Here is a 144,179-nt window from a genome sequence, read left to right as displayed (position 1 = left end):
AGAGATGACCACCAAAGAAAACTTAGTAGAATGGAGTTCACATAAAAAAGGGTATGAACATAATAATAATAATAATAATAATAATAATAAGTCCAATGGTAATAATACCAATATGTTCAAACTCAAACTCAAAAATTTTGAGAAAAAAAAAAAACTTTTTTGTGTGTGGCAAACCTGACTACCATGCACCTCAATACCGAAATATAAAGAAAAACAAAATCCTCCTAAAACTAAGGTAACATGATTGAAGGAGAAGACATCATTATTGCAGTTGTTTCTCAAGTCAATATGGTGACCGATTAGAAAAATTGGGTGGTAGATTCTGGTTCACCTAGGCATATATGTGTAAATAGAGAGTTATTCTCCACCTATAAACCTTTTAAGGATAGAGAAGAAGTAGTCTACCTTAAAAACTCAAGAACTGCAAATGTTCTTAGAAAAGACAAAGTCTTTTTGAAATTGACTTTGGGCAAAATATTGGCTTTGAATGAGGTGTTATTTGTCTATAATATAATATCAAATTTGGTTTATGTGGGTTTGTTGAGAAAATTTAGGATCAAAGTGTGATTTGAATATGACAAGATTGTAATGACTAAAAACAATATATTTGTAGGGAAAGAATGTTGTAACCATGAACTTTTTTTACTTCAATGTTGCTTAAGAAATGAATGAAAATGCATCTTCTTCTACTTACTTGCTTGACTTTATTAATCTACGGCATGCTAAATTAGGACATGTTAGTAAATCTTATCTTAAGAAAATAAATTCTCTTGGTTTAATTTCTAACTTAAATTTTTCATCTATGAATAAATGTGAAATATGTGTTGAAGTTAAAATTAATAAGAAAACATGTGCATCTGTTAAAAATGAAACTGAATTATTTAACTTAATTCACACAGACTTAGGAGATTATAAACAAACTATGACTAGAGGAGGTAAGAAATATTATGTGACCTTCATAGATGATTTTTGAAGATATACAAAACTTTATCTGCTTAGAAGTAAAGATGAAGCCTATAACATGTTCTTATTATATAAAACAGAAGTAGAAAATCAACTAAATAAAAAAAAAAAAATCAAACGAGTCAGATATTATAAAGGAGGTGAGTATGTTTTAATGAATGATTATTGTAAAAAGTAAGGTATAATACATGAAGTTACTCCACCTTATCCACCAGAGTCTAATAAGGTATTTGAGAAGAAAAATAAAGAAATGATGAATGCTATGCTAGTTAATTTTTTAGCATCTGATAATTTATGAGGTGAAGCTATTTTATCTACATGTCATTTACAAAACAGAATTTCATATAAGAAAATTGGTTTAACACCTTATAAAACATGTAAAGGTTATTCTCCTAATTTAAAATATTTAAAAGTGTGAGGGTGTTTAACTAAGATTATGTTACCTGAACCAACAAAGAGAAAGATAAGTTCAAAAACTTCTTATTGTATGTTTATTGGTTATGCTGAAAATAGTGTTTTATATAGGTTTATAGTTTTAAAGAGTGGTGTGCTAGATTACAATACTATTATTGAAACAAAAAATACAAAATTCTTTGAACATGTTTATCTATTAAATGAAAAGATTTCTCATGCACCTATTAATGATAATAAAGTTGATGAAACTCATATTATAAAAGTGAAAAGCAGTAAGAGATAAAGGAAATAAACTTCTTTTGAAAATAACTTCTTCACTTATTTGGTAGATAAGAATCTAGTGATTTACTTTGAAGCTATCTCTTGTTCTGATTCTTTGTTTTGGAAAGAAGCAATTAAAATTGAAATTGATTCGCTTTTACAAAATCAAACTTGAGAGATTGTTGATTTGCCTCCAGGTGCAAAACCTATTGGTTGTAAATGGATTTTTAAGGAAAAAAATATATTTTCTTAATGGTTTTATAGATAAATATAAAGCAAGATTAGTTGCAAATGATTTTACTCAAAAACAAAATGTGGATTATTTTGATACCTTTTCACCTATAACTAGAATTTCTTTACTTTGATTTTTAATTGTTTTAGCTTCTATTTATAACCTTTTTATACATCAAATGGATGTTAAAACTTCTTTTTTAAATGGTGATATAGAAGAAAAGATATATATGTTACAACTTGAAGGTTGTATAGTTCCTAGTCAAAATAATAAAGTTTGTAAATTAAAAAAGTTTTTATATGGCTTAAAGTAAGCTCCTAAATAGTGGCATGAGAAATTTGATCAAGTTGTTTCAAGTTATGGTTTTTCTTTAGTTAGTGTAGATAAATGTGTGTATACTAAGTCTATTAATAATAAATATGTGATCATTAGTTTATATGTAGATGATATGTTTGTTTTTGGTACTAACACTAAGATAAAATGAAAACTAGTGTAATATTGGGTATTAAAATTATATGGAGAGGCAATGGTATAATATTAACATAAGAACATTATGTAGAAAAACTTCTCAAAAAGTTTGGTCACTTTAATATGACACATGTGAGTACTTCTTATGATGCTAACTCTCAAATAAAAAAAAATATTAAAGGTGAAGTTGTTACTTAGCTTGAGTATGCTTAAATTATCGAAAGTCTGATGCTTTTGATGAACTTCACTTGACCTGATATAGCATACACTGTGTGTAGATTAAGTAGATATACACAAAATATCAATTATGAGCATTGGGCGGCAATAGTCTAAATAATGAAAATTTTGAGAGGTACCATGAACTATGGTATTCTATATTGTGGATTTCTTACTGTATTAGAAAGATACAATGATGCTAACTGGATTTTACATTCAGATGAGATTAAATCCACTAATGACTATATCTTTATTCTTAGTGGTGGTGCAGTGTCTTGGAAATCATCCAAGCAAAGTTTGATCACTCAATCCGCTATAAAGTCATAATTTATAGCTTTGGAATCAACATGAAATGAAGCTAATTGGTTAAGGAATCTTTTCACTGAAATTCCATTAGGAATAAAACTAACACCTTATATATCCATGCATTGTGATTGTCAAACAGCAATAACCATTGCTATGAATAAATCTTTCAATGGTAAAGGTCAACAGATTTGATTAAGACATGATATTGTGGAGCAGTTACTAAAACGTGGAATTATTTCAATTAATTATTTGAAGTCTAAAATGAATTTAGCCGATCTTCTAACTAAATCACTTGGTAGAAAGATGATAGTAAAAACATCAAGGGAATGAGATTAGTGATTAAGTGAAAAACCAAAATGATGGTAACCCAACCTATATGATTAGAGATCCAATGAATTAGGTTCACATAGGTAATAACAAAGTTATTTGTGATTCTGTAACACTATAAAACAAGTCTTTTTGTATAATGTAAGAATAATGCTAGTCTACAATTAAAGAAAGGATGAACTGCAAAGTTCTTAATGAGTTGCATATTCCTTATGGATAGTATTCAAATTGCAGTGAACACTTGATGGAATCACTCATAGAAGTGTGGAGTGGGGCCGCTCTTATGAGATACTCGTAAAATCTGTAGAGCACTCATGAACAACCAGGTGCGTTTATGTCTTATAATGTGATTGGTGAGATACCTAACTTATAATAAGAATTTTTGTTTTATAAAAATTAGAAATTTCATCAATAATTCTAGAACTTAAATCTCATTCTTTATGTGATTGCACCCTTACACGCAAGGCAACGCTTGTTCTTTTTTTACATTTTGTCTCCATCAATAATTTGTTTTTGGCTCTTAAACTGAAACCATAATTTTTTAAATACTTGAAATTAAATTTTTAACAGTCACAAAATCCTAACAACTCTTATTTTAAAAAAATTTTAATAGCTACAAATATTTGATTCCCTAACTTTTTTATTTTTTAAATTGTTGTAACAACTCTTTAACTTTCTAATTTATTCACTGCCTAACTGTTAAATGTTAGCAGCCTACGTGCGCGTGCTCGCTCACACACACAAACCATACACTCTTACAATCAAGGTGTGATGAAAAAATCATGGTATTTCCCATGTTTGTAGAGCTTGCTGGTATTTCCTTTCGATCTTGGTCTAGATGTTTTTGTAATCCTTGTTTTAGAGGAGGAACTTGTTAAATCCTGAAGGATAACCTTGTGTTGAGGAAATATCCTTAATGACAGTATATGTGCACGCCTCTTGTTTTTGTTTTTTCATTATATTTTTATACAATAGAATTAAAGTTTGAAATGATGGGATTAGTGCTGGTTCATCATTGTTGTAGTGGTGACAACAGCTAGTATCCATTGTCAAAATATCTGATGATGTAGCAGTTACAAGAAGTAATCAACTAGTTCATCAATGTGTAGGAGTTACAAGAGCTGGAACTAGTTGGAGCTAGAAATAGCTGTAGATTCAAACTCTGTAACTGCAATTTTCTTATTGAATGTCATTGTTTGTTATCTCTATTTGCTTACAATAAAGCAATTATAGAAATTAATTTGGATGTCCTTAGTTTGATGTATTAAATAAAGATCCAAATAAAATAATAATAACCATCAAATTTAGTTTTGGATGTCCTTTGCAATAACCCTTTCTTTCTTATAATCATATCCAAATCATCAAATTTTGCATATCCATTTAGATATTCATTACCCATCCTTTTTTATAAAAAATTACTTAATTGAGTAATGGTTTTTTTTTTTTAGAGTCGATAATTTTATTAAGTTTAGTTAAAAATATGCATGTAAAACCATTATTAACATATAAATAGATCATTAACAATAATCAAATAAGCTAAAAACAATAAATTTATTTTCAAAACATATCCGTTTATAATATAACCGAAGAAATACCATTATCATCCCTAGTACTGAATCTGTCAGGTCAATTCAAGAGGTGAGAATAAAGGCTTGAATTTTTCATGTTATGAAAGCTTGCACGTTAGCTCGGATGTTGTATTTTGTAGAGAAGAAAGAGACAAATAGGATGCTAACCGATGTGCAATATTCCATATTCATGGTCAGCACCACTGTGTCGTCATATGCAATATTCCAAGTAATTCTCAAAGAAGTTTCATCGCATGGGTTTGAAACAACGTGCATATGCAGACACCATTGCTTCAATCATGGAATGGCAGACACACAACATAGTAGAACTTACCTAAAAAAGGATTTTCTCATGAATTATTGAAATATTCCACAAATGTAAAGGCCAAGTGTAAAATTTGGCATTATACTGAAAAAAAATGAGTTATTTTCTTATGAAAGATTGTTAAAAATCTATTTCAATTCAAAATCTTAATAAGTGAGATGAGACTTTGGGAATAGTTTGTATTAACTTTAAACTTGCACAAATTAATCATTATTTTATTTTCTATCTTATTAATTTCATTAGAGACTAGACCTATTGGTATTTTATGCTTTATTTTATTAATTTAATTAGAAAATATATGAGTAGTGATCTTGCTATATAAATTATTAAATTTCTAATATTATATTCAATAATCATAGCTATCACAAAATTTAAATATTAAATAAAAATTTAGATATGATTTTGTATAGTAACTCTTTAAGAGAGATGGAAAAACTAAAGTGGAAAATTGATGGAGTTTTATGATTATTTTTGTTAACTTCCCTTTCACAAATAAGATAGCATTATACATCTCATTTTGTTTATTAAGTTATATGCCTTAAATTTTTTTTTTTCAATTTCTTATCTGAAGTCTTGGACTACTTTGCCCGCATAATCCTTGACTACATGTAAATGTATCACATAGGTTTTTAGTTTTTTTTTTTGTATAACGAGATGATTATAGGTGAAATTCAAGAAATGAAAAAACAAATTAGACAGGTAACAAATGAAAATACTAACATAAAAAATATCATTGGTAAATTATGATGACATTTACCAACAAAATATAATGTTGTTGTTTCGATTAATATTCACTAACAAAAACTTTTTTATCGGTATATTCCAAGATGATTATAGATGGAATTCAAGGAATGAAAAACAAATTGGACAAGTATTCTCTCATTATTTCAGTTAAAAACTATGACATGTCTATATTACTAACAAAATCAATAATAAAAAATAATCATCACTAATTTTCATTGATAACTTTGTCAATAATATTCAAGTTATAACCTGCTAGAAAACCCCCTCCCCCATTTCTTTTTCTTATTTCTTTTTATTCCTATAGAAAATAACACTTATCCCCCATTATTTTGTCACAAAAGAAGCTAACATCATTACAAATTCAGCCACTCCAACACTCAATTATTTATTAGTATTCTTGTTTTGGCTTAATTTGTTTTGAAGATTCGCCACATCAAGTTAGCAAATATATATATTTTTTGTTGCAACCCATTTTTTATGTTAGTTTTTGGTATTTTTTATATAGTACATGTGGTTTGTTTGTGTGTTTACTTGTTTTATAGCTTTTCTCTATAGAAATTTATTGTATGAATGTATGATTTGTACATGTTAAGGTTTGTTTGAGATTTTGAAAAATTATATTTGTTTATCATTTGATGAAATTAAGTTTATTTTTGTAACTTATGTGTTTTATAATGAAATAAATAATGAGTTATTTAATGGGTATGTTTCACATTTTATCAATTTTATTGTGATGTTGAGAATTTAGGTAAATTTGGAGGAATTTGATTTTTTTAGAGAAAATTGATCTTTATTAAAAGGTATTATAAAAAGAGATTGAATAATTTTGAATTTAACCAATAATTTTAAATTGAGATGGTTTTTTATTGGAGCGCACATGAAAAATTAGCACGTCTAAATTGTATGAAAAATAACGAGGTCTTCACTTTAACAAATGGTGATAAAATGTTAAAATGTTTGTTTTTAACATTAAATGTTCTGGCCAACCAATCACAAGTACAAAAATAATAGAAAGAACTTATTTGTAGGTAGAGTCGAGAAAGATGTTGCCCTACTGATATCATCAACTAAAGAATTGTATGACATGGTCCCACAGTACGAGGGCATTGTGTTTAATTTTTTATTAGTACTTAAATGTGCATTTTTATCAAGGTTTTATATCATCATTTTGCACTTGAAGTATCAATAACTCTTTAACCAAAGCATGTTTTATAATAACATATCTAATAATATAAGATACCTTTAATTTATGGTAAATGTTCATCTTAAATGCAGGTCTATCACATAAATGAAAGGATTGATTGATGAGTTTAAATACTGAAATTGAAAGGATAGAGACAGGGCTAAACTTAGAAAAGAGATGTTGGTACAATCCAAACTGGAATACTGTTCGGTAATTGGGTCATATATGAAGCTGTAAATCTCGGATTTAGGTCTTCTTTATATGGATGGAAAGGTAAGATAAAAGCCTATAACTTTCATATTAAAAAGGCCGTTTTCAAGTCCAAATTATAGAAACAATGAAAAAGTTTGAATCTGTCATGTAGCCTAGACACTGTTCAGTGTTCAATCCATATTTCGAGTTCTAGAAGTCCAAATGACCTTAATTTTTTTTATCCTGAAAAGATAAGATACTTTCCTAGAATTTTCATGGTATAATTGGTTCCAATTCTGATGTGAGCAATGATGTTTTGTTCAGACAAGAAGATAAGGATTTTCACCAAGTTAAGAGTTGGCCACCCACTCAACAATTAGTCATCAAATCAATAGTTCTAAATTTTGGTCTATAAACGAAGGAATTTTCCATGCATTTAAGATGTTGATTGTTTAGATTAAGATCATGCTCTTTATTTCTTTCTTTATATTTTTGTAATGTTTAAGTTTTATTTCATATTATATTTTCCTTAATCTCTTATTTATGCTTTTCATTTCCTTTACTATACTTATGTTCTTATGTTGCTTATCTATGTTTATCTTCTTCATTATGTTTAGCTAAGTTTATTATGTCAATGTGAAAAGGTTTCACTAATGGTGTTAGAATATGTATAATATAAACTCAATATAGATTTCAATGTTTATATCCAAGAAAGTTTGTTATTAACATGTCTTATCTTTTTATCTTACTAATTCTTAATACCTTGCTTGTTAAATGATTGATCTAGATTTGTATTGTATAACACTCAATACAACAAATCATTGGCACTTTCATAGCCAACTGTATGGTATAACCTATACCTGTGCTATGAAAGAAACTTGATTTGTTGTTAGCATCATGAATTCCTGACAATATTTAAAAGTATGGTGTTACTTAAATAAGATAATTAATATGATGATGTTAACAATTTATAATGAACTATTAAGGATAAATTATCCGATTGGAACCTCCTTTGTGTCTGGTTTCCAGTTGATTAATAAAAAGAGTTTATACTATACTTATTTCTAATACTATTAGTGGATCCTCTAACTTTAACATTTGTTTTTATCATTTTTGAATACCCACATTAATCTTCCATCTCAAAGTTCTCTTTAACTTATTATTATTATTACTATTATTATTTATAATTTCTATAGTTAACCTCCCCGTGGTTCGACTCCAATCTTGTTGGGTTATTTATTACTTCGACACTCTTGCACTTAGGAGAAGACATCAATCTTTTGGTCATGTCAGTTTTCAATCTAGTATGCAGAAGTTCTCTAATTTTATTTTGACCACAATTAGGTAAAACAAAGTATTTTGCGGGAACTTCTTTATTGGAAGACTAATCTTTTCTGCCATAATATGGATGTCATACATATAAAAAAAAAACATGTTTGAAAACAATTTTAATACGATGATGGATGTGAAAGGGAAGATAAAAGATAACATGAAGGCTAAAAAAATTATGCCTTCGTTTTGTCACTATAAAATATGGAGTTGGTTTATGATAGGCAACATGTAGTAAAGCCCAAGGCTAGCTTCGTTTTAGACAAGAATGCATAATTACTAGTCTATCAATAGCTTAAGATTCTATATTTTCCTGATGGATATGCTTAGAATATATCTAGATTGGTGAATTTCGAGGATGAAATTTTATATGGAATGAAGAATCATGACTGCCATATATTTATGAAAACTCTCATTCCACTTGCTTGTCGGGATTTATTGATAAAAAGGATATAAGATGCACTCACAGAGATCAGACACTTTTTTAGAGATATATGTTCTAACAAGTTACATACCAAACACATAAAGAAGTTTGAAATGAATAATGTCTAGACAATCTGCAAAATTAAGATGACATTCCTTTCATTTTTGTTAAACTCAATAGAGAATATATTCATACATTTACAATTTAAGGCAAAAGTTGGAAGTCATGTCTAGTATAGATGGATGTATCTATTTGAGAGGTTATGAATTATATATATGCATCCTAATTAAGTTGCAATTGTCTTTTTTTAACAAAACTTAAAACATTCATTTAATTCCAAGGCTTTTATACAGATACTTATTCAACCTTAACAAAAAAGTTAAAAACAAGGCTCATGTTAAGGCTTTCATATGCAAGGTTTATAATGTTGAAGAGTTCTCAATATTTAAAGCCTCATTTAAGAACAGGAATTAACAGTGTTCTAAGACATGATGATGGTAGGGAAATGCTTTCAAGTAAAAATTTGTCAATATATTCTCATCTTGGATAACCTTTATAAAAAGAAATATAGTGAAAGGAAGATGCTTGAGAAAAATTAAACTCAGACATGCACATAATTCTATGTTATTTAAATGTGATGAATTAAAACCTTTTATTTAGTAAGTACAATATTAATATGTTGCTATTTTTAAACAATCTTCTCTTATACTATTGTCGTGGCATGCACAATATCGAATGATGAATTTTCCTCCTCGATTAAGGGGGTTTTAAATGTGTCAGGATTAATCATGAAACTATGATTTGAAGAGTTGAGAAGTCATCACCTAGTATTATGGTCAATAGAAAATCTACTAATCTACAAGAGACTAGGTAAGGAGACTAGTGTGCATGGAAAAGACACATCACCCCCAGTGCACCTTACCTATGGTAAGTTGTATTATTGATTGATTATTTTTTTCTAGGTCATGTTTTTATTTGTTGGTCTATCTAAAGTTCAAGAAATGTTTCCTCAATAAAAAGATTCCTATCTTATGGATTTGAATTAGATCCTCCTTAGTAAGGAGGTCTATCCCTTATCAAGCTAAAACTTATTCATTCTAATATCTAAATTTTAATGTACTTATTTCTATTTTGTATCTTTAACACCTTGGGATATACTTTATAGTTTAATTTTATGCCTTAAATATTAAAATCTACAATTAGTTACTAACGTTTTATTTTTGTTAGTCCATTTAATTTAATACCGGAAATATGCATTATATTGTAAAATTCATACCTCAAATATTAATTGAACAACTGATTTTTTATGGAGTTTTTTAAATTTTGATCAAATCCTAATGGATAATCACAAACTTATTATGATATTCATTAATTTATTTTTGTATTTTTTAAAGTATGATAAAACTACAATTTATTTTAATTTTTTAATACAAAATATGCATGAAAAATTTAGAATTTTGTCGTATGCACACAAATAAAAACATGTTTTCTTTTTATTTTTTTAAATAAAGAATTTTGAATTTATTTTTGTATTTGTATTTGTATTTGCATTTGTATTTTTCTAAAATTTCAAAGAAAAGCTCATATATTTAATATCGGGTCACTATCATATAGTGTAAATTTACAGCCTAAATATTAAATGAAATGGTTAAAAAAACATGCAATGGGCCCACCAAAAATAATTTTAAAATGGTTACTATTTTTTTTTTTCAGAAGCTTTGAAAATTATTTGGGGTTTTTTTGACGAAACAAAAACAAAACTGCCAAACACTCATTATGGTGTGTTTGTCAAACACATTCTAAGGATCAAAAAATGCATTTTTTTTTTCTTTATAAGATTTTACACAACCAAACATTGCCATATGCTTGTAAGGGACTCAACTCAGCCACGTTGAATGGGATTCCTAGTCCAAGCCCAAAAGCCCACGAACACGGCTCACACTTAGAAACAAAGGAAAGAAGATCAAAATAGATTTTTGTTTGAATACAAACCAAGAACTCGACAACAAAACTCAAAAATCAAAGTGAAAATACAAGCCTGATGGTGTCGAAACAAAAGCACTTAAGGATGCAAAATGAAGAACTAATGCACAATCATGTATTTTCAATAAAATCAAACTTTATAGCTATAAACACAAACCTATATATTCAAACTTTAAAGGATTGATTTATCTAAATAAGCATTTAATGGACAAGAAAATGGCAGAGTAACATCATATAAAGGTCTAAGCTTTGGTGGAGATACATGAATCAAGCTAAAAAAATTAGTTCGTGAGAAATCAAATTTTAAAGCTAAGAACACTCAAATTCATCCATAAAAAAAAATTAACTTCAAAAACACCAATCAAAACCTATTATCTACAATAACTAAAAACTGTATTCTCTTAGACATAAATAATGTTTTGTTGATCATTTTATTGTCCCTAAGCTCAAACATTATGCTTACAGTTTCAACAAACCTGGTAAACTACCTTCAAACAACATAATCCACAGTAATATCATACTTAACATATTTTACCATAACTTTAATATTGATTAACTAAATATTAAAGCATGCAAAACAACATTATACACTATCATTTACCATTCTATTATCATCTTCTAACACATCAATCAAGGCATTAAACAAAACTTGAGCATACATAATTTATTTTCAAAGCATGCTTAAAACAATCATTTATTGCCTTTAAACTAACAAATAACTGTAATGAATGCATAATAATCATTTTTAAAAGGAATTAAAAAAATAAAATAGAAGGGGAGGGCTATGCTTTTTGAGCGATCTCCTCATCAAAGTTAGAGGTATACCTTGTCTAATTAATGTTGTCTCCTTTGCTTGGATTTCATGCTTCTTCTTCAAGCCCTGGATATGGTATCTCTATTTCTAATTTTTGACTTGCAAGTCATGCCTTCTTCCTCTCTTTTTCCACTTTCCATTTACCCAAAGACTTTCAATAGCTAAATTTTCTCTGCGTTTCACAATTTTTCACTTTTTTTCTCCGTGATTTCTTATTATGTTCTCTCTATTTGTTTCTTTCATCTTGTCCATAAAAGCATATAACCTTTTTATAGGCAAAATAAAACTGAAAATGAAAAAGACAATTATGGTTTTTACCGAGATTTAGGTAGGGAGAATTCTTTTTCTCTCTTCCAAAACCTTACTCTTCATAAAAAAAAAAAAAGGGTTCTTAGTCCCCTCTATCCTCTTGTAAATAGAAATCACACATAAGAAAACAATCTTAAAGTCTTTTTGTCATGGTGAAATTTTCTTCAGTTGTGGTTAAATGGCTTAGGTAATTTATCAAGGTCATTGTGGAGGTTAGGACACAAATGATTCATTTAAATATTTAAATCTTGTAGAGGGTGTGTAGATCCACCCTTCAATCTTTAAGTTTCTTTCATTTGAACCCCTTGGAAACCCTTTTTAGAGCAGCTAGTCTCCTTAGACTTATTGGTAATGTCTTGTCATTCACTGATCATCCCTTGGTTGTTTTTTCCTAGTTCCAGTTCTTGCATTAACATAACTATTTCATACTTTTCTTTTAATTGTTGGTTCATAAAGGCCTTCATCTTGCCTCATCAACAAGTTGGTTTTCTAAGAACTTATGTTAACTCTTAATATGACATAGCTCAATTATAAACTTATCAAGTTCATCTTGCAACTCCTCTTCATTGTTAACTCTCTCTCTCTCTCTCTCTCTCTCTCTCTCTCTCTCTCTCTCTCTCTCTCTCTCTCTCTCTCTCTTTTTACAAGTTCTTTGGTGATAGATGGTCTAGCTTTGTCATCTATTATTAGGCATGTACTTCAAAGCTATCAAATACTTTATATAACCCATTGTTTCTCCAAACTGAATAATTAGAACTTACTAGGAATTCAACCTCTTATTCACCTTTGTGAACCAATACAAACTACCTTAAATCTTGTTTGATAACTTTTAATTCAACTAGAGAACTAGAATCTTTGAACAACCCAATGTATTTATCTAAACCCTAGGTTCTCGGTAAATGTTGAATTCCCTCAAATTATATAGCAACCAATGAAGGTGAATAACTAATATAACAAGATAGTTTAGTCAATGAGACATATGCTTTATCTCAACAATTCATCACATAAGATGAGCTTCTTACCTAAGGGGCTTTCTGTATGAAATTAGCATTAGTGGCTTCAATACTTATAATCTCAACATCTTATAATGGAAATAACATTAACTCAAAGATGAAAAAGACAATTGTTTGGTATCTTTCATCTCCTAACTTCCCCCTATTTTTATTTATCTTCAGCCTAGCTTCAATAAGCTTCCACTTAAAACTTCCATAAGTTGTTTTATATCGATAAATTTTATCTAAGTGTAGTAATTTAGGGACTTTAACAGTTATGTCTTTATTTTTTTGTTTGAAATAGACCTTATACGGGCTGTTTGGGAAATTTAAAATCTGAGTGTAATCCTCAATAATAAGGGTTGTATCAATGTCTTCGTAGGTGAAACATTTGTAATTTGGGTCCTAGAAATACAACAAGGCTTTGACTGCTGAAATTCATACTGGAATCTTCTTTAGATGAGTGTTCTCATACATCCTTTCAAAAAGAGTCTCATCTAAATAACTCATAATTGAACAATGCATTTTAGTTATCTATGGTAATTCCTTAGCCTTGTTCCTTAGGCAATTCCCCTCAACTAATTGAATCATTTCAGATTTTTTTCCCATATTCATAAAAAATAGAAAAATAGGGAGAAAAATACTAGTTGAAAGAAAGATTCATTAAGTATATGGAGGAGGCAGCATGGGTTAATGGGAGTATGTCAACACCTGCATTCTTAGGAGGCAATCAAGTTTTGGGGGTTGTCTCCAAAGCTTTAGCAAAATGGGACAGTATTGGAAAAACAATTGGAGAAGAACTATAGGTCTCTACAATGTCTAATCAAATGAATATAGTGTTTAAACACGCTGATGCCTTTATTACCTTACCAGGTGGTCTGAGCACATTGGAAGAGATCTTTTATATTTCCTCTTGGGCCCAATTGAACATTCATCATAAACCTATAGGTTTGCTAAATGTTAATGATTTTTATGATAATTTGTTGTCTTTTCTTAATCAAGCTATGAAACAGGAATTTCTAACATATTCGACACGACAAATCATAACCTCTGCTGCTACTACTAAACACTTGATTAAACAACTACAATCTTTCATCCCTGTAATTGATCCCTCCATGAGTCGCATAAATTGGCAAACTAAGAAAAGTCGTAAAAAGCTTAGATTGGATTTGAGCCTTCATTTGTGAAACCTTATGTCTTTTGGTTTTATTAATAGCTTATTATTTTTTTTTGTTATTTCTTATATTTTTTAAATGTGTTTTAGGTTTGTTAGTGTTTGCTGTTTCAGGCGATGTCTTCTATACTCTATCTTTCTAACTTAGGACATTGAGGATAATATCTTGTTTTGGTTAGGGGGAAAGGGTAGTAGTTGACATTAAAAAAAAATAAAAAAAAATTACTAATTGTTTTTACTATTATTAAAACCATTTGAGAAAACTGTTATTACTAGGATGGAAAAGTAAGGGAGAATTTTTATTGACTCTTGAGATGCATCTTAGTAAATATTTTCCAATGGTTGTTTGCAATATTCATAACAAGGTCTATCACATACTTCTCTTGAAATATTCAGGTTTACAAACTCTCACATTGTTATCACTTGATTATACTCATATACTCATTTAACAAGTATTCTTAAACCTTCATTTTCAAACACACACTTTAACATATGATTGTGTGTTGCACATTGGATTATTATATTATTTTTGTTCTTTTGTTAAAGGTAACAACTAAGGGAAATAGATAGTATATAATTTGTAAAAAAAAAACAAATTCATAATATTAATGATAATAAAACATAGATAAGTTTGTTTTGTAGCCTTCCTAACCTAAGCAATTAAGCCCGAAGGGGTGTTTTAACACCTAATACCCTAAAGTCAACTGACTTGGGAGCTATTGGCCTATTGCTTATTACATGGGTTAAGGAGAAAAGCTTAAGGGAATCAAACATTGCGCTATCTACATATCAATATCTGTAACCCGAGTTACTAAACTCGTAGGGGTGTTCCAACACCTAATGCCCTAAGACTAACTGGTCTAAGAGTCATTAGCCAAAAGTTCATTACATGGATTAAATATGCATTGTGTTTTAAGTTATATGTATATATATTAAAAAAAAAAAAAAGAGAGAGAAAAGAAGATAATAATCCCAACCTAAGGAAGTTAACCTTAAACATTAGAACAAAATATTATTTTCTTACAATAAAAGCTTCATCATCTATGTTTTCATACATTGAGCACATAAGAAGAAGGTTTATTAATATCTTGTTTCAACAGTATGAAGCAGATATATAAATTTAATGAGAGTTTGTTTATTTGGATAGATTAATGGAAGTTGAATGATAAATGCCTTGCTTTGTGGAACTTGCAAATTGTTTTTTTTATTTTAATGCTTTGATTACTAGGGACTGGTAATAAACTGGTTGGGGGGTGTGATTAGTACGTAAAAGTGCATTTTTATCAAGGTTTTATATCATCATTTTGCACTTGATGTATCAATAACTCCTTAGCTAGAGCATGTTTTATAATAACATATCTAATAATATAAGATACCTTTAATTTATGGTAAATGTTTATCTTAAATATAGGCCTATCATATAAATCAAGGGATTGATTGATGAGTTTAACTACTAAAATTGAGAAGACAAAGAGAGGGCTAATCTTAGAAAAGAGATGTTGGTTCAATCCAAACTGGAACACCACTCGGTTATTGGATCATAATTGGAGCTGTAGAACTTGGATTTAGGTCTGCTACATATGGATGGAAAGCTAAGACATAGAACTAAAACTTTCATAGGAGTCCAAGATTCAAAATGTCTGTTTTCAAGTTCAATTGTAGCAACAATGGAGAAGTCCGAATCTATCCTACAGCCTATACACTATTCAGTGTTCAGCCTATATCTTAATTTCTAGAAGTCCAAATGCACCGATTCTTTCTAAGTTGGAAAGCTGAGACAATTTCTTAGAACTTTCATGACATAAATATATTCAAATTCTGACGTTATCAATGACGTTTTGTTCAGACAATAAGATAAGGATTGTCACCAAGTCAAGATGTGGCCACCCACTCAACAATTAGTCATCAAATCAATAGTTCTAAATTTTGGCCTATAGAGGCATTTTCCATGCATTTAGGTATCTTGGTTTTCAGATGAAGATCATGCTCTTTATTTCTTTCTTTATATTTTTGTAATGTTTAAGTTTTATTTTATATTATATTTTTCTTAATCTCTTGTTTATGCTTTTCATTTCCCTTACTATACTTATGTTGTTTATTTATGTTTATCTTCTTCATTATATTTAACTAAGTTTATTATGTCAATGTGAAAAGGTTTCACTAATGATATTAGAATCTGTATAATATGAACTCAACATGGACTTTCATGTTTATATCCAAGAAAGTTTGTTATTAACATGTCTTATCTTTTTATCTTACTAATTCTTAATACCTTGCTTGTTAAATGATTGATCTAGATTTGTATTGTATAACACTCAATACAACAAATCCTTGGCACTTTCATAGCCAACTGTATGGTATAACCTACACGTGTGCTATGAAAAGAACTTGATTTGTTGTTAACATAAGTTAGCATCATGAATTGCTGAAAATATTTAAAAGTATGGTGTTACATAAATAAGATAATTAATATGATCATGTTAAAAATTTATAATGAACTATTAAGTATAAATCATCCGATTGGAACCTCCTTTGTGTGTGGCTTCCACTTGATTAATAAAAAGAGTTTATATTATACTTATTTCTAATACTATTAGTGGATCCTCTAACCTTGACAATTATTTTATCATTGTTTAATCCAATTCCTTACATCAATATCCCATAAAATTCTCATAAACTCTTTATTATTATTATTATTATATTATTTTTAATTTATATAGTTCACCTCGCTATGGTTCGACCTTGGTCTTTCCAGGTTATTTATTACTTTGACACTCCTACACTTGGGATAAAACATCAATTTTTTGGGTCGTGTCACTAGTATAAGAAGTTTTCATCTTGGGTCAATTAACAATTAAATAGAAACAACCAATATAAGGACAATTTAATTATTATTATATTTTTTTTTTGTATTAATCAACATTTAGAAGACAAGTTCTAAAGTTAAACCATACCATTTTGGGTTGATTAATCAATTATTATTTTTAATAATGTTTTGTTTTTTCATATAAAAATAATTGTCCATCTAATGTTCATTGCGAAAAGTTTCACAATGATAAAAAAAATAATTCTCAAATACAAATTTTATGGCTATATTCAACCATTTTATCTTGTCCACCTAATCAACAAACAAATTCAAAATTAACCAATATTTATTCAATCACATAAAAAACAAAACCAAATCAATATTTGATAAATTTAACAAGCCTCTAACAAAACAATTGCAATCATTCAAAATAAATTCTCATAACATTCATGTCTACTTTGATATTTATGAAAATCATATCAAATCACAAACACACATCAATATAAATCAATAATGTCCAAACAATAATAATAAAAAAAAAATGCACAACAATGAGCATTTTGTCCTAATTTTCACAACATTTAAGCAATTTATAAAATATTAATAATAATTTGAGTTTACAGGTCAAATTTCCAAGGTGTTTGGCGTGTTTGGGATAAGCTAAAATCAAGGCTAGAGGATTGTTGAAATAGTGGTGGCACGTGTACCCACACACCACCACCATTGTTAGTACGTGGTCTCGTGCGCCACTATTTTTGGAGCAGCATGAGTTGATGGATCTAAAGATTCTCTGTCTCCTCTTTGCTCCTACATTTACAGTGATGCCCACCATTGCTCGAGGAAAGAGATATGGTCTTCCAAGTCTTTGGTCCTCTCTCTCTCTCCCTCTCTCTCTCTATTATAACCTTTCTTCCTCTTTAATTCTTCTCTCAACGGGTTTTGTTTATAATTGTTGGTGCTAGTGTTGACTATGTAATGAGTTCATGATGGCAATAAAGGAATTAATGATTATCATTGATAAGGAGAATGAACTATGCAGAGAGAGGATGGTGCTACAACTGGTGTTAAGAGGTGACAATGGTTGTTGTCAAGTGTTGTGTTAGGGATGAAGAGTGTTGGTTATGGAAGAAGTTTCTTATGAAGGTGGAGGCTCTCTTGTTGTCGTTCACGGTGGAATTAAAAGTTGTTGCACAATGTTTTTGCTGGTGTTAGGAGGTCACAATGGTAAGGGCTGTGTTGGTGTTGTTGTCATTCATAGCTGGTGGTAATGCTACTCATAATGGGGGATGGTGGCTAGTTTTTATATGGATTCTATACTTTGGTAGTTTCTATTATTCTAAGAGCTCACGAGTTATGGCCTTTTTTTTTTTAGGTTTCTTTTTGTTGGGATGTTATTGTCTGTGAGGTGTGTAGGTGTGTATGTCTATTTATACTATAATAAACCTTTTTAACCCTTTTATCTTTCTAGATTTTCTAGAATTTTCCCTTTCTTCTTGATTTTTCTAGAGAGTTCCCCTGCATCCCATATTCTTCTAGAGAGTTCCAATCTTATAAGATAACTTTGTTTTTCCCTTTCTCTATCTCTTTTTTGTATTTTTTACTTTGCACTTATTATTTTTAAACTAAACTAGTTCTTATTATTATTTTAATTATATTTTACTCACTAAAGAAATCTTTTTGTTAGATTGAATTTGTCTTCTCTTCTTTTCTACTGAATTTTTTTATTTTTAATTTTTTTTTCAATATAGAAATAATACGCAAAATGGTCCAAAATTATAAAATGACTAGAAATTGATCAAATCACACCAACATCATATTTTCTGTGAATTTTGGTATTTTTGTATTTTTTTAATTTTTAAAAAATATATTTAAAACAGGGTTAAAAATGAGTAATGACAACATTAAATGTATACATCATTCCTTAGTTAACAAATTAAATGATACCAAAAATACACGTCCACATTGTCAATGCATTCTTTATTGTGTTAGAAATTAAATTGAATTCATTTTTAAAAAAAAAATATTTTTATTTTTATTTTCATTTTGATCTTCATAATGTTATCTTTTAGTCCTTATATGCAAGGAAAAACTGAGGAGAGAGGAGAAAAGCTTTTAAAAATCCTCATCCCAACATCTATTCTAATTAAAAGGACTATCCTTGGAGGCATCGGGATGCAATGAGTTGATTTGTAAGAATGAAACCCCTTCTTAATTGGAAAACGTGGATCAGGTGCTCCTAATTAAAAAAACGAATTTTGAGTTTTATGAGCTTTTTTTTGTTGTTTTATAATGAATTAAAAGGATTATTTTGATGTGTTTTTTTTTAAATATAAATCTTAGAATTAATTGCGATGAAAAAGGTAGCAAAGGTTAATAATGAATTAATAATTTGTTACAAGTTAAAACCATTAAAGATTAGAAATATAATAATTTATGGAGAAACTCTTAAAATATTTAATTTTATATATTTATATTTATAACTTACAAAAAGTTATTACAACTTTTTTATATAAAAAAAAAATCTTAATAATTCTAAATAGAAAAGGTAAACTTGGACAAATCTTCATTTCAAATAAGAAAAAACAAGAAAAAAAAATAATAATATTAAATAAAAAAATAAAAAAAAAATTATTTAAAACATTAGTTATTTTTTCATAAAAACTTTGTAACACTCTCTTGATTTTAAAAAGAACTCATTTTTTAGTTCAGACCTTAATCTAAAATTATCTTCTACTATAAACATCATTTTGTGTTCAAGTCACTTTATTATGGATCCCTAATATTTTTGTATAAGCCTACTCATTATAGATCTTTAACACAATATTTATATGCAAGTCATTTTATTATAAGTCTCACTATCAGAATTTTCAATAACAACAACTAACATAAATGGAAATAACACACTAATTTCTATACATTCTTTTCATAACCTCTCAATTTTATCATATACAAGCACCTCATGTTGTGTAATCTTTTTCAGTCATGATTATTCAACAATATACAACAACTAATTATCATGAATTATTGAGCTCCAATACATATCATCTACGACTTCTAACATAAACCTTCCGGAATTATTAGATTTTGATACTAAATATTGACATAGATGAGAGTAAAACATGATGAAGGTTGTTACAAGTCAAATTCTCAAAAGACTAAGAATATTATAACAAGGAGAAAACTCTTAAAAATAGTTAATGATATTTATTCATATTTTTATTTGTTAAAATATTATTACAATTCTTTATACACACTAGAATACTTAATAATATTGAATTGAAAAATTAAACTAGGAAAAATATCCTCTTCGAGTAAAAAAAAAAAAAATTTAAATATATATACCAATACATAATAAAAAAAAATAAAATTAACTAAAATATCAATTTTTTTATTAAAAAAAAAAATGCATCATCCGAGGTTAATTTTTCGATAACACTACAATCACTTGAAGAATACAAGTGTGAGCAATGCTTCGTTCATCTTCATTCTTCAAAAAAAAAAAAAAAAACCAAATATGTTGAGAAGGATGGTCACTCACTTTATAGGTGTGCACGAGTTTGGCTTCGCGGGGCTAGTTTCTCGTGAAGTAGTGTGCGAGCCTTTATTTCTTAAATTTAAATTTCTTAATTTTTCCAAAGCATAAAGTTTTTAAAATTTCAAATAATTAAGATTATATATAAACTCTTCCTCACACTTACTTATATTTTTTGTGTAATGTACTTCCTCATGAATTTATAGAGTTAAAGAATTTGTTTGTTTCTGTACTACAGTCTGTATTTTACTTCAATTATAAATTTAAAAAATATTTAGATAATGTATTAAAAGAAATCTTAATTTGAAAAGAGCTATGATTTAAAAAATTAATTTACACCTACTTTTTCAAACACTAACTATAAAAATTACTATAATATCAAGCACCACTCCCCAGTAAAAATTGCAAAGACCAATTAGCAACCTCTTTGTGGTCATAAAGCCAGACATGTTAATGTCACATCTATGAAGGGATGGTAAACCAAAGGCATCAGTGCGAGTGAAGTGATAGGTTAAATTCCATTATTTAAAACTAGGATTAAAAGGACAAAAAGGATCATGTGCCCATCGTGGACATCTGATATTGGTAGCTCCATAATTTAATTAATTACAGGAGAGAAAAAGATTCTTAATTCAACCCCTTTCAATCAACTTCGTTAATCCGCTTATTAGTAGTAATTAATAATTAAACGGATTCCTTCTCTTTTATGTATGTTCTTGATAAGATATATCTTCCACGTAATAATGATGTATAATTTAAAGTTCAATGCCCACTTTTCTCAAAAAGGAAAAAAGCTAAGAACTCGTCAAATTCCTAATTAAATGCCATCTCTCGTTTCAGTTTTGAGGAACCCATAATGATGTGATAATGCAAGATGATTACACACGCTAATCATCTTAGTTTGGTGCTTAATGTACATGCTCTTATCTTTCTTCTTACTTGCATTAATTAAAAAATATGTTCCCGCATTGTGACGGGTTATTTTTTATAGTCTGTTTAGAATTTCTAATAATATATGATAAAATGATTTGAATAAGATATAATTTTTTTAAAAAAATATAAATTTCAATCCTAAACAAATACTTATATTAATCGATGTAAAATAGTAAAATGATGATTTTATAAAGATAAATGCATTATATTGAATAAATTACCAAGTATTACATGCATTGATAAGAAATCTCATATTCCCCTTTCTGCGACTTGTATATATAAAAAAATTATTAAATCTAATGGAGTTTTTTATTTAAATTCAGATACAATATATTTTTTATTTATTTCAAGGCTAGCTCTGATTACTTTTTCATACAATAATAGTAGCATTATCATCAAATTATTTTATTTTAAATAGTTAATACAATAATAGAGGTGGAATTACATATTAGTAATAAAGTATATTACAATATTGTACTAAGAAATAACAGTCAATCAAAAGTTTTTTAGCAGTTGGTAGTTTTTAATAGCTATGGATATTCATTTGCCTCAAATGCAATGACGGATCTAAATTCTATGAAGGGGATTAAATGCATACTTATAGTTCTAGAGAGGCCAGTTCATATAAAATCTATGAAAAAAATAACACAATTGGGGATGATTATGAAGATTTTTTAAACACTGGGGACTATGGCCCTCTCTAAATCCATAATTGACAGCATGAGGCTTTGATTAAACAACTTTAAGGGTATGTATAAAGACTTACAAGATTATGACGGAACAAAAAGGGAAAACTAAAAAATATAAGCACTTCAGGAAAACCACAACCTTTTACTTTTTGGCCATGCCGTGGTCGGAGCGGAGGTTGACAAGGATACATGGCCTCGGCGCATTTAAATTAATCTCTAAATCAATCATGACAGCGATATCAAGCCAATTAAAAAAATTAACTTAAAAAAATAATAAAAAAATATTCCTAAAAATACTCTTAAAACACAAAATCTACACACTTTTAATTTATAATTTTAATATGTAGCTATCATACATTAAAAAAAGAAATTAAGCCATAGAATAGAGGTATTGGTGACTCATGCTGGGCTCCGAGTGAACTGGCCGGATGACCTGTTGGTGATGTAATCACAAGATTTTACCTAATGCTTTCTCCTTTACACTGTTGATTTGCCGGTAGTCTTTTCTTTATGGCGAAAGGGCATTGTAATCCCTAGTAAAGTCATGCTAAAAAATGACAGTGACAAGATGGAGATTACAGAGTAGCAGTGATGCAATTACCTTTAACATGAAGCGATAAGGGAGAAAGTTTGTAATGATTGGTATTTTTTATAATAAAAATTAGCATATTAAATTAAATTACTTGCATGATAGCATATATTTTTTTTAAAATAACTTATCATGTCTAGATTAGTCACAAAATTAAACTTCTCTTTCCTTTTTAATATTATGTTTTGAAAGAAATAGTATTTTAATACATAATATTTATTTAACATCCTATTTTTTTATCATGTTTTTTTTACATATGTTGCCTTTTAGAACCATAAAAAATAAAATTATGTTATTTAATCAAAAAAATTTACAATTGTGGTTTTTTATTTAAAATTTAAATTTTTTATGTTAATAATAGCCCAAATTAACCATAATGATTACAAGTCAAACACAAGATTCCATTGCCGGAACTCTTTATTAGGTACAAATGACAACCTCTGGAAGTGTCAATCGTCACAAATGTGATTATAATTATTTTTTAAATAATTTTTATATTAAAATATATTAAAAATAATATTTTTTTTATTTTTTAAAATATTATTTTATATCAGCACATTAAAATAATTAAAATATATAAAAATTTAATTTTTAACAAAAAAAATTTAAATTTTTATAAAACATGCATCAAAACCTAGTTAAGATGAAGCACTTATAGTTTGTACCACGGTAATAAAAGTAGAAGAAGCAATTTCACATTTTTCCAATGTTGGTAAATGTTTATTAGTTTTCTACATAGCATTTTTTTTTTAAGAAAAAAGAGAGAAAACAATTAAGGTAGTGTTTAGGAATGCGATTGAGACGGCGTTTTTCAAAAAAATTTAAATTTTTTTTTTTGCTAAAATTTAATACGGTTTGTACTTTTTGGATCTTTTTGATGTGCTGATGTCAAAAAATAATTTTTAAAAAAATAAAAAAAATCATTTGCATGCATTTTAGTATAAAAAATTATTTAAAAAGCAATCGTTAGCACACTGCCAAACACATTCTAAATCCCAGGGCTGTACAAAGTTCCTTAAGCTTGAACATGAAAATTCAACAGAACTCTTTTTTTTATTTGATTGGATGTCAACTCGGACGGAACTCTTAACTAATTAATTGGCAAGATTTTAATTACTTTTTCATAATGGTAGTTCAAGCCTTTTATTTATAAATAAAAAAATCATTTATCAAGTTTCATCTAATAAATTAAAATTTTAAATTAAAAGATAATTAATTTTTTTATATTATAAAATGATTATGAATTAGAATCTTAACATCCACAATCTTCTCTAATTAATTAAAAAAAAAAAAGCAACATATATAATATAGTGGACCTTCTTTTGAAGTCTAAAATATCTCATTTGACAAGACATGTAAGGAGAAAAAAAATATAGAAGTATTTATTTTACTATAACTAACTGTTTAAATTTTTGGAATTAAATGTCTCCAACCTTATCCATATACACAATTTTTTTAAAAAAAAAAGAAGAAGAAGAGAGAGAAAACAATTAAAACCCAAGGCTATAAATACAAAATTCCTTGAGCTTGAAATGGATAAAGTAAACTAGGGATGGTTAATAATAGGTGGAATTAACGGAGACATGTGCCTCCACTAGCTAGATTAAACGGTGGAGATGGAGTGTCACTTGAAGAACTTTGTTTGATAATGGCAGTTGCTTTCAAAGAGTGGGGATTATTTCACGAACACTTTATCTCCGTCCCTTGCATCCAGCCAAAGAAAAAACAAAAGCAAGCAAGCAAATTACGAACACACACATACTAAACAGTGTATGAATAATGGAGGACAAGGAGATATTTTCATAAGGTCTAACGATAGGCCAATAAGATTACTTCCTTAACCCTTTTCCTCTCTAGCTTGCTCCATAATGAATCCAAAACCCTTTGTGGAACCAGACAGTGTCCTCGTTATTCAGCTGCCTGTTCTCTGGGCCCACTTTCTTTTGCTTTTTCGGATATTTCTTGTTTTAAAAATAATTATTTTTATTATTTTTTATATTTATATTTTTTTATTTTCAATCATTTTAATAATATGCTAATATCATTTATATCTTTTGTAAATAAAAAAATATTATGTTAATATATTTCTATATAAAAGATACCTTGAAAAACAATTATTACCATATTTCTAAAACACCCTTTAAATTTGACTCCTCTCCATTTTCTTTTATGCCTGGTTTTAGGTGAATAAAGAACTATAAATAATTTTTATTTTTTTTTACTATTTTTAATGTATATCTAACAAGTATGATTTTTTAACCATCTTTATTTTATATTTAGATTTTTTTATTAAATATTAATAATTTTTATTTTTATAAAATATAATTAATAAATTTATCTTGAAATCTTTTATTAAGCGGTAATTTGAACTATTGCTGAAGTGTTGCTTTCCTTAAGCCGCGGTAATGCTCTCTATAGCTAAATAGATCTGTCGTATTTATTTTATAGTTTCTTATCGAACGTGCCTGCATTGAATGATTTGAAAAGGAAGGTCAAATCAGTGGAATTTTTCTTCTTTTTTTTAATCCACACACAAGGTAGAAGCACCTAAACCCGAAATAGTGAAGAAGTAAGAATTTCTTTTTTTTGAAAAATAGAACACTCTCGTAGATAAATATGGGAAAGTAGCATAGGTAGAATACTTTTTTTTTTTAAAAAAAATAACACATTTTATTAGGTTACATGGATAAAACAACATAATTTTTATAATTTTTTTATGATAACAACACAACTTAAAAAAAAATTGTGAAAATTGCCTTGTAATAACCAGCACAAGTTAATAAAAGAATGTCTAAAAATTTGAATATTTTTTTGTTCATATTTGAACCCCTTTTTTTTTAATCAAAATCTTAGATATTTCATTTTTTATTAAAATAATCAAATAATTTTAAAATTTTACATGGTGAATTCAGATATAATTGGAATTAGATTTGAATTAAAACCAACTAATTGATTCAATTAGACTTAGTCAAACATTAATTGACCTAATCAATCTAGTTTAACTCAATTCAAATATCATAGGTAAACTAATATACATACATACGTACATACATATACGTATATATGTATGTATGTATGTATGCATGCATATATGTATATGTATACGTGGAATGTTCAAAAATTTAGACATTAATTATTTTTACTCAATGAATGTTGTATTGTTGTTCATAATTTTTTTTTTGGTTTGCATGGTTGGTAATAGAGTAATTTTTGAAAATTTATATAGATTATGTTTTTCTCAACATGCAACTTGATATATTTTTAAAAAATTAGATTGTGCTAATGGAAACAATCGTAATCTACCAACCAAGTTACACTATTTTTTTTAACAACACAATCTATTACACTGTTAGAAAATCGATAAATATAAATGAAATATTAAGAAAATATTTTCATTGATAAATTACCAACAGATTTTACCTATAGAAATATTCCTCAATATTTACTGAGGGAATTATATTAAGAAAAAAAAAATTAAAACAAAGCTAAAAAAAATAATGATGTGCTATTTTTACCAATAACAGGTTATCTCATGTTTATGTGTCATTTTTACAAATGAAAAAAAATGATAGTTTAATTAAACTATACATTTTCTAAAAAAAAAAATCGAACTTTAATAGTTTTCATAAAATTTTTAGAAGTGTTATTTTTAAAAGAATCTGTAAAAAAATATTTAAATATATTTTTGAATACAAATTATTTTTCAAAACTATCATTTGTATTATATACTAAACCACACCTGGTAAAGATAATAGCTTAAAAATACTAATATAAGAAACAAAAGAAAAAAGAAAAAAACGGTACACAGTATGTAAAAAGAACAAACAACAAGACATTATTAGTATTATTACTATAATTACAGTATATAAATAATGGAAAATGAAAAGAAAAACCATAAATGTGCGGACATTTTGGTGGAAAAATAAAGTAGGGTATCTTTCTTGTGAGGCTTTTTAAAGCCTCTATCTTTCTTTTGTATTTATCATTGTCATTTTTACTTGGAGAAGGGCAGCAAAAAATTCAGTCTCTCTGACAAGATCAGACCCCTACCCAAGTCTAAAGAACTTGCTGTTCTGGTAGACACTTGTTGGATTCGATACATATATATTAAACTCATGTCCTTTTAGGGATATATAGCTAGCTACCACTGCTTCCTTCCATCCCTCGTGTGCAATTGCTTGCTTTAATCATAATTGAATGGTACTGATTACTGAACTTGTCTCTGCAACTTCTTTGATGGGTTCCTTTCCATTTTTCACATTTTTTTATACATTAATTTACTGTCTCTGAATGAAGATCTTTGATGGGGTTTGTGTCCTGTTCTTAACTAATTTCTCCCCCCACCCTTTCTCTCTCCGCTTCCTGTCCACTCCCTCTCTAGCTAGCTAATAGCAATATATAAACAACTTCAGCACATATTCTTCACTTCCTCCCTTTCTTCTTCTTTCTTCTTCTTCTTCTACAGATCAGATCTTAAGTTTCTAGCTAGTAGGTGGTTGATTTGTGTGGTAAACTAATGTATACATGTTTTGTTTTATCATGTACTTGTGGAGATTTAGATTCATAATCACTCTCTTTCGTGTCTTGCTCCAGATTTTCTTCAGGTTTAACTCAGGATCCAATTCCTCTGAATCAATCATCAAAATGGGCTGATTCTTCGTTCAGTGCTTCGAGCTTGGATACACAATTGAAGGTGCTTGCACAATAGGATTGAGTCTCAAAGGTTATTGACTTTGCCTTTTGTAGATCATATTTAATGGCAACGTACTTTCATGGAAGCTCAGAAATCCAAGCAGCAGCTGCACCATCTGATGGGATCCAGACACTTTATCTCATGAACCCTAACTACCTCTCATCTTACTCTGACGCTACTCAACAGCAGCACCAACAACAGTCTCCAAATATGTTCTTCTTTAACCACAGTAACACTGTTGCTTCCAACAATAGCCTTTCCCATGGACCGCCGCAGAATCACCACTTTGTTGGCATCCCCCTTCCTGTACCCTCTTCCAACATCACTTCCTCAGCTCCGGACAATCACAGCCGTCCATCGTCCCTACACGGGGCTGTCCCTAGTGTTCACTATAACATCTGGGGTTCAATAGATCAGAATTCGGTCGCATCAGCTGCTACAGCTAGTGAGTCTAGTGGGGCCCATGATGTCATGTCGTCCCAGGTGGGTTTTCGGAGGCCGGTGGTGGTGTCTCCAGGAAGGCAAGGATTATCTCTAAGCCTCTCGTCTCAGCAAGCACCGGCACCACCGACACCCTATAGTAGAGCTATAAGCAATGAGCATGAGATCCAAGCATTGCATCCTCATGTTTCGGTTGTGTCTTCAGGTGATGAGATCAGGCTTTCTGGGAACTCTCCGCCATCTGTTTCGGCAGTGTCGAATGGGGTTTCCGGTATGCAAAACATGGTTCTGGGATCCAAGTACCTGAGAGCTACACAGGAGTTGCTTGATGAAGTTGCTAATGTGGGGAAAGACCTGATAAAGAGTGGCATTATAGCAAGGACTAAAGAGAAAATGAAGATGACTAAAGAATCTTTAACTGGAGATGGTTCTGATGGCAGTGGTGAAGCTGTTGGTGAAACTAGCGCTAAGCGTGGAGCTGACCTTACTACAGCCCATAGGCAGGAGCTGCAAATGAAGAAGGCAAAGCTTGTAACCATGCTTGATGAGGTACGTACATGTATATGTGTGTGTGTGTGTGTGTGTGTGTGTGTGTGTATAAAAACTAGTTGCATACTTCTGTGGCTGCTTTAGATTTTTTCCTGTCAAAATTAATAGAAAACATTACCCGCTTTCCTTTCAAATGCCACATGTAAATTCACGTGTGCTGTTTCCACAGTAAATGATGTTGAAATTAAGTACTTGGATTATAAGTAGAGTTAGGTCTTCGTCAATTGATTTTGGGATCCTCGAAAACTGAAATCATCACTAAAAATTCTTGTTACCACTAAATCTATACAGTCCGTACATTTTCCTTTCGGTAGTGACCTATGTGTATAATTCTCCTACTAATATCTTGAAGATGAAAATGAAGAAGAGATCATGGTAGCCTAGCATGGTGGAAATTATTGTAGAGCATGAGAGACTTTATTTCCAATAATACAAACTATGTATGTTCGTCTTTTTATGGCATTTAAGTTCGGTCCCAGTCAAACAGGTCCATTAACAAGGTCAATTTCATGGTAGCCGTAATTATATCAATTACCCTGTTTTTCTTGTTTCTTCCCTTTTTCTTTTTCTCTTTTTCTTCTTCTCTTGTGGTCGTGATGAATTATTTGGTGAAATGCAAGTTGATGATCTGATAACCTGAAACATGCAATAAAGTCACAGTCCTGCTTTCTTTTCTTTTCCATCCCTAGACTAAGTGCTCAAGTCTAATGTGGTCCTATTGTACTTGATCTGTCTCTTGCTTTGGAAACTTTCAAGGTGGACCAAAGATACAGGCAATACCACCACCAAATGCAAGTAGTAGTTTCCTCATTCGAACAAGCAGCAGGATACGGTGCAGCGAAATCATACACTGCCCTAGCATTACAGACTATCTCAAGGCAATTCAGGAGTCTTAAAGACACAATCGCTTCACAAATAAGGGCCACGAGCAAGAGCTTGGGTGAAGAGGATTGCATTGGAGCAAAGGTTGAAGGTTCAAGACTAAGGTATGTGGATCATCAGCTTCGACAACAGCGAGCACTACAACAACTTGGAATGGTCCAACACAATGCTTGGAGACCCCAGAGAGGATTGCCTGAACGTGCTGTTTCAGTTCTTCGCGCTTGGCTCTTCGAGCACTTCCTTCACCCGTATGTTCCTGGAAGTCTGATAAGTAGTGCAAGAGAAAATATGAATATAGTAATAACCATTATGGGAGCTTCACCTAACAGATTGAACTAATCTTTTAGACGAGGATCCATTAATGGTTTTCATTATATGATCTTACAAGTATGGGAATATATATATATGGCATCATTATTAAATATGCGTTCATTGGCTATTTCTTATTTTGATTTTGTGACAAATGTTTTGCTTCTGGCTGAGCACAGTTATCCCAAGGATTCTGATAAGCACATGCTTGCAAAACAAACAGGGCTTACTAGGAGCCAGGTATGAACTCTAATCCTCTTCATCAGCCGCAATTATATATATATATACTCGGCAATAAATTATAGGGTACGTAGGTGATTGATTTCCTTCTTCTGCTATGAATCATTATCCAATATGAACTACATATATGAACTGATCATGTATATGCAGGTGTCTAATTGGTTTATAAATGCTCGAGTTCGGCTGTGGAAGCCTATGGTTGAGGAAATGTACTTGGAGGAGATCAAGGAGCGAGAGAAAGATGGTTCTGAGGAGAGTGGAGGTAAAAATGAGAACAAAGAGTCTGGGTCCCATTCTAGTGCACCAGGAGAGAGCAGTACACATCACATGGATCAACTTAAGGGAGTAGTACTTCAATCAAAACAACATGAAAAACCCACCAACCAGAATGCTTCTCCTACTAGATTTTCAAACCCAACAATCTCAATGTCTCCCATGGGAGCATCCTTTCAACAGCAAGCTGGTTTTACACTTATTGGGCCAGCTGAAATGGAAGGAATTGCTCAAAGTTCAAAGAAACCAAGGAGCGGTGACATGCAGCATTCTCCAAGTAGCATCCTCTCCATGGACATGGACGTGAAACATGGTGCGACAAGTAGGGAAATCGGTGTGAATTTTGGTGGTGAAAGGTTGACCAAGGATGGTTATCCTCTAATCACTGGCAGCAATGGATCTTTTGGAGCATATCCAATGGGAGATCTTGGAAGGTTTAACATTGAGCAGTTGACCCCAAGATTTAGTGGAAATAGTGTCTCCCTCACTCTTGGCTTGCCACACTGTGAGAACCTTTCTCTTTCAGGAACTCAGCAAAACTACCTCTCCAGCCAGAACATTCAGCTGGGCGGAAGAAGAATAGAAATCGGAACCAGTGAACCTGACTTTTCTGGGATTAACACCTCACAAAATTCTCACTCCAGCTCTGGTTTTGAGAGTGTTGACATGCAAAACAGAAAGAGGTTTCCTGCTCAACTATTACCAGATTTTGTGGCCTGATCAATTCGATATGTACTTAACAATTCATACTTCAAGATCTCAGGTAACATGCATGTGCAAGTAACAGCTCTCTCCTTTCTAATGTACCCTGGCCTGTAGAAAGAGAAGCTAAAAGAAAAGCTTACAAGCATGATGATTGCTGCAAAGCAAGAAGAAAAGTCAGTGTAGCTAGGTTTTAGTTATAGAGAACAACTAGCTAGTGTTCTTACATATTGCTTAGGGGAGGATTGAGTTCATAATTAAGGTTAATTAATTAAATGATTGTATATTATATTCATACATTGGGGCACAGTTATATGGAAATTAAGATTTCATGGATATGCAAAATGGGTTATAATTTCATATTTGGGTACGCAAATCTCTCAATCCCTCTATTTGTAGGTGTATTGGTGTAGTGGATTACCATTCAGGTGACTTGCGTTATGTTGGGGTCTACTTTTTCTTTGTTATTGTAGAAAAATTATCAAAAAGATGCAAATATTTTTTAAAAGAAAATCTAAGATTTTGGGTGTTAGGTTAGATAAGGTTAATAAATTCAGTTAATTTAATAATATAATTAAAAAATAAAATATTGATAAAAAAAATAAAAAAGAAAAAAAATAACAATTTAATGTAAACGATGAACATTTTTTTAATATTATAAAAATATATATATACAATATTTATAAAACTTTTCAAAAATTATAATGAATTTTGAGTACTAATACTTTTTTTTCTTTGTTTTTGTTTTTTGAAGACATGACTTGTACATACAAACACATAGCTTTCTAAGCAAAAGATTTAATCAACTTTGTATTTATTTATTCTTTTTAATTATCTCCAATCAATGATTCTTAGAAAATATACTATTATAACAATAGTTAAAACAACTCAGAGTTTTATTGTGCAAGTTTATAATGAAATGCTGAGCAATTTTTTTTTTTTACTTTGTTTTTTTAGGTTGTTTTTTTTAAAGCTATTTTTTTTAATGAATATTTTTTTTATTTTTTTATTGTTAATGTTAAATTTTTTTTCTATTTAATAATCAAATTTTCATGATATAGATTTTGGGTTTGATGGGTTAACCTGGATTCTTTTTTTCTGATTTTTTTTAATTAATTTTTTTTAGTGTAGTCCACAGTAAAAACGCTTAGCTGTCTTTTTTTTTTTTTTGCTTTGTTTTTTTAAAATTTTTTTTTTTTTCTTTTTTTTTTTTAAACTGTTTTTTTCTTTGTTTTTTTTTAATGAAATATTTTTTTGTTTAATTTTTTTTGTTAATGTTAAATTTTTTTTTCTATTTAGTTATCAAACTTTCATGATATAGATTTTGGGTTTGATGGGTTAACCGGATTCTTTTTTCTATTTTTCTTTTTAATTAATTTTTTCGAGTGTAGTCCACAGTAAAACGCTTAGCTATCTTTTTTTTTTTTTTTGCTTTGTTTTTTTAAAAATTTTTTTCTTTTTTATTTATTTTTAAGCTGTTTTTTTCTTTGTTTTTTTTAATGAATATTTTTTTTGTTAATGTTAAATTTTTTTTTTATTTAGTTATCAAACTTTCATTACATGGGTTCCGGGTTTGACACATTAACTTGGATTTTTTTTTGTTTTTTTTAATTAATTTTTTCATTTAATTTAGTTTATTAATGTTAATTTTTTTCTATTTAGTTATCAAACTTTCATGACACGGATTACGGGTCTGATGGGTTAACCCAGCTAATTCTGGGTTAAACCCGTAAATTTTTTTTTCCTATTTAGTTATCAAACTTTCATGACACGAATCCTAGATTTGACGGGTTAACTTGATTTGAAAGGTTAATCCAGTTAATTCAGATTTTTTTTCCATTTTCTTCATTAGTTTTTTTCTTCATGTAGGCTTTTCTTTCTTTGTTTTTTTTTTTTAATTAATATTTTTTTGTTTAGTATTTTTGTTTTTTTGCTTTTTAATTATTTTTTTAAAGTTAGTTTGTTAATATTAAGTTTTTTTTTTAAATTAATATTTTTTTGTTTAGTATTTTTGTTTTTTTGCTTTTTAATTATTTTTTTAAAGTTAGTTTGTTAATATTAAGTTTTTTTTTTAAAATTAATATTTTTTTGTTTAGTATTTTTGTTTTTTGCTTTTTAATTATTTGTTTTAAAGTTAGTTTGTTAATATTAAGTTTTTTTTTTCTATTTAGTTATCAAAATTTTATGACATTAATCCCAGGTTTGATGGATTAACCTGGTTTGACGGGTTAAACCAATTAATTCAAATTTTTTTTTTGTCATTAGTTTTTTTTCTTTCTATAGGTTTTTTTTCCTTTGTTTTTGTTCTTTTTAATTAATTTTTTTTGTTCATTTTAGTTTATTAATGTTATTTTTTTTTTTCTATTTAGTTATCACACTCTCATGACATGAATTTCAGGTTTGATGGGTTAACTTGATTTGGTGGGCTAACCTAGTTGATTCATATATTTTTTCTTTTTCTTTATTAGTTTTTTCTTCCAATTTCATCTTTAAATATTGTAATTAACTATAATTAAAAGACATCAATCTTTTTTCTTTCAATTTTATGACACGAATTCCAAGTTTGACGGGTTAAATCAGTTGATTAAGATTTTTTTTCTTTTTCTTAAGTAGTTTTTTTCTTTCAATTTCATCTTTTAATAACGATTTGATTAAGAATTAAACTTTATGATTTGTTTTGTTTGCTAGTCATTAAATTATTGTGATCTCATGAGGAGATTTTAGTGTACCCCTCCTTGCAAAACACTATTTATCGGAATAATGCTTTGTTTATTGTTTTTTTATTTCCAATTAATCTTTTTTTTTAATTTCATTCTATAATATTAATTTTTTTTTCTTTTTAATTATCACACTTTTATAACAAAACCTTGCAATCAGTCTCATATCAAAGGCTCCGGGTTTGATGTTGCAACCAAACTCACTTAAACTTGGTTGATGCAAGTTTAATATTATTATTAATATTATAAATATAACTTTTGGATCAGGAGTAACATATAGACCTAACACTCTTAGGTATAACTTTTGTAGAAAAAACATAATACTTTTAAATTTTAACTTTTTTAAATATTTTTTTTATATAAAAAAATTGACAAGCGGGGGCTTCTAATACACAACTAAAACTAGTAGCAAATGTTTTTTTTTTCCTGACCATTTTGTGGCTGCACGCAAATATTCTAGGTCACAATTATTATTATTATTATTTGTGGTACGGTCTCAACTCTCAAGCCATGTAGTCACAAAATCGGTTGCAAAGTTTTTTCTTTCCTTTTCCTTCTTCCTTAATGTTTGTTGACAGATTACTACCTGAATTTTGTGGTCATAATTAATCTATCATAAAGACCTTGGCCACAAATACCTAAAATTTCGCAGAGAAACTTTGGGACAATAATTTCGCAACATTTTTTGTTTTCCCTTTTGTTTACAAACTTTTGATTTATAAGGTTTTGTGATTATGATGAAGTCACAAATCAAGAGCTTTTTTTCTTGGTAGTGAAAGAAATGTTTGTTTAGCCATACTAACGAAAATATTAAAAGTTTAAATTTAATATAAATGTAGTAGGGGTTTGTTTGGATGTGTATCTCACATGTATAATATATTCAATATTTACATGTCTGCAATATGCTATGAGTTAGATTAAGAATTTTTTGAACATAACAAAAAAATATCAAGGTCATAAAAAAATTATTTTTTATTTTTATTATATCAGGCCCAACGAGTCAACCTTAAAATCTTATAATTCGACTACTCGCCTAGTCTGAGTTTAAAATTAAATGGTGTGATGTATTGCACTATACCATTAAACAGTTTTATCGACGGATTCATTTGGTCGGTGTGAGGCACACAAACCGTCGATAACATTTTTACCGACGGCCTCACCGACAGAATCCGTCCGTCGAAATAATGAATGTCGGTAATTTCATATTATGTTAGCAATTCTATCGGGGAAAAAAAAAACTAAACACTGATGGTATTACAGACGACGAAGCATGCCAAAAAAAATATTTTTTGTGAGAATTTTGTTGATGGAATAATTCCATCTGTATTTTCAATGGTAATTACCAACAAAATATCCATCGGTGATTGTGGCATGTACGGTAAATATTTCAGAACTCTTTGTCAAATACCGATAGATATATTCCATCGGTAATAGTAATGGTAAATACCGACGAAATATATCTGTTGGTGATTGTGGCATGGGTAGTAATGTTTTTACAACTCTCGATAAAATACTAACAGCCTGGTTCCATTTGGAAAGCCATTGGTATTTATTTAAAATATGTTTTTAAAAAGTTATTTATTAACAGTAAAAAAAACTTAATAACCAAATAAATTTGTATTAAACATTAAAAATGTAAAAATAATGTTAAATAATATTCATCCAAATATTAATTGCAAATTTAATGTTTTCTTAAAAAAATTAAACTAAAATAGTGGCAAAGCTGGAGGAGGAGGAGAAGGAGGCTGGTTATTCCTGAGACCGTATTGCCAAAAAGGGGCTGCATATGTATCATCACCCATCCTTGATCTAATCTCCATGATCATTTGATGGAGCTGATCATAATCCGTCGAGAGGCATTCATATTGTTGTTTTAAGGCCATCAACTCCTATGACTGGGAGCTTGATACTGATGAAGAACTTCCAATGATTAAGACACTACGGGTCGACCACAAGTTTTCAGACATAGTGTTGGAGAGCCCGTAGACCCGATTTTTATTAAGTCCACCAGACGATCCTACCTCCATCCATAAATTCGGATTGAAATCCTACCTCCATCTGGATTGAAATCCGGATGGAAATCCGGATGGGTCGAAGGATCGTCCCCATATCTCTCCCTCAACTAGCTATTATAAGTCTTATATATATTTTTTTAAAAATCATCATATTCAAATCAAGAAAATAATAACTTACGAAATAAAATGATTGAACGAACATATCACGAAGTGCTGAGCACGGTTGTCCACGAACTGTTGCACCCCCTTTTGGCGGTTTTGACTCTGCACGTGCGTTTCTACAAACAACTCCATTGGACTCGGCTCACGGCTAAAAGACGTAGCGTGGAAGGAAAAAAAAGTTGCAAGTTACATACATTTATCAGAAACAACAAATTAATTAATGATATATTTCATTTAAATTAATCTTATCATCCGCTTCGCATGTGAGCTGAACGGGATGGAGTCGCCGATGTAGATGGTCACCAAATTATGAATTTGCCGATTTTGATTGTTGGCGCTGGACTGTGAGCACCATGAGAACCGCTCAGATGTCATGTACTCAATATATTCCGCCCATATATCTCCCGAGATGAATGACGGTTTGAATTCCTGCCAAACTGTCACCTCATTCCATCCTTCAAGACCGTTATCCCTCATATATCTTTTTGTTTTTTTTTTTGGTGTCATACCAAAAATAATGCAACCTATTTCCATAGTAACGAATTAGAATTTAGAACATAAAATTATAAATAAAAAATAAATATTATTTTTGATGTTATCTAGTTGCGACGTGATTCTCTTATACCCTCTTAACAACATTGTTGTTCGCGCTATCCCACTAAAATTTATTCTATGTATATAAATAATTCATTTTAAATAAAAAATAGTACAAGATATAAAATTAAAAAAAATTATTTATTAAAAATAAACTGGAAATTAAAAGTTAGCACCTACCTGAAATCACTGAAACCAGGCATCAATATTAGGTCTCCACTCAAGATGTATGAAAACCTGACTCAGTTTAAACAATGAAATCTCTATCGATGATTTAAACGTCGATGTTATTGTCCTGTCAGCCTCAATGTTTGTGAACTTGAAATTAAATAAAATTAATAAAATATTAATTAGTTGTTCATAAATTATGTTATATATATATATATATATATATATAACTAAAACCTAAACAAACTTACATTGAGAGTTCATCCTTCCATTGTGCTCGGTACTTGCAAATGAATTGACCCTGCTGTGAAGGCACACCGCCTCTGTGCTGTGAAACCACGCTAGAAGCGGCAACATCACAAGTTAGCACAGATGTCTCACTGTGATCAAGACCTAAGAATATGTCCTTCTCGCTGCTAGAAGAATTAGCTACAACCATCTATTGACGACGTGCTGTAGATTTCATTCTATGTATCTACACAAATGTATACGAATAATTACATAATTAACATTGATTATTTAAAAAAATTTCGGCCGCACCTCTCCTATACTAGAAACTGCCCACAATTTTCAAACTTGCAATCTTTACAATAACCACAACCCAATTAACTCCATTTAAATATCTTATATACAACCTAACATCTATAGAAATTCAACATCTATATATTTTAAACTAACATCTATAGAAATGCATAAATGACAATTAAAATTAATTGAAATAATAAAAAACATAATTATCAATCAATAATAGAATAAATTTGAGATAAAACAATGAAATTTAATTCTTCATTTTCAATTACCATTTCAATGGAAAATTCAACAATAACAATTAAAAATAGACTAAATTATCAAATAATTATTACAATACAAACAATAAAATAATTAAATTTTCATTCAACACATATACACAAATTTATATGAATAATAAAATAATTAAATTCAATCATTTAAAAAAATTTGACAACACCTCCTCTGTATTAAAGACTACTCACAGTTTTCATACCTATAAATATTAATAATTACACAAATATTGCAAAATCAACTCTATACAACCTAACATTTATAGAAATTCAACATCTATATATTTTCAACTAACATCAATACAAATTCATAAATAACAATTAAAATTAACCAAATAAAATAAAAAAAAAACATAACAAAAAATAATATCATAAAATTAAGATAAAGTAATTAAATTTAATTATATATTTCAATTAACATTTTAAATGTAAATTCAACAATAACAATTCAAATTTAACAAAGTTTTCAAGGTATTATGGCAATACAAACAATAAAATAAATTTAATAAATAAAAAGAAAAAACTAAAGAACATTAGACAAAACAAACAATACACAAAACTAAAGAACACTACATAAGTTCAAAATAAATTTAGGAATAAAAAATGTTTACCTTAATAGTGTGTTGATTTTAAGATTTTATCTACAAACAATACACAAAACAAAGAACACCAAAAAAAATAATCATAATTAAAATTAAAAAATTAAAAAAATACAATAATAAAGAAAGAAGAATACATACCTTTTAATATGTTGAAAACTACCAACAAAACAATAAAACCTCTTGCAAATCACGAAATGCAAACGGAGTGGGGAGTGGAGAAGAGACATAGAAATGAAGAGTGGAGAAAAAAATGAACCAGAGAGGGGGGGGAGGGTTTTATATTACAATGTTTCTGACGGAATTACTGACGGAACATTGAATAATATTTTTTTGGGTGGTGGCATTAAATTCCGTTGGTATTTAATTGATATTTGCACCAAAAATTTCAAAAATCCCTCTAGATTTTTCGCATCTGTCGGGAATCTTGTGTCAGAGTACAGGTGCATCAAAAAAATCCATCAGTAACTATGCCGACCGACCAGACAGTATGACAGGCGTGCGCCTTGGAATATGCGCCATCTGTCAATGAATCCATCGGTGAGTGTGGCAAGGGCTGTAATGTTTTTGCAACTCTCAGTAAAATACTAACGGGTACCGATCCGTCGGTATAGCCGTTGGTGAGAGTGGCAAAATTTTGTAATTGTTTTGCAACTCTATGTAAAATATTGATGAGTACCATTCTGTCGGTATAGCCGTTGGTAAGTGTGGCAAAATGTTGTAATTTTTTTTCAACTCGGTATAATACCAACGAGTTCCATGTTGTCGGTATAATTGTCGGTAAAACTGTCAATATTTTTGCAACTTCTTTTTGTATGCCTGTCTATCCTCTTGTATAAAATCTTGAATTGCAAACTTACAGTACGCACAACGCAATAAGAAGAGCTAACAATTAAAGAAGAATAACTATTTCACCAAAATATCATCATTAATATTATATTATAAAAATAAGGCTTTACAACATATTTAGCAAGAATTTTCATCTTTGTCCTCAATTGAATTGTTATCAGCTTCATCACACTCTTCAATGTGGTTATCAACTTCTTCATCAACATTCTCTAGTCTACTAGAGCTCAAAACAACATTCAACTCCTTTGCGTCTACATCAACAAGACTATCGTTAAAAACATGAAAATTTGAATTTTCTTCTAAGTCAATCGAAGGAGCAACTCGGTATGGTTCAACCAACTCACTAACTTGAAAGACTTCATCTATCACACTTGTGTCTTCATTCTCATCCTAAACAACCTCGACACGACTCCTGGGTTTGGTTTTTAAAACGAATAACCAATCAACTCTTGATCGGTCCTTTCTAAAGGAAGGGTTGTATGTGTAATAAACTTGTTGGCATTGTTTTGCGAAAACAAAGACATCGTTTACGTTGCGATGTCTAGCTTTTGAGTTGATTTTGACGAGACCATAGTGATGATCTACTCTGATTCCTCTGTCAGTTGTGTAATACCAATAGCATTTGAATAAAAACACTCTATTTTGCTCGCTATGATATTGCAGTTCAATACCCTCTTCCAATCTACCATAGTAGTCAACTTTAAACTGACTAGAAGTCGATCCCTTAATACAAACACCGATGTTATATGTCTTTCTTCCATACTTGTATTCTTCAGTATGAAAGACATATTCATTGACAAAATACTTGTTATAACACTTGACTTTTCTTTTGAGGCCCAAGCTTAGTAAAGATGGTGAAATAACATCACTGCCTCCCATTTAATGAACCTTGTATATCGAATACAACAATAATCAATAAACAGATATTATGTAATATTGACATACAATTAATTACATTGCAAGAGATAATGAGTTTGTGATAGGAATTACATGTTTTCTAAACCACGTGGCAAAATGTTCATCTTGTAATTGAAAGATTTAGGATTCGGTCAGCTGTGAGTTATTGGACAGTAAGTATCATCGATGTTGCCTGCAAGGTTGTTCCAAATTATATGAGTTTATGGTATCATAATATATAAATAGTACACTCTTGATAAAGTTTAAGTCGAAGATCTACTTACTTAATTAAAGGTCTTAACTCATTACAGTTAAATAGGACATAATTGTGTGCTTGTCTGAACTCTATTTTAGACAAATATCTTCCCCTCATGGCATTTTTTGGTGTGGGTTGTCTAGGATTAAAGAATATTGACAAGTTCCCACTTGAAAGCACTTCACCACCATCATCATGTCGTGGATCACTGTTGATCCTCGTTCTCAAATGAGGTTCGAAATAGTATGAGATAAATGTTGAGATCTCCTCTACAATATAGGCCTCACATATTGACGCCTCAACATGCACCTTATTCTTAACCTTTTTTTTTTTTTAAGATTGAACAATTACATGTATATACATACATACATACATATATATATAATTAATAAAAAATTATCAATTAAAAAAATGAAAAAACATTTAATTATGAATTACATAGCAACTATAATATCTAACATTTCGAATGGATACATCCATCTGTACTTCAACGATAAATGTACGGGTAAATGCTCCATTCAGTAAAAAAAATAATGGAGGGAATATCATTTTCAAGTTTGCATATTGTCTCGATGATATTTGTTTCAAGCCTTTCGATGTGATCAACATTCAACTTGCTGGAGCATATATCTCTGAAGAAATGACTAATCTCCGTGAGTGCATCCCATATCCCATTTGGCAACAAATCACGAAAGCTAATGGGATAAGTTTTTGCATAAACACATGGCAATATACATACATACATACATATATATATATATATATATATATATATATATATATATATAATTAATAAAAAAAATATTAATTAAAAAAATGAAAAAACGTTTAATTATGAATTACATAGCAACTATAATATCTAACCTTTCGAATGGATACATGCATTTGTACTTCAATGGTAAATGTACGGGTAGATGCTCCATTCAGTAAAAAAATGATGGAGGGAATATCATTTCAAGTTTGCATATTGTCTCGATGATATTCATTTCAAGCCTTTCGATGTGATCAACATTCAACTTGCTGGAGCATATATCTTTGAAGAAATGACTAATCTCCGTAAGTGCATCCCATATCCCCTTTGCAACAAATCACGAAAGCTAATGGGATGAGTGTTTGCATAAACACATGGCAATCATGACTGTTCATTCCATATAATTTGCATTCCTCTGTATTAACCAACCTTGATATGTTCGAGGCATGTCCATTGAGGAAACGCAGACTCTTAAGCCATTTGTAGACTAGTAGTTGTGCATTTTTCTCTAACACGAAGCTTACTCTTGGTTTTATGACCCGTGACACATCACAAACCAACTTCATATTTTTACTATTACAGAACAACGCTACATCCAATCTAGCCTTGATGTTGTCCTTTGTCTTCCCCTTCACACTTATGATGGTGTTAAAAATGTTCTCAAACACGTTTTTTTAATGTGCATGTCATCTAGGTTATGGTGGAGAAGATTGGTCTTCTAATAATGAAGCTTCCAAAAAATACTTTGCTTCACCCAATTGTGGGTCAAACCAAAACCAAGAAACTTCTGCTTAGCTGATTGGAGACCAAACACATTGTCACCATACTCTAACATAACATCATGCAATTCTTCATCAGAAAGACGCGGGGGTGCAACATCCTTTTTGATACGGTTCAGCCTTATGATACGACCCAAGTAAGGTCAGATTAATCTGACCTTACTTGGGTCGTATCATTGGGCTGAACCGTATCACTTTTCAACTCTACCAACAAATAAATCATTTTAGTTCTTTCTATACTTGTGATTTGGTGGCAAGAAATGATAGTGATAGTAAAAAAATGAAGCTTTACCCTCGTTTGTTAGCGTGAATGCCTTGTTGTTCTCCATACAATATGTACATGCTAGTTTTCCATGCATGCTCCAACCAAAAACCATTCCATAAGCTGGGAAATCATTGATAATCCACATCAAGGCCGCTCTTATAACAAAATTTTGTTTCCTCGAGATATCATAAGTCAAAGCTCCAGAGGACCACAACTGCATCAACTCATCAATCAACGGTCAAAGACAAACATTTATATTCCGCCCCTGACTACTCGGACCTGGTATGACCATAGATAAAAACATGAACTTCAGCCTCATACACATCCCTGATGACAAGTTATTAACCATCAGTATGGCCAGCCAACAAGAATAAGGAGCAGCAAATGACCTGAATGAGTTGAATCCGTCTGTACACAACCTAAATGCATCGATTCTTGTTTTGTTGGAAAGCTAAAAAAATTTCCCATAACTTTCATGAAGACTATTTATTCAAATTCTGACATTAGCGATGATGTTTTATTGAGACAAGAAGATAAAGATTATCACCAAGTCAAAATGTGACCACCCACTTAACAATTAGTCAACAAATCAATAGTTCTAAATTTGGGCTTATAAAAAAAGGCATTTGCCATGCATTTAGATATTTTGGTGTTCAAATCAATATCACTCTTTTTATTTGTATTTTGTAATCTTTATTTTTATTTTATGTTATATAAATCTCTTGTTTATGCTTTTCATTTCCTTTACTATATACTTAGTTAACTTATATCATGTTTATGTTCTTATATCGTTTTATTTTCATTTCCTCGAGTTTGATGTTTTAGGGGTGAAAATATCTTCTTTTTAATATAATCAGTCCTTTATCACATATCTCTAAAGACCAATTAGGTTTTTTAGTGACTATAATACTAGGGAGCAACTCTTGTTTTTAAAAGTTTAGACCTTTTTTTAAAACAACATAAAAACTCGATTCTTTTTTTCAGGACATTGCGATGTTGAGTGTGACACTAACCATCCCCATTATATATGGACGGATCCTTTAATATCGAGAGGAATAACGTTGGGATAGTGATCATAAGTTTAAAGGGCAAGTTTTTGAATATGGAGTTTGTTTTGAGTTCCTAGACACCAATAATATATCAAGATCTAAAGCCCTTCAGTGGGTTTAGTCTCGTGGAAACCTTGGATACATACCCCCTTCGTATTTACAGTGACTCTAGTTGGTGGTCGGCCAATGCCAAAAGCTATATAAGGCTAGGGAACTTACCATACTTAAGTATTTTATAAAGTTCAAGTTCACTTCTTAAAAAGCGATAAAGGTAAAGAGATCTGCTTTGTCCATTTACTAATGGAAGACAACAATTGAGTAGGTCTTCTATCAAAATTTGCAATCTTCAACTTTATGAAGCTCTCTCTGGATGTGTGGATTGAAATATTAGAGAGAACAAATGTTGGAGACTGTAAGATAGTGACTGCCCTAATCATTATTCATGAGGATTAGAAAGCATTTATCAAACATTACATACTCACTTTTGGGTAAAAATGAGGTCATTTTCCTAGCTAGGTAAAGAGCATGATTTTACTCGGTCAATGATGTCCTATACCAAAGTTTCATCTTAGTTTCTCTACTTAAACATTTATCTCCTGGAAAAAAAAAAAAAAAAAAAAAACTCTTATAATGTAAAGGAGATCCATGAGGGATGTGATGCCTTTATGTGAGCCCTAAAGCTTTTGCTGTCAATGCTATCCGAGTAGGTTTCTATTGGATAATCATACTTTATGATGCTATAAATTTGGCTAGAATATTTGAAAAGTGCCAAAGACTTACCTCAGTCTCCCGCCAACATTCTATAAGATAATCGTTACAGCTTTTCCTTGATTTTTCTTATATGGGGAATGAAAATCTTGGGCCCCTTTTCTAAGGCCCCACAGGTAACAAATAGTTTATCTTGGTGACAATGAACTACTTCATCAAATAGGTGGAGGCTAAAGCCTTGACAAATATAATTGTTAATAAAGTGATCTTATTCTTGTCAAAGAATATCATGTATTAATTTAGGCTTCCTAAAATCCTCATAATCTATAATAAGATGCAGTTTGGCAATCATAGGATGAGAAAACAATGCCAAAGACTCCATACTAATAATAGGTTTTATTTATTGTCGTGCCCTCAAATCAATGGTCAGGTCGAGCTCACCAATAAAGTTATACTTAATAAGCTTTAAAAAAAGATCAAAGAAGCCAAGTTAGAATTAGTAAAACTATATAATAAGATTTTATGGGCTTACAAAATGACATAAGAAATTACTAGGGAAACCCTATTCCTTTTTTACTTATGGTATTGAGACCATGATACTAGCTAAAATTTAGTGCCCAAATTTTATATTCACCCATTACTCTCCAAAAGAAAAAATGAGTAGGGATTGAAGACCAACCTATTGAGAAATCACCACTTTCCATACTGATTGGTTGTAAGAATAAAGGTTAGTAATAGTTGTGAATACTTTATTTGAAATGAACACATCCAAGGTTGCAAATCCCCTAAACACAGTGAGGAACTCATTAAATGAGTCCCTCAATGACTTTGACTAAGCACTTTCATCACATGAGGCCCTCACTTCTGCTTTGTTAGTCACCATTTGTTACTTATTTATTTCTTGACAAGCTTCCTGGGTCTTTTTGGACTAAGAGCTGGATGTGTCCATAATTTTAACATTGTCTCTTTCAGCCTCGACCTCTTCTCCCTTATATTCCTTCTCCAAAAGCCGAATCTGTAACCAAAATAAAATAAAAATAAATGATAAATGTTGTAACCCAACTTTTGGCCCATTAGCTTTTAATTTAATTTTACGGGGTTTAAAATGTAAATTAAAATTTCAGAGATTATTTCGATGAAAAGTGTGATTTGTCAGCTTGCACAAAAACTAAGGACTACAATGTGCTTTTGTCATTCTATCATTATCTTCAAGATAATGACAATTATCCACTTTCGAATTTGATTCTTAATCAAATTCAAACTTTAAAGAAAAGAATGAGTTTGATTGAAACTTTATTTCTCACATGCGATGGAGCTCTTGCACTATAAATATAGATTCTTGTGCATGCAAAAATAGGATTTAGAAGAAACCCTAGAGGAAGGCCATTATCAGAAACCATCAAACGAAAAAACATAAATCAGAAAAGAGGAGGGGGTGGCGGAACCTACACTAACCGCTGCCCCCTTCTCAACCTTTCCCTTTTCTTCTTTCCTGGCCTTTAGAATCGACTTTCAACTCATCCCTTTTCCCCCTCAACTCATGCTTGTAACCCAAACTCATCAAAATATAAAAAGAAAATAACATCTTTCGTCTCCCTCATCTCACAGACCCAACAGAAAAGGACCCCCTTCAACCTCCAAAGGCTACCATATAAGCTTTCATCTGGTGTTGTAGGAGAGGCCTTTGTATCCTCTTTCCCCCAATCTAGCATGAACTTCTTCTCTATGACACAACAACAACATCATCCCTCTCCCTCACGGTTGACTCCCTTTTATGAGAAATATGGTAGCAAAGCTAGTTCATGTTGACAACATCAGGACTCTATCCTCAGCCATCATTAGTATTGCCTCTAATTATGAGCTCCATCCCCAACATTGGTTGCAGTCAATATTACTAGCAATGTCATCAACAACTCTCATAACCAGGAGAAAATGCAAGCTAGCAGCAATTGAAAGGACCCTTCTTTCCTTTCCTCCTCACCTAAAGTAGCAGCCATCGGCATCAACTGCCCACCTTGCATGTCCAGCAACAACTTTCTCTTCGATCAAGCACTTGTAGTAGCACTAGTGTTATAGTGCAACAACAACAAATGGTATCGAAAAGCTTCACCATGCTCCTCTCATTTTCTCATTAAAGCAACGTCTAGAAGCCCTTCTTCACTCCACCAACACTGTCTCCATCGTGAACAACAAGCTAGACCATCAATCGTGAGCAGTGCAACCATCTCCCTAGCCTCGCTTCTAGCAGTAGTTGGTCCAAGGTAAGTTCTTCTTTCCTTGTTTTGATAAATTTAATTACATTTTTACTGTTGCATGCATGTGTGAATTACTCACGATGCAATAGTGGCAGAACTGGTTACTGGTTTGGGTCACTAACTTGATGCGAACCTCGTGATCACGTGGTCACGCAACCATAATCAAGATTGAGATTTGATCTTAAAAAGCCGAAATAGGTCTGATAGGAATGTGACACAATGGAAACCCGTTCCAAGGCACCTACACTATTGGAATGAGTAGAATGACGCCACGAAGCCAGTTAATCTTCGATAAGTCAGATTCAGTTCGTTCAAGAACTGAAAAATGCAAGAATCACTCTCACACATTAAAACTGAAAAATTCAGAATAATGATCATCAAAGCTCTGAAATTTTGGCTTATATAGTTCTTGAAAAATTAATCCTAATGGACCCCTTATGTGGACTTATATGAGGTCCACTCAAAACTAGCCCAAAACCCTAAACTGAAAAGCCAATAACTTAATCCAAACAAGCCTTGGATCCTAGCTGAAAACAAAGTATTAATTAAGCCCAAACAAGCCTTGGGCTGTAGCTATCAAAATAAAAATAAAGCGCCTAATATTAAATCCTTGTTCTGCCATGAGAAGAAGAGAATGAAGTAAAATATTACATAATTGATTCAAGGCTTATTTATAGCCTTCCATGCAGACTCTTAATCCTAGAAACAAAAGGAAAAGGTAGCCACCCATATTGTATCCAAGTTGTAGTAGGATTCTTTTGTTTCCTTTGTTGTCCTCACCTCATGGCCCAAATAAGGTTGTATTGGACCCCTCTTACACATGGATAAGATGTACTAGGGTCTCCTCTTGATACTTCAATGGACCTTTCAATTCTGACTTGGTGGAAACCTTCAAAACCAATGCATTCAATGCGTCTTTCAATGTCTTTGTCTTAGACCGAGTCATTGGACCATTTGGAACATGTAATGGGTTCTTGCTGGTGTTTCTAGGCTGGTCCACATCATCCTCTCTATCCTCGAAAGGATTCAACCTCGAATCAAAATCCGTGTCAAACAACGTAAGATCAGCAACATTACAAGTAGCACTAACACTATACTCACTTGGAAGGTCAATTTTCTATGTGTTGTCATTGATTATCTCTAAAACCTGAAATGGACCATCACCACGAGGCTGTAATTTTGATTTCCTTTCATTAGGAAATTGTTCCTTACACATGTGCACCCAAACCCAATCACCGGGTTGGAAAACAACCAGTTTACATCCCTTATTTTATTTAGAAGTGTAAATTCTATTCTTTTTCTCTATTTGCAGTCAAACTCCTTCATGGAGTTCTCTCACCATCTTTTCCTTCTTTTCACCATCTAAACTTACCCTTTCTTCAAAAGGTAAAGGAATTAAGTTCATAGGAGTTAGTGGATTAAAACCATAAACAATTTCAAAGGAGAAAAACCAGTGGTCGAATGCATAATTCTATTATAAGCAAACTCAACATTATAAGCAAACTCAACAAAAGGCAAACATTCTTCCCAGCTTTTCAAATTCTTTTTAAATTACAACACGTAAAAGTTGGGATAATGTTCTATTCATTACCTCAGTTTGTCCATTTGTTTGCGAATGACATGTTGTCGAAAATAAGAGTTTAGCTCCCAACTTTCCCCATAAGGTCTTCCAAAAGTACCTAAGGAACTTAACATCATGATCTGACACTATACTTTTAGGAATGCCATGCAAACATACAATCTCCCTAAAGAACAAGTCTGCGATATAAGTTGCATCATTTGTTTTATGGCATGCAATGAAATGCACCATTTTAGAAAACTTATCAACCACAACAAAAATAGAGTCTCTACCTTTCTTTGACCTAGGTAAACCTAAAACAAAGCCTATAGAGATATCTACCCAAGCTTCAGTAGGCACAGGTAATAGTGTCTATAGTCCATGCGATTGTACTCTAGATTTTACCTTTCTACAAGCAATGCATTGTTCACAAACTCGTTGCACATCTCTTTTCATTTTTGGCCAATAGAAATGCTCATGCAATACATCCAAGGTTTTTGCAACCCCAAAGTGACCCATTAAACCACCCCCATATGCTTCACGAACAAGCAATTCACACAAAGAACTAGCAGGAACACACAATTTATTCTCTTTGAACAAATAACCATCCATCAAATAAAACTTACCAAAAGCCGAATGTACACATGTATTAGAACATACATGCACGAAAGTGCATCAGCTACGATGTTCTCCTTGGCTTGCTTATGCTTGATTACGTAAGGAAAAGTTTCAATGAATTCAACCCATTTTGCATGCCTCCTATTCAACTTACCTTTTCCTTTCAAATGTTTCAAGGACTCATGATCCGAATGGATTACGAACTCTTTTAGCCACAAGTAATGTTGCCATGTCTCAAGTGCTCTTACTAGTGCATAGAGTTCTTTGTCGTAAGTGGGATAGTTCAAGGTCGCTCTACTTAACTTCTTACTGAAATACGAAATAGGTCTCCGATCCTGCATCAAAACAACACCTATTCCTATTCTAGACGCATCACATTCTATTTCAAATGCTTTCGTAAAGTCAGGTACAAAACATAATTTCTCTTTCAAAAAAACAAATGCCAATTCTTATTCCTCCCCCCATTTAAACCCAATTGACTTTTTAACAACTTCATTTAAGGGCACAACTATTGTAATGAAATCTTTCACAAAATGCTTGTAAAAACTAGCTAACCCATGAAAACTCCTTACCTCACTTACCGATTTGGGTGTAGGCCAATCCCGGATGGCCTTAACTTTCTCCTTATCTATCTCGATACCCTGTGCAGTTACAACATAGCCAAGAAACACAATTTTCTCCATACAAAAGGCATACTTTTTAAGATTAACATACAATTTCTCCCTACGCAACACACTAAATACATTACATAAATGATCAATATGCTCAGTTAAGTTCTTGCTATATATCACAATGTCATCAAAATACACAACCACAAACTTACCTATAAATGTAGGCAACACATGATTCATTAAACGCATAAACATACTAGGTGCATTTGTAAGTCCAAACGACATTACTAACCATTCATACAAAACATGCTTAGTCTTAAATGTTGTTTTCCACTCATCACCTTCTTTCATCCTAATTTGATGGTACCCACTTTTTAAGTTAATTTTAGAGAAAATACAGGATCCATGTAACTCATCTAACATGTCATCAAGCCTAGGAATGGGATGTCTATACTTTATCGTTATGTTGTTGATGGCTCGACAATCAACACACATCCTCCATGTTTCATCCTTCTTTGGCACAAGTAGCACGGGTACAGCACACGAGCATATACTCTCACGAATGTAGCCCTTTTCTATCAGCTTATTAACTTGCCTTTGAAGCTTTTTTATCTCCTCTAGATTGCTTCTATAGGCTGGTCGGTTAGGAATTGAAGCTCCGGGTACAAAATCAATCTGATGCTCTATCCCCCTCAATGGTGGTAATCCGCTAGGAGTATCGTCGGGGAACACATCATCAAACTCCTGTAACAAAGAAATTGTAACACTAGACACAATATGATCAAGATCATTAGTATTAAAGTAAGCCTCTTTGTACACAAGTAAAATTATTGGCTTGTTAGTGAAATATGTAGATCTGACCTCACCCTCTCTAGCATAAAAATTAGGTTGTTTCTTTAATTTTTCCACACAATTCTCATCACCCTCGTTGACTTTTTTCACTCCTCTTGTCTTACCTCTACTCTCGGCCAAATCTGGGTGTTTTTAAGTTGTGGTCGAATGGTTTGATTTGTTTGGAGTGTTGGCCGAATATTTGCTTGTGTTTGGATGGGTGGCCGAATGGGTTGTAGTGGTTTGGGTTCTAGCCAAATCTGATGGTCTTTTCTCCCCTTGTTCCTCACCTTGATTTTCTCTCCCCATCACCTTATGCTCACTTTTTAGCTTTATTTGATCATCATACACCTGTTTGGGTGTAAGAGGTATAAGAGTGATGGTTTTACCATCTTTTACAATGGTATACTTATTTTTAACCCCATCATGAATTGTTTTCCTATCATATTGCCATGGTCTCCCCAACAAGATGTGACTTGCTTGCATTGGTATCACGTCGCACAGAACTTCATCAACATATTTCCCAATCGAAAATGGAACCACAACCTGTTTAGTCACTTTCACTTCACCACTATCATTCAGCCATTGCAATCTATATGGTTTAGCATGCTTAGCAGTACACAAATTTAGTTTACTAACAAGGGTGGCACTATAAACATTAACACAACTTCCACTATCTATAATTAAACCACACACCTTGCTTTGTACATAAAAACGCATGTAGAAGATGTTCTCCCTTTGTTCATTAGTTTCATCTTCCTTGACCTAAACCTAAAGTGTTCACCTTATAACCAAGGACTCCTCAACCAGTAATGCTAACTCATCCCCATTACTATCCTCCAATGGTGGCATGCCTTCACAATTAGATATTTCACTTTCATATTCCACATCACCATTATCTTTAATCATCATGATTCTCTTGTTTAGACACTCTGAAGCATAATGTCCATGTCCCTAACACCTGAAACATTAAACATCAAAAGTATGTTTAGGTTGAGTTTCAAATTTACCTTTGGCATTAGTAGGGACATCAACTTTAGCCTTTGGTGGTTCAGTTCTAGAAGGAACAAAGGATCTCGGTCGGACAGTACCCTCTCTCTTTAGATTTGGCTTCTAAGATGATGACGAACCCGAATTAAACGCTGGCCGAACATACCCCTTCCTAAATTGTCTCTCCACCTTCGTCGCCATGTGAACCATGTCCTCTAACTCCACATAGTGTTGTAGCTCAACTATATTAGCAATGTCTCGATTCAACCCATTAAGAAATCTAGCCATGGTGGGTTCTCTATCATTAATAACATTAGCCCGAATCATTGCTATCTCCATCTCCTTGTAATATTCATCTACTGTCATATAACCTTGATTCAAACTTTGGAGCTTCAGATATAAGTCTTTGTAATAGTGGTTTGGAACAAATCATCTCCTAATTATGACTTTCATCTCCCCCTAAGTCTGAATGGGTCGCTCCTCATACTGATCACAATTTGATGCCACCAAATCAATGTATACTCTGTAAACTCAATTATCACCAATATCACCTTTTTTTTGTTCATAATAGCTATGGTAATCAAAAATCCAATCTACCTTTTTCTCCCATTCTAAATAAGCCTCGGGATTGTTTTTACCTTAAAAGCTAGGAATTTTTAGTTTAATGGTGTCCAAGTCCCTATCCATATCTTCATAAGTGCTTAAGCCATGAAAATTCACATTCCTCCTAGCCTTGTTTAGTCTAGACCTGATTCCTTGGCCAGTTGATGCAAAATCATAATCATCTTCACCGACATCTATATTTTCATCAACAAACTCTTCAAAATCAGATTTGACATTTTGTGGGGCCATACGGACCGTATTTTCCCAGCGATGAGCTCCACTATTCTGTTGCTTTATCAAATTCACCTCATCTTTTAGATCCTTGTACGTCCTAGTCAACAGCTCAAGGTGCTGGCCTATGGCTCGTAATTGGAAAGCTATGTTAGCGTTTTGTGTCGTCGATTCGTTGTTTTCAAACATTATTTGAATATGTAAAAATTTGGTTAGTAGCACAAAATATATCCTCCACACTCTCGTGTATCACAAAAAAAAATAAAATTCAAGGCTTTTTCACTCTAATAAACTCACTACGCCTTTTACCTCACAATTTGCTTTGTTTTGGTTTAGGAACTGAAATCAACAAATCAAAGTCAGTAGCCTTCGCAGCGCACTCTAAATATAATTTTTAGACTCAAGAATCACCAAATATACTGAAAACAAAGCAAAACAAAACTACGAGTACAATTTTACGAGTAGCAATGCAAATTCATACGAATTATAGACGAAACGAAGACACTAAATAAAATAGAAGCGAATGTTAAGGAAAATAATTACTTGACTCCTAGATAACCCAAATATAGCAGAAACAAAAATATTTGGACAAAACTAAACAACAAAGATCATGTTTTGAAACTTGAGGCAAATCTAACCTATTACATATTTTTTATGTAACAGAATTGAAACCCTGACCAAACAATCTTGAAATGACCTCAAATTCAATAGTTAGTATTACAATACTATGAAAACACCAAAAATCAATTTATAGGTTGTTCTATAATGTCTAGGTACCCAAACCCCTTCTATGATCAGTTTGCGACAGAATTGAAACTTCAATTAAAACCTCTAGAAGTTGATATCAAAATAAGCCCAAATTTAATATATGGTGCGATATCATACCCTATACATAGAATATGAAGTTTTAATTGATTCTAAGTTGATTTGCTTATGGTTCACTAATAGTAGTGTTTTTGCGGCAAAATTGAACCTCGAATTAAAACCTCAAGCAAACAATATCAGAACAAGTCCAAAGTTGACATATGATGCGATATCACCCCCAATATACTAAATATGAAGTTTAAATAGATTCTGAGGTGGTTTGGTTATGGTTCACCAAGAGTTGTGTTTCTGCAGCAAAATTGAATGATCCTTCAAATTTTCAACTAATGCCCTCTTTAACTCTTTTTTTTTTGTTTTTTGTTTTATATACTGATATGATCAAAGATAGTAATAAGATGAAATATAATTATTATTTTTTTGCTTAGATGACACAGACACGAAGAACAAAAAGATGGACGCAAACACTGAAAAACTTAAGGGAACACAAAAAAACAAAAAACAAAATAACTGAATGATATGACCTTGTTTTTAGAGAGCCTAGCCTCTGATACTAACTGATGTGAACCTAGTGATCACGTGGTCATGCATCCCACAATCAAGATTGAGATTTGATCCTAGAAAGCCGAAATAAGTCTGATAGGAGTGTGACACAACGAAAACCCGTTCCAAGGCACTTGCACTATTGGAATGAGTAGAATGACGCCATGAAGCCAGTTAATCTTCAATAAGTCAGATTCAGTTCGTTTAAAAATTGAAGAATACAAGAATCACTGTTAACCGGATTGGGCCTGGTTGGATCCAGTCTAGCCTGTACAGCTGGGCTAGATCCAGTCCAAAAAAAAATTAAAAAAAAGAGTTTTTGTTTCATTTAATACAAAATTTTATGGATTTATTCACTAGCATCAGAGTTAGGAATACCACACTTTCTAGGTTATGCAATATTTACCAATTTTAGATTAAACCATTAATGCAGCCCGCCTTACGTACAACGCTTAAAAGGTGATAACATCTTCCTTTTCACTTAACCAATCTTATACCATAGAATATTTGTTGACCAGTCAGGGTTCCTAGTGACCATAATACTAGGTGGCGACTCCTTGAACTAGACATTTTCCCTTAAAAAAACAAGATGCTAGAGATCTGTTCTTTTTTCTAGAGATTATTTTTTTAATCGATCGCCACGATGTTCAAATGTGACAGAATGGTGACTCCACCGGGGATCTCTAAGACTAAGCTTTGTTATTTGTCTTTTTATTGCTAAAGAATATTTGTCGTACAGGTTTTTTTCTTTATCATTGCTATTTTATGTTTATCAAATTTTTGTTCTTTTTACTATTTTAGCATGTATAGTTATTCATGTTTATCATGCATATATATTGGATATGGATCTAAGGCCTTTACCCATCACTAATCTCATTTTTAATACGTGTGGCATCAACTTTAAAATAAGTCGAGGAGTAACGACACCCCAACGGCTTTAGCCTAGGTAAGGCTCGCGAAACTATCTGACTCTCATATGATTGTTTGCTCAATAATGGTCGATATGCCAAACTGATATTACTCAAGGCCTTTATCTTCACACTACTTGTAAACCTTATATCAACCTTTCGAGGATGATCACTAAGCATGTGAAAGACCTTTGAGACTATATATCAAAACTACCTTGATACATTTAGTGATTATAACCTATCCTTTAGGTAGATCCCTATGTAATTTCACTAAGATAAGCTTAACATGTAAGCATACTTATTACGGGGCAACGACGCCAAAATTTGTTATGATGTCGCGGTCACACAAATTAATTACCCTAGCTTCAAACACAACACACAAGATAGTATAGAGCAAGCAAAGGGTCGATCCCACGAGGAAGATTTAGTTCAGATTTTTATGCTATACGTTATGCAATTTGGGGGGGTTGGATGTTATATAGGCTAAAGAAAAATAAAACAGAAAACTATCAAACAAAATTTAATAAAATCAGAAAATTATCAAAAGAACAAACCTTGGTCACAATCACACATCCACCTATAGAAATCAGAACTGATCCTTGAAACGAAATTCCAGTTTATATTCTGAATTTTTATCTTTTCTTAACGTTGGTTAATTAACGTATCCATCGTATAACTAACCCTAACCAATAAATAATCACAGTGTCCGCACTAATGATTTAATCCAATGGCAGCCTTAAGATCTAGATAAATTCATTATCTTAACAACTAAGTTGTCTGCTTATGTTGCTTTGATCGAATGTTCTCCCTAAGATTAATAACGTAGATCCGCTACAATTATTAAACTCAGTTGCTTCACAAGTTCATATACCACAACTCCGGTCTTGATATCAAACTTAGCAATAAATTGTGAAAGTATTAAATCAACAAAGACATTACCATGGGGAACAGTTTGCAAAGATTGCAAAGCCAATGTTGATTCGTGCACGTTTTGGGGAACACATATGTGCCTCTCCATCTTTTCTATCTCGGTAAAATCATAGCTATAGCTCAAGGCTACACTTAATCCATCCTCACACTCAAAATCAAAAACTTGCTGCACATACTTATCAATTTGGTTATAGCATGTGATAGAATAAACATTGCTATAAGGATATTTCATTGCATCATGAAAATTAAATTCAATCTTTTCATCTCCTACTTCTATAGACAAAGTATCCTTACCACAATCAATCTTTGTATTGGCAGTTTTCAAGAATGGTCTCCCAAACAATATAGGAGTGCTGTTTGATGAATCACAAGAGTCATGTTCCATATCAAGAATATAAAAATCACATGGAATGATCAAACTATCAATCTTGACTAGGACATCTTCTATCACACCAAGTGGGTAAACAAAACTACGATCCGTAAGTTGTATTACAATGCTAGTTTTATTCAAAGGCTCAAGACTAAGAGAATCATAAACATGTTTGGGCATAACACTAATGGATGCACCTAAATCACACAAGGCCCTTTTAAAACTAGCATTACCAATAACACATGGGATAATAAACGCACCTGGGTCCTTTTGCTTCAAAGGCATATTCTTTTGAACAACAGCAGATACAACTTCACCCATACTTACCATTTCATGACCTTTCAGTTTGAAAGCTCTCTTGGTAGTACACAACTCTTTCAAAAATTTGGCATACTTAGGAATTTGTTTGATAGCATCAAGTAAAGGAATGTTGAGTTCTACTTTCTTGAAGACCTCTAAAATCTCTTTTTCTTTGTCCTCTTTCTTTGACCTAGAAGAACTCATAGGAAAGGGTGGAATTGTTTTAAAACTGGAATTCATTAAGTGAGGAGTTACCTTTGGAGTGTTGGTCTTCGTTTCAGTTTGTGGAGAAGGAGGATGTTCCTTCTTTGTACTCAATTCAGTTTCTATCTCTTCTTCTTCCTCCATCTCAATTTGTTTTAACCTTTTCTCTTCAAGTTCTTTCCCACTTCACAGCATGATCGCACTAATATTCTCTTTTGGATTCAATGCTTGGGAGGGCAAGTTTCCATTCATTTGTGCTTCCAATTTCCCCACATTTGAAGCTACTTGCCCCATTTGCTTCTCCAAGTTGTGAATACTTGACCTTGTTTCCTGTTGAAAAGACATGACATTTTGTTGCAAAGTCACAGTGTTAGAAGCCAAAGTTTTCATCATCTCATGAAGATCATCATTGGATGAAGACCCTATAACATTGGAGTTTGTGAATGGAGGGGGTTGTCTTACTTGATAATTCTGTTGGGATTGAAATCCATTGGGATGGAATTGTCGACCTTGATTGCCTTGTTGAGGTTGGTTCCCATACCGTAGGTTAGGATGATCTCTCCATCCAGGATTGTACGTGTGGGAAAAAGGATCATACTTACGCTGAGGTTGTCCATTAAATGCTCCATCAACTGCATTAGCTTGTTCAATGTAATCTTTTTGCATTGTTAGGCACATATCTGAAGTATGTCCTTGTAAGGAGCATATGCTACAAGCTTTCACCTGTTGTACATTGCCACAAGCCAAAGAACGCACAAGAGAAGGAAGATCATTAACTTTATTCTCAAGGTTAGAAATACTTACCTTATTTACTCGTTTCTTTGCGAAGTCTCCACGAGTGCCAAACTGTTTCGAGTTGGCTGCCATGTTTGAGATTAATTGGCGTGCAGCCTCGGGTGTCTTATCTACCAATGCCCCTCCACTTGCAGCATCAATGATACTACGGTCAGTAGGTATCAATCCTTCATAGAAATATTGAATGAGCAGCTGATCAGGTATTTAATGATGAGGGCATTGAATACATAGTTGCTCAAATCTTTCCCAATACTCGAAAAGTGTCTCTCCATGAGATTGTCGAATCCCACATATTTCTTTTCTTATGTTGGCAACTCGAGATGCTGGCAAATACTTCTCAAGGAAGATCTTTTTCATGCCATTCCAAGTTCCAATTGAACCTGGAAGAATGAAGAAAAGCCATGCTTTTGCTGCCCCTTTTAAAGAGAAAGGGAAAGCTTTCAACTTAACCTGTTCTTCGTTAACTCCATTCGGTTTCATGCCAACACAAACCATATGGAACTCCTTGAGATGAGTATGAGGATCTTCTCCTGCAAGACCATTAAATGTTGGTAGCAAATGTATAAAACCAGATTTGAGCTCAAAGTTTACACTATTGTCGATGTTTATGCACAATGGCTGATTTTCCACGTTAGGAGCAGTAAGCTCCTTGAGTGTTTGTTGTCCTGCATTAGCCATGGTGTTGAGGCGAGCTTCCTTTCGTAACCTGCGTAAAGTATTTTCTATTTCGAGATCTAACTGCACTTGACTTTGATTAGGAGAACGGGTTACTGGCATAAAGCATCAAGAAAACTCAAAAGAAACCAACCACGCAAGAGATCGAAAACAATGCAAATTGTACGAAAATCTTACGTTAGAAAACTAAAACTGCCTCAAAACCCTAGAAAACAGCGGAATTTGGCCTTGATAGAGTGGGGTTAGTGGTATACCACTAGTCCTGTTTAGAATGTCGTTTACCTTTAAGAAACAAAAGGCCGAAACCTAATTCCACCAAAAAATCTGTTTTGAACAGTACCGTTGCTCCAAGTGAACAGTAACGCCGCAAGCAAAATTATGTTTCTTTTTTTTTTTTTCAGAAATATAAATAACAATCACAGCAACTAAAAATAACAGTAAAAGCACAAGAATAAACTAAAATTACTTCCCCGGCAACGACACCAAAATTTGTTGCGATGTCGCGGTCGCACAAATTAATTACCCTAACTTAAAACACAACACACAAGATAGTATAGAGCAAGCAAGGGGTCGATCCCACGAGGAAGATTTAGTTCAGATTTTTATGCTATTCGTTATGCAATTTGGGGGGGGGGGTTGGATGTTATATAGGCTAAAGAAAAATAAAACAGAAAACTATCAAACAAAATTTAATAAAATCAGAAAATTATCAAGAGAACAAACCTTGGTCGCAATCACACATCCAACTATAGAAATCAGAACTGATCCTTGAAACGAAATTCCAGTTTATATTCTGAATTTTTATCTTTTCTTAACGTTTGTTAATTAACGGATCCATCGTATAACTAACCCTAACCAACAAATAATCACAGTGTACGCACTAATGATTTAATCCAATGACAGCCTTAAAATCTAGATAAATTCATTATCTTAACAACTAAGTTGTCTGCTTATGTTGCTTTGATCGAATGTTCTCCCTAAGATTAATAACGTAGATCCGCTACAATTATTAAACTCAGTTGCTTCACAAGTTCATATACCACAACTCCGGTCTTGATATCAAACTTAGCAATAAATTGTCTATAATAATAACTTAGAGTCCACTCTAGCAATTAAAATAAACAATCATAGGAAAAATAAGCATAGGAGAACAAACATATTCATCATATAAACTGAAAAGAAAAGGTAAAATAGATCTCACAGTTCTTGAAATCCGAAGGTTTTCGTGTCCTTGCAACCAAGAAAATGAGTTTAGTCTTGCATGTTTGTTGAACAACTAATCAAAAAGATGGAAGAATGCATGATTTAGGGTTTCTTAGAGTAGGGGGGAGTTTTTCTCCTCTTGGGTGGCTGCCCCCCTTCTCTTCTCTTATTCTTTTTATATGCTAGGAAACCCTAATCTCTATTTTACAAAATAGTCCTCCCTTAAGTAGACAATTTACATTTAAGTAGTTCAATAACTATTTTCCTAAAAAAGGAGAAATAGCTTTGCATGAAATCTTCAAGCTTTCACTTAGAGGAGCTACATTGCTGAAATAAAAACTTGGATGTCAGTTTAGATGCTTCGGAACGTAATCTGGACTCGTTTCTTCACGAAACCTGTTTGCTGGCAGAATTCAGTTGTCATCTTTGAAAAATAATATCACCCTCATATGACATCTTTTTTGGCTGAAATTTGGAGCGTTTATAGGACTTTGAGTCAGGAATCCAAAACAATTGAGTTTGCATCAATTGGACTTTTGTAACTTTAGATATTCAAGTCGGAATGACCGAAGGTCAACATTGGCAGATTGCGAGATTTGACTTTGAAAGCTGCCATTTCCATGCTCTTCCTTATTTTATTGTCTTGCCTTAGATGTCCAGAAAGGTATGGATGTTAGCTTTTTAATGCCACTAGAATCACTTCATTTCGACCTTTAGAGCTCACGTTCTGCACAAAACATCGACTGAATGTCAAATCTGCCAATTACCTTCAATTTACTCCTTTTTGCATCTTTCATCCAAAAGTGCCTTCAAAACATAAAACAAAGAATATCAAGGCATTTTATATTTAAAACATAGGCAAAACACTAGTTAAATGTGGGTGAAAGTATCGAATAATATGGTTGCATCACATCCTTATTACGGGGCTTTCGGGTGACATAATGGTTGTTATTCGTAAGGTAACAATTGTTAAGTATTGATTTGAGTTTGAATCCTTGTAAATGACCAAAGGAGGTTGCCCTAGACTGAATGTCGGTGAGATACTACTACTTAAAGACATTAGATGCAAAATAAAAGACACCAAGAATGTGGCTGAAAGCTCAAATGACAAAAGGCTAAACAGACCTCCTTTCAACATTGCAATGAATATCATATTCAGATCTAACCACACATCCAAAGAATAGCGATCGTTATGTCACCCCCTGAAGAGTGAATCCATACCTAATACTTTGCATTCATACTCATGCATGTTGAACATATACTTATGAAATTGTCATAAGACTACACGAAAAGGTGAAATATACCCCCATTAAAACATATTTATAACACGCGGTTGTGAAAAAAATAGGAAACAAAGAAAGAGCTCAACTAAACGCCCAACATAAAAAAAGAGTTGGGCAATTTGAAAGAAGATGTCGCTAGACTTGCTAGCCTACTTGAGCAAGCTCTAAGATCTAAGTCGGGAGAAGGGATATCCTCCCAACCAACATTTACAACCCATATTTCATTGATGCTTGCAGCTCTCTTCAATCCACTAAACTTGGGGCAATTAGAACCACGCCTAACCCCTAATACGCTCTGCATTTCCCAGCTCAACCTATATACCCAATGAGGATTCCTCATGTTGTTAAGGAAATTAAAAGCATAAACATAAAATAAAAATAAAGATTACAAAATACAAAGAAAGAGAGTGATCTTGATTTGAACAACCAAGATGCCTAAATGTATAGCAAATGCCTCCTTTTATAAGCCAAAATTTGGAACTATTGATTTAATGATTAATTGTTGAGTGGGTGGCCACATCTTGACTTGGTGACATTCCTTATCTTCTTGTCTGAACGAAACGTCATTGATAACATCAGAATTTAAACAGGCTTAACTCATGAAAGTTTTAGGAAATTGTCTTAGCTTTCTAAGGAAAAAAATTAAGGTCATTTAAACTTCTAGAACTCGAGATATGGGTTGAACACTTAACAGTGTCTGGGATGCAAGACAGATTCGGACTTCTTCGTTGTTGCTACAATTTGGACTTGAAAACGGTCTTTTTAAATCTTGGACTTCGCATGAAAGTTTTAGGTATGTGTCTTAGCTTTCCATCCATATAGAGCAGACCTAAATCCAAGATCTACAGCTCCAGATATGACCCAATGACTGAACTGTGTTCCAGTTTGGACTGAACCAGCATCTCTTTTCTAAGTTTGACCCTTTCTTTGTCTTTCAAATTTCAGACTTGTTATTATAAAACATATTTTCGTAAAGGAGTTATTGATATTTCAAGTGCAAAATGATGATATAAAACCTTGATAAAAATGCACTTTTAAGTATTAATCACCTAACGTAGTCATTCCTAAAGAAGTTTAGGGTACCAAAATTCATCAAATACACAGGAACCCAGTGCCCTATAACTCATTTCAAGGCGTACTACAACAAAATAGTTGGGGTGGTCTATGACGAGAAACTTTTCATTCACTTCTTTCAAAATAGTTTGAGTGACGTTGCCCTTACTTGGTAAATGCATTTGGGTAATACTGTGGTAAAAAAAAAAAAGGAGGACTTAGGTGATGCCTCTATTAGGCAGTATAAGTTTAATTTGGATGTGGGCCTTTATAGGTCAAGCTTACAAGCTATAGAAAAGGACAACAAAGAGTCCATAAGAGAATACACTCAAAGGTGGTGTGAGACAACCGCACAAGTCAATCTTTTTTTGTTGGAAAAAGAGATGGTTGATTTGTTTGTCAACACTTTCAAGGCCTTATACTTTGAATATCTGGTTGGAAGCTCTGCACAATATTTTTTTGACTTGGTTGCTATAGCCTAGAGGATTGAACAAGCCATCCATTTAGGAAAGATTTTTTAATCCATTGAGAAGAAAAGTTTCACTTGAGCAAGGAAAGAAACTGAGGTTCACAATATCGAAGGTGATTACAAAGACGGGAGAAAGAGCTACCAAAACAAAGACATCTAGAGATCACTCGTCCTAAAGACGAAGCTACAATGTCATTAGGACAAGACTAGTCCATATGTGACCTTAATTGACTATTGGAAAGGTGCCCCTTGTCGAGGAATTCATAGGAGAAGGACGGTTAGAAGATTCCAGAAATTTAAATTGATGATTGCTAAGTGTTTATGTGTCACCTTACTAGTATAAGGTCTTTGTTGTTTTTTTCTAGAATTTCAATGAAATAATAAGTTTGTCCTTCAATTGTGCTTCGTCTTTTGATTTACAACCAAAATATCTTGAAAGGGGTTCCCTCTAAGAACTAACAAATACACTTTTGAAGCATCGCGTGATTTCATAGACGCAATTCATCTTTTTTACCAAAATTTGTTTCCCCATTGGATTTTTCAAAAATTGAACTTGTATTTTGAGTTCAAAAATCATTTGATGTTTATTTAAAATGATATTTTTAACATTCTACTTGTAGAATGACATATGTATCAAGCAACTTGTTTATTGAGGTGACTAAACTCTAAACCAAAATACATGAATAGAAAATAAAATATCATGCCCACACCATGACTCTTGAGCAATGTTGTTTTAAATGTATAAATAATGGTACGTAGCGAACTCGTTACTCATGGACTCATGAAATGCATCTCTTTTGCAAAGACCAAACCATCACATTACAAGAGGCCAAAGTTTATTGATCTTAATTGCTAGCATTTAAAATGAGGAAAGGTCATCTTTGTTATTCCTTTTACATTCTAAAAAAGTATATCCCTTGCCGTCCTTTTTTTAGCCATAATAATTTTTTATTTCATGAAAATTCCTAACTAGGATCACACCCCACACTAGAGGCAAGTGAGAATTTCAAAAATAAAAGAAAAAAAAAGTCGTGGGAAAGCTAAAAAGGAAAAAAGGCCCAAGAAACTCAAATGCTAAGGAGCATGCCCAAATCATAAGAAAGAGTGATAACCAAGATAAAGTGAGTATTCCCTAGAAAAGCAATAAAAAATAAAAAGAAAATATTGGGGATGGAGCTCATAATTAGAGGCAACACTATTGATTGTTGAGGACGAAATCCTAGTTCTGCTGTTGTTAACATGAACTAGCTTTGCTGTTGTATTTCTCATAAAAGGGAGCCAGATGTGAGGGACAGGGATGATACTGTTGTTGTGGCACAGAGAAGAAGTTCTTGCTAGACTGGGGGAAAGAGGAGATGAAGGCCTCTCCTGCAACACCAGATGAAAGCCTATATGGTAGCCTTTGGAGGTTGAAGGGGGTGGTCCTCTTTTGTTGAGTCTGTAAGATAAGGGAGATGAAAGGTGGTATTTTCATTTTGTATTCTGCTGAGTCTAGGTTATGTGCATAAGCTGAGAGGGAAAAGGGATAAGTTAAGAGTCGTTTCTGGAAGTCGGGAAAGAAGAAAAGGAAAGGGATGAGGAAGGGGGTAGCAACTAGTGTAGGTTTCACCACCTCCTTCTCTCTTTTGTTTTATGTTTTTCTCTTTTATGGTTTTTGATAATGGCCTTCTTCTAGGGTTTCTTCTAAATCCCATTTTTGCATACACTAGGATCTATATTTATAGTGCAAGAGCTCCATCGCATGTGAGAAATAAAGTTTCAATCAAACTCATTCTCTTTTTTGAAGTTTGAATTTGATTAAGAATCAAATTCAAAAGCGGATAATTATCATTATCTTGAATATAAGAATAAAATGATAAAAGCACATTGTAGTCCCTAGTTTTTGCATAAGCTAACAAATAACATTTTTCATCGAAATAATCTCTAATCTTTTAATTTTACATTTTAAACCCAGTAAAATTAAATTAAAAGCTAATGGGCTAAAATTGGGTTACAACAATAAACATGTCAAACAATGTACAAATTATAAAGCTTTACATACCATGCCCACTTCTCTTTTGGTATAATCTTTTCACCATTTGATTCACATTGAAGTGATTAAAGGCTTTCATTATCTTATGTAAACATCCCTTTCAAAGTCATTCCAACAAGGCCTCACATTTATGTATGGCCTAGGAGTTCACCAAAAAAGAGGGACACCCCTACACCTCTTGCTCTTTAACTCAGGGAGCATCTCTATCAAACTTCATTGTTAACCACATTCATTGTCATCATTTTACAAGGATGGTTTTACCATCTAGTATGATATTTATAAGCCTTTTCATTTAGCTGGCGAAGATGAAGAACTAATAAATGTTATGATCATTATTAAAGAAACCATTTAAGGTGTAAAACTTTTTGAATATATCTATGGTTGGCTCTAACCTTACAAGCTTAAAATATTATTTAAAAGTTGTAAGGATAACCCATCCATTCATATGTAATTGGCTAGCATATATGTTAAAGTGAAAGAAGACATCACTCAAAAACTTTTTCAATAAGAAGCAATGCCCTAACTCATACATATAAAAAGGGGTTATAATCTTAAGCTTTCCATTGTAGGCACCCTTTTGTTTTCATGCTTATCTTTTTAGACTAGTGAAGGATTACAACTATATACACCCCTCCTTATTGATCGTTAGCCTTATCCAATTGCTCTATGGTTATAGTGGTACCCTCTATATTCTCAAGAGCCCTAGGTAATTTGAGGTTATCTAATGGACATGCATTATCATCTTTAGTTCGAGGACTAATTCTAAACGACCTAAACTCTCTGCTAGACCCTTTGGTTTTTGGTAACCCTAGTGTAAAGGTGAAATCACTACTAGATGGTACTTGCTTACCCCTTATTGGATCCATTTTTACAATTATGTATGTCGCACCCGACATCGCGACGGCCCACAAAAATATAATTCTCTTGATTTATTATGGAAAAAGAACATATTTCTGGCATCCGATTCTTTTAGGAAAAATGTTTTATTTGAGGAGTTGCCACCTAGTATTATGGTTACTAGGAACCTTAACTGGTCAACAGAGATTCTATGGCTCGGGATTGGTTACGTAAAAGGGAAGATATTATCACCCCTTAAATGTTCTGCCTAAGACAGACTGCATTGTTGGTTTTGTCTTAAATTGCTAAATGTTTATTAGTTTATGCTATGATGATTTGTTTATAATATTCCTGACTCTGGCGCCAGTGAATATTCGAGCTCGAATAATTCCAACTCTGGCGTTGGTAAAAATTCGTAGCTACGAAAATTAAATTCGATCAATATTTTTTATTCCTTACTCTAGCGCTAGTGAATAAATAAATAAAAATAAATTTATTTTTACACATGCACATATTTTTTATTTTTTTAGCTAAATATAATAAAAATACAACAAATAAAAATAATATAAATTTAAACCGGTATTTTTATTCCTGACTCTAGCGTCAGTGAATAAACCAATAAATTTACATTATTTTTATTCATGCATACACATTTTTTATTTTTTTTCTATTTTATTTTTCTGTTTTTATTTTTTATTTTTATTTTTTTGGGCTGCATGGTAAAAAAAGGTTCGGGTCACTGGTCCAAACCAGTGACCCGGCTGCCACTGTTGCATGCATGCGTGAGTGAATCACTCATGCATGCAACAGTAGCAGGGTAATTAATTTACCAAAAGAAGGAGAATTGAAGCACTTACCTGGCAAGGCTGAGGGACACGGCTGCTTCAATGGAGAACTGATGGATGCTCACGGTGTGGAAGAGCTGCTGGGGTGGTGCAGCTACGGGGTGAAGGCGAAGAGTTAGCTCTGGCCGGACGATGTCTCCTCCCTCCTGTTTTCTTGTCTATCAGCCCTCTCTTTCCTGGTCTCTCCCTCTTTTCTCCTTCGTCTTCTGTTCCTGGAATCTGCTGCTTTGCAAACGAAGATGGCGGTGTGGAAGGTTGTTCCACCAACACTGCTTCCTCTCCTCTGTTTCAGCTTTCCTCGTTATGTCGTCTTCTTCTTTTCTGTTTCGATTTGTTCCCCTGCTCGTCGTTCTTTTTCTTCTCTTCTGCTCGCGGCCTCCTTTTTTTCTTTGAGAAGAAAACAGAGGAATGCAAGTCTGCTCTTCTTTCTCCTTCAGCCCCCCTGGTTTCTCTGAGTTATTCCTCTGTTTTTTATTTGTTTACGATCACTTTTCTATTCTCTCAGTTTTGCCTTTCTTCCCCGTTTCCCTGGTTTGTTTTTCTGTCGTTCATGGCTCCCCTCTCCTTTCGGTTCTGACCTGTTTTCTCCCCAGTTTTTCCCTCGGTTCTGTCTTTTTTTCTTCCCCTCTCCTGGGTTTTTTTCGTGTCCTTTCCTGTCTCCCTAAACGTTCGTTCTTCTCTGGTTTTTATCCCCCCTTAGCATGCCATCGGTCGATCGTGCCTCTGTTTTAATGCAGGAGTAAAGGCAGTCGTTGTCATTTTTTCGGGTGAAGAAGATGAACAGTGTTGAGGATTTTTGCGTTTTGGTCCTTGATGTTTTGAACGTTTGCAGTCCAGTCCTTAGGTAAATTGCAATTGAACCCCTGCATCTCAGCTCTATTTACACATTGGTCCTTGGATTTTAATTTGTTGCCATCATGCCCCAATTAAACTCCAAACTTTGTTATTTCTTCAATTAAGTCCATGATTTCATTAATTTAATTAAATCCAAAGTCCAATTAAGTCTCAAAACTTATCAATTCTCCAATTAAATCCTTGATTGGATGAATTAAATTAATTTCAAGCTTAATTAAATCTCAAAACTTATCAATTCTCCAATTAAGCCCTTAATTGGATTAATTAAATTAATTCCAAGCTTAATTAGATTAATTCCAAAGTTTAATTAAACCCCAAAAACTTCCAATTATGTTGCCCTTAACCCAAATTTTAATTCATTCTTCATTTATTTCATTTTACTTGTTTTTTCATCATTGTTATCATCTTTTATCCTTTTCAATAAATGAAATAATAATAATAATAATAATAATAATAATTAAAATAAAAATAGTCAAAAATTGGGTTATGACAATGTAAAACTACTAAGGATGGATAGTTACCTTAAGTCAAGTCTCCTTGTACTTAGCTCCATGTAAAGTCAACACACTCCATACAATTATTCTTTACAAGGAACACAATTCACATGTCACATGTCACAACTACTTAGAAAGATGATTTAGAGATAAGTTTAGAAATATGAACTTTTGGGGTACAATGAAATGGATTGAAATGAAGTCCTTATATAGTGGGAGGCCTCCCTCATACTCAATCGAATTGTTGACATATATCATTGCCTTTAACAAATCCACCAAGTAAAGCCAATGCCACTATAAAATATTTCTCCAAGTATTTTTCATTTGAAATAAGCACTTTTTTTTTTTATCATGGTGCACACCTCTGCACACCAATACTCTGACAATGTGCCTCTTAATATAAGTTCTATTTTTCTACAGAGAAAAATCAAGGATCCCATCAAATAAATCAGGTGTATCTTTAAATCTTTATGTATTTTTACTATAAAGACTTTGGGAGCTACTGATGAACTAGGATTTATCAGTATTTTTTAATAACTTTATGTTGGCCCAAGCTCATTTTACCGATGACTCATGCATAAAGGGTTTTTGAAAAAAAGGTTTTAGGCCTAAGCATCAAGTACATGGATTAACACCATTGTGCCTAGGCAATGCATTTGAGCTAAACACTAGGATCATGCATGAGCCCATGGGCATCAGGAGCATGCTTGGCACCTCTTAGATCCAAGTCATGCACTTGGGCTTAGTGCGTTTCTTGGTACTTGTTAGGCCTTACCTTATGGTCTAGACCAAACGTATAGTCCCTTGGGATTTTTGTCCAATCCAAGCTTTTTAGCATGAATCTTACTCCATCTACACCCTTAGTTGTGCAAAAGTCTCACATGGTCCACCACATTTCCAACTCATTAATACAAGTGTAGATGATATTTATCTCATATTAATGCTTATGTTAAGGATATTTGTTTCTCATTAATGCTTGTGTAAATAATATTTTTACCTTATTAATGTATGTATAAGAGATATTTACCCCTTATTAATATTATTATGATGAAATGACTTTCTAGTCCTTTCTCTCAAGCAATAAGACAAGGTTCAGGAGGTATAAATACCATCTGAACACTTAGGTAAGGGGTTCATAATTTTCATTTTCAATATACACACTACATCATCATTTATAGAGAACTTATTCTCATACCAAAACAAGAACAAATAATCTTGTTCTTAGAATTTAACGCTTTTTGCATATTTATCACATCTTCCTTTATAAAAATATTGTCTTAAACATATAAGGATTCCCAAATCCACCCAAAAAATAATTGTTTTGCAGGTATTAAGATCCCTACATCAAACTATCACCTTCCTTTGCTATGGAGAATGGATATGATAGCATGAACACTTGATTAAGTCCATTATCTAACCATCTAAAAACTTTATTATTAAGTATCTTGGATTTTTGAAATATCATAAGAAAAGGCATTCAATTAATTATAACTTAACATTATAATTAGTGAAAATAATTAATTCTTCATCATAATATAAAATTATTATTTAATCTCTATGTTTTTTATATTTATTTATAAATTAATCATCTTTTTCCATTTTAGGTTTATTTTCAATTTATTTTGATTTTTTATTTTGAAAAAATAAAAAAGATAAAAAATTATGTAAATACGATAGAAAGTTTGAAGAGAAAAGAAAACATTTTTAAAAAAACAAAATATTATTAAATTAAACATGGACAACAATAGTCAAAGGACTCTTAAATTATTTTCTTAATAAACTACAAGGACTAAATTATAATTAACTCAAAAACGTTGTATCAATTATTATTATTATTATTATTATTATTATTATTATTATTATTATTATTTCACATGCACCATTAACATGAATCTAAATGGTGAAGATAAATGTAGTTCATTTGAATAGTGTTTCTCTCTTTTCTTTTTTTGATCCTTGAAATTTTTATATTTTGATCTCTCAAATTGTTTTCTTTATTTGATCCTTTAACATTGCTTAGATTTATGGTTAGTTTTTGTGATTTATTTTTTGTATATGAAGATCTTGAGTTATCAAGAAAATGTTCTGCTCGATTTAGTATAAAAAATTTAATTTTATTGATTTAAAATTATTAAAGTTTAGGGAACTAAATTTAAGATTTAGATAATATTTAGTTTCTTTTTTAAGTGATCAATTAAGTGATTTTTCATTAACTCAATTAAACATTGAAGTTATTGGTCAATTAATTCTCCATTTTAATTTTACTGAAATAATTTCATGGAAATTAATGAAAAATATTGAAAAGAATTTTCATGTTTCTGTATAAACTTTTTCAAGATTTATTAAATGGGAAGATGATCTTGATGGTTGCCGTGGTTAAGAAATAGTATTTATTTCCTTATTTACGGTGTGAAAATCTAACACTCCCTGTCATGTTTTGTTAATATTTTCTTAATGCAAATTAAATCGAAGGAAATCTTACTAATAACCTTCTTGCCGATTAAATATAAATGATGATCAGGTATCGAGCTGAACTTAAAAACCATGTCGCGTATCACTGGCTGAAACTCATATCGGAAGAACCCAAAAAAAAAAAAAATCTCTCTTTGTATTATTAGTTAGTCAAATGGAATAATTGGATAATGCAAGAGAAAAAACAGAAGGAAGAAAAACATTCACCCAAAGAACATATTTTTTTTAGAGGGAAAGGTTAATACATGGCAATTCCATCTCTTTAATTATTCTTCATACTTTTTTTTATTCCTTCTGTTAGGTTATCTCATTTGTTTAATATAACTTGTGAGATTTTGCAGACTTGCTTAAGTTTGCTTATATTTTTTTTGTGTTTTTTTATTGATTAATATTTTTTTAATTGTTCTTTTATATTTGAATTGTTGGGAATTGAGCATCATAATATTTTTTTAATTTGATTTCTATGAAATTATCTTGACCTCATAACTTGGATAAGAGGTTTGATATGTTATCTCAAATTAACATGATTCGTTTTTTATTTGTTTTTTTTATTATTATTAATTTCATCATTTAATATTGAGTTGTCTAAGAATTAAGATTTCATGTCTTTTTTTCTATTGGCAAGCGTTCTTTTTGTGCAAGTCATTATGATGACTTTTTTTTTGTTATAAAAAATCATTCTATTTAATGTTATTACTTTTTTCTTTATCATATATTTAAATAAAGATAATTTATTTGATCTAATTAGATTTATAATCTGAATCATAAATTTTTTATTACTTTATTAAAATATATTAACAATGTCGTCTCAATAATTTTTTTACATTAAAAAAATTAAGTCCAATCTATAATATAAGGCGTGCCACTATCTAATAGTATATTAAGCACTAAAGGTTTTCTTAAAGTTAGTAACATACACAACAGAAATAATATATATTTTGGAACCGATAGTTATAGACAAACATTTAAGAATACATGCTGATCACTTTCAAATTAGAGTACACAAATGAAATAATTGATATACCACTACTAATAAAAAAAATAGTTTTTATCTTTTTTGCCCAACTAGATAAAATTGATGATATAAAAAAATTTAAGAAATTATTGGTTGAATTATTCTTTTGACAAGCTAAATAAATAAAATAAAAAAACTTAATTTTCATTTTTATGTTATAAATGCATAATGTAAATACTACTAATCTATTTTAAATATAAAAGGAAAAAAATAAAGATAAACTACAATAATATTTTAATGATATTATAAAATTATAGAAACCATTTAAAATATTTATTACTATTTAAAAATAGTTAAACTAAATAATTTTTTAAAAAATGAAAGGGATGATAGTTAAAATCAAATTAAAAAACAAAAAAAACAAAAACAAAAACAAAAGGCTAAAGGCTATTGAACCTGGTAGGTCAAACTCTCGCTCGTGGTTTTCTCTCTCTCTCTCTAACTAAACAAACAACACATTGTTTACTATTACATTTTCAATAACCAAAAAATAAAGGGCCAAGCTTTTAGATCCCTAAAATAGGTGATTAGAAAATTAGGGATGGAGATTTGAGTTTCTAAAATATAATTTTCAACTTGTTTTTACAACACCCAAAAACAATCATAAGAATTTCAATAAACTTATTTTCAATCCAAAAACAACCTCTAAACACTCTATAAACTGAAAAATCCAACCAAATAAGTTTTTTTTTATGGGTCTTGATTTTTTTTTTTTTTGCATGTTTAAATACAACACCACCTTCATTAAACATTGTTCTTCAAGAAGAATCTATTTACACCAAGATTGGCCATTTTTTTAGATGGATGTGCCTCATCGAACCCTTTTTCTCTCATCTTTTTTTTTTAATGATTTTCTATCTCCTCTCTCAACATTTAAGTACTGAAATGTAAGATTAAAATGTAAAATTCTAAAATAACAACGACCAAATATGCAAAAAAAAAAAAATTAAAGGACCAAAGTAAAGTTTTCCATGCCTTTGGACATTGCAAAAGAAGAAAAAAGGCTTTGTTTTTTGTTTATGCTAATCTTGATCACTGTTCTTTTAGATTTCTTTTTAACAATAACATCTTTTTTTGCAAAATTGATCTTTCATTTAGTGTCGGAATATTATCTAACATCTCACATATACAAGAGTATGCAAATCAAAATAAATCTTAAAATATAAAACCATGTCAACATAACTTCTAAGGAATAGGTAAAAGAAGTTTCAATGGCCAAAATGTAAATAACTAAAAACTTGAGGATATGAAAGAAAATATAGCCCATGAATATTTTTTCAATGAATAGTGAAAAAGAGTGTGGATGAACATTGTCATGACCCCTTTTTTACCCCCTATTTTGAACATATTTCTAAAGAATACAAGAATTTCTAAAAAAATTATATTTTTAATGTAATTCAGCTAAAATTTAGACATTTTGATGATTTTGTTTTGCTTGTTGTATTAATATTAATGATTTTTCAAAAGTAAAAAATTCATAAGAATTAAAAAAGAGAGAAAGAAAAGAAAATCAAAGACAAAGAATAAAAAATGTTTAGTTTGCATAATGAAGGACCAAAATAACTAATACAATAAGGATATTCTAAGATGGGGTAGATGATTAGTACTTAAAAGTGTATTTTTATCAAGGTTTTATATCATCATTTTGCATTTGAAGTATCAAAAACTCCTTAACTAGAGCATGTTTTATAATAATATGTCTAATAATATAAGGTATCTTTAATTTATGGTAAATGTTCATCTTAAATACAGGCATATCACATAAATCAAAGGATTGATTGATGAGTTTAACTACTGAAATTATGAAGACAAAGAAAGGGCTAAGCTTAGAAAAGAGATGTTGGTTCAGTCCAAACTAGAACATCATTCGGTTATTGGATCATAACTGAAGCTGTATAACTTGGATTTAGGTTTGGTTTATATGTATGAAAAGCTAAGATATAAACCTAAAACTTTCATGATAGTCCAAGATTTAAAAGTGTCATTTTCGGGTTCAATTGGTAGCAACAACGGAGAAGTCGGAATTTGTCCTGCAGCCTAGACATTGTTTAGTGTTTAGCCTATACCTCGAGTTTTAGAAGTCCAAATGCATCAATTCTTGTTTTGTTGGAAAGCTAAGACAATTTCCCATAACTTTCATGAAGACTATCTATTCAAATTCTAACGTTAGCAATAATGTTTTATTAAAACAAGAAGATAAGGATTATCACCAAGTCAAGATGTGGCTACCCACTCAATAATTAGTCAACAAATCAATAGTTCTAAATTTGAGCTTATAAAAAAATGCATTTGTCATGCATTTAGGTATTTTGGTGTTCATATCAAGATCACTCTTTTTATTTGTATTTTGTAATCTTTATTTTTATTTTATGTTATATTAATCTCTTATTTATGCTTTTCATTTCATTTACTATATACTTAGTTAACTTATATCATGTTTATGTTCTTATATTGTTTATTTATATTTTCCTTCTTCATGATGTTCAACTAAGTTTGTTTTGTCAATATGAAAAGATTTCACTAATGGTGTTATAATAGATATGCTATAAACTCAACATGGACTTCAATGTTTATATCCAATAAAGTTTATCTTATTAATTCTTAATACATTACTTATTAAATGGTTAATATAGATTTGTGTTGTATAACACTTGGTGCAACAAATGCTTGGCACTTTCATAGCCAATCGTATGGTATAACCTACACCTGTACTATGAAAATGAACTTAATTTTTTTTTAACATAAGTTAACATCATGAATTCCTGACAATATTTAAAAGTATGGTGTTACTAAAATAAGATAATTAATACGATCATGCGAAAAATTTATAATGAACTATTAAGGATAAATCATCCGATTGAAACTTTCTTTATGTATGGTTTATAGTTGATTAATAAAAAGAGTTTATACTATACTTTTTTGCTAATACTATTAGTGGATCCTCTAACCTTGATAATTGCTTTTATCTTTGATTAATACTCACATCAATATCACATCTCAAAAGTTCTTTTAAACTCCTTTTCATTTTTTGTTGATAATTTAATATAGTTCACCTTCTTGTGGTTCCACCTCGGTCTTGCCAGGTTATTTATTACTTCGACACTCCTACACTTGGGATAAGACATCAATCTTTTGATCGTGTTAGTAGAGTATTCTTAGAATAAGAAATAAAAAAATAAGAATATTCCTAGATGGGGTGGTATAAATAGAAAATATATTTTTAATAGAAAAGAGGATGTGTAAAAAAAATACTAGCCTCTATAGAGCAATTTGAGAAAAGAAAAAGGGGGAGGTGCAATAATAAACCCTAGCTAGAATTAGGAGATGGAAAAAATAGAAAAAATGAAGATAGAAATCTTAGCAGTGGTATATAAGAAAAAAAAAACCTAGCCTACATTTCTTCCCCCATAAAACCCTAGCCTCCATCTTATTTTCCCTCATGGTGGAAGAAAAGTTTTATAGAACACTTTTGAGGAGAGATTTTCAAGGGAAAAAAGAGAGAAGAAGAAAGAAGGAAGAGAAGGGCTCACCATTTTTGGACTTTATCTCACTAAACTAGAACTTTTCTCTCCCTCAATCATACCGATCAATCTCCATTTCTCTCGACCACCATCTAGACCTCTTCTCTACTGGAGTTGTCATGCTATCACATCGTGACAAAAAAAAAAAAAAAACTTTCTAAACTTAAAGGGAAAAATAAAAATAATAGAGTTGTCACCTAGTAATTAAAGGAGACTAGAAATCCTAGAATAGATATTAGTTTTAGATATTCAGATACTAGATTAGTTATGCTTAAAGAAATATCGACATCACTCTTATTACATCCTTTCAAACAAAAGATTAACTTTGATATATGTTTTTATAAATTTATTATATGCATGCTATTAGTTATCTAAATTTATTTCTACACTTATTTTCTAATTATTTTAACAAAAGAATAATGTTATTCCCTAAAAATAGAAGACTTATTGATAATGGATATTTTTATGTTAATTCTTCAAAATATATGATTTTGTCGATTTAGAAAAAAAATTAATATTAATTCCTAAAAATAAAAGATTTCGTGAATTTAAGAAAAATTTGATATTAATCCCTAAAAATAGGCTATCTAGTCTATTTTAGAATTTTGGATGGTAATTCCTAAAAACAGGCATTTTCATCAATTTACAAAAATTTGGATAATAATCCCTAAAAATAAACGATTTCATCTATATCAGAAAATCAATCTAAATTGATAAAACTTTCTATTTTCAGAGATTATTTTTAAGATTTTTATAAATCGATGAAATTATCTATTTTTAGCGATTGTTGTCCAAAATTCCTAAATCAATTAAATAACTTATTTTTAGAGATTAACAACAAAAATTTTCTAAACCAATGAAATTGCTTATTTTTAAGGACTAACTTCAAAGTTTTTCCCAAATTGAAGAAATTGTTTATTTTTAGGTATTAACATCAATTTTTTCTTTATTGATAAGTCTTCTATTTTTAAGGACTAACATTATTTTTTATTAAAATAAATCATAAATAATCTTAGAAATAAATTTAGATAATTAATAGCATGCACAAAATAAACTTAGAAAAACATATAGTAAAGAAAACATTTCATTTGAAATAATGAAGTAGGGGTGATGTCGATATTTTTTTGGGTATAACTAATTAAATATCTGAATTTCTAAGACTAGTGTCTATTTAGAATTTCTAATTTTCTTTAATTACTAGGTGAGAATTCCATTATATTTATTTTTCATTTTAATTTTGGAGAGTATAGTATTTATCATGGTGTGACAAACATACATATATGCATGGTGAAACAATGATTTATTTTAGTTTTAGTTATAATTTCTTTGTTAATGTTAATATGGAGTAGTGACAATAGTGAAAAAAAACTTAAAAGATATCTGGTACATGGATTCTCAGATATCCTCCACATTGCTAAGCATATAATATTTATACTTGGCAAGAAATAAAAATTTAGTAATATGTTTTTATTGTGTCGGGGTTTATGTAAAAAATCCGTAATGATTTTCAACAAACTTTCTATTATACCCTTAAGACATAATGTTTATAAGATTCAATAATAATTTTAAAATTATAAGAAAATGAAAAATATCAAATAAAATAATAAGTCTGCCACCAAATTGCATAGCATATATATGTTAATTAATGATTTTAATAATATAATCAAGTTATTAAAAATATATATCAGGTTGTTCAAACAAGTTATAACTTTATAAAAATTATATTATTACCGGTAAAAACAAGGATATTCCTGGCCATTTAAAATGAAAACATGGACAATTAAATAAAAAAACATTTAGTATATTTAGTATAATATGCAATGAATGCAAAATTCCCTGACATTTATTATTTTTAATATTTTTTACAAAAATATTTTTAATATTCAATATATCTTAGCGCAGGAATTTACCGCAATCCCTTTTAGTATATTTGAAAATATCTTCCATTATTATAACCCGAGGGACTAAAATGAATATTATTTTAAAAATAAATGACTAATTTAACAGATTTTACATTGTTTTGAAACTCGCACCGTCTTTAATGATTAACTTGGGACCTAGCTGACTCGAGACTGGATTAACTTAGGTTGAAAAACTAGATAAAAAAAACTAGTTGGTCCATTAAAAAAACTTATGTTAATCTGGTTAAATCTGATTATCAACCTGTATATTTTAATTTTTTATTAAAATAATATTTTTTAGTTTTTTTTTAAGTTGATTTAGGTGGCATCATTTTAATTATTTTTAAAAGAAAAATTTTGGGTCAATCCCAAATCACACTCTATACTAAAAGACATTAGTCTTTTCACTGTCCGAATCCAAGTGAAAGGCTGATTTTACCATTTGGTGAGCAAAGTAGCATGCCTTGGGTCTAGGGTATTGATTAGTACTTAAAAGTGTATTTTTATCAAGATTTTACATCATCATTTTGCACTTGAAGTATCAATAACTCCTTAACTAAAGCATGTTTTATAATAACAAGTCTGAACTATAAGATACCTTAATTTATGGTAAATGTTCATCTTAAATGCAGACCTATCACATAAATAAAAGGATTGATTGATGAGTTTAAGTACTGAAATTGAAAGGACAAAGAGAGGGCCAAACTTAGAAAATAGATGTTGGTTTAGTCCAAACTAGAACACTATTTGATAATTGGGTCATATCTAGAGCTATAGATCTCGGCTTTAGGTCTGCTTTATATGGATGGAAAGATAAGACATAGGCCTAAAACTTTCATGTGGAGTCCAAGATTTAAAAAGGTCGTTTTCAAGTTCAAATTCTAGCAACAACGGAGAAGTTCAAATCTGTCCTGCAGCTCAGACATTGTTCAGTATTTAGCCAATATCTCGAGTTCTAGAAGTCCAAATAACCTCAATTTTTTTCCTGGAAAGTTGAGACAATTTTTTACAACTTTCATGAGTAAAGTTGGTTCAAATTTTGACGTTATCAATGATGTTTTGTTCAAACAAGAAGATATGAATTGTCACCAAATTAAGATGTGGCCACCCACTCAACAATTATTCATCAAATCAATAATTCCAAATTTTAGCTTATAAAAGGAGGCATTAGCCATGTGTTTAGGCATCTTAGTTATTTTTGTAATGCTCTTTATTTCTCTCTTTTTATTTTTGTAATGCTTAAATTTTGCTTTCATTAATATCTTGTTTATGCTTTTCCTTTCCATTCCTTTACTTAGTTAACTTGTATCTTATTTATATTTTTATCTTGTTTATTTATGTTTATCTTTTTCATTATGTTTAGTTAAGTTTATTATGTCAAGGTGAAAAGGTTACACTAATAGTGTAAGAATAAGTATAATATAAACTCAATAGGACTTGAATGCTTATATTATAAACAACTTACTATTAACATGTCTTATCATTTTTATCTTATTAATTCTTAATAACTTACTTGTTAAATGATTAATCTAGATTTATGTTGTATACCACTTAGTATACCAAATGCTTGGCACTTTCATAGCCTAATTGTATGGTATAACCTACTCTTGTGCTATGAAAGGAACTTTATTTGTTGTTAACATAAGTTAGCATCATGAATTCCTGACAATATTTAAAAGTTTGGTGTTACTTAAATAAGATAATTAATATGATCATGTTAACAATTTATAATAAGCTATTAATGACAAATCATCCTATTGGAACCTCCTTTATGTGTGGCTTCTAATTGAGTAATAAAAAGAGTTTATATTATATTTGTTTGAAGTACCATTAGTGGATCCTCTTACCTTGACATTTGTTTTTATCATTGTTTAATCCTCACATTAATTAAATATCTCAAAGTCTTCTTTAAGTTCTTATTATTATTATTATTATTATAGTTAACCTCCATGTGGTTCCACTTCAGTCTTGCTGGGTTATTTATTACTTCAACACTCCTACACTTAGGAGAAGACAACAATCTTTTTTGTCGTGTCAGGTATGATAGTATTTTCATGTTACATATTGGTCATTACTTGAAAGAAAGGGGCTAGACTGTAATTTTGTGTGTTTTTTTTTATAGTGTGATTACTTAATTGCCATTGAAAGACAAAAAAAAAAATCATTTGGGTCAAAAGGCTTTTAAGTTTTTGACTTTATTTTTATACAAGTTATTTTATTACCCTTGAAAATTAAAAATAATTGTCTTTGACTTAGGGCTCTTTTGTCATTTACATTTTGTCATTTGGTAGTTATTGGGGGCAATAGGGTAATTTGGTGTATATATATAAAAAAAGATCAGATGAATAGTGTCAGTCACCTTCAGATGGTGTGCGGCATTACCGATGCCAAAGCCATGATTTCAGAGTGGCTTCCGAAACACCTTGGCGTCCCCTCCATGGATTAGCGTCACGTGTGACACTATCGCAAACGGGGTGACATGTGTGGCCTTTTGTTTTATTTTTTCTTTTCCTCTCTCTCCTACTCAATTTCCATGTTGAAATTAAAAAAAAAAAAATCATATTAGCCCCTAAAGTTTGTTGTACTTAAGATTTCATTCCTATTCTCTTTATTATAATTTTTAAAATTTAGAATACTTTATGAAATTAAAAGGTCTTTCAATTTATTTTCTTATTCTCTTTGTTGCACTTTTTTTAAATTTAGAATAGTTTATTAAATTAAGAATTGTTTTCAATTTCATTCACAATTAATATTTTCATATATCATATTTGGTTTCTATTTTTTGAATTACTATTTTTTTTTTGGATGGTTTTGGCAATTGTTTTTTTTTTTTTGCAATTTCATCATTCTTTAGTTTTGTTTGCCATCAAATCTATTTTTTACATTGTTCTAATTTTTTTACCCTACAAGATTTTTTTTATATTGATTTTTTGATTATTTTTATTTCATCTTCCAACATTTAATTAGTTGAATGTTTAGCTTGTTAGTTGAGTCCGGGTCTAAATTTAACAGTTTGTGGGTTTAAAATATTAACCGATTTACGATGTTGACATAGGTTTTTTTGGCTTTTTTTAGCTTTCGCCCCTATCCTCCAGTATTTTGTTATTTTTTAATTCACTTTCGATGGTATTTTTTTTCATATTTCATCCTCTAACATTCATTTTTACTCTCTTTCTATATGATTTGTATTTATTTTTAAAAATAACAATGGTTGCCTTGAGTTTTTTTTTTCTATTTTTTGTTAAATTTCACTTCTTTGAAAAGAATTTTATTTTTTTAATTAAATTAAATTTATTGATTTCATCATCTAACATTTAATTCAAGGTAATACTTGAAGAAATTTTTTTTTTTTTAATTTTTTTTTTGGAAATTGGTATTCTTTTTGTTATTTTTGTTTTTACATTTTGTTTCTGTAGAGTTATCATAATACCATGTCTTGGATTATGGATTCATCAGGTTTATCAAGTTTGACTTGAGTTTTTTTTTTTTTACTACTTTTTAATTCGCTTTTGACCTCGAGTCAATAACTAAAATCTTAGATTTTTTTTTTTAAATAAATTTATATTTTCTTAATATTGTTTTACAATAAAAAAAAATGATAGGCATGTGATGTAGCACATGCCACCTATCTATCTCTTTCTAAATCAAGTTTTAAAAATATTATAACAAAAGCTAACTGGTGTGGGGAAATCATTATAGATTAAGAGACATTTCATTGTGGATTGTAATACTAGTTTCAAGCCTTAGAAAAGATTAAAAAAAAATTTAAATAAAAACAAAAAATTTGCCTTTGGGGGTATTTTGATATTTTTACTTGGGTATTTGTGTAATTAAGAGGACTATGAGTGGCATTTTAGTATTTTTCACATTGTATTTTTTAATCAAAAAGTTCTTGGTGCGTGTTCCACGCGCCCAAGCAAGTGGGCAACACCCATATCATTAAGGAAGCAAGTGAGATGCTTCCTGGGGGCAAAATTTGACCATCCATCGTATAACTAGATGCATAGCCGTGTCCTCTTCAATATGAAACGGCATGTGTAAACATATTATGGTTGGATTGCCGTTGGTAATCAATCATTTGTGTTTTTCTTTCTTTTCTCTCTTCTGACACCTAAAATGTACAATTGTCCTCTCTTCGTTTATTGCTTGCTTGTGACTAGCATGACTGTCAGACTTGAGTCCCTTGGGTCTTATATGGCTGCCAAACCATAGCGTTTTAATCTGGCAGTCATGCTAGACTCACGGTGCTTGGGTCAAAAAATTTAAAATTTTTCTACAACACGATTAGATTGCAAAAACAAAGAGTACCTCATTTAAGCAGGAGTTTTCATTCATATGCAGTAGAACTTAACTGCAAGTTCTTTTTTATTTGTTTAACTTATTTTATAAATTTGTTATATTTAAAGATGAAAGAATGAAAAAAAAAAAATATTGAGTTCTAAGTGATTTATTTCAAGTTTTCAAAAATAAACTTTTTTTTTTGTATGCATTGTGGATGAAAATATTAATTGTATGTTTCCATCCAAGTGTTGGACAATTTTTTAAAGGGTTTATGCTTTTAAAAATTTAAAATGTTGTTGCATAATCTAATTGTCAAAGTTTGTTACAAGTAGAGTTCTACATTATAAATATTAGTATTTATGAAAATTTGAAATATATGATCATAAAAAAAACTTTTGAATTGATACATTATGTTGTAGGAAAAGAAAATATTGTATATGTAAAAAACTTGTTGTCCTTTTTAACTATCTTATTTTGTGTAATTTTGTTGATGATTTCTTCACAAAAATAAGAGATTAGTAAAAACAAATTGAGTGACTTTTAGGGACGCGTGTGGTTATGTCCTAAAATATAAAAAAAATATAAAAATATATTTGTTAAAATGATAAAGATAAAAATACAAAATAAATATGTTTTTAGAATAACTATAAGTGAATTCGTATATATTTTTTTTTAAAATGCATATATTTAACATTGTTGCCAGACTCAGGTGCATGGGTCTTATCATAACACATTTTTGGTTATTCCCTCAAATTCACTTTTTCTCTTCTAAAAAATAAAAAATATATATTCAAACTAAAAACAAAAAAATCCAAAAAATAATAACAGTGAGAAGAGGATGTCAGAACACCCAGAAAATAGTTAGAAGTTGGTTGAGGAGGCTAAAAAAATTCAAAGGTTAAAATTTGATAGTATATTTTACAGATGAAGAGCCTTGTTGACAAATAAAAACTTAATTTGAGGAAAAAAAGTCCAAAATCAGATATTTATGTACTCAATTAAATTTTAGTGGAGGTTTAATTGAATTTATATATGGTTTGATTACAAGAAAAATTAATTTTAAGTCAATTTAGGCTTTAATTGGAAGAAATTAAAGTTATGGGGTTAAAGTATAATTTTTTAGACTTGATTTGGTCAAATCAGGGGCTTAATTGCATAGATATTAAAGTTTGATAGCCAATTAGGGACGTGTTTGAAGAAATCCAAAACCAAGGACCAAATTAGAAAAGGCTTGTAAATAAAAGGATTGAAATTAACCAAATCAAGGGTCAAATTGAAGAAATTAAAAGTTTATTGATTAATTAATTGTCAAATTGCATAAATCCAAAACCAAGGACCAAAGGGAAAAATGCGCTGAAATCTAGGGTTTAAATTGAAGTTCTTCATGGGTAAAATTAAATAAAATTAAAAGTTTAAAGCCAATCAGGGATGTAGATAGAAGTAAATCATAAATTGAAGGACTAAATTGTAAGATACTATTCATCTTCTTCTCTAGCGAGGCTGGTTGGGTGACCACCTTCCCAAGGCATTTGGCGCCTTGTTTCTTCACAAAATTGGATGAAACGTACACGCAAACGATCTTGTGATACTTGACTACATACTAATGTAAGCTATTCGGGTTGATGAGGCTGCATATGTGGTGGTACTGCCTTAAAGTGGCTAACCCGACCAGCCATTTTTCTTGCAAAACTGACAGTTCATCATTGCTACTTTGAGCCAATGGTTGGGATGCTTTCGGGTCAAACCAATGGCTAAGATTTTGCACCAGAAGAGACAAAGTGTCCCTCTTTCACCACCTATAAATAGATTTTATCTTCATATTTAGGGGGTGGAGAAATTTCAGTCCAAAGATAGCCAAAAAAACCAGCCTCCCTAACCGGGTTTTTGCTACTAGCATAACCTCTCTGTTTCTCTCTCCACCGCGGCCTCCTACCACAACCACCACCACTGATCTATTCACCTCCATATCCACCAACCCAGATCTTCATAGGAGGCGGATCATCCACCGCGACTATTACCATTGTCAACCTCTTCATATTTCTTCTCATTTCTTCCTCTTCTTGCAGCAACCACAGCTGCCACTACAGCAACACCAGCCGTCGTTAGCTCAGTTACCAGAGCACCTCCATTCCAGGTAATTCTCGTACTTTTGTCTTTGTTTTCCCGTTTCATTCCCTTGCATGCAGAATATGCGTTGTTCATGTTTCTGCGATTCAAGGCAAAATAATTACCCAGTTATTGTGCATAAGCACAGTAACCAAATAATTACATTTGGCTGGTTACTGTGCATGGCACAATAACCAGCACGTGTTGGATCATCAACCCAGTCCATCGGCTGGGCTGAGTCTATCCCAATATAAGGTAGTTTGTGTTTTATTCGGGTTGGTCCCAGCCTAATTTTGTTTTGGGTCCAGCCCGTTCAAAAATTTACAAAACAAAAATACATTTTCAAAAAATTCATGATTTTCTTGCATATTTTTCTATCTATTTTAATTAATATCAGTTCATTTTTTATATACCGTAAAAACACAAATACGGTATTAAAATACTCGATTTTCATCAAAACTTTTTAAAAATCTTTTTTTTTGTTTTCATGCATACGGCCAAGTCTTTCAAAGAAAAAATGATATCATATTTTCATACAACAAAAATTCAAAAAATATGTATTAGCATGCATCTTGGCTTTAATAACTAGTTTATTAAAGTCATGTGAACTCGGTCAATATTTTAAAAAACACTCAAAAAAAATATAATTTATCTTCTTTTAATATCTGAATTACGAATTTATACGTAAAACATATTCTCAAAATTAAAAATGTAGTTTTTCTTAAAAGTTAGCATAGTTAGGTTTTTACCTGATAAGATAAAAACCTTCTTATTGAGGAGGATTTTTTTTAAATCATGGATAGACTAAAAATTAGAGAATACGACAAGATCTTAGTTTTTATCAGACAATAAAACAATGCAGCTTACCTTAGGTAGAAGCATATTTGGGATGCTAATATCTTCTTTTTACGCAACCAGTCTTCGTACTCAATCTCTAAGACCAACTAGGGTTTTTAGTGATCAAAATATTAGATGACGACTCTTATTCTATTTTTTTCCACTATAACAGACAAGAATTCATTATTTCTCTACATTTACCATATATATATATATATATATATATATATATATATATATAAAAGGATTGATAATCGCCGTAACACAAAACACATGCCACGAATTTAGTATGATTGTCAAGCCTAGGTGCCTCTAACATAAATACTATATTTAAAAAACTTGGGTCTCATGTGATTATAAGATGTAATTCACTAAGACATTCGTAATATTTTTTTTATATTTTAAAAAATATAATATTAAGCCGTTGCCACCAATATACTAATATTTGTTTTTATGACTCGTTTGATGAAAAAAGAAAGTTGTTTTTTGCAATTTTAATCTCAAATAAATACCAGTACAGTACTCGTCCTCCAAAACTTTCTTCCAAAGTCGCAATCTTTGTTTGAAATCCAATGGAGAGAGTGAAAACACAAGAAGAAGATGAAGAACAATCAAACCAAAACTGGAGTGAAACAGTAGAAGATCTGGTGACAGCCGGTGACACAGAAGGAGCCATAACTCTTCTTGAAACTGAGGTTTCAAGGCTCGAAACTTTGAACCCATCAGAGGCGGCGAATCTTCAATTGGTTTCTGCATTAACAGAGTTGGCAAAGCTTTACTCTTCTAAACATTTCTCCCTCAAATCTGACTAGCTTCTCTCTCGGGCTTCTCTCATTAAACAACGCACTTCTGGGTACTCTCTTTCTTTCTTTCTTTTTTCTTCAAGAGTCTGTTTGGTTGATGAAAAAAGAAAATTTGGGAAAAAGATTTGATCTTGTGCTTTTTGAGTTTTCTATTTATTTTCTCACTGGGTTTTTCTTGGATTATTTATTTATTTGATTTTAGTGATGTGGAGAGTGTGGAGAAGGAAGATGAGATTTCAAAGTGCAATGCTGTTTCTAATGATGGTAAGTTTCTGGGTTCTTTGTTTTTTACTTTCTAGACAACAATGTTTGCAAATTGCATCTAGATAGGCATTATTTGATCAGATTGCTAAAGAAAATTTGATTGTAATGTGAGAAATAATTGATGGATTTTTTTGTCTCTGTGAAGGTCATCTTGAGAAATCATCGAATCCACGTGATGATGTTTCACCTTGCTCAGATGATGGTATGTCTATTTATTACTAAGTTTTCCTTTCGTTTGATCGACCTTGTCCTGTAGGTTAAAAGGTCTGGCTGTGATTCTCTAGTTTTTGCTTATATGTTTAGGAACACCTGCCTGACTTGAAAAAGTTCGCATGATTTCTCTGATTGTTATTTCTTATGTGACTTAGCTTGATCATCTTATACTGTTCTGTCTGAGACTTATTTCCTATGTTTCTTTAATTAAGAATGAAAATTTTATGATCGAAATGTTGTTGTGGTATGCTACAGATTGGGAAGCTATTGCAGATCATGCGCCTGATGAATTGCTCTCACCACAATCCTTACCTTCTGTATCAAATATTTGCTTGGAAGATGCAAAGGTTCAAACTTCCAAAAGGCGTGGACGGGGACCATTCACGTACAAAAAACATGAACTGTATAGCGATCGACAATCGGATGCGACTCTTGTTGATGATGTAGATGATGAAGATTTGGGCAGAAGTACACAAAATACGGAATTGACAAATTGTAAGCCATACGCTTTTCCTCTCCTTGGAATGAACTTTTAATGTGTAAAAATGCACCATCCTTGATCTTGCTTGTCCATTCATGTGGTTTTTGACCAAAGGAGCCCACTTGTTACTCTTAAAGATGAATCATGAGAATATTTATAGGTTTATGCTGTTTGATTTGTTGGAACTAACAGTTTTTGCATTACTATGTTCAGTTGTTCACTTGCAACCACTTTTTTAAAAGTTTTTATGTTCTTGGACAAGACCCCAAAGTTACCTTTCCGGTACAAAAAATACAAGATTAAATTAGAGAATATTTTAAATGCCACTGTGGATCTATCCTTAAAACTTCATCAAGAATGAGAATATTAAATAAACTCTCTTAGGTAAAAATCTTTAGTTCTTACATTTGAGGTTGCATTTGTTGTGAGGTCAAAAAATTGGAAACCAATTACCACATGAGCAATTGATACGGATATAAATGTTAGTTTTTTATGGTTGGTGTCTTAACAAATTGAAGGTTGAAAATTTTAGTGGAGAGAGAGAAAAGGATTAGAATATCACTACTGGTAAAGGAGGCAGACAAAAAGGTTATTTGTGTTGAGAGAGGGAGATGACAATTGTTACTCTTCTTAGCAATGTCCTGCTGATGTATTTAACAAAGTGTGTGTAAAATAAATTAGCTATAAATATTTCCAGAAAAATGATGTGATTTTGGGCCAGTAATGCGTTTTATTTAACTTTTGAGTCATTATTGGTGTATGCGATGAGGAAAATACTTACATTAGATATGGGTACCTTTTCATTCTCCTAGCCTGGTTCTCCCACAAGGCCTCAGACCTAAGTTATTTATCCTTGGGTAGTTAGACAGAAGTTCTATGTATTTTCTTGCTCCTTCCCATGCTGTAATTGCATGCTATCTTAATCAGGTTTTTGGTTTGTCTATTCCTTTTGTCCTCTAATAAGCTATCTTTGCATATTAAGCAAAGGGTTTGTTCAATCGTTGTCCTTTTTCACACATTTCAAGAGGTACAAACATTACCATCAATTCAGTATCGATGCCATATTTAGCTGCTTGGTTTGCTATGAACAGTGTTTTTTAAAAATCTTTTTTCCTTCTCTCTCAGCTCAGCACTGGACTTGCATTTCTTCGTGGTTTCAACGAGGATTGTTAACCAGCTAAATATGATAAAGTAATTGAGAACAAGAAAAAAAAATATCTTCGTCTTAAATAATGTTATTAGACACCTAATGATAAACATGGATGTTACTCAAGTTGGATGCAGGGCCCCATGCATCAATCAATTATGACTAATGTCCTCATGGATATTAATATTTTTTCCCACATAAGTTTTCTCTAAAATATTATGCAGGATCTAATGATTTGTTATTTGAATGCAGCTAAATATGGCACACATCATGTTCTTGTTCTGGCTGACTTTCCACCAAGTATGAGGACAACAGATCTAGAAAAGCATTTTGAAGACTTTAAAGATCGTGGATTTGTTATTCGCTGGATCAATGATACAGTGGCTCTTGCAGTATTCCAAACACCATCAATTGGTAATTGAAACTCGACTGACTTTACATTTGTATGATGGTAAACACAAGATCAGTCCCCTGTTTTCCAAACTAAATATTGCACTATATGACTCTGTGATGCAATGTTAGGAGATCAGTCCCCTGTTTTCCAAACTAAATATTGCACTATATGACTCTGTGATGCAATGTTAGGATAGTGCATAGTTGTAATTTGAAATCCACTGGTGAGGGGCTGATTTGGTGTGCTGGTGTCTTGGTTTTGAATCCATTAACTGATGAAGTTATTAAGCTATCACGGAACAAGACAAAAAGAACAAGACGAGAAGGACATTGAACATTAGATTTACCTCAGCATTCTCACACGCATACTTGGCGGAGAGATATACATGCAAATCGCAAAATATTAGTTCTGCATAACTAATAAAGATCTGAATAAATGTATAATGGTATGGGATACTTTGAAAAAAATTTGAAATTTTAGTCTTTCAGAAAGAATGCATTAAACCTCATTATAAATTAGTTATAAAAATAAAGGATATGGTTAGGAGTTTTTCAGTTTTTTTCTTATTTTGGTTGTCAAATAGGCAGGGATAAGGATCATAGTTTTTAAAAGGTGGAAAGCTTGAACTGCATCATTTGACCTCGTGAATTTGAGGCATGAGTCATTTAGTGTATGATAACTTTATCTCACAAATTATAGTAAATAACTTTAATTTTTATAATGGAAGAAATTAATTGTAAAGGTCATTCTAAAATATTATTAAAAGATGTTATTGTTTGAAGATAAAAGTAATAACTTTAATGTTTTATTATATGTTCTGACTTAAGATGTAAATCAAAGTGGATAATATGCTGGTAGTGCTAGTAATAGGGGTGTTTGAGGGTGTAGTAGCAATTTTTTTTCAAAGTGCTTTTTTCTTAAAAATGTATCAAAATAATGTTTTTTTTTTTAAAAAAAAAAATTATTTTTGACATCAGTACATCAAAACGATTCAAAAACATAAAAAAAATTAATTTTAAGCAAAAAAAATTCAAAATTTAGTTAAATGCTGTTTGGAACGTAGTTACAAATGACCCCATACATATGATATGAAGTTCAATGGTGAAGGGAAAAATGAATATAAGCATGGAATAACTAGTATATGTGATCATCTTTGGTAGTCCATCGTTCAAGAGGATTTTAATTTGTTTCTTGATTAACAGGACAGGGGTGCTATACTTTGATTTTACAGTGCTTCTTTTAGTGGTAAAGTGAGAAAGAAAAGAAAAGAGAAGGGCATATGCTCTGATTATATGGTGAGTGCTTTTTCTAAAGAAGGCTTGCATATTTGAGGCAACCTACTTATAGTCAAGGAAAGGATTTTAACCTGTGGTTTGAGGTGATCCCTGTACATCTCTCACCTTTACTTATACTCTAATCACCCATAAAATTAGGTCTTTAGGTTTTTAAAACACAGCTAAGAATAGATACAGAAGATAACCATAGTCAAACAACAGTTCAGCATCACCACACTTGACACATCATATCTACAGCTTGTTTTGGAGGAACTGTGAACCCATTTTCTCTTCCTTCTTTAATCTCCTAAACTCTACACAATATAATATCTTAAGAAAGAAAGATCCAGTAAACTGGAGTTTATGATCTGGAAGAGGCAAAAGGAGCATAAACTTTTAGTTATCTTTGGACCTGGATGTAAACAAAAAGAATTGATTTCAAAAGATTTTGTGAAATAAAATATATTGGAAAACTCCCAAGTTATCATTTGTAAGTATTTCTTGAATCCATGTTTCATAAAATGATGTGATACGGGGAGTTGACTGTCTAAGAATCTTGAGGAACAATACCTGTTTAGAATGTTCCATAAGCTATATAGTATTGAAGTTTGAACATGAGCTAGAAAGATGCACTTATTACATGGGATAGCCTTAGGATGACTTGGTTAATAAGAAGCAAATGCCACTAAACTGGCATGCTGTCAAACTGCCCTTTTGTCCGTGGGGCAGGAGCAAAGAGTGTCATTGATGGTGGCCAGACTTTTGTCATTCTTCCAATCAAAGGTATGACTTTAACCACCAAGATCCCTAAGCCATGCGATGTAGAATGCAAGTTTGATGAGGGGAGGCTTGGTTCCTCCCTTGAACTAGCACTGTTCTGTCTGACAATCTCCCAAACTTAGTCAGTTGGGTATAGCTACCATGTGCAGCAGTTTCAGTGAATGAAGATCTTCAATTCTGCCTTGGCTATGCAGACCCTTTATGCCTTTGAGGAGGTGTAGGCTCTAGACATTCTGGTTGCAACTTAGTTGTGCCATTTGGAGCCAGTGGACTGTTGATATCTAGCAGTACTTGTGTGATTTTGGCTATTTTGATCCTTCAGTGATTAGTGCTGGACATTGGGGAATGATTCTGTGTCTTTTCTCTCTTGTGGTGAAGGTGGCTTGGTAGTTGACTTGTCTTTTGAAGCTTTTTTCATCACTGATTATTCAAATACTAGTCACGTTCCTTCTTTTATAGTGCTCCCTTTGAAGTTGAAAATTGTCCATATATCAGTGTTCTAATATATGTGCTGCTGTTATTGAGATTAACTTGGAACGGTTTTGGATCCTCTTACAGTTTTAATTTTCTCATGCAGCACTTGAGGCACGCAACCACATTCAATGTTCATTTACTGTACGTATTCTTGATGAGGATGATGAACTCATGGGCTCAATCCCAACTAAAGGTAAATTATTTTGGCACAACTTTTCTCTGTTCAGAATTCTGTGGAAATTTGATGTATATCCAAGATGAAATGCTGGTTCAAAAGAGAGCCCATTTGGAAGCTCAGTAAGAATGGAGATGTTGACGCTGAGCTACTACCAGTCAGATAAGGTACGTAGGACTGAAGTCTGCTTAAGAACCCACTGTCTAACTCATTGAAAAGGCTGCATGCTGAACAGCTTGGTGAGAGAGACAGAGGCAGAAAGACATGCAATCCCCTACCCACTTGAAATTTAGAAAATTGTTGATAGTTAGAATAGATTTGTTGAGCAGTGCCAGCTTCGAAGAGGCTTCTGATGTTTTAACTTTTCAGAAGCTGCAAAGTTATCTGCCAACATATATATATATATAAGCTTCAAAGAGAATCTCTTTTGGAGCTAAGCTGAATTTCTATAGGCTTTCTTTTCTTTGCAACAAAACTGCAATACATGTTAAATTAAGAAGCCCAAATTGTCAAAATTCCTTTCTCCTGTCCTAAAAAAAACTGTTGAAGTTGATGCTGGCATCTCCCAAGATATGTTAAAATCAGATTTGAATGGTTTGCATCTTGACCCTACAAGAATTTTCTGTTCTGTAACAATCAGCAAGAACGGAATTATCATAGTCACACCTTGCAAGAAATGGTGTTTGGGGGAAGAGATAACAGGATTTGAGAGTGATCTTCTTCTGTAGTTCAGTCATGTTTTGTCATTTTGATCTAATGAAAGCTCTTTGTGCCCTCTTTGTTCTATGTTAAAATAGTCATCAGCTACTCCCAAGTTATTCAACTGCTTTCTTCAATAAAATCTATTCAAATAAACCTTCCTATGCTGTAGCCAGCGACTTTTGTATTGCTTCTAAGCAGGCCTATTGTAAGAAACCTCAGTGGTGTCTTGTTGCCTGTTTGTATCCCAAAATTCCTCATCTATGTATTAATGAGAACTTTCTGTGAATTAATCACATACTTTTCTTCCCAGCTAGAGTCATGTTCTTATTGAGAGAGCATTCTTACTAGCACTCGATTGCTTCTGCGTTCTTACCAGGAGTCCTAAAATATTCAGAAGCAGTGGAGCTTGAGCAGCAGCTTTCCCGGAATTATTTTTATGTAGCATAAAGCGACATGCAAATATTTAGCAATCCTTTCTGTTATTTTATTGGGAAATAGGAGGAAAGCAGTTCTCCAACCTTCTGTGTTGTTCCTTTTTAACTATACTTGTGTTATTCCTTTTGTCAGATCTGGAGCCTCCTCGTCAAAGGCCAAAGACATCAGCAAGAACTGCCCAAAGGCTAATAGCTCATGGAATGGGATTGAAATTGCCAATGACCTTTGGTTCGAGAGAACTGAAGAGCCAGGAAGAAACCAGAAAGAATCGGATAATTACAAGGCAGAAAATGAAAGACGATGCATGGGGTGATGATTGATGGAAAAAATGGATGTAGCTTCAGGATTTGCAATGCAAAAGTGATGGTCTCCTCCATGTGTGTACTTCTTACTCTTGTACATGACATTAATTGTTACCATTTACTTGGAAATTGACATATCTTTTATTAAAGGACTATTTGGACACAATTTTCATTCTTGGCAGATTGGTCTTCGTTTCTGCTTGTTCTAATTTGCTCATTAAACTGAAAGACACCGATGCATTTTGCTCCCCTGATGCAAAAAAAAGGAAAAAAAGATTGAATCCTTATGCTACGGCATCTGTTTATAGCTTAGTCCTACGTTTATTTCTGTTGCAATTTAATTATTTATTTCTCCAAAAAATACCTTCCCAAAAGTGCCAAAATGACCTCTGCTCGGACAAAAGAAAGCTTAAATTCGCTTGCCAAAGAACCCATTTTGCATTTGAGCATGAATCTGCTAGGAGTCGGATATACAATACAAGATTGAACCAAAATTCATCCCTCCCCTCTCTCGTAGATTGCATGTAATAGTATGATACAAATGAAGAATTCAAGCCGACAAGACCGTACGAAATTGCAATATCATAAACCCTCTCCCGGTGGGCCTTGCTATAAAACCTTCGAATCCACAAAAAGCACATCATTGAAAGAGATCTCAAGTGATGCATTTAGCAATCAAGAACTCTTTCTAGAAAGATTCTTCAATCCACTTCCCACACATTTGAGTATGACTGTCCCTGTGGATGGATCTGGCTTAATGACGAATTTAACACCCAAAAAATCTCTGATGAGCTTTAGTACTTCTATTCCATGGGGTATAAGCTTCCCTACGCGAATCTTTGAAACATCTTGTGGACATAATGCGCACAGAAGAAACAACAAACCCTGGAACAAGTCAATAGCAACGACAGTCATAAATAAGGTAAGAAGTTATCATTGTAAAACCCAAAAAAGATTTCACGCTTCTTTTCCTAAAGGTTGTCATGCTATCCTCCAAAGTAGAAATTTGAAAGATATCATTAACGTGGTCTTCTAAAGGAGATCATTAGTCATCAAAAGGTTTCATTTTGCTGCATTTAACCCTGCTTGTTGGAAAGTAATATTAAAGAAGGAATGGGGTTTGAAGACCCACTATAATGAATTTAACCAACCTTGACTTAGAAAAAGATAACAGAGACGAGAAAATACAAACCTGGTGTGTTGTATCTACAACTCCACCCTGTTCAATCTCCTGAAGGAGAACAGAAGCAATTTGCTCACCAACATCTTCTGGAGGCATCAGCTCTCCTTTCTCATCTTCCATTCCACCATCTTCCGCTCGTGCATAAGAAACTGCAGTATTAGCAGAGATGAAGCAACCAGAAGTAGTTTCCGCAACCAAGGATATTCCATAACCAGGTGAACTGCCATTAAATGAATATATATATGTGAGCTATACTATCTGCAGCAAGCTGAAAGGAAAAAAAAATCCAAGCAGCAATTCACATTTCTCCCTACAGTGTTTGAAAGATGCCAAAAAACAAACAGATAACATTTTTTATTCTATAAACAGATAATACTTTCCAACTGGCAGACCAACTTCATTAGGCATAAATATATGAACATCAGGAAGCAAACAATAGAAAGAAAAAAAAAATCAAGCAGCAATTCACATTTCTCTCCACAACATTCCAAACAACTAATGAGATGACAAATTTCTATTAACAGATAACATACTTTCCAGCTTGTGGACCAGCTTTATGATCAGTAAATATGTGGACATCAGGAAGCAAATGATTAAAGATTCCTCGAGCAGAATGTATGATAGTATTCTCAAACTGAGAAGATACTCTGGTTGAGAAAGTCACCCCTCTAATCCTCTTAACCATTCCCTCATCAATCCATGTGACTGCCTGCTGAGCATAACATATAAGAACATCAGGGGAAAAAGAATCCCAGACAAATGAACTACCACAGGATTAAAAATATCACCGTTAAACTTTGAATATTGGGAATTGATAAAAGAACTTCTCCGCCACCATGTGGTGGAGCACCACGACTTTCTATTTTCAGCTCCAATCCTTCTGATGGAACTCCAAATTGCTTCAATAATGGTAAGGTAGTGGAACGAAAAGTGTCAACACATGGGTCATTAGAATCATTTGTAATTCCTGAAAACAATTTATTATCTCATTACAAGTGTTGTCAAAGGCGAAAGGCACTACAAGGTGCCAAGCCTATAAAATGCCCGAGGCACAAAGTGCACGCCTAGGCACTCGCCCGAATGAACCTAGATGATATGCTATAAATTAAAAAAATATATATTATATTACATTATATTATATTAGATAAATCTAAAATATACATCTTCCCAATTACGATTAGATCTTTAGAAAATCAAAAGAAAATATAAAATACCATAATATAGTCATATAAAGTTATATTTTTCACCCTTGAAACAAAATAAAATAATTTAAAGTAGTAAGTAGCCATACAGATTAAAAAAAAAAAATTAAATATCATCATCATTATTCATTAATCTTCAAAAATATCTCCATCCATGCTTTCCTCTAATCCACTAGAATCCTCCATATCCTCCATTTCATGATTATAATCGAAATCCTCATCTCCCAGACTATATTGCACTGTATTAACTATACAGATGTGTTGTTCTTTGACTCCCGTTGTTGAAAAAAGAAAATGGTTGGTGTTTCTCTTCTAAATGTCCTTCATTGTCTGTTTGTCTCCCACTTTAATGATTTTTAATTTTTTTTTTACCCTAATCTTTTTTTTTTACAAAAATACCCCTAAGTTGTTTCTTGTGGTAAATTTTTTTAAAAAAGGACAAATAGGTCAAAACATAAATCATTTAAAAAAAAGAAAAATCCAACAGAAAAGGAAGAACTTCCAGCAGCGCTAGCCTTAGCACCTTGCACCCACTCACAAGGTGCTCGCCTAGGTGGTGCCTAATTGAAATCCAATACCTAAGGCTAATAAAGGAGCTAGGCCCTGCCTTGCCTCACCTGAAGTGCATAGGCAAGTGCCTCAGCGCCTCTTGCCAAAACTGCTCATTACAACTTCTTAGAAGGAAAAGTAATAACCCTTTACAGTTATGTTTCCCTATGCAAAAATCATAAACTAAGGCATGCTATGTAAAGTTTGTGTGTGGATACTTTAAACGTAAGTCAGAGCTGATATCATCAAGGTAAAGTTAGCATCCTAACATCATTTTTTTTTACAGCACGGTTGGGACAAAGACCCTATAGATCTTTTCTAAACATTAGGTTGTGGACTAGGTGTGATCTATATGAGCTCGAGGGGAAAAATAGCTGCCTTTGCCAGTGAAGATACAAAAGAATGGTAGACAAAGCCCCTACAATCGATCATTCTCCAAACTCTCAAAAGGCAAAGCATGCTTTAAAGATTTTACATTCCCGATTGCTCCTCATGTTACCACACAAGAAGTTCAGAGCTCAGTATCAAGACGTCCTCTTGCAGACTTGGCACAAAGATAAAAGACTGATCCATGCCTTCTAGCAAGCTTCTCTGCTGAGCCTTTGGATAACTATCTTTGATAATTTCTAGAATAATCCGCATGGATGAATATCTTACAAGCTAATTAGATTTGCACATTGATGGAACCCTCAACAAGCAGGGCATCAAATATAGAACAGCATATGACAGAATTCTGTTTCCCATTTTGGTTCCCGCAGAGAGCAGATGAAATCAACATAAGTAGAAATGGGGGCAGTTCTGGCTTCTGTAACAGCCTTCTTTCAAATCCTAGTCAATCATCGATTACTCTAAAACAAAGTCTCCTAGAACCCATCTAGGAAAAACATTAAACTAGTTCACTTCCTAACCCCCAATTTTTCCCCCTCATCAAGAGCATAAGACAGTAAATTAAAATCACTCACAATGACATAACTGACAAAAAATAAAAGAGTAATTCAATTACTAGAAACTCCATAAACAGAAGAGCATACAGCCGAACAAACTGTAAGCACAAGCTGACAGGCCAAAAAGTTTAGCAAACCCAACAAAGAAAGCAACAATACCTTTGAGTCTTATCGAAAGGGGCTTTTTCGAAAACAACCCAAGAACAAGCAATGGCTCCAAGAAATACCCAATTGCTCGACTTTCACCACAATCGTGCACAAGATGTCTCCCACCCATCAAAATCCCAGGCTTGTACTGGACCATTGTTCCTGTCAGATAAAATATATTCCTCAAAAATCAAACCCAGCACAAGTTAACAGAAAAAATACAAGCAGGATACTTTGTTTTACCTGTTTCATTGATTTTGACAACACAGTCATCAGAAATCTTCTCGAGGAGGCGAAGAAGAGAAACCTCATGGAGGCGGAGGCCAGGAAGCATGTCATTGGCTCGAATGCCCTTGATAATGATAGGTGTAGCGGAGAGCGTCGCTAATATCAGTCTTTGACGGAAGTTTTGGCTACCCTTTAGCTTCTTGTAGCTTCCCTTCCCCATCTTTTGCTTGAGTGGATTGAAGGCCTTCTTGATACTGAATCCGGGAGTAGGGTTTAGCCGTAAGCCAAAACCCAAGCTGTTGAATCTTTTTTCTTGTTGATACGGGTCAGTTTTCACCGTGGTTAAAAATATTTTTATTTAAAATCAACGAATACTTAGAATAATTTTGAAAATTTTTTAATTAATTTTTAATATTTAAATTTTAATTTTAATTATAGGTTCAATATTTATACTAAAATATTAATTATTAATTTTCATGAAATAGAATTTTACTGGTTATTGAAATATTAACTTAATTCTCATGGATTTAATAAACTGATTATTAGATCCAAGATGCATGCTAAAAAAATAAAACATATAGTATATTTTATATTTTAAACAAGATATGATTATGTATTTGTGAGAAACTTCATTGTATGAAACATTTAATTTTTTTTTTTTGTCTTTTTGGTTTTAAACATTAAAAAACATATAAGAAAATACAAACACAACCATTTTTTTTACTAATTAACTGACACATCCATCCAATAACAAATATTTATACAATATTGTAATTAAACATAAATCATAAAAAAATCATCGATTGGATTAAGGCAAAGCAAATCAAGATCAACAATTAGATTTCAAGAACAAATCTTAACAACTTATTTGATAACTTAGAGACAAAGCAAAGAAAAATAGATCATTGGATTAAGAGAATGATTGTAGACCATATGATTAAAAAAAAGGGTTGCTTGGTGAGAGGGTTTTCAATTTTCAAACTGATCATCTCCCTTTATAATTATACTTAGATCACTAAAAATTAAATACATATTTCTTTTTTTTTTTTTTTTTGGAAAAGATGCTAAAAATGATGCAAATACATTAAGAACATATTTTATGGGTTTTTGTTATCTTTCGCTATTTTTAGTTATTTTTTCAAAAGTAGAATAAAAAATTAGGTAGTGATAAATAACCTCTCTTTATAATACTTATAAAGTGAAGACTTGTTGAGTACTTGGTGTAGTAAGTTTGTAAAAATAAACAAATTGTTCTTCCAAAACTAATCTTCTTAAAACTTTTAGTTCGGTAGACCTAAAACCCTGTTTTCGCAGCAATCCCCTTCAACCAGAACTATGATCAAACTGTGTATAACTTGGTTATTCTGAAATCCCCTTTAAGCAGAACTGAAATGTTATCTTCAGTTTGGTTAACCTGAAATCTCAATCAATAAACCCCCTTTAACCAGAACCTTGATCTCTGTCTTTAGCTTGGTCAACCTGAGATCCTATCTGGCAATCTCTTTTAACCATAACCAAAATATTGCCTTCAGTTGGGTTAACCTAAAATCTCAATCTAGAGACCCCTTTTAACCAGAACCTTGGTATTTTTCTTCAGCTTGGTCAATTTGAAATCTCATTTGGTGATTTTGTTTAACTAGAACTAAAATATTTGTTACTTTCTGATCGTAGAGTTTTGAAAAAACTTGGTGGTTCTTGAAGATTCTTCATGATGACAAGGCTGGTCTTCTTCTTTTCTTGAGAATTTCCTAATAATAAGGTTATTCTCAGTTTTCTTTTTTAATGTAGGGTTGAATTTCTTGGTATTTCTTGATTGCAAGATTGACATGAAATTTCCTGATTGTTGGGTTTGAAAGCTTGGTGCTTTTTAATTACAAAGCTAACCAGAAGATTTTTCTTGATGATAGAGTTGATCTTCTTCTTTTCTTGAAAATTTCCCAATAGTAGAGTTCTTCTCACTTTTCTTCTTGATTGCAAGGTTGAATTTCTTGGTGTTTCCTGATCATAGGGTTGACCTAAAATTTCTCGATTGTGGGGTTTGAACTTGGTGCTTTCTAATTGTAAGGTTCACCTGATACTTCCCCATAACAGGATTTGAATTTGGTGCTTTATAATTAAAGTGTTGACTTGAAGATTCTTTCTGATGACAGGGTTGATCTTCTTCTTTGAGAATTTCCAAATAATAGAGTTCCTCTCACTTTCTTTCCTGATTGCAGGGTTTAAATTTCTTGGTGTTTTCTCATTGCAGAGTTGACCTAAAATTTCGTGATCATAGGGTTTGAAAACTTGGTGCTTCCTGATTTTAGGGTTGACTTGAAGACTTTTCCTAATGGTAGGGTTGGTCTTATTCTTTTCTTGAGAATTTTCTAATAGTAGGGTTATTCTCTCTTTCTTTCTTGATTGCAGGGTCTAACTGATTTTTCTCGATTTTAGGGCTTGAACTTGGATTCCTTACTATCATAGCTTAAGGATGTTTTATTTGTTAACTCTGATTTATCAAAATCTTGTTGGATTTGAATGAGGATCTTCCTAAAAAATTTAAAAACATATATGCAATGATTTGGGGTTAGATGACATGTATACATCTTTACTAGTTTGAAATGTAGGCCCCCTTCTTTGATGCTCTATTGTCATAGGTTGAATTTGTTTTCTATCCAAAGCCTTCTCAGTTATTTTTATTCACTAGCTCATTTGAGTTCATCATATGCCAGTCCTCCAATCAAATGTAAGTGCAGTGCCCATCCTAGATTGTCCACGACGATTACTAATCTTATTGTTTATCAAGTTTGATTATGTCTCCAAGTGTGGTGTTACTCTCAACTACTGCTAAAGCTCATTAAATCATAAGCTATCATTGAGCAATATTGCCTTTAGCTGATCTAGTTAGGCTTATTATTCTATCTATCATTGTTGCACGTGTGCGGTGTCACAGTGAAAAAACATCCACCCTTATGTTTTATCTTATCTTCTGGTAAAGATGGGGAGACAAGAAATTCTTGTTTTTTATCAGTGAAAAATTAGAATGGAAGTCGCCATTATTCTCTTGAATTATGGAAAAAAGAACAGATTTCTGGCATCCGGTTCTTTTAAATGTCTCGTTTGAGGAGTCGCCACCTAGTATTATGGTCACTAGGAACTCTAATGGTCAACAGAGATTCTATGGCTCTACAGATATTAATCACCCCTTAAACGTTCTGCCTAAGGCAGACTGCATTGCTGGTTTTGTCTTAAATTGCTAAATGTTTATTAGTTTATGCTATGATGATTTGTTTATAATATTCCTGATCTGGCGTCAGTGAATATTCGATCGAATAATTCCAACTCTGGCATTGTAAAAATTCGTAGCTACGTTAGATCTACTCTATGAATAAATAAATAAAAATAAATTTATTTTTTATGAATGCACCTATTTTTTTATTTTTTGCTTTTTATCTTTTTTATTTTTTCTATTTTTTTTATGCCAGCCAGTGATCACACTTGGGGAAAGCTAATTAATTTCAAGTCAAAGGATAATGCAAAGCGGGGAAGAATGAAGAAAACTTACTTGTGGTTAAGGTTATAATTGACCGAAACTGATCCAATGCGTGCGCCTTCTCTTTTTATTTGAGACCAAGGCAGTGCTAGAAACACTGATCAAAGTCTCTGTTTTTGCTCTGGGTATTCTTGACTCTGTATTTCATCTCTGTAATCTTCTCTGGCTTTATAGCCAGAGAATACCAACCATTTGAAACGGCTTCAAAGCCATTACTTTGAACAACTTCTAAAAAATGGGAATGACAGGTCACTGAAGTTCCCTAATCCTTGGATTTTAATCTTTAACCTTTGATATTCCTTCAATTAAGGATTTCATTAATTTAATTAAATCCAAAGTCCAATTAAGGAATTAAGCTTAAATCCATAATAATAAAATAAAATGGTCAAAAATTGGGTTATAACTAGGGTCTTAAAGATCGGGAACGGGGACTGGTTGCGTAAAGGAAAGGTATTAGCACCCCAAATGCGCCCTACCTAAGGTAAGCTGCATTGTTTTATTGTCTAAAAACAATTTAAGGTCTTGTCGTGTTTTCTAGTTGTTGGTCCGTCTATGGTTTAAGAAAAGTCCTCATCGGTAAGGAGATCATTATCCTATCAGATAAAACCTAACCGTTCTAATGTCAACAAAATAATGTAATATCCGGAATACATTTTATGTATAAGGTCGTAACCCTAGATACTAAAAGAAAACAAATTAATTTTTTTTGAAAATTTTAAAATATTGCCCTAGTTCTCGTGGCTTTAATAAACTAGTTATTAAAGCCAAAATACATGCTAATATATATTTTTGAAATTTTCTTTATTGTATGAAAATATAATATGATTTTTTAATATTTTTTTTGAGAGACTTGGCGTATGCATGAAACAAAAATATTTTTTTGATAAAAACCGGGTATTTTAATATCGGATTTATATCTTTACGGTATAAAATAAAAACCAATATTAAGCAAAATTCAGTAGAAAAATACATGGAAAAATTATAAATTTTTCAAAAATATTTTTTTGAAAGTTTTTTTTTTATGACTGCGTCGGACTTGGCGTTGTCATTTTGGGTTGGGCCGGTACTGTCCGGCGTATAAAACAGAAAGAAAATAGTGGAGAGACTCTCCACTGTTCACATGCAACGTGAATAGTGGAGGTCAAGCAGTGAAGGAGAAGAAGGCAAAAGAGAGAGGCGGGGGAATTAACCTGCAGTGGCTGCTGTGGAGGCTTGTAATGGTGCTCGTTGGTGTTGGTGTCGGTGGTTCTAGGCGGCGCTGCTGCAGTTTCTTTTTCTTCTTCTTCCCTGTGTAAAGGAACCATCCTTTGCTTTTCCTCCTCCCCGTCTGCTTCGGCTTGTTCCTCTCTTTTTCACTTCCTATCCTTCATTCTCTCTCTTTCTGATCTCTCATTTCTCTTTCATTTTTTTTCCTTCCTCTCTATTCTTTTCTGTTTTCTCCCTTCTCTGTCTTTGTTCCTCTCTGTTTTTCTTTCCCTTCTTTTCCCTTCTGCTATAATCGTGCCCCTCAATTCTCAAAACAACTCCCCATCCGTTTTTTCGTTCGTCTTTAAACCTCCCTTGTCTCCTTTCTCAAATCTCTCCTCCTTTCTTTATTTTTTGTCTCCTTCATTTTGTTTTGGTTTCCCTTTCCTCCATCTGTTTTCATTCTATGTTTTTTTGTTCTTCTTTGTTCTCTCTGTCCCTCCTTCTCTTCTTTAGTTTTTATATCCAGAGAAATGCATGCATTTTCTGATAATAAAGCCACCAGGATAGTTATGGCTGAAGTAAGGGTAACGATCGATGATTGTTTTGGGGACGTTAGCAAGCATGGGGTGATGATTCTTTATCTGATTTTATAGCCAAATGAATGCCATACATTTTAGTAATGTATTGCATTGTGGGCAGCGGGGGCTAATTATCTCTTCTTCTTCCCGCTGAAACGGTTCCCTAGTGCAATGAAGAAGATGATAAACAAAGTCCTTTAAACGACGTCGTTTTGGGATGCGAAATGGCCTTTTTCAGTTTGGTCACTCAGTTTATGAAATCTTGTAATCAAATCCTTGGGTAAATTCTAATTGGATCCATTGATTTCAGCTTCATTTACAAGACAACCTTTGGTCTTTGATTCATGCAATTTAACCCTCAATTGATCAATAAACTTCTAATTTCTTCAATTTAGTCTCTGACTTGGTCAATTTTAACTCCTTTATTTATGCGCCCTTTCTAGTTTGGTTCTTGGTTTCAGATTGTTTCAATCAAGTCCCTAATTGCCTATCAAACTTCAATAATTATGCAATTAAGCCCCTGATTTGACCAAATCAACTATTCATAATTATAATTGGACCCTAGAACTTTAATTTCTTCCAATAAAAGATAAATTGACTTAAAAATTAATTTTTCTTGCAATCAAACCCTTTATAAATTCAATTAAACCTTAGATAAAATTTAATTGAGTTCATAAACATATGATTTTGGACTTTTCTTTCTTAAATTGAATTTTCCTTATCAACATGACTCTTATCAGTCAAAAATATACTGTCAAATTTCAATTCTTGTATTTTTGAACCTCCTCAACCAATTTTTAGCCATTTTATAGGCATTTCAACATCATTTTCTCGCTCCTATTATTTTTTGGATTTCTTCTGAATATTTTTTTGATATATATTTTTTGTATTTTTTTCTTTTTGTGTGGGAACCCAAAAATAGGTAAAAACAATCATTAAAAGACATTTCTCATTGCCTTAGCTTTAATAGATTTCACTAATTCATCATTTGAATTTTCCTGTCTAGTAATTTGAATATTGTTTGTTTTCTTTCCTAGGGTCTATTGTATTTCCCTTGGCTGCTAAACTTTTCAAGGATAATCAAGAAATGTCAATATCATTTTTGTCAAGCATTTTGCGAACTAGATTCATGGTCTTTTGTTCAAGATTTTTTTTGTTCTGGAATCAACTCGCACATTTCAAAGATCATGTTTATTCAAGTTTACTTGTTGAAATAAAATTACAGAGATGTCAGTTTTTGAAAGTATTTTGAAAATTAAGCTTTTTTATTCAAAGACCCAACACTCGACATTCAATATATGCATTTCTTTGATTGTCTTGTATTTTGAAAACATAAATGGACCTGTTAGAAGATTAATATAGTTTTTCAATGGTTCTTTATGTAAATTTTTTATGTTTCATTTTGGGTATGTCATTTGATGCACGTAACAAAGTGACCTTTTATGGATTTTAAAAAATAGGAGGCTTGAGTCAAAACTCGAAGCTCTATCAAGAAAGATTATCTCTTTTAAGCACCTATTTTATCAGCATGCATAATAACTAGTAATTTAGTTCGTAAAACCACGACCCTTATGGAAAATCTCTTCGTGTATTTGAGAATGCCATTTATCAGTTCAAATTACTTGCTTGATTAAAAAAAGGGCTTTTAAAAGCATATAATATAGGTTATGATTCATAGTTATAAAAGAAAGGGAAATTCATAGGCTCAAAAGGTGTTTGAAGGTTTCAGAGACCTAGGATCACTTTTCTTTTACCTTTTTTCTCTTGTGAATTCATCTCATGGACTTTGTTTGGATAAACTCTCTTTCTTAATTAAGAGTTTTGCTTCATGATTTTTTCCTTAGTCTTAAAACGCCATCTAACCATTATTTTCTTTTTTCTTTCCTTTTTTTTTTTGCTTCCTCTATCTTGTCCTTTCTTTTTATGATAATGCCCCCTAGTGTTAGGTTTTGGACTTTCATAGATCCATATATGTATTTCTGCAATTTGCATATATTTTTTTGCCCCTCAGTGTGGGATGTGATCTTGGTTAGAATTTTTTTTTTTGAATGAAATAATCCACCAAGCTCAAAATGAGATTGCAAAGGATATAATTTTTTAAGAATTGTGAAAGGAATAAACAAAGATGAGCCTTTTCTCATTTCAAACAAGGTCGGTTAGAACCAATAAATTTTGACCTCATCCAGCATAATGATTTGGACTTGCAAGGAACCATGATTTGTGGGTTTATAACTACCAAATCCATTACAAGTCATTTTGCATACTGCTAAAACTTAGCTCCATGATGTGTGGTTCAATTTTGTATGTGAGCTTAAAATTTGTTTGGTCATCCCATATTGTTTGTCATGTTATTTTAACAAATGTCAAGTCATTTCTGCAATCGAAACACTTTTAATCTTTCAGGATTGATTAGCCTTAATTTCACATGTTAGAATTTGATCAAAATATTTTGTCAAAATACCATTTGAAAAAATACATATCTTTATTTCAAGATAATAATAAGACGAAGAACAAAGAATAATTCATTGAAAGTACATGATGCACTCACAATATATGAAAGCATATTGAAGCAAAATACAATGCTCATTCTCTAGGTAGCTGCATATTATTTATGCCTTGTTAGCATTTTATAAGCTACTAATCATTGCTGAAGATAAGGGTGACTATGTGATACGTACCACAATTCTTTACAAACTCAATTTGTCTCTTGCTCACCAACTTTTGAACGTGATACTTGAAATTTTTATAATATTCAATCTAATGGCCCAGAACCTCGTCATGATATTCACATGTCATGTCTGGATTATACCACCTAAAAAACAATGGTTGTATTGGATTTATTAGAGTCAGGGCAACAAGTTCAAAGTCTAATAGATGCTGGTAGACTAACTCTAGTGGTAAATGTATGTCAATATTTGACAAAAGGCATTTTGATGCCATAACAAGACCTGGCTATATCACACAACTAAGATTTTTCATCTAAGAGCCATCTTCTGATTCATCTCTCGTCATTATTTTGGAACCCATGGTAGGACCTTTATTTTTATTTTATTTTATTTTGATAGCTTGTTCAATTCTTTCAGCAATCCTCATGGTTGTATAGAAATGTTGAGTTGAGCTTCTCATCACATGTTTATAATAAAGGGATTGGAAGGTGTTGGCGAACAACATCACTATTTCTGTTTCTATTAGTAGAGGTTGGACACGTGTTGCCTTATCTCACCATCTTTGCATATATGTCTTTACAGACTCGTGGTTTCCCTTCTCCATTGCCATAAAGCTGGTTATGTTAAAAGCAATTTTTAAATTGAATTTATACTACTTTAAAAAAGCATCTATCAGATCCTTCCACCTATTAATCTTGGTATTATTCAGTCTCATATACCAGTTCAAGGCAGACTCTGTAAGACCATCTTGAAATAAATAGATTAGTATTTTATCATTTGGATCCCTTAAACCATTTTGTTTTGGTATGACTGGAGATAGGTGTTTGAGCTAGTCTAGTATACTTGAAAAAGTACGAATCTCTAAACTTATTTGGAACCACAATGTTTGAAACTAAATAAACTTTAGCTGCTAATACAAGGTTAGTTGTATTATTTCCTTCAACTACTCTCAATCTCTCTTCTAAACCAGCCTATATCATGGTTTATGAGATCGGCAAACCTATCGTCAAAAGGTTCTTCCATTGTTAAATCCATAGTGACTTGGAGTTTAGTTGGCTGAATAGAGGCAAAGGGGATAAAATGCTACCCATTTATTGAGTTTGCCCCTAAGTTCTGAGATGTATAAGGGACATAGGCTATTGGTGCTTTTATAGGAGGTTATGCAACCATTCCCTCCCTATTCTTGGCTTTTAAAAATTGTTCAAGTAGATTGGTTATCCAAGCAGCTTCATTTTTTACAAACTCTAACTCATTATAATAATATGCTTTAAGATGAGCTCTCTTATTGTTTTTCATCTTGTCTCTCAATCAGATTTAATACACCTTAGTAGGGAACCTACATTTCAATGCCTGCTAAATGTATGAGTATGTATTTATATGATGAATTCACCCTTCAAAGGGTGACATATGGTCGTAACTCTTGCATGATGAACAATAATTTTGATTATTGCCCAAACTTTACAACGAAAATTTCCTGAGTGATGGCCATTGTGTTACATATAAGTCCTGAACTCAAGATGTTTCAAAAAGGGCTTGCCTTGATGCAAAACAATGTGTAAGGAGCATACACTCTAAAAACAAGTTCTAATCCTTTTATGTGAGACAAGGGGTAGGTTTACTACTTGGTGTCTAAAAATATTCTCTTGTTGTCCAAGCGATCACCCTTATAAAGGTAATATGGGGGCTCAGTAGGTAATAGGCTGACAAATATACTAATCACTACCAGTTCAAGCACTCGACAAAGAGGCAAATGGTTTCACAATCTTGAACCCTGACTTGAAATCATAGGGTAAGCCACTACTCCCCTACCTAACCTGAAGTTTCCATGTGCGCATCACAGAGCAATATATCTCAAATAAATTAATGATGCATGAGAACATATATGCATGAACATGATAAAATGTGCTGAAGTGTAAATAAAATAAAATAAAATAATTTAAATGTAAAAATGTGAACATATGAAAACAAATAAACCATAAAAAAAAAAACACAAAGCTTAGTCTAATACTGTAAAAACAATACCATCCCTAGTGGGGTTGTTATTTTATCGCATGTGAATGCACGACGTTAAGAGTTTGTGGGAGTCGCCACCTAGTTTTTTAGTTTAGGGTTTCTAGGAAACCCATATGTATTGGTTTTATCAGAAATTATAAGGGTAAGAGACTAATTATGGTTCATAAAAGTATTAGCACCCCTAATGCACCCTACTTGAGGTAAGCTGCATTGTGTGGCTTGAATGTGGTTTAAAAGTTTTGATGGGTTCTTAACCGGTAATCTGTCTATGGCTTAGGATGAAGATTTATTCCTATTAATAAATTTGTTATTTTGAAGAAGATGATCCATATAGGTGCCCTGACAAGGTTCATTTATCTTGGAAGGTGGAAGGTTTTTCACAACTCGTGTGTTATGGTAAAAAAATACTTCCAATTAAAATTGGTGAGTATTTAGAATAACTTCAAGACTTTTCTAGTCAACTCTTAATATTTAAATAGCAGCCTCACTTATAGATCCATCATTTATAATGGTGAGCAAAAAAACCAAACAATTGAAAAAATCGGAAAACAAAATAACCAAAAAAACCGAACCGTAAAAAAAAATGATCAAACCGCTTAAAATTTTTAAAAAACTGACTGGTTCAGTTTCCATTTCTGTTTTATAAGCCTGAAACCAAAAAAACCAAAATGAACCAAAATTGAAAAAAAAAACCAAGCCAAAACCGAAAAAAACCAAGCCGAATTCAAAACCGATCGGTTTAAACCGATTTTTTTTTTTTTAATAAAAACCAAACCGAAAATGATCACCCTAATCATTTTATACCAGAATATTGATCATTAATTCTCATGAATTAAAATTTTATCGGTTATTGAAATATTAGCTAAATTTGCATGGATTCAATAATATGATTTTTAGATTCAAAATGCATGCTAAAAAAAAAATAAAACATACCATGTGTTTTACTTTTTAAACAAGATATGATTTTTGTATTTTTTAGAAACTTAGTCATATATAATTAAAATGTTTAATTCTTTTTGTCTTTTTGGTTTTAAAATAAAAAAAAAACATATAAGAAAATACAAACACACACACTCATTTTTTTTTTATTAATTAACCTACACACCCATTCAATTACAAATATTTACACAACATTGTAATTAAACACAAATCATAAAAAAGTCATTTGAATCCCATAACGAACCTTCTGAAGGTTGAGGATAGCTTGGGTAGGTTGCTGGAAACTTAGTAACCAAACCGGAAGATCCTAAAATTGCAAAAACAATGGTGGCAAGTGTCTTATATGCACCACTGCCACTAGTGGTGCATGAGTTCACGTGTGGCCCCAGGCAAAACCTAAAGAATGGGGTAAATCTAGAGCGGTTTCCCCTCTTCTTACCTCCTTTGTCGGTGGTGACTCTCACCGTGCCTACAACGAAAAAAATCACACAACCAATTGGTTTTATTTTCCTTTTTTCTTCTTTTGTTTATTTTTTTTATTCATTCTTCTTTTTTATTTGTTTTAATCAACTCGAGTAATTGTTAGCAGTGAAGAGGAAAAGATGAGGTTGTGATTTCTAGTTATGGTGGATTATTCTCTGGTGTTATGTCAAGTGTACTCATCTATAGAGGTTTGTGATTGGTGGCATGTTAGTACATACAATGATAGGGCCCAAGGGTAAGAGGACTAATCCATAAGATGCATAACGTCTTCTTCTTTTTTCTTTTACTGACAGTGTACCTTACCACTGCTATAGGAAGCAGTTCAAGACTAAAGAACCGAATGTTAAGGATAGTTGATTAGTACTTAAAAGTACATATTTATCAAGGTTTTAAATCATCATTTTGCACTTAAAGTATCAATAACTCCTTAACTAAAGCATATTTTATAATAACAAGTCTAATACTATAAAATGCCCTAATATATGGTAAATGTTCATCTTAAATGCAGGCATATCACATAAATCAAAGGATTGATTGATGAATTCAACTACTGAAATTTGTGAAGATAAAGAGAGGGTGAAACTTAGAAAAGAGATGTTGGTGCAGTTCAAACTGGAACACTGTTCGGTAATTGGGTCATATCTCGAGTTCTAGATGTCCAAATGACCTCAAATATTTACACAGATTCAGTAAGACATAGGCCTACAACTTTCATGTTTTCATCAAGATCTAAGAAGGTCGTTTTCAAGTCCAAATTATAGCAACAATGGAGAAGTCCGAATCTGTCCTGCAGCCCGAACATTGTTCAGTGTTTGGCCCATATCTAAAGTTTTAGGAGTCCAAATGACCTCCATTTTTTTTCCTGGAAAGCTGAGTCAATTTCCTACAACTTTCATGTTTTCTAGTGGACCCAGTTCGGATGGTATCATTTTTGTTTTATTCAGACAAGAAGATAAAGATTTTCACCAAGTCAAAAGTTGGCCACCCACTCAACAATTAGTCATCAAATCAATAATTCTGAATTTTGGCCTATAAAAGGAGGCATTTGCATGCATTTGGCTGGCTTGGTTGTTTAATCAAGTTCATGCTTTTATTTCTCTCTTTATATTTTTTGTAATTCTTAAGTTTTGCTTTCATTAATATCTTGTTTATGCTTTTCATTTCCTTTCCTTTTCTTAGTTAACTTGTATCTTATTTATGTTCTTGTTTTATTTATTTATGTTTCTCTTCTTCATTATGTTTAGCTAAGTTTATTATGTCAAGGTGAAAAGGTTACACTAATGGTGTAAGAACAAGTATGGTATAAACCCAACAAGACCTTTAATGTTTAATATTAACATGTCTTATCTTTTTATCTTACTAATTCTTAATACCTTGCTTGTTAAATGGTTAATCTAGATTTGTGTTGTATAATACAAATTTGTGTTAAATGCTTGACACAATAAATGCTTGGCACAACAAATGCTTGGCACTCTCATAGCCCAACCGTATGGTATTACCTACACCTGGGCTATGAAAGGAACTTGATTTGTTGTTAACATCAATTAACATCATGAATTCCTGATAATATTTAAAAGTTTGGTGTTATGTAAATGAGATAATTAATATGATCATGTTAATAATTTATAATGAGCTATTAATGACAAATCATCTAATTGGAACCTCCCTCGTGTGTGGTTTCCAAATTGAGTAATAAGAGTTTATACTATACTTGTTTGAAATACCATTGGTGGATTCTCTAACCTTGACATTTATTTTTATCATTGTTTAATCCTTACATTAATCTTCCATCTCAAAGCTCTCATTAATTTTTTCCTCCTCTTTTTATTGTTGTTGTTATTGTTGTTGTTATTGTTGTTGTTATTATTTACATTCTGTTTATATTATATAATATATCTCTTTCATCTTTTCATAAACTCAGTATTTAGGCTGAAACCTGTGACCCAAATCTTTTAGATCATTCTCAGGTATAACAACGCCACGTACTGAGTATTATTATTATTATTATTATTATTGTTGTTGTTGTTATTGTTGTATTATTGTTATTTATAATTTGTACAATTAACCTCTCTGTGGTTCGACCCCGATCTTGCCGGGTTATTTATTACTTCGACACTCCTGTACTTGGGAGAAGACATCAATCTTTTGGTCGTTTCAATAACTTAGGGAGGTTGCTGGAAACTGAATAACCAAAATGAAAGATCCTGAAATTGCAAGAATTGTGGTAGCGCATACGACCGCAGGCAAAACCCAAAGAATAGGTGGATCTAGAGCAGTTTCCCCTCTTCTTACTCCATGTGTTGATGGTGACTCTCATCATGACTTACAAGAAAGAAAATCACACAAGCACTTGGTTTTATTTTCCTTTTTTTTCCTTTTTTTTGTTTATTTTCTTATTCAATCTTCTTTTTTATTTGTTTCAATCAACTCGAGTAGTTGTTGGCAGTGAAAAGGAAAAGATGAGGCTATAATTTCTAGTTGTGGTGGGTTGGTCTCTGGTGGCATGTCGAGTGTACTCATTTGAAGTGGTTCGTGACTAGTGGCACATCATTACACATGACGATGGAGCCCAGGGTAAGTGGACCAATCTATGAGATGCACAACGTCTTCTTCTTTTTCCTTGTATTGATAGTGTACTTTACCACTGCTAGAGGAAGCAGATCAAGACCAAAGAAGATCTACCATATGGTATTTGATTTTTTTTTTAATTGCTATGAGAGATAGTTGAGCTAAAAGATGGGGTCCTGGGTTTGTGACTTTTGTTTTCGGTTCCTTTTTGGGGTTGGAGGTTGGCTTAGGGATATTAGGTCTAGGGTTTTTTTTAGTCATGTGGGTGTGAGGAGAGAATGTGGGAGTAAATTTGTGTTTTTTTTTTTTTTCTAGTCTTTCTAAAATCCTTCATTTTGTGTGCGCGTGTGTGTAATCACCTATTATAGGTGAAATTTTTCTTTGACTTGAAGGCAAAGTAAACTAAGATCAATCATTGGATTTCAATAATAAATCTTAACCATTTATTTAATAACATGGAAACAAAGCAAAGAAAAATGGACTCTTGGATTAATATAATGAATATAGACGATATGATTAGAAAAAAAAAAAAAAAAAAGGTTGTTTAGTAAGAGAGTTTCCAATTTTCAAAACGGTTACCTCCCTCCTATAATTATAATTAGATCACTAAAAATTAAATCTATTTTTTTTTCTTTTTTTTTTCTTATTCTTTTTTATTTTTTATTTTTTTATTTTTTTTTTGGAAAAGATGTTGAAAACAACGCGAATACGTTAAGAACATAATTTTTAGGATTTTGTTATTTTTTGGTATTTTTAAGTGATGATTATTCCTTTCTATATTTTAAGTTCAGCTTTCATTATTAATCTGATTATAAGAAAGAATGTTTTTTCAAAAATACATAAATTTAAATGTGGATGATTTATCTAAAAGTTAATTTAGACTTAAATAGGTAAAGCTATAATTTTAAAGAGCAAAAACTAGTTTATGATTAATATCGTAATGATTGGATTTTTTGAGGTAAATTCATATATTGGTTCAAGTCTTTAAGTTATTTGTCCGGAGATCCTAAACAAAATCTTTAGGAATAGTACATGTTGATCAAAGATAATTTTCGGTGTCAGACTATTATTTTCTTGCAAAGGTGTTTAGTGGTCTATCTAGTTAGTTCACAATCAACTTATTTTTTAGTTCAAAGTTCCTAATTGAAATATAATTATTTATTTTACTTTTTACTATTTGGTTTTTTGGTTGAAATTCTCAATTAGAAACTTCAATTATATAAATTTTAATCTAATTAAAAATCCTGAATATATCTTAAACTAATCTAATTAGTTTGGTTTTGTTTGCTTACTCTTTTTAGATATTGCTATTGTAAGCTTTTATTCTTTCGGTTACCATCTTTCTAACTGTACTATTTTAATTTAACTCTATTATATTACTGTAAATATTCTTTTTTTAAAAAATACACGTGTCTATGTTTCCTTGATGCTGCCACGAATTGTTATGGAAGCCAACTAGAAAATAATTGCTGATCCGACCTGGCTAGGTAGCTTTTATGAGTTGCTATATTATTTAGCAACTTTACTTTGTATGCATGATAATTTCGTTAATTTTAGTGTGTTTTAAAATTTAGATTTTAATAAAATAAGAATATTTAATCATATATAATAATAATAAAAATAATATATATAATTGAAACTCTTATTTATTTTCTTAAAAGATATATTATTGAAATTTTATATATTTTCATCATGCCCCTGTAAAACAAGTAGTTTTTAGTCATATTTATTCAAATTAATAATGTTCATAAAAATCCCTCTACGTGTTTTTATATTCGCTTATGAACAACTATATAACTCTTATATGAAAAAAACAATATATTATTTTTATTAGAACATAAAATATCAAGAAATATAATAATTATAAAAATTACAACGTATCCAATTAATAGTCATGGACTCATCATTATGACTTTTTATTACATATTTATATAAAAAATTATGTTTTTTAATCGTATCATTTAAATTAATAATATTTATAAATCATATGTCTTCATTTTTTTTTATTATGAACAATCATGTCTTGTTATATTACAGGGTATATAAATCATTTCCTCTTCAAAATTTGAAAGTTTTTCTCTAAACGATGACTTCTCTTATAAGAGAAAAAAATGTATATTTTTACCATAATTATAAATTTCAAAGGTTACGACAATTATTAAAGATACAAGTCTATCTTACCAATAATCATTACTATGTTTTTTCATTGCATGTGTATAAATTATTGTGGTTTTTTGTCGCGCCCTTTAAATTAATATTGTTTATAATAATATCTTTTTAAATTTTTTAATAAATATTCACTCTTATTATATTAAAGAGTGTAAATCATACATCTTCACGAATTCAGATTCTCTTGTTATAAACAATCATGTCCATTGTATCAAAAGATTTGTAATTAATTTTTTCATTATATACAAATTTAAAGGATTGTAAATGTTCTTAAAGATTACAACTTTATTTCACCAACAATCATCACTATGACTTTTCATTATACATTTATAAAAGATTTTGACTTTTAATTGCAGTTTTTTAAATTAAATGTTTATAAATAATATAGTTTCCTTTATTTTATGAACAATCACTTCTATAGTTAGAAGATAAAACTCGACCACCTCTTGCCTAATTCAAAATTCAAGTTGTGAGTAAGGCTAATCAATCTATAAATTAATGAGTTGATCTAAATTTTATTTTTCTAAAAAAGACTTGAAATAATGATATCTTAATAAAAAAATTGGTTTCATATAAAATTTAAGTTAGATCATGTTTTATAATTATGATCACACTTTATAATGTTAAAAAATAATGCATCTTTCATGGTAATTTTAATTTTACCTTAAAATCATAAAAAGGAAGGTTTTATAACAATGATCACACATCTTATTATCATGTTAAAGGATAATGCATCTTTTCATCAATTTTCATAGTAACTTTAATTTTATTTTAAAATCATAAAATGAGTCATAAAATTACTCTTGAGCTTTCAAAGGTTTTTTTTTTTTTTAACTAATACACAATATGGATATCTGGCATCTTATACATATTTAAATAATAAATAAAATATTAATTAATATAATTACATAATTTCTAGTCAAAATATTTTTCTGAAAACTGGTTTTAGGTATCAGATTAACTATGGTAAATAAAAAAACTAATCGTATCATTTTGTTAATATAATGAAAAATATATCAATTTGATTGTATACTTTGATCATGCACTATATTTCTGGAAGCCGTATATACTGTATATATTAAAAAAAAAAAACCGTGGACAAGGGAAGATGTGAGGATTTGGTAACGAAAATGCCTTTTATATTATGTATATATCACGCTAAAGATTAAACAAGAATTTTTCTTAGAGAGAGAGAGCAAAAACGGCGAACTAAGTAATTAGTCAAGACGACCACTGAAAGGTTCAATTAAACCGGCCAATATTCCGTTATTTATTTTTATTCTTTCATAAAAAAATAGAAAGGTATGCAGGGGATTTTATATTCTTCAGCGCTAAATATTATGTCTATTTTTCTATTTATTTTCTTCATCTGTTTTCTCATTATAATTACAATTCTATCATAACTAAGCACACGAGGAAGAATTCTTTTTTATTTGATAGACCAATTTGTGCAACGATAACGTGTAATTAGATGCCGACCAATAAAAAATAATTGACAAGATATATGTTATAAACCAATTTATTTTATTTTATTTATACCATAAATTTTATATTATTCAATTTCATCTCATTTGCAATGTGATAATATAATGTTTCTAATCATAAAATAGAGAAAAAAATCATATATATAAGCTAACATCTATACAAATTTTACAAAAAAAAATTTACAAAAAAAGAATTAAATTTATTTCTATATATTCAACTAACATCTATACAAATTCGACAATAACAATTAAAATTCAACAAAACAATCAAACATTCTATTATGTAACATATACAATAAAATTATGATAAAACAATTAAATTTAATGCTATATATTCAATTAACATTTATATGATAAATTCAACAATAACAATTAAAATTCAACAAAATAATCAATCATTATTGCAATAAAAACAATAAAATAGCCAACAAATTAATAAAAAAAAAAACCTATAGACTTTAGGAATGAAAAATGCTTACCTTAATAATGTGTTTACTTTATAACTTTATCTACGTACAATACAAAAAATATAAAAAATGAAAATATATTGTTAATAAACTGGAAAAAAAAGAGAAAAATATATAGTCATAACAAGTAAGGAGAACCACAATACATACCTTTTAAACTTTGAAGATGAAGATAGAACTATAGATAGAGATCGAGAGGAAAAAAATAGAGAGCTTTGAGATTAAAAATGAATGAAGAGGAAGGAGAGAAACAAATGAACTGAAGGGGATCTTGTTGGTATTTATACTGCATTTTTATCGACAAAATATTAAATAATATATTTTTAATTAATCCGTCAGTGATTCCCTCAGTTAATTTACTTTAAAATTTTCATTTTGCACAAAAGTTTTCAAAAAACCCTCCACAATTTTCATATTATAGTGGTAATTCCTTTGCTAATATGAAATAGTACACACAGTCATAAATACATTAATTACCCGCGCTTTGGAATTCACAGTCCATCGGTGAATAAAAAACTTTAATTGACATCACCAACTTGGGAAGTGAATGGTTCCCTTCACCTTTGGAAAAAACAGATGAATAAAAAACAATTAGTGTTTCCATCGGTGATATGTGAACAGTACCCATCGCTTCTGGAAAACACCAATGGATAAAAAAACCATCAAACGGTTTTTGATCCATTAGTGTTTCCATCAGTGATGTTTGAATTGTTCACCTATTCGGGGTGTGAACAGTTCTTTTCGCCTCTAGAAAACACCAATGGATAAAAAAACCATCGGTGATGTGCATAGTGAATGGCAGGTTGTGTCTGTTTTCATGTCTATCCTTCCTGCAATTACTGAAATTGAAAGTTGCACGCCCAACACAATAACAACAGTTCACAAATGAATTATGAAAGAAATATTTCTGCATCCATAAATATTACATTATAAAAATTTGCATTATAGTTTCGCGTTCTTATAGTTAGTCAGAATTATCTTCTTGTTCTTCAATTGAATCGTCATCAGCTCCACCACAATCTTCAACATTGATAACATTGGTATCATCATCTTCATCGATTTGTGCTTGTACGTTGGAGCTCAGAACAACATTTAACTCCTCATGATCAACATCAACAAGACTACTAATAAAGACATAAAAATTTGAATTTTCTTCTAAGTCAATTGATAGAGTAACTTGATATAGTTTAACCAACTCACTAATTGAAAGATATCATCTCCAACACTTATGTCTTCGTTCTCATCCTAAATAACCCTTACACAACCTATGGGGTTTTTTTTTTAAAAAAAAAAAACGGATAACCAATCAACTCGTGACCGATCCTTTCTAAATGAAAGGGTATATATGTGATAAATTTGCTGGCATTGCTTAGCGAAAATAAAAACATCATTTACGTTACGAAGTCTAGCTTTTGAGTTAATTTCGACCAGATCATAGTGGGGATCTACTCTAATTTCTCTGTTACTGGTGTCATATTGATAACATTTGAATAAAAACACTCTACTATGCTCGCTATAATATTGCAATTCAACGACCTCTTCTAATCTATCATAATAGTCAACTTCAAACTCATTACTAGTTGATCCCTTAACATAAACACCATTGTTATATGTCTTTCTTCCATGCCCTTATTCTTCAGTATGAAAATATATTCATTGATAAAATACTCGTTATAGCATTTCACTTTTCGTTTAAGACCCAAGCTTAGTAAAGACAATGAAGCACTAGCATTCCTTCTCAATTGATAAACCTTGTACATCAAGTACAATAATGAACAGTAAACGAGAATTCTATAACAAAATTAAATACAATGTTACATGATGAGTTTGTGTAATAATTACATGTGTTCTGGACTATGTGGTAAATTGTTCATCTTGTAAATGAAAGATTTGGGATTTCATCAGATGTGAGTTATTAGACAGTAAATATTATAGATGTTGCCTATGAAGTTTTCAAAAAATGTATGAGTTTGTGATATCAAAATAGATAAACAGTCCATTTACAACAAAGTTTAAATAGTATATATACTTACTAAATAAAAGATCTCAGATCATTGCAGTTAAATAGCACATAATTATGTGATTGTTTGAATTCTATTTCAGAAAAATATCTTCCCCTTACAATATTTTTAGATTAGGTCATCTAAGATTGAAGAATACTAACAAGTTTTCACTTGAAAGCACTTCACCACCATCATCATGTTGTGGAACATGGTTGATTCTTGCTCTTAGATGTGGCTCGAAATAGTACGATACAAATGTTGAGATATCCTCAACAATATAGGCCTCACATATCGAAGCCTCAACATGCACTTTGTTCTTAATCTTTTTTTTTTAAGGTTGAACAAGTACCTAGATTGAATTAAAAAAATATTTTCAATTTAAAAAATAATGAAAATACATTAATAATTACATTGCAACTGTAATATCTAACCTCTCGAATAAATACATCCATCTATATTGGATTGGGCCTCCAACTTTTGCCTTAAACAGTAAATGTATTGGTAAATGTTCCATCGAGTTAAAAAATAATGGAGGAAATATCATCTCAAGTTTGCATATTATCTCAATAATATTTGTTTCATGCCTTTTAATGTGATGTCTTTACAACTTGCTAGAGTATATATCTCTAAAGAAATGACTAATCTTTGTGAGTGCATCTCATATCCCCACTGGTAACAAATCACGATAAGCTAATAGAATAAGTGTTTATATCAACAAGTGATAGTCATGGCTCTTCATTCCATACAATATGCATTCATCCAGATTAACCAGCCTTGATATGTTTGAGGCCTGTCCATCGAGAAAAAGCAGACTCTTAAGCCATTGGTAGACAAGTAGTTATGCATTATTCTCTAAAGCGAAGCTTACACTGAGCTTTACGACCCGTGACCCATCAAAAACTAACTTCATATTTTTACGGTTACAAAACAACACTATATCCATTCTAGCCTTGATGTTGTACTTTGTCTTTCCCTTTATGTCCATAATTTTATTGAAAATGTCCTCAAACACGTTCTTTTCTATGTGCATGACGTTAAGGTTATGATGAAAGAGATTGGTCTTCCAATACGGAAGCTCCTAGAAAATACTTTGTTTTACCCAGTTGTGGGTCAAATCAAAACTAGAAAACTTTTGCTTACTGGACTACAAACCAAACACAATGTTACCATACTCTAACACCACGTCATACAATTCTTCACCATAAAGATGTGGGGGTGTAACATTCTTTTCAACTTTGCCAATAAAAAAATTATTTATATTCTTTCTGTACATGTTATATGTTGGTAAGAAACGTCGGTGGCAGTAAAGAAAAGATGTTGTGCCCCCGTTTATTAACGTAAATGTCTTGTTGTTTTTTTATGTAGTATGAACATGTGACATGACCAAAATATTGATGTCTTCTTCTAAGTGTAGGAGTGTCGATTAATAAATAACCCGGCAAGACCGGGGTTGAACCACAAGGATGTTAACTATATAAATTATAAACAACAATAAAAAGAAGAAGTTAAAGAGGACTTTGAGATGTAAGATTAATGTGAGGATTAAACAATTATAAAATAATTATCAATGTTAAAGGATCCACTAATAGTATTAGAAATAAGTATGGTATAAACTCTTTTTATTAATCAACTAGAAACCACACATAAAAGAGGTTCCAATCAAATAATTTATCCTTAATAGTTCATTATAAATTTTTAACATGATCATATTAATTATCTTATTTTAGTAACACCATACTTTTAAATATTATCAGGAATTCATGATGCTAACTTATGTTAACAATAAATCAAGTTCCTTTCATAGCACATGTGTAGGTTATACCATACGATTAGCTATGAAAGTGCCAAGTATTTATTGTGCCAAGCATTTATTGTACCATTTAACAAGTGTTATACAACACAAATCTAGATTAACCATTTAACAAGCAAGGTATTAAGAATTAGTAAGATAAAAAGATAAGACATGTTAATAACAAACTTTTTTGGATATAAACATTGAAGTCCATGTTGAGTTTATATTATACCTATTCTAACACCATTAGTGAAACCTTTTCACCTTGACATAATAAACTTAGCTAAACATAATGAAGAAGAGAAACATAAATAAATAGCATAAGAACATAAGTATAGTAAAGGAAATGAAAAGCATAAATAAGAAATTAAGGAAAATATAATATGAAATAAAACTTAAACATTACAAAAATATAAAGAAAAAAAATAAAGAGCATAATTTTGTTCTGAACAAACAAGAAACCTAAATGCATGGAAAATGCCTCCTTTTATAGGCCAAAATTTAAAACTATTGATTTGATGACTAATTGTTGAATGGGTGGCCAACTCTTGACTTGGTGAAAATCCTTATCTTCTTGTCTGAATAAAACGTCATTGCTAACATCAGAATTGGAACTAACTGTACTTATGAAAGTTCTAGGAAATTGTTGTATCTTTCCAGGAAAAAAAATTAAGGTCATTTGAACTTTTAGAACTTGAGATATGGGCTAAACACTAAACAATGTCTGGGCTACAGGACAGATTCAGACTTCTCTGTTGTTGCTATAATTTGGACTTGAAAACAACCTTTTTAAATCTTGGACTCCGCATGAAAATTGTAGGCCTATGTCTTATCTTTCTATTCATATAAAGCAGACCTAAATCCGAGATCTACAGCTCCAGATATGACCTAATTATTGAACAATATTCCAGTTTGGACTGCACCAATATCTCTTTTTTAAGTTTGGCCCTCTCTTTGTCCTTTCAATTTCAGTACTTAAACTTATTAATCAATCATTTTATTTATGCGATAGGCCTGCATTTAAAATGAACATTTACCATAAATTAAAGGTATCTTATATTATTAGATATGTTATTATAAAACATGCTTTAGTTAAGAAGTTATTGATACTTCAAGTGCAAAATTATGATATAAAACCTCAATAAAAATGCACTTTTAAGTACCAACCAACATGCTAGTTTTTCATATGTGCTCTAACCAGAAACCATTCCATAAGCTGAAAAATTATTGATAGTCCATATCAAAGCTGCCCTCATAAGAAAAAAAAAAAATTTCTCGATACATCATAAGTCAAAGCCTTGGAGGATCATAATTGTATCAACTCATCAATCAATGGTCAAAGACAAACATCAATATTTAGGTCCGGAGTGTTAGGACTGGATATGACCGTAGATAAAAACATGAACTCCAGCCTCAAACACATCCCCAATGACAAGTTGTAAACCATTAGTATAACCGGCCAATAAGAATAAGGAGCAACAAATGACTCGAAAGGTTTGAATTTGTTTGTAAACAACCCAAGACGCACGTTTCTTGATTCAGCTGAAAAGTGAGGATGCACACTGTTAAAATGTTTCCATGCTTCACCTATAGAAGGATGCACCATCACTTCATCAACCACATCATGTGATTGGTACCATATCATGTGCTCAACAGTTTTTGATGACATGAATAACCTCTATAGTTTAGGCATGATTAGAAAGTATTTTAGTTTTTTATATGCTACAAGAGTCTTTCCAATGTCAGTTCTGGGTTTTTAATAGGAATGTCCACATGTCATGCACTCATATTTTCAAGGTAGTACAAAATGCATAAGTTTGGACACATGTCAATTTTCTAATATCTTAAGCTGAGGGATTTCATTATAAACTTAGCGGCGTAGATGTTTTTTTTCAGTCTATTCTCTTCAGGTAAAATGCTTCTCATCCATTAGATAATTTTATCATAACTGGCTTCACTCAACCTATAATCGAACCTGATGGTTAACACTTATGCAATAATTAATAATTTAATGTGATTTATACAGTCAACCCTCACACTTGTAAAATTAAATACAAACTAAATACCAAGATGTTTGTTTGAGATTGTTATAATTTGATAGAAAAAAAATTGAAACAAACTATGAAAACTAATTTAAAATCAATAAATATTAAAAGATAAAATCAATACAAAATTAAATGCAAATTCAATATTAAAAAAAAATCACTGAATCATCTCAACTCATATAATATGGTACCATCTGAAGTGGATGGTAATTATTTAGGTTGAAAGTGAAGAGCGTGAGTGTCCGAATTCAGATTATAATAATAAAGGATTTTGAAACCGCGATCTATCTATTTTACTGCAAGTGCAAGGCTAGCCTGCACTCACATTGGGTCGCGTCAACTGTTAAATTAACAACCTTCATCTTTTCTCTTCCTTGCTCTTTTATAGAGAGATCCAGTTGTGGCTTCAGCATTACAGGCAGGATTGTTTAATATTATACAACAGTAAAAATTCCAATCTATGATATAGTTTTTTTGACGTTCTTGTTCGAGTTATCAACAGGTCTTTGACTTATGAATAATGAATTATTTGTATTATAAGTTATTGGTCCAAATCCTTTTCCGAATATTTGATCTTAAAAAATGATTTATTATAAGAGAAACTCAGAGTATATATATAGTCTATAACGGTGACTAATTCATTGCTATCACGTTAACTATAACTATTAATACTAATTAATTCCATGGCGGTTTAATCATTAATTATGAGCTAATTAAGTAATACTCTAAAAAATATAGAAAAACACTATAACTTCCGCAAGCCGTTTCACTTATTAATATATTATATTATAATATTGTATTATAAAACTGTCTTTTTCTTTTTTTTCTTTTTTTTTTAATTTTTTTAATAATTTTTTTATTTGATTTAGTTTGTTAATGTTAAATTTATTTTATTTAGTTATCAGATTTTCATGATACGGATTCCGGGTTTGATGGGTTAACCTGGTTTGATAAGTTAACCCGAATTGTTTTTTCTTTTTAAATATTTTTTTTTCATTTAGTTTAGTTTGTTAATGTTAAATTTCTTTTTATTTAATTATCAGACTTTCATGACACGTATCCTTAGGCTTGACAAGTTAACTTGGTTTGATGGGTTAACCTAGTTAATTCTGGGTAAACCTGTCAATTTTTTTTTTCTATTTAGTTATCAAACTTTCATGACGCAAATCGCAGGTTTTACAGGTTAACCTGGTTTGAAGGGTTAACCCAATTAATTCAGATTTTTTTTCTTTTTCTTCATTAGTTTTTTTCTTTATGTTAGTTTTTTTTTTTAATTAATCTATTTAATTATCACACTTTTATGACACGATATTAAGCCAGACCCACATCCAATATTCTTGGGTCCAGTATTGCAGTCAGGCTCACTTAAACTTGAGTAATGCAAGTTTAATGTTATTATTAATATTATAAATATTACTCTTGGGTCAGGCGTTGCAACCAAACCCAAAACTCTTGGGTATAACTTTGCAGAAAAACCTAAGACTTTTGAATCTTAGTTTTTTTAATATTTTTTATGTAAAAAACAATGACGCGCGGCATCACACGGATCATGTAACTAGTTATGTCTTATTTATAAGAAAAGAAATATATTTTTTTAATTATATGAAAAAAAAAACATAGACCATCAAAATAACTCAGTCGTCTGGTTAATTAGAATAATTAGCTGATCAGATCAACTCAGCCATGGAAAATAGTGCTTAAAAAAATAGTACGGTCAACTCAAAGCCAAAGGTTGAATGCATGAACACAAGCGAGCAGCTGCTTACGGCCCCTGTTGTATTTTCTTCTTCTCTTCTCTCGTCTCTTTACCCACAGAATCACGGCAAGCAGTCGATGCCAGGCGCCCACTTACTTTGCCCTCATTCTCATTTTCAACCCTCAAAAACTATTCCACAGTCTCGAGACGTGCGCCTCTCTATCTTTTTGGCCCCGTCACTTGCATTTGCCCTTTCAATGGTGGGGCCATATCATTATTTACCCACTCATTTTGTGCCAAGTGGCACCACTTTGGTTGGCTCCTGGACGAAAATTCTTGCCAACGTGTTTTTATGTGTTAGTGCTTTGACCATGGAAAGGCGAAAGCAAGAAAAGTAAGACTTGTAAAACAGGGGAAAAATAAATAAAAAAAGAGCATTAACTTTTTGTTTCTAGAATTATCTATCTGAATGCTTTCAAACCTTACTATTAAATATGCTAGCTGCATCCCTAAAATTTTTAAGAAAAAATTCTCTCCATTGCTCTTAATATATCCTTCAAAAACAATTATCCCTTTTAGACACAGAAAAAAAAATTGATTAAGTCCCATTGCTAATTAACTTGTTAGTTGCTTAGGGTTTTTTTTTTTTAATTTTTGTTGTTGATTATCATGGCTGATATAGAAATTCCTGAATATTTTCTATGTCCGATATCGCTACAAATCCTGAAAGATCCAGTAACAACAATAACAGGCATCACATACGAGCGAGAAAGCATAGAACAATGGTTGAAGACAGCCCGAGGAAACCCTACGTGTCCAGTAACAAAGCAGCCTTTGCCAGGAGATTCTGAGTTGATACCGAATCACACATTGAGGCGGCTAATTCAATCATGGTGCACTCTGAATGCCATCGATGGCATCGATCAAATTCCCACTCCGAAATCTCCGATCAAGAAGAGCCAAGTCCTTAGACTCATCAAGGATCTTGATGTCCCTGGTCACCCCTGTACTAAAGCATTAATGAAACTGGAAGCCCTGGCTGCAGAGAATGAAAGGAACAGGACTTGCATGGTGGAAGCTGGCGTGGCAAAAGCTATGGTTCTTTTCATTATAAAATGTTTCAAAGAAGGAAAGACAACCGGCCTTGAAGAAGGCTTAAGAATTCTTTATCTTATTTGGAACCAATCACAAGAAATCATGTCTCTTGTCAGGGAGAACCAAGAATTCATCGATTCATTGACATGGATCTTACGTTGTAAGATAGATAATCATGTTGCTGTCAAGACTCACGCAATGCTAGTATTGCACAAAACAATATGCGTTGTTTGTCGAAAGATATTGGAGAGATTAAAGGTTGATTTCTTCAAAGAGATCATAACAAGGGTTCTTAGGAAGAGAATCTCTAAACAAGCCACGAAGTCAGCCTTGCTTGTCCTAACAGAAGTGTGTTTTGCGGGCAGAAACAGAATCAAAATTGTTGAAGCTAATGCGGTTTTTGAGCTCATTGAACTAGAGCTAGAGAAACCCGAGAGGAACATCACAGAGCTCATTTTTAATCTTTTGGCTCAGTTGTGTTCATGTGCAGATGGGAGAGAACAGTTTCTAAAGCACGCAGGAAGCATTGCCATGCTCTCAAAGAGGGTCCTTAGGGTTTCTCCAGCAACAGATGATCGAGCAGTGCACATACTTGATTCAATCTCAAAATTTTCTGCTAGAGATGAAGCTGTTCTAGAGATGTTGAGAGTTGGGGCAGTGTCAAAACTTTGCATGCTTATTCAGGCAGACTGTGCTCCCTATTTAAAAAAGAAAGCAAGAGGGATCCTCAGGTTGCACTCCAATACGTGGAAGAATTCTCCTTGCATTGCCGTATATTTGTTAACAAGGTATCCATAATTGATTAATCCTTTAATTCCTTCTTTTCCTCAAATGTTTTGTATAACCTATATAAAACACTTTCAAGATTAGATAAACAAGCAGAAGAGCTTATGGTTTATCTATAGTGTTTGGTTATTATCTATAGTGTTTGGTTATTATCTTAAAATAAAAAATAAAAAAAATAATAAGGGAAAAAAACATCTCCTTATATTTTCTATTTAGATAATATAAAAATTTAAAAATGATATATATATATATCATTTTTCCCGAGACATAATCTTAGATGTTTTTATATAGCATAAATTTCTCGAATTTGAATTCAAGAAAGAAATAAAACATTATGCATATTTGTATATAAACTAGATAGATAATCTGAGTATTGTTGTGGCCGATTAGTAAACAATATAAATGGTTATTGCAATGGTAGTTGGAAGTGCCAGACCGACGTTATTGTGAACTTGGGTAACTGTCAAATTCAAGCGCTTTGGATTTGACAAACAAGTCAGATCAACTCCAGAGCGCCTAGGCTTGACAACAATACCAAACCCATACATCTAGGCCTAATGACAATGCCAAATTGACCTAGGCACCTAAGTCTAGCAGCTAAGCTAGACTCATGCGTTTGGGCTTGATGACCACGTCACACCCAAGCCCTCTGAACCTGGCGACAACGCCATACCCATGCGCTTGGGCTTGACCATAACGCCAAATCTAAAGCCCCTGAGTCTGACAAATATGCTAGACCCAAGTGCCTGGGCGTTACAACCATTCCACACCTAGGCGCTTGGGCTTGACATCTATTCCAAACTTGGGCGCCTGGATCTAGCAAGACGATGTAAAATCTCAAATGCATGATTTAATGATAAGATTGATATAAAAATAATTTGGATATAAAATTATTAGTGGTATATATAATATTTATCCTAAAAAAACTCAATGTCTATATTGTGGAGCCAGAAAGAATAAGATAAAAAAAAATCATGTCCTAAAACTTCCTTCACCCCATTCTCTACCCTAGGCAAGAAAGTTACACTTTTTTAAGCTAAAAAGTAAACGAAGAAAAGGCAAGGGATTTACTTAGAATTGTTTAGGTGGGGTTGTAAAATGATTGTGTTGCCTAAGATAAACCTCAAAGAATGAGTTTGACAACCATGCTAGACCTAGGCTTTTGGGTCCAGCAACCATATAGAAACGATGAAAACATCCTTACATGCAGCCTTGTTTTTGTTAAAATTCAAGTGTAATTTTGTATTTAAACTGTTTCAATAAAAGAAAAAGATGGTGAAACCCCTCAACACATGCATATTTCCTCCTCTCGGGGGCATGGTTGTATCTTTATTGTTTATTTGAAAAAAAAATAAAAGACAAAAGAAGCCCTCAATTCAAAGTTACAATTTTGTTCTTTAAAGGGCAAATCAATATCTATACTGCAGCCCAAAAAACCTAAATGAGGTATTTTATCCTCAATCATTATTTCAATGCCAAATGTATCTCATGAAAAAAACAATCTTACTTTCAATTGCATGCCTAGTAAGTTTTTTTGGTAAGGATAATTTTGTTATTATATTGCTCCAATCTCGAGTAATATGTATCTAGGTAAATAGTGAGAGGAACATTGACCTAGTATATGTTGCAATATTTATTCGTAACTTGGTGAGATTTTATTTTGGATTCTATCTTGATCCGTCTTTGATTTTACTTCTATTTTGTGAGTTTCTGCTTAAGTGGAAGACCAGTAATCGTGGCAAATTTTGAATTTTCAGAAACAATGGAACTTTCTTAGTTTTGGGAAACTAATTTGAGTAAATTATTATGCATATTTGTACTTCTATATGCTCTCACCTGCACACCCCATTTGCAAACATGGGAAAGTGAAACCCTGCCTACATGAACGCTAGTAGGAAAATCCAAGAACACTTGAAGGGATGCCGGTGCTAAATCAAGTTTTAGAGGTTTCACATGTGGTAATGAAACCGGGTCTAGCTCATGACCTGGTTTAAAATTTAAGTTACAAGTTAACCAAATTCAATGAAGTTTTTAATTTTTAAGTTAGAATTATATCATTAATTTTAAATTATATATATATATATATAATTTTTTTATTTATTTTAAGTAAATATGATGGTGTATACATGATGCTTAGAGAAAGTTAGTTCTATACATTATAAGATACATAGTAATATATAAAATCATATGTAGTCTTACTTAATTAGTTTGATCTCTTGGATTAAAGTGGTTTTTTTTACATGATATTTTATTGATCGGTTTCGTCTAAAAACTAAAGGGGATAAGATGGAGACAAATGTGAAAGGATTAATGTATTTTAAATGCACTAAACTTACGTAGAAAATATATATGCCTTTAAAATTGTGAAGAAAGAAAGCTTAGTTCCTATTAATGTATAAACTGATTTTAGAATAACTTTTACTATTGAATAATTTATATTTTTTTTGTGTATATATATAGAATAATATAAATCAAATTTTAGTATCTCATCTAATAATTTAAGCTTTTAAGCTAAGATAAATTTTTAATATAATATTAGAGTCTTACTGACCAAAAAATTATAAATTTAAATATCATCATGTTTATTTTATTTTCTATTTAAAATCAATTAGAAGCATAAAATAGTTTGAGTTTGGGTAATTTCTAAACCTAAATAATTTTCACTTAAAATTATATGTTAAAAAATAATATAAATTAAATCTTATAATCTCTTAAGTTTTTTAATTTATAGGGTTATTTAATAATATAAAAAAATTAATTGTTTTTTATGGAGTTCCTTACGTGATATATGCGTTTCTAAGTACGGCATGCGTTTACCTTGAAGCCAATGGTAATAGCAGCAAAGATTGACTAATGACTACTATGTAGCCTTTTACCTTTATTTTATAATCTATAGTGTCATCGATTTGTTATAATATCATTTGAACATACAGCATCATTAAAAATGTGGAAAATAAACTTCGAGTATGGTGAGTTAATAACACATTTTGTCATTATATATATATATATATAGAATCCAAACCAATGAACATTTATTATAAATGATAAAAGGGAGTTTTGATACAAATATTATCTTTTATCAAATATTAAAAATGCGGGTAATGATCAACTCCACGTACAACTCAAGTAACTACTGTATGAAAAGAATCGTAAACATTTATTTCCTGTTTCGGTTTTTTTTCTTCAATTTGGATGCTCTCTGGTGTATTTCTTACTATATCCTCAACATGCTATTTGTAATAAAAGCAAGTCGTAGGATCTCCTTGTATCTTGAAGCCAATGGCCATTGTGTAGATGACCGGATTTTAGAGCAGTACTCTGCATCTGGCTAGGGCACTCTTACTTCAACAAGGAATGATGATCTAAAAGGCGAAGCATGTGTCATAAATACAAAGAAAATTGGTTTAATTATAAGCATCAGGTGCCAATTTTACTATTTGGAAAATTCAAGACATTATATATATATATAATTCCTTCAAAGGTGAGTAGGTGAGTACAGTTGACTAAATAGCAGCTTGAAAATTTTTAAATTGAATCACTAATGAAACGAGAGAGGGACCTAATTTTATTGTATATATTTGAAGATGTACCGAATGGAAGCGTCAATAAAAGAAATTTAAAATTACATTATTTTCATTGCATCTGAATATTGCTCACTAATGCTGATGGTTGAGAACTTAAAGTTGCCGTTATCATGTGGGATATGAGCTTAATCGATCAATGGGCTGGAAAAAACAAATTCACCATCGACTGAATGTTTTCTTTTGAAGATTAGCTAATTCAAAACCTTTTTTTTTTTTATAAAGAAACAAAATTACCTTATTTAACCACTTAAGTTTTTAATTTAAATGATTTTTTTTTAATAATTTTAACTCTTATTGATTTGTCTAAATATTTAGTCAACATTGATTTCAAGTCAAAGAATAACATTTTTAACTTATGATTTATGAAGACAAAGACATATGTATCATTTCCATATTTTATTGATTTTATAACTAATATTCATTTCAAGCTATCATTTATTGAATAGTAGAAATAAAAATTTCATTACAGTTTAAAAATGATTATAATTTAAATCTTTTCATATAGTTATTTTTATATATTAAAGATACATACACTTCTCAACGTGACTCACAACTAAGTAGTTATTTTTAGAAGTCAAACTAAAAAAAATATCATGTCAACTCAAGATTCTTAGTTGATTATAAATTTAGATGTGAGTTGAGAAATGAAAATGACAAGATTCAAACTCTTTTCTTTTTAGTTGATTTTCTATGAATTAATTATAACCAACTAAGTTATACTTTTATATAATGTTAGTTATACTTTTATATAATGTTGAATATTGACTCTTGCCAACCATGATAGTTATATGTGATATATATCCAATTAAATAATAATATTATTAACATATATGATCGCTTATTATGAGTCAAGAAGTCATTATGAGTCATGAAGATAGAGACATTTATATAATTTCAATATTTTTGATAAATCTTATAACTAATATTCATTCCAAGCTAGCGTTTACTTAATAATAAAAATAGTCTCCATTCTTTATTTCCATAATTCAAGTCATCCTACATTGTGTTGAATATTGACACTTGCCAATTGTGATACTTATGTGTGACATTTGCCGAATTAAAATCATATATTGCAGAAATTAAAGATTTCATGTTGACCCAAATGCTTTTCTTACAACGCGGTTTCGCCGCTAGTTAATAAGTTAAAACTCAACTATATTAGTTTTTATTTGTCAAAAATATCTAAATTCAAACCTTTTCTCTTATTTTTCTTCTGGAATACCAATTCCGACATGGCAGGTTGTTGCCTTCCTTTCCCTTCACCTCCACTTTCCAGATCCTGAGAAGAGTTCTTCGCTATAACTCTTATACCAGCAAAGTCTTAGCTATAACTTTGTAAAGTGTGCCCTTCCTCGTTAAAAGAATACAAACTACGCAACTGCTATATCTATGGAGGATTGGCTGCCATTGATGCAAGGTTGAGGAATTACCGAAGGACCATCAAGCAAAACATTTTGCTAGGCCTCCTCCGTTATGAAATCAAGGGGCCATGCAGATAAAAGTCATTTCCCATATCTGCGACGGGCTGCTTGCCTGCTTCGACATGCAAGGGTAGAACATTTTAGCATAACGTCAATTTGTTTTTTAATATTTAAGAAAATTAAGAAAAGGAACAAGAAAGCCAAATCATATAGTAATCTTCAATATCTTAACCATCAACGTTTTTTTTTATTATTATTCTTTACATAATCTTCATCTTGATATGATTAATGAAGAAATTGGTTTGAAACTGTATTAGTTTTTTTTATTTATTTACGTAGGATATGGCATGCCCTGTAAGAGGAGGGAGAGTTCGTACTCCTAACCTTCTTCATATGAAGTATGATCCGGATTAGTCTCTCTGTCTCTGCAGTGACTGAAGCTGTATTAGTTAATTGAGCTCTTACTCTCAATGCCATCACAAAAGAAAAAATTACAAATATTTGTGTTTTGTGAAGATGGGCTTCTTAGGTCGTCACTGTATCTGTATTGACATCTCAGAGTGTTAATTTGATTAAAATGGGCTGGAATAAACGGGATCCATGGATGCTTTCAGACTTTTCCCACTTGCCTGGTAAACGGGGACCAGAGGCCTTCTACATTCTTTCAATGCTTTTGAATTTAGTAGGGTTTAATTGCTTGTTTAAGAGAGAAAAAATTATTTCTCCAATATGGTCCTTACATGTTATTTTGCTAGGTCTTAGAGGGTGTCTCGAAATATAATAGTGATTACTTTTTAAAGTGGTTTTTTATTTAAAAATATATTAAAATTATTTTTTATTTTTAAAAATTATTTTTGATATCAATACATCAAAACGATATAAAAACATTAAAAAAATTAAATTAAAATAAAAAAAATTATTTTTTTTAAATACTTTTGAAAAGCAAAAATAAAATAAGGTATTAGCGTGGTACCTTTCTCTGCTTGTCAATTCCTCCATACTTTCGTAGATGACTCATCAATGACGATCTCATAATCAACAAAACATGCAAGAATTTTTTAATCAGATTATTTGGAATTTTTTTAAATTTCATTTAATTTTTAGGGTTAAATTATTTTTTGTGTTTAAAATTCTTTTGATGGTATTAATTTGAATTCCAAATAAAATTCAAATCATAAAAAAACAAATAAAAAATGAAACCCTTTTTTTGCTAACATAATTTTAAATAAAATAATTCTCTCTCTCTCAGGAACCCTACAACTTTTCTTTATCAATAATTATTTCGGTTGTGAAGGCACTTTTATCAAAGTTGTCAATTCTGTTTCGGTTCGTATTTTGTTTTTTCAATTGAAATGAAATGTTTTAGTTTCAGAGTGTTTTTACGTGTCGTTTTGAGGTTATACTGTTCATATATATATATATGTTCAATAAACATAATTCAAATTAAAGATAAATTAATTATAAATTATGCAATACAAACACAATGTTAAACAAATATAATTTGACAATTTAAAATATTTCTAAATAGTTAAGATTAAATAGATATTTAACTTAAAGTAATTCAATTTAAACAAAATATCAAAATATTATGAAATTAAAATATTTTAACACAAATATTTTAAATATAAAGCTAGGTCAATGTTATCAAAGCTAATAGAATCTAAAGCATCCATTGTTTTGTTCAAATTCCTACAAAGTATAATCTTGAAAAAAACAACGTGAATATAAACCATATATATATTAGTGATAAATCTAATTTTAAAAAATTAATATCATTATTAATTAAAATAGTAATAATAATTTTCAATATTATTATTAGTATCATTGTTATTAAAAATGGTAATGAAAAAAAACTTTTTATACTTGGGTGATTTAATTAATTAAATTAAATCATGTTTAATTTGATTCAATGACTTTTGAAGACCGGAACGGAACTTATGAAATGAAACCGGAACATTCCAGATGGAATTTAACTGAAAAATTCAAAACGAACCAAGATTTGAAATGAGATGATAATTATTTCGTTTTGTTCTATTTTTTAAATTAATATGAAATATTTTCATCATTCCAAACAAAACAAAACAAAATTGAAAACCTTACTTTCATCATGCTAGAGTTGGGTTCTCCCTTGCTCCCAATCAGGATTTCAGGAAACGCATCGTAATGTTAAATCTTTAGAATGTTTTTTGTTTTTTTTTTAGTCTAATATAAAAATTGAGCCTCCTGGTCAAGAAAGGGTTGCTCCCCTTCTTCAACGGTCTTTTCGCCCTCTCTCCAAAGGTTTTTGCTTTGTTCCTTTTTTCTACTCTTGAACGCCATATTGCCGGTGCCCATTTTCAGTATCTCCACCACTTAACTTTCCATTATAGCATTGCTCTGCAGACATTAGACATATATATGACCATTGGCATCCAAAGGTTATTCCTCAAGTGTTTGATTTCCTTTCACAATGAGTCACAACTATTTTTTCCACATTCATAAAAAGAAATGTTTATTTTTAAAGAAAAAAAAATGATTTCTGAATTAATGGTTAAATAGTCGAAGATTATTAATTCAATTCAATTCCATGTGTATTTTAAATAATATAATTGAATTTAATTATGTGATTTAATACTTTATTGCAAACTTGAAAATTGTAATATATCATTAATTGAATTTAAATCATAGATGAAATTAAATTTAATTTCATATATAATTTGGTTTCAAACATGTAAAATAATATATGATAGTAACCATAATATAGTATTATTTAACAATAAATTTGTGTATGTGGTACCTAACATTTCTCCTAGTCAAATAAATTTTAAGATAAATGGTTTAATGATCTATTCTTATTATATAATTAGTCAAATCTTCCTTATAATTTTAATTGCATGAATCATGTTTTTGTAACATAACCAATTATTTAATATGTTTTTCTGTCAAGTTTTTTATTCAAATTGATAGAATTATATTTTTCATTTAAAAAATACCCCTAAGTTATATAAAAAATAATATATTTTCTTTCAAAATTTCTCAACCATTAAAATATTAAGAATTAAAACTTTAAGTGTTTTTTAAGAAATTAAAACAATTTTTAATACAACTGAAGAGCATTTTTACAAAAAAATTATAATCATTTCAATTTGAACAATAAAACCCGACTAAATGGCATATTAAAGTCATATAAAAATATAATAAATTGTTGAACATATACGACGTCGCGACGAATGCATTCACTCTTAGTATGGTATCTAGAAAATTAGGAAAATAAAGGAAACAAGAAATTCTTTTCTTTTATTATTGTAAATAGGGAATGAGAGTCGCCACTTAATATTTTGATCACTATGAACTCTAACTGTCTTAGAGATCATGTACGAGGATTGGTTGCATAAATGAAAGATATTAACACTCCAAAAATATCCTACCTAAGATAAATTATATTATTTAATTGTCTGATAAAAACTAAAGTGTTATTGTGCTTTCTAATTGTTGATTTGTCTAAGGTTTAAGAACAGTCATACTTGGTAAGAAGATTCTTATCTTATCATGTAAAACATAATCATTATAATGTCAACAAAAAGAACTAACTTTTTATTTAATATTATGAATACGTATTACATATAATATCATAATCTTAGATATTAAAAGAAAACAAAATAATTTCTTTATTATTTTTGAAATATTGGCCTAGTTCTCGTGGCTTTAATAAATTGATTATTAAAGTAAAAAATATATATGCTAATACATATTTTTTTTAATTTTTTTTGTTATATGAAAATTTATGTATTTGAGAGACTTGGCTGTATGCATGAAGACAAAAAAGATTTTTTATTTTATTTTAGAGAAAATCGGGTCTTTTAATACCAAATTTGTATCTTTACACTATAAAAATACAAATCGATATTAATAAAAATTGGTAGAAAAATATGTGATAAAATCATAAATTTTTTGAAAGGATTTTTGGAATTTGTTTGGAATTTCAGATTTTTTTTAAATATATAATATAATATAATTATATTAGAGTGGGATGGGTTGGCCCAAATATATAGGTTGAGCCTTGGCTGGGTTGACAATCTGCCCAAAAGAAACTAGGTCAAGCTTTGCCAAAGGAGTTGCGTTGGGCCAAGGTCGGCCTAAAGATGTTGGGCCATACCAGGCTAGAAAAATGTTGGGTTGGTGTCCGCCCAAAGATATTTCTTTTCTTTTTTGAACCGGTTCGAACCCATTCTAACCATTTTAGACTGGGTCGGTACAAGTCCAACCCAATAAATAGTGGAGCAGCTCTCCACTGTTCACTCTGCAGAATAGTAGAGATGGCGAAGTAGAAGAAGAAAATGAAGGAGGAGAAGGGTAGGGGAAGACAAACTGGGTGGTGTCTCGTGGTGGTGGTGTTAATGGCGATGGTGGCAGAATGCTGCTGCAGATGGAGGTGTTGCAGTGCTTCTTCTTCCAAGCGATGTCTTGGAAGTTGTGTGGCCGATATTTCTTTTCTTCTTTTTTTTTTTCCTGTGATTTTCCTTTGTTTTCTTCTACTCCTCTTTGTTTCTTGTTACCCTGTTTTCCTTCCCTTTTATTCTTTTTTTTTTCTTTCTTCTTCCCTTCCTTTCCTTTGCCCCCCTATTTTTCTTCCTTTTCGTTTCTCTTCTGTTTTAGTCTCTTTGCTCTCTTCTTTTTTTCCTGTTTGTTCTTTGTCTTTCTATCTCTGGACCTCCCCTTCTGTCTCGTTGTTTTTTCGTCTCCTCTACTAGAAAAATTCCCTCTCTTTTCTTTGGTTACCCTCAGTTTTTTTCATCCCCCTCTCCTTTCTTTCATCCTCTAAAAAATGTCATATCCTCTATCCTCCCCTTTTTCTTCTAGTATTCGTCTGGTATTTATAACTGTGTACGGAAGGGGAGTCACCCTGCCCTATCCAGTCATGTCGCAAGGTAAGGTGGCATGAGGCGGTCTATGTGCAGCTGCCCAGAGTCGCTCGCAAGGCATAGCTCCCTTCTCTTTTCTTCAATTTTATAATCCAATTTTGGACCGTTAGCTCTTGATTTAATTTTACGAGGGTAAAATATAAAATTAAAAGATCAGATATTTATTTTGATGAAAATTATGATTTGTCAACTTGTGCAAAAACTAGAGACTACAATGTGCTTTTATCATTTTATCTTTATCTTCAAGATAATTATAACTATTCGCTTTTGAATTTTATTCTTAATCAAACTCAAACTTCAAATAAAAGAATGAGTTTGATTAAGATTTTGTTTCTCACACGCGATAGGACTTCTGTATTATAAATACAGATCTTAGTGTATGCATAAGAAATGAGGGAAGAAACCTAAAGAGGACAATTATAAGAAAACCTAGAGGGGTGCCATTAAAAAGAAACCCCAAGAGGAGGGCGTTACAAAAAAAGGAAAATAATACATAAAAAAAAGAGGAGAAACAACAACAAAAAGAGATTACGAACCCGATACTAGTCACGGCCCCCGCAGCCCCTTTCTTTTCTCCTCTTCTTCCCCAGCCTTTAAGAACAAACACAGAGCAAGCCCACCATTTTTATTTTTCTCCCTGGCTTGGAACCACTATCAGCTTCACGCCTTCATCCCCATCAACTTCCAGAAGCCACCACCCAGGCTTTCCTCCGGTTGCAGGAGACGCCTTTGTCTCCTCTTTCTCCCCACAGTCTGGCAATGATAGCAGATTGTCAACCGTTATCACCCATACAAGCTGGATCGTCTTCCTCTCAGCCGCTACCTGCATAGGAGAAGAACAATAGCCTTTGTCAACCCAACTGTAGGTTTCAAACTAGCCCGGCAGGAGCTTCTTCTCCGCGCCAAAGCAACAGAATGAAACTTGTTTCAACAGCTTCCATCAGCAGCATTCGGTTGGTAGAGAACTCGAGTCTCTTTTCTTTAGATAGCAGTAGCACTTGGAGTCTTTCTTTTTCATTGAAGCAGCGACAACAGGTGCTCCTCAGCCACTCATTTCCTCAGCTGCAGTGGTAGATCCAGCAACAACCTTCTCCTCCTAGAGCGTCAAGATTAGCAGTAGCTCAGCCATCTACATACATCGTGACCAACATCCAGCAAACAACATTGTGCGCATCTTCCAGCTCCAGCAGCAGTACAACAACAACAGTGCGCCTCTATTTTGCATCGCCAACTCATCCTACACCAGCTGTGAACAGCGCGCGTCACAAGCTCCAACAGGCGCTCCTCTCTCCTCGCTATACTCCTCCGGCCATTGTCCACCTGTTCCTAGGTGCGACAAGATTCTGCTCCACCGTAGTCAGCTTCCTCACTTCTCCTCCGGCCGCAGCTCCAGCCATCACCAGTGTTAGGTAAGTCACTGCCTCGTCTTGCCGTTTTTAATTAACATGTTACTGTGCAAGCATGAATTATAAAGCATGATAGGGCAACAGCAAACTGGGTTACTGGCTTGGGCTGCTGGATCTGGCCCAGCCCCTATGACTAGGTTACATCCAGCGTCTCAATTTTTTTTTTTAATTAAAAATTCAAAACTTTATGAACTTGTTCACTAATGTCAAAGTTAGAAATATCATATTTTTTTGGGTTTTGAATGATATTTTTCAATGCTAAAGTTGGAAATATTTGTATAATTGTTCATTGACGCTAGAGTTAGGAACATGAAAGGAAGAATAAAAAAGAAAAAGGAGAACAAATTCTTTAGCAATTTAAGACAGAACCAGCAATGCATCTTGTCTCAAGTAAGACGCTTAAGGGTGATTGTATCTTCCATTTCTTGTAACCAGTCTCGTACCATAAAATCTATGTTAACTAGTTAGGGTTCTTAGTGATCATAATACTAGATGGCGACTCCTTAAACAAGACATTTTCCTCCAAAGAACAAGATGTCATATATTTGTTTCTTTTCCAATCGAGTGATAATCTTATTTCAGTTGCCATGATGTTCGGATGTGACATTCATCATGGTGGCAGGGCATGTGGGGGTATGGGTTCAGGTTTTTAGGCAAGTGAGGGAGAGAGAGGGTGAAACATGAGTTGCAAAGGAGGGGAAGAAAAACCTTTTTCCCTTGTCTTTTGCACGTTAGGGAAGAAGAAGATATAAAATGTTGTTCAAAACGATATTGTTTTAGGCTTTTTATTGCTATGAACAATGAGTGAAATGACGTCGTTTTGAACAAAACATGTTGTTTCATTTAAATGGAAATGACGCCAAAACTTGTTAATTCTCAAACCATTTCTCAATTTGTGATTTCTTCAATCAAGTCCTCAATTGCAATTTTAATTTTAAAAATCAATTCAATTACATCCCTACCAAATTCAAATGTTAGCCCGAAAGTTAGCGCCTTTTTTACTTTGATCCTTGATTTTGAATTTGTGCATTTTAATCCTCAATTGATCAACAAAATTCTAATTTTTTCAATTTAACCCCTGATTCAGTCAATTTTGGTCCCTCCACTTATGCGTATTTTTCAATTTGATTTTTGGTTTCGGATTTCTTCAATCAAGTCCTTGATTAGCCATCAAACTTTAATATTTATGCAATTATGCCCCTGATTTGACCGAATCAACTCTTAAAAATTATAATTTGACCCTTGAACTTAAAAATCAATTTTCTTACAATTAAACCCTCCATAAATTCAATTAAACCTTCAATAAAATTTAATTGAGTCTATAAACATTTGATTTTGAATTTTTCTTTTTCAAATTGAATTTTCTTTGTCAACATGGTTCTTATCACTAAAAAATATACTGTTAAATTTTAATTTTTATATTTTTGAACCTTCTCAATCAATTTTTTTCCATTTTCTAGGAGCTTTGGCATCATCTTCTCACAACTTTTATTTTTTTTTATTTTCTTCCTAATATTTTTTTTTTTGTATTTTCTTTTTTTTTTGTGGGGACTAAAAAATAGGTAACAACATAGACATAAGTAGAAAATTAAATAAACAATAAAGACTGGAAATGTAAAAATAAATTGAAAACCTGCTTAATTATATAAAAAATTAGATTAATACATTTACTATATATTTAAACTTCTAAGTTGTTCCCGGAACCAGTGGAGTCCATTTTTCTATAATGTTGTTTGTAAAATATCATAGAAATAAGATGCCAAAATACTTCCATAAGAGCATTCAGGATTTCAAAACAACAATATGGCATAAGAAAATATACTTTATTAAAAATGTAATGAAATTCAAAAAACATGTGAAAAACAAATTGTAGAAAATATGGTCTCAAAGACCTTATTCATAAAATTTAAATGGAAAAAGCAATGTCACAATATTTGCCTCTTATTCACATCAAGCATCCCAACTCAAATATCAAAGGCTTTCAAAGTCAACTCATTTACACTTTAGCATTAGTGTTGGAACTAATGCAATCTAATGAAAGAGTTTATCCTTGAAGATATGATAATTGTCAATGTTGTGTCTAATTATGCCAAAATGATTTTCACATGTTTGATCAAGACTTGTATCATTTGGCCATATTAGCTTCTTGTTAGTAACTTAGTATGTAAATGAATTTTATTGATGATTACAAAACTCCATTAAGTATATGAAGTTCTACCTGAAAAACATTGAAGGGAGACATACAAGGAAAAAAAAAAAAAAGATATACATGATAGAAAAGATAAACAGTTTGCAAAAGAAAATAAAAATGCAAGGCTACAGATGCTGCGCTAGTTTGTCCATTTAAGTATTCCTTTATGTCCTCCAAAAAGATCATTTCATGTGTAGGGAAACATTGGTACCATCGATTTTAACAAAACCGACGGCCTGTGAAGTGTGAAGTCAAACATTTTAGTCTAGTTCATCACCTCATCCTAAAAAATATAATTGTTTCGATCGAGTAGTTCATGGAGTCCACAAGATACCATATGCTAGCAGAGTCAGGGTTTTTAGCTGAAATTTACCTGTAGCCAGTATAGTAAATTGTCGTAGTCCCTTCTCCACCAAATTGAGCATACACCGAGTGAATCCAAGCCAGGCCATGAAATGATTCCAAAACATCCATGAAACATGACAATGTAAGAATAAATGATGCACATGCTCTGTTTTAATTTGACACAGAGGAAACAAAGCTTGATTTGGTTGAAGTAAATTCCTACGTTGCAAGAGACTTCTTGTACGGACTCTATCTTGCAGAACCAGCCATATAAACATTTTAATCTTAAGAGGTGCAATGCTTTTCCATAGCAAGTTCGTAAATGAAAATGAACCTGGAAATTCCAGATGGTCAATTAAGTTACTGGCAGACTGAACCGTATAAAATCCATCACCAAAATATTCCCATATCTTTGAATCTTCCTTGCTTGTATTCATGCTGACCAATGGCAATAAAGCACGTAGCTGTGCAAGTTGTGACTCCTCAAAAGGTAGAAGTGGCCTTGTCCAAGCAAAATTCCACACACTGGATCCTAATGTGTTCTCTGGCATTGCAGCTAAGCATATGGAAGGTTAAGTTGAAATTGCATATAATGATGAGAAACAAGTGTTAAGAGTGCCAACTACCATCCACTTGTCATTCCAGAACTGGATTGTCTTCCCATTACCAATTGTGTAGTTACAACCATTCTTCAAGGATGGCAATATTTGTGGGTCTGAATTGATGATTAAATAAATTCCTCTCCATGTGTCTGACAACAGTTTAGTCAACAGAGAAAGTCCATTTTCAAAAGCAGGGCAGTCTGTTGTCTGAATAAAATCCTACCACCCATCTGGATGATTATACCCTGAACATTAAAACCACTTCAACAGTGTTTTGTTCTTCCCTCGTAAAGACCGCAATCCCACACCACCTTTGTTTTTGGACCTGATTACAACACTTCAAGCCACCTTGCACAGTTTCTTTTCATGTGAAACACCACCCCACAAAACCTTTGTTGAATTGATGTAAGCATCTTGGTAACCCCCTGCGGCAACATAAACACTAACATGTAATATATTATGGCAAGGAGGAGAGAATAGTCTTGATAAGGTAGACACATCCTGCTAAACTTAGAAAGCTTCCCTTCCATTTTCCTAGTGTAGTGCGAAATTTATTAACAATCAGCTTCCAAGTTGAAATTCGCTTTGGATTTGCACTCATAAATAGTTCCAAGTATGTAATTGGAAATCTGTCTTATTTACAATAAATTACATTGGTCATACTGTCGGATGATCTTCATCAAGATTAATACCAACTAGAGAGCTCTTATGGAAGTTAACTTTTAGTCCTGATGTCAACTCGAACCACCTTAGGATTATTTTAACATGAACTAAAGAGCTACACTCATTTGGCATAAACACCAAAGTGTCGTCTACATATTGGAGGTGACTGATTGATTGACCATTTCTAAACCCAATGACCTGAAAGTAATGTTCTACAAAAGCCCTTTAAAAAGAACTAACAGCTCTCTAACAACAATGTTATTAAACAACAGATTGTGCATGAGAAAGTTATTATGAACCCATCTAAAATTTGCCTTCCCGAAATGAAAGTTGTTTGATGAAGATTGATAAGAGTAGCCATGACAGTGTGTAGCTTAGACGAGAGTAACTTTTCAACAATATTGTACAAACCATGAATCAAACTGGTTGGCCTGCACTCCATGAATTTTTTTGGGTGTGTGTTTTTAGGCACCAGTGTAACATAGGAAATGTTAACACCCTTTGGTAGTTTTCTTATTCTGAAAAATTCAGACACCATATGAAATACCTTATTCCCAATCAACAGCCAAGCCGTCTTGTAGAAACTGAAAGTGAATCCACCAGGCCCAAGCGCCTTTGAGTCATCACTATCCCACATTGCTCTTCTGACTTCATCTATTGTCACCGGTTGCAGATTGTGCATGAGAAAGTTTGTGAAACCCAGCCAAACCTATCTATGGCTTTGTTGAACCTGATCACTGTTTGAACATATTTGAAAAATAAGCAGCAACAGTAGCCTTAATTTCATATGGTGTAGTGGGTGTGACCCAGTAGATAGAATCTTTGTTATGCTTTTTCTTTCTCTTCTGATATTTACTGTTAAATGGAAGAATTTGTTGTATTTATCTCCTAGTTTACACCAAATCTTTTGCCTCCAAATGGCTTCCACATGTTTACTCATTGTCCACTATTCAGAGCTAAGTTCATGTCATTCAGAGATCTCCTGCTGACTTAGAGAACATCTTTCCCCTTCCTTTTCTAGCTGCTGGAGTCGGTTTTGAATATGAAAAGGCCTTTTATCCTGATTTCCAAAAGAGTTTTTGTTCCTTTTTTGAATTTTGTATGCCAAATAGTTGAGCTTCCTTACCTATCTGAATTTGCCATCATGCTCAACACAGGCTTCAGTCTAGGAAAGTTTGAGTTTCTCAGAAAATAAAGGGTGGTTCAACCAATAGTTGAGAAATCAAAATGGCCTTCACCCCTAGTCTTGATTTTGCATTCCCAATAATAGTTAATAGTGGTTTGACAGGCCTCTAGGATATCAATAAAATGCTAGTCCTAAAAATTGCAGATGACATTGTAGAGTAGCAAAAGCTCTATCATTATGGCTCATCGACTGTCCTTGGAAGCGAGTGTATTGATGACCAATTAAAGGATACTCTAGTAAGTTACACTCACTAATAAAGTCTCTAAATTCCTTTGCTCTTAGTTGATTCAGGTTGTTAGTACTTCTATCATTCTGATGCAAAGTTTCTTTAAAATCACTAACTAAAAACAATGGTACCTTAAAGGCAGTGTATAGGGTGATGATTTCCTCCCACAAGATCTCTTCTTAGTTTCCAAGATAAAACAAATGTCAACAGTATTATGTAACAACATCTTCTTGATAGAAAACCGTTTGGCAGACATGCCCAGACCACATAAATTCGAAAGAAAATCTGTATAGGAAAAGAGATGAAAATCATACCAAGATAGATGGAGATTTGCAGCCTCTAGTTCGCTGCCCTGTCTGCAATCTCCCTATCGATCTGGTGGTCAATGTCATTTTCAAAAATCATCAATTCAGTTGTATTGCCAAAGCCCAGAGTCTGTCCTGCTTGTAACATTCCTTCCATCTCAGATGCTTTGCCATTATCGGGAATGCCAGCTGCAAGGATTGGTTGAGTGTTGCAGATGTTGCCTTTAGGAATGCCAGAACCATGGAGCATGACAAATCATCATCTTTGTTAGCCATTAGCGGCTGCAGACTACCAGAAGAAGTTAGTATTTTAAATTTGGTCTCGCGTTTCTGTAGAACCATACGGTGGACACCATGTGGTTTCCTGCCACGCCATTCTTCCTCATGTATTGTGGAAGAATTATCTACAGGCGAGTCTTGATCATCGTATAAATCTGGGCTGAGATGAACTCGTGACTGTGGGCCGGTTGCATGCTTGGTAGATGGGCTCGAGCTGCCTCTATCCTGCATGTGGGATTCTGAATCAGGTAAGTTAGTGGAATAGAGAAGTGTTTGAATAGGAGTGGTCTCCAGGAAAAAGGATAGTATAAGAAACAGGTGCGTAACAGAACCACGAATCACATCCATTACGCCAACAAACAAGGTGGTCGGCACCTGGTTCCATGCCAGTTACACGATCAACGTCATCAATTCTGGCGACATCAGAAGTGTGTTCAGTGCTAGAATCAAACGAAAGTAAAGTTGTCGGCAACATCAAATCAAAAGCCCCCATGTTGTATTCAATAGCTTCAAAACCGGGATAATGCAGTGGATCAAGTTCTTAGAGATTAATACGATAATCTGCCCCATTTAACCAGATTAAAATAGTCTCCTCAATGAATCTATGATGTCTGGTACCGATTAAGGAATTGATATAACCAAGGCTGCTAAATTCTAAGTTGACTTTGTCAAAACAATAATTCTACCAAAAGACGATAAAATCTTTGTGACTGTGGTAGCAGACCAGCAAGAAGTGGAAAATCAATAACCTCAATCCAAGCATACCGACCAATTGGACCACCTGAATCGATACAAGGCCGTAATTCATCAAAATAAACAGACCATGTTGTTAAGTTCATCTCAAAGGCCTCCATCATTGAATCATAAGTAGAGAAGGAGATTGAAGCCTGTGATGCACCCATAAACTGAAATCCTAGAAATTGAACTCCATTACCAAAGACTTCCTAGTGTCCCGATAATTTACTCCTTCGTTGATCAGTTCGACTAAGCTATTCTTTATCCATAAAATCTCCCCCTCGTCAGGATCATGAGTAATCAATGGCATAGAGTCTGACTTGATTTCATTTTTAGGAATAGCTAAATCTCCATATGTACCATTAGCTGTGCACACCACAACAGGATAACTTCTTGTATCTCGCAACCGAATAGAAACAGAGACACTAGGAACCCTGGGCTTAGGTAAACTCCTTGATGAGGACGCTTTCGATTCCTTATGATAACATTGTATGTTTGCATGAAGCTTAAACGAACTAAACCATATTCCATAGACTAGCGACTGTCCCATACTTGTTGAAAGTGCTGCGCGAGGAGGAATAGTCTAACAGATTGGGAAACGCTCAAAATATATCTGAACCAACTCGTTAAAGGTGCAGGAGGTTGATGCGGGGTAGGTGGGGTTGGTTGGGATATGTGTTTAGGGAGATCAGAGGTGGTAGGGTTTTGGGAGAAGGCGAGAGGACATGGTTTAGGTCTTGCGACTGGCTTAAAGTTTTGAGTAAAAGAGGTTACTCTTCCTCTCTTCTCTAACTCTCTTTTTGATAAGAAACTTCTTCTTGTTCTTTTTCTTCCTTCCAGATTTTGGTTGCTGTAAACATTGGGACCGTTGATGGCATTGACACTAATCTTGAACTCTCTAAGTTCCTCTTTTTCTTTTATCTTTTTTCCTCTTTTTTTGTTCTCTTCTGTTTTTTTCTTTCCCTTTTTTTTTATATCTATTGAGTGGCTTTTTATACGTGAATGTCAATCTTTTTATGAAAGGAAACCATCACCAACTTCATGGAAACTGAATCCTTGAAAATTGTCCTGATGAATCTGGATTGGAAATCATCTTAGATGTTGACCACCAATCCCTCTTCTCTTGATTTGTGAGGAGAGAATCATGGGTTAAAAGTTGGATTCTAAGTAAACATGGAAAGTCTGAGCTTATGGTCTAGAAGAGAGACTGTTGGAGAGGGTGTGTGTTTGGCCCGAAATTTGGAGAGGATTCAAGCAATTAAATCGCGATTCTTTGCACCATGATTGTAGCTGATCTATGAGAGAACATGTTTCTTTCTTTTTATGCTATCACGAGAATCAATCAGGATCATAAATTAAGCTCTAAGATCATGTGAGAATCAGTCGTCTTAACCTTGCCTAAAAAATATGCAGATTCATGAACAAAACGACGTTGTTTTGTTTGAATCTTCAAAGCCTGTTCCTCCCCAAATTAAACCAAACACATTGTTTCATTTAATGTGAAACGATGTCGTTTTGGTCCCAATTAGGTTTTCCTAATTAAAATCATGTCAAACTTAATATTCATCTTTCCATTTCAGTTGCTTTTGCATTTCAGTTCTTGGTCTTTGAAGTTTCCTAATTTGGGTCGATTTCACCTTTTTTTCCTTAATTTCTTTCAATTCCGCCCTTGAACTAATTAGAACAACCCCTCTGATTTCTCTATTACTTCTAATCTGGTCCCCAGTCTTTCAATTTTCTTTTTTAAGTTGATTTGGCGCCTAAATTCAATATTCATTTTCAATTAAGAACTTAATTGATTTTCTAACTTGGCTATTTCTTTCAAACTCATCCTTGAACTTCCTTTTGTTTAGTTTCAGCCAAATTAAACCAATTTAAGCCATTTTTCTTTAATTTCTTCTTCAATTCAACCCTCAATTATGACCCAAAAATTTCTAAACTCAATTTTTGAATATGATACTTAATTATTTATCCAATTTCAAACCCAGATATGTATTTTTATTTTTATTTTTTATCTTTAATTTTTTTATTTTTGTATTTTTATATAATTTTATGATTATTTCTAACCTTACAAAAATTAATAAAAAAGACCAAAACAATATAAATGATTAAAATTGACTAAAATTTTCAAAATAAATTTTTTAAAAAATACATATAAAAAATAAAAAATTGATTTGACAAACACAATTAGGAATTTAGAGATATATTAAAGATAAGAAATGTAGATTTATATTGAAAACATACCTAATCAAAGAAAAAATATATCAATTCATTTATCCTGGATTTGTAAGTTGTTCCTGGAACCACTAGTCAAGTTTTTGTATAATGATGTTTGTGAATATGATAAAAATATATGTTAGTAATTATAAAATAAAAATTAATGAATCTTAAAATTATTATAAATCCAACAAGCCTCGTACTAAAATGATTTTTTGATGAGGTCATTATCCCAATATCAGTTAGGAAATAAGGGCTTAATTATTTATATGATACCAATAACACCCTTTTCATTGTGAAGTGTCTTTTAAGGGACAAAATTCACCAAAAATCATGTGGAACAATACCTCGTGGTGAGCATATTATATTGCAAATATGTACACACCTCATCAATGACAACAATTTATCATTTTATTTTGAAAAAACAAAAACTTTTGAATTAATCCTTCATTCATTTCTTCCATTTCCCATATATAAAATCAAAATACTATCTAAATACGATGTTTATTTTCTAGATGTTTATGATGAAAATATTTTTTAAAAAAATAGAAAAGGTGTTTTCAAACTGACTTTCACAAATCAAAATAAAGCTCTCTCTCTCTTTTATAGATTATTAGATCTTAACAAACCATCCACATCTAGATTTATGCATTCATAATAATGAAAAATTTACAGCTTTCTCAAATATTCCCCTTACTCGAAATGTTACGAGCTTAATATTTTGGGCCGGGGTTAGCCATACCGTCCATCTTTCTCCCTTGATGGCATCTTTTTGTTTATTTTAACTTTCTTTTATTATTAAAAAGGTGTTCTTTGATCTTTCTTTACTCATTTTAGATCTAAACTAGATTGTTTGCCGTGTTATGTTATAAGTTGAATTATTTTTTAACATAAAAAAATCCAAACATTGCTATCATTGTTTTAGTGAAAAAAAATATTTGTGTAGAGATTAACTTGATATGATCTCATCGACTTAATGAATCCAAATGCAATCCAAACAATCAATAAAAAAGTAGTTTGATTCATAAAAATTCAAGAAAATATTTTTTAAAAAAAAAATATTGAAACAACAATATATTGGATCGATATGGGTCAACTTATGTTAACTTGTCAAATTCACAACTTAGATCATAAGACCATGATAACCCCTATATAAAGCAATTCAAAATAAATTATGCAGTTTAATTTTCAATCAACCCAATGTAGAAGAATATGATTGAAAAAATTTAATTAAAAAATAATAAAAGAATCTAACCTGAGTTAACCTGTTAAATTTGTGACCCGAGTCATGAGATTAAGATAACCTTACAGAAAGTAAATAAAAAAACTTGAGTCAACCTAGGTTAATATGTTAAATTCATAACCAAAGTCATAAGATTGTAATACATAAAAAGAAAATAAAAAAAAAAATTATGAAGCTCAATTTTCAATAAACTCATTGTTAAAGGTTGAAATTGAAAAAAAAAATCAATCTAAAAACAGGATACGATAAAAAACGATTTAAGTCTACTTAGGTTAATTCGCAAAACACATGACTCGAGTCATAATACCGGAAAAACCTTATAGAAAGCGATCAAAATAAATCATGAAACTTAATTTATAATCAATTTCATATTGAAGAATGAAATTGAAAAAATAATAATTAAAAAAGAACAAAAAAAAACTCGAGTCAGCTGGATTAACCTACCAATAAACCTGCAACCCTAGTCGTGAGACCATGATAAGCTCATAGAAATCAAACCGAAATACATCATGAGGCTTAATCCTCAACTAACTCAATATTAAAGGATGAAAATGAAAAAAAAATCAATTAAAAAAATAAAATAAACTCAAATCAATCGAGTTAACCTACCAAACCTACAACATAGGTTATAATGTCAAGCTAACCATGTATAAAGCAAATAAAAATAAAATTATGAAACTCAATCTCTAATAAAATAAATATTGAAGTATAAAATTAGAAAAAATATAGAATAAAAAAAACAAAAGAAATTTTTTTTTTGAAATAAATAGTGTTATATGAGGTGGTGCATGGTAAAAACATATATATATATATATATATATATATATATATATATATATATATATATATATATATAAAGGGTGCTCTAGTGTGGAAAAAGAAAAAAAATTATTAGAACGACATTCCATATAATGCAAATTTTGAAGATATATATTGAGCAACCGAAGATTTCCTTCACAAACATGTAGTTCTTAAAATTCTTGTATGACCTTTGCAAATCTTAACTCATTCTTTTCTTTTTTTATCAGGTTCCAATATTTTCTGTTATTTTTTGTGAAAGTTTACTGTGTGTTCGCTTAATTTTTCTATAATATTTCAAGATTAATTTTTATACAATTCTGCGGAGCCATATTTTTTTCCCATAAAAAATAATGTTTAGTCACAACCATCTTTTAAAAAGAGAAAAAAATTCATGATTCAAATTATAAAACTAACTAGGTAAAATAAATATGTTTTATTTTAATTAGATAATTAAAAAAAACAATGATAATAAATAAACTAATTAAAAACAACGATGTTTATAACTTGGAAAGAAAAACAACTTTTTTCAAAAAATAAAAAACAATGCATCTCAGTTCTTAGCTAATTAAATATGGAGGATGAAATTAGAAAAAAAATACAAAAAAAAATAATATGAGTTATCATGACAAACTTGTAATCTATGTAATAAAAAGTGAGCCAACCTAGTAGCCTAAATCATGAAATCAAGATAACTAAATAAAAAAAAATAAAGAAAAACAAAAAGGCCATTTTTTATATAAAAACCAAAGTCGAAAGATAAATAAAAAAAAAAGAAATAAGTTTTTTTTTTTAAATATCAACTCATACTAACTTTTCAAATCTGTGACCTGGGTCATTAGACTAGAAACATTATACCTTGAAAAAACACAAAGTCCAATCCCCAACCAATTAAATATTGAAAGATGAAATTAAAAAAAAAATCATTCAAAAGAATCCAAAACAAAAAATAACAAT

General features: G+C 31.5%; 4 protein-coding genes, 1 non-coding gene and 1 pseudogene across 8 annotated transcripts; 4 read left to right on the top strand and 2 right to left on the bottom strand.

The window, feature by feature from the left end:
- The first annotated feature begins 26,756 nt into the window (after positions 1-26,756).
- LOC118046955 (BEL1-like homeodomain protein 1) lies at positions 26,757-31,222 on the top strand. Of its 3 annotated transcripts, none has more exons than XM_035056064.2 (5): positions 26,757-26,973; positions 27,367-28,456; positions 29,213-29,586; positions 29,827-29,887; positions 30,038-31,222. In XM_035056064.2, the coding sequence occupies exons 2-5, from the start codon at positions 27,530-27,532 to the stop codon at positions 30,878-30,880; spliced, it is 2,205 nt and encodes a 734-aa protein (XP_034911955.1). In that variant the 5' UTR covers positions 26,757-26,973; positions 27,367-27,529; the 3' UTR covers positions 30,881-31,222. The 3 variants fall into 3 exon arrangements, with proteins under 3 accessions (XP_034911955.1, XP_034911957.1, XP_073267594.1); XM_035056066.2 differs by lacking the exon at positions 26,757-26,973 and adding an exon at positions 26,992-27,261; XM_073411493.1 differs by lacking the exon at positions 26,757-26,973 and having other exon boundaries at positions 27,304-28,456.
- Positions 31,223-35,285: 4,063 nt separating this feature from the next.
- LOC140954870 (uncharacterized) lies at positions 35,286-81,178 on the bottom strand (annotated as a pseudogene).
- LOC118047011 (small nucleolar RNA R71) lies at positions 56,243-56,349 on the top strand. The gene has a single exon (XR_004687273.1). It is a non-coding gene; the product is annotated as a small nucleolar RNA R71 (small nucleolar RNA).
- Positions 81,179-82,309: 1,131 nt separating the features above from the next.
- Positions 82,310-89,529, top strand: LOC118046953 (uncharacterized). The gene is given in 7 exon segments (XM_035056063.2): positions 82,310-82,772; positions 82,925-82,986; positions 83,132-83,188; positions 83,455-83,694; positions 85,080-85,241; positions 87,853-87,942; positions 89,194-89,529. Coding segments are annotated over 7 exon segments (1,080 nt in total). The 5' UTR covers positions 82,310-82,491; the 3' UTR covers positions 89,382-89,529.
- Positions 89,530-89,756: 227 nt separating this feature from the next.
- On the bottom strand, positions 89,757-93,945 carry LOC118046952 (probable RNA 3'-terminal phosphate cyclase-like protein). Its single transcript, XM_035056062.2, has 6 exons — positions 93,632-93,945; positions 93,401-93,550; positions 91,335-91,513; positions 91,080-91,255; positions 90,556-90,766; positions 89,757-90,248 (listed from the first exon to the last, which is right to left on the bottom strand). The coding sequence occupies exons 1-6, from the start codon at positions 93,834-93,836 to the stop codon at positions 90,039-90,041; spliced, it is 1,131 nt and encodes a 376-aa protein (XP_034911953.1). The 5' UTR covers positions 93,837-93,945; the 3' UTR covers positions 89,757-90,038.
- A 25,854-nt stretch (positions 93,946-119,799) lies between these two features.
- LOC118046951 (E3 ubiquitin-protein ligase PUB24) lies at positions 119,800-124,681 on the top strand. Of its 2 annotated transcripts, none has more exons than XM_073408065.1 (2): positions 119,800-121,122; positions 124,367-124,681. In XM_073408065.1, exons 1-2 carry the CDS (start codon positions 119,909-119,911, stop codon positions 124,374-124,376), a joined length of 1,224 nt encoding a protein of 407 aa, XP_073264166.1. In that variant the 5' UTR covers positions 119,800-119,908; the 3' UTR covers positions 124,377-124,681. The 2 variants fall into 2 exon arrangements, with proteins under 2 accessions (XP_073264166.1, XP_034911952.1); XM_035056061.2 differs by lacking the exon at positions 124,367-124,681 and adding an exon at positions 122,878-123,047.
- The last annotated feature ends 19,498 nt before the right edge of the window (positions 124,682-144,179 follow it).

Source organism: Populus alba, chromosome 1 (assembly GCF_005239225.2).
Source record: "Populus alba chromosome 1, ASM523922v2, whole genome shotgun sequence".
Lineage (NCBI taxonomy): Eukaryota > Viridiplantae > Streptophyta > Magnoliopsida > Malpighiales > Salicaceae > Populus > Populus alba.
This window is presented reverse-complemented; position numbering and strand designations above follow the sequence as displayed.

What these genes read in the sequence shown, in the direction of transcription:
- LOC118046952 (XM_035056062.2), bottom strand. Translation starts at nt 93,836, where the DNA reads ATGGGGAAGGGAAGCTACAAGAAGCTAAAGGGTAGCCAAAACTTCCGT. An exon ending in CCTTTCGATAAGACTCAAAG is followed by an intron (nt 91,514 to 93,400) that starts GTATTGTTGCTT and finishes AATTGTTTTCAG; the next exon opens with GAATTACAAATGATTCTAAT. An exon ending in TTGTAGATACAACACACCAG is followed by an intron (nt 90,249 to 90,555) that starts GTTTGTATTTTC and finishes GACTTGTTCCAG; the next exon opens with GGTTTGTTGTTTCTTCTGTG.
- LOC118046955 (XM_035056064.2), top strand. Translation starts at nt 27,530, where the DNA reads ATGGCAACGTACTTTCATGGAAGCTCAGAAATCCAAGCAGCAGCTGCA. An exon ending in TTGTAACCATGCTTGATGAG is followed by an intron (nt 28,457 to 29,212) that starts GTACGTACATGT and finishes GAAACTTTCAAG; the next exon opens with GTGGACCAAAGATACAGGCA. An exon ending in CAGGGCTTACTAGGAGCCAG is followed by an intron (nt 29,888 to 30,037) that starts GTATGAACTCTA and finishes ATGTATATGCAG; the next exon opens with GTGTCTAATTGGTTTATAAA.
- LOC118046951 (XM_035056061.2), top strand. Translation starts at nt 119,909, where the DNA reads ATGGCTGATATAGAAATTCCTGAATATTTTCTATGTCCGATATCGCTA. An exon ending in GCCGTATATTTGTTAACAAG is followed by an intron (nt 121,123 to 122,877) that starts GTATCCATAATT and finishes TTGAATTTTCAG; the next exon opens with AAACAATGGAACTTTCTTAG.